Below are 136,295 nucleotides of genomic sequence, written 5' to 3' on the forward strand. Positions count from 1 at the left end.
ACAACCAATGCAGTACAGTATACAGATCATTCAGGATCCACTCATCCAAAAAGCTTATCATCTCAATATTTGGACAAGTAAGGAGTCCGGTAGAAACTATGTGTACATTCTATTAAAAACTTTGCAACTGCACACAGATTATGTATAATATCGATGATCCTGCCAAGTTCTTGAAAGCAAGCACTGATCAAGCTATATATATATATATATATAGCAGTTCCTTTCTCAAAAACAACTTTAGCGGGAGGAGAATCTATTGTGATGTATAGCGTGTTTCAACCTTGATAGTGTAGGAACCCTTTTACGGTAAATGGCTAGTTAAAGAACTCCATTTTTCAGTTCATATTGAGGTGTCTTATACTGAATTTGCATTAAAATTGTAGGCTTTTACCGGGCTATACCATTTACACCACTCCGCTATATCTTGTTTGCGAGAGCCTGAACCGGATTCTTGTATTTGAGCTTATTTTATTTTTAAACCATTATCTGTTTTTATATATATTTATTAGTCGATTCCAATCGTCATGCACTATCTTTGGATTTTTGTTATCCGTTAGATGATTGGAAATTAATCATAGACATATGTAATTAAAAAATTATTTCAAAATCAATTACCCTAACTAGTATGAAATGTAACTCAGTTGTATTAGATGTATACATAAGTAAAGTAATAGATAGTCTGTTTAAATCGCATATAAAATAATTTTAAAACCAACGAATCCAAAACCTACGCCCTGTACCCCAATCTCACAAACTGTGATTGCAAGCCCCCATCATAATATATATATATATATATATATGCTTCAAACAAGGTAATCCAAAAGGATCATGAAAATCTAAAACTAATGATACGCCCATGCATTTTCAGATGATATATTACCATGTCTAGACATTTCCCCTCATTCACGGAGTCGAATTCGCATCCTCTCCCTCTCTTTTCCTTTTGTTTGACAATGATATGTTGTGGGACTCTTTTGCATTGATACACCCAACAGACAGCTTTTCCTAACATCATAAAAGAAAATTAAGAAAACATATATAACGCTATCTCAATTATTAATTTGTTGTTGCACAATCCTTTGACGAGCACATCCACGTACTGTTTCCTCTTTTGATAACTTAATCCCAACCGCTAGATCAGGAATTATGACCCCATGTTATTGTTTTTTTGTATCCAATCTGATGTATTACATGCTTTTGTCTGAAGATTATGTTGCCCGAGCATACGCATCATTGTCGTTCATGGCATTGGAGTCAATTGCGCCGATGACCCCGTGAATAGACTTTTTCCTTGTTTGTTTTCTTTCAAATGATTTGGTTTCAAATTCTTCTTTTTCGTTTAAACAGCTAACTAACTTGAACATGACTGCAATTTTCTCTCGGTGATTCTATTTCTTACAGAAGAAAAGTCAAAAGACCCATGTGTATATATATGGGTGATTTCTCATTGTGAATGCAATGCTACTCAGTTGTGTTTTTGCATGCATAACGAAACTTCACCTTATCTATATATTGAGATTTTTTTATTTCTATCTAGATCCGGTATATATTCACACCCATACACTAAATTAATAAATTTTGATACATATTTATTAAATTTAAATAATAAAATATATAATAATCATTAAATACTAAAATATAAAATACTTATAATACATGTCATTCTTTTATTTATCGTGATATATACACAAAACTTAAAAAATCTATTCATTTATACAACTGATTGAGAGTCCAGGCATGCTTTTCTATTCAGTTATCAATCACTTTTTTTAATAAGCTAAGATTTTATTATTGAGAAAGGAAACACTTGCAAGAATTGAGATCAAGAGATAAAGAACAACAATTTCTCGCTATTACATTATATTCAAGCACTTGCATGATATAAAAATGTAATAGCAGACAAAAGACAAATACTTACTTCCATCAGTATGTGACTGGTCTTCATGATTTCCTAATGGAACACTAAAAGAGTAAATTTTTGACATTAATACGATGTGGGGATAGAAATGATATTTTAATTTGAGAGTCGTGATGTATTTTTATCAAACTTACTATTTTGAGGTTTTCTTTGATCACGATTGAGTACTATATAGTCTAAAAATTTATTTTTAAGTCGATAATTTCACTCATAAATAATATTAAAAAATATTCACAGCTAGAGAAATTCTCGTACTTATTTAAAACATGATCACAATTAATAAATTTTAGTAAAAATTTATGAAAGATTTGACATTGGTCTCATAATCTTTGTAGCCTCATACCTCATAATTAGTGATATTTTAAATTTGGTGAAGAAATGATTTCATTGCTAGAAAATCAGCTAAATATGCGACTCAGTTGTTACTGGAAACAATACCGAAGTATATATGATAAGCCATCTGAACCCGAAAACATTAATATGAGTTTTCCCTAAAACTGTTTATAGTTGAGTTGAGATGGTCCTTACAGAAATTGCATGAATGTGTTCTAAAAAGTGACCTTATAAATGCGTATATATTGTAGTAGATGATATCATGAGTTTAATTTTCGCAATTTTCTAAGCAAATAAACAACACATTAATTGGACTTCAAAGTCGCGCCTGACGACTAAGAAGCACAGTAGAAGATTAAAAAACTTTCAAAATTGAGTAAGAAAACGCAAAGAGCAAACCTACTTGTAATCTTTCTTTTCTTTTTTTCCTCTTTGAAAGAATTCAGTAAGTCTTATATCTGAATTAAGGGCTAATTACTAACCCTTCGAATGATTAGATGATTCCAGAAGTCGCTGGTTTTGACCCCTCTTTCGGTTGAAAGCATATCTATTTCCATAGTACACAACATGCTACATGCACTAGTACACTGCGCATACATACCCGCATTAGCAATCTTTAATGACCCACAGCGTATTCAAAGCCAAAAGAAAAAGAGTATCAGAAACACAAAGAAGGGGGAAAAAGGGAGAAAGGGACCCATAATCCACTAAAGCCAAAGTAACTAAAGTAGCACGCTTCACACACTAGTGGGGGGAAATGGGCAAGTAAAAAAGCTACTCAATCTCCTCCTAACCACCCTCAAACCGTCCATCAAAAGCTCGTCGGTGAAGCAAGCGGCTAGTGCACATGTAGTGACAATGAACTAATACACTATGTATCCAGAACAAGACCAGCAATGATAGTACACTAAAGTTACAAGCTTTTATAATTCTTTGAATTTTGTATCATCTGAAGTTAGTTGGTCAACTTCGTATTATCTTTTTGTTATTCACTTTGGAAATTAGTCGATGAGATAAGCTGAGCATGCGTAGTGCGGATGAAGCACTCGCTTTTTGCAAAATCTGTTCCTTTTAACCTCAAGTAGAAATATTAAGTGCAGCTTAGAAATACATGCACTTTTGAAGTGTATGTTTTTTATTTGAGAATAAATACATATATATTTTTAAATATAATACCATTTACTTGTAAAGTTATTATTGAATCTTATCAACTCGTTTAAATATGAATTTGTTTTTTAATTTATGGAAAGAGAACATAATAGATATATTTTGAAATCATTGAAAACTAAACAAATCCAAGTATGTACAAAAATGATTTGAATAATACAATAATCGTAAGCAAAATAAGATATTACATACAATAATAAAATAAGTTTTTGCTGTTAAAAAAAACAATTGAAGTAATGGATATAGAAGAATGCATATATTTTTGTTTTTTTAATACAGTGGGAATATATACTTATTGATGGTTGCTTGCACACATGCATTTAAAGCAATTAGTTATATTCCACGCAACAGCCGCATTTGCCTAATGGAAAATACCCAAATAGCCGACCACTGGCATGGCCATCTGCTGCATTGCTTTCCCACACTGCATGCGTAATTTCTTGCTTTCAATTGGCATAAAATAATGCCTATAATGTCTCTCACTGCTATTACCACGACAATCCTCTTTAATTGGACTAGCAAATTTAGACTGCTAACTAAATTTTCTAGAAACATTATTTTTGGTACATTCTTTTCTTTTTCTTTCTAAAAATAGATATAATTGTTAATATTAGAGAGACCATATTTTTTTTCAAAATTGATCACTGTATTTTTTTTTCTAATTTATATTTTATGAAAAATTAATCCCACGAGAAGTAGACAGAGGTCTTAAACCTTCAAACGCAAAAGTCCATCTAAATACTATTTTGATACATGTGAACTTAATACGATAGCCGCAATATATTTTAATTTATATAAAATTCAAATTTGAGCCATTTTATTCCTTGTATGAATTCACAGAATCTGAACCTTTAAGCTTACATCAAAATCTTGACATGTTCTTTTCTTTCTTTCTTTTTTCCGTGGGATTTCACATCTCTAATATCAATTAGGATAAAAGTATTGGATAACTGCAAGGTAATGTTTTATATGACAATCTTGTCATCATATTGCTTTAATACTTTAACAAGATTTTAAGCACACATGCAGGTGATTTAGCATTTCTTCAATTTCAACTATCTAAAATATCATATGTGGTTTTTGCTGTTATTGAAATATAATATTATTATCATAATGCTAATAACACTAATTAGGTGGAAGAAGAGGAAGGCATACTGAATCTTAATAACGACAAAACCACACACGAATTCTCATGAAAAAGTTTCATACTTAAAATTGAAAAAAAATATCAAACTATAGGTATATCCATTAGAAAATTCCCACTAAATATTTATATTGCATGTGGGCGGGGGGAAGTTGGTGTTAATTAATTTGTTAGGGCACTAAACCTATAAACTTGTCCGTGGTACTATATAACAAAGATTGGCATCCTTTAATAAAGCCAAGCCTAGAATGAGTTTTTATTTTAGAAGAACGCCAACAAAAAGTGGAAAGCAGCAACTATAAAAGAAAAGATACATAAAGATGGTTCTGGACTTTAAAAAATTTGGAAAAAGGGAATTATTGGTGTTAGATTATAGTAAGCAAAACAATTGCAATGGTCCATTCTGATTCTTCATGTCGGAGTTTTCCAAGCTCCACCCACACCATTTTTTTTTCTTCTTTTTAAAGCTAAATGGAGTCCTGTACCCAACCCACTCATTTATATGTACAAACAAACTCTTTTTAATTAATAATCTTGGGCAAATATATATAAATTGAACATTATTAGTTTTTATTGTGACTAACCACCAATTTTGTAACATTAGGATTTCTTAAAAATTATGATTTGATATCTTTTATATGTATATTTAAAGTATAATAATGACAAATGTGTAAGGTTTGGTGTTCAGTCTTGTTATAGTCAAATGTAAGCAGCTGTTGAGCTACAAAAATAGTGGCACTCATGTAATTTGATGGAATACATATGACCATGAAAGTAATTCAATAGCCTAATCAACCATTTAAATACGGATGTCTCGTACCGTAAAATTTAAACAGCACACTTTCCTTCACTTCATCCTCTCCATTTCTTAAAGAAAAAAAAAAAAAAAAACCAACAAAGCCGTTAAAAAAAATGAAAACACAAAGACAACCGCCAATTTTCCTGCTCTCCCTCCTCCTTTTCACCACCGTACACTTCCACGTCAGGGCCGCTGATTCCTCCTCTGACTCTCAATCTAACAGCACCGATTACATCCGTACAAGCTGCGTAGCAACATTGTATCCTGACATATGCTACACCTCCCTCTCACGCTACGCGAGTGCTATCCAGAAAAACCCTGAGAGACTAGCTCGCGTAGCGATAGGTGTTAGTCTTTCAAGAGCACGCCATATGGCTGCTTATGTGTCAAACCTCTCGCGCCAGGCCGATTACGGCTCCGATCCTCGTGCTGCTGCGGCTCTCCACGACTGTTTCTCTAACTTCGGAGATGCAGTTGATGAGATCCGTGGCTCGCTCAAGCAGATGCGCCAGCTTGGAACTGCAGGCTCGTCTGAGGAAGCGTTTCGGTTTCAAATGAGTAATGTGCAGACATGGATGAGTGCTGCTTTGACCGACGAGGACACATGTACGGATGGTTTTGAGGATGTCGCTGATGGACCGATGAAGTCGGAGGTGTGTCAGCGTGCGGCTGATGCGAAGAAGTTTGTGAGTAATGCACTTGCGCTTGTGAACAATTATGCTGCTAAAGGAATGGCATGATGAATGTAAACTAATTTGATTTTTATCATTTTGTGTGCGAGTGGAATACATAGTAGGAAATGTTTGCTTGCATTTTGTATATTTTTCTTATGGTAGATTTCGGAGGTGGTGTTTGGTGTGTTCAGTTACTGCTTTCCTCGCTGATTGGAGGAGTGAAGCTCTTGTTTTCTCTTTTTCCTTTTTTCTTTTTTTTTTTTAAATATATAAATTAGTAAGTTATAATCGAGTTGTAACCGAGTTTAATTAAACTAAGAGTTAACCTGAGTAAACTTTCGGCTTAAACAAATTCTTTATATTTTATTTTTTCTTTCGTCCCTGGAAAACATGCGGTTTGATTGTGAGAGAAAAGCTGGCGTTAATGTGAAACAGAACAATTTGTATCCGCTCTGAGAACATGCTTATGATAAGAGTAAAGTAAAATTAAAGGGACTACTAATCATGTTTCTGATGTAATTATTGGGTCGTATTATAGATAATGATATGGTTAAAACTATGATATGATTGCAATGGATACCAGTCAAAAAAATTCATTGTGTGGCCAAGATCACTAAAGACTAATTTGCAGGTGATTATATATCCATATGCAATCACATTTTATTCCATGATGATGTTCCTTTATTTTAAAATTATAGTTAAAAGAAGAAAGAAGAAAACGTAATGAATGCCTCTAGTTATGGATGAGAATGGCCTTTCAAGGCAAACTTTAGGATGCAATGATGATGAATTTGTACTAGATGTAGAGATTGTATTATGTGCGAGTTCCTACTTTTTGCCTTAAGGTGAAGTCAATTATATATTCCCTAGAAATTACAACTAAGACGACAAATTCTTAGGTATCACATAGTGGTAAATTAGGGGGAAAAAATGATGAGTTTGTATCATATCAAATGAAATAATTGAGTTGATAAAAAGAATAGCTACAATTCTCATAAATTAAGTAAACCAAGTGAACTTCTATCTCTATAGAAAAAAAGTAGTCTACAACATAGAATGCTCCTCAAGAAGATTGTAGTAAAAAAATATAGTTTGATTATAAATTGTTGGAGAACATTAGTCATTTGGCAGGAAGAATCTAATATAAACTAATATAAGTATGTACTTGTTAATACAACAATGTGAACCTAACTAACAATTATTCATAAGTTTTAGCTGGCAAATCTATACGTTTCTTTTAAGAGAAAGAAAGAACATAACAAAATTTTTAAAACAACCCGAAAAAGAGTGCATGTAAACATAAAACTAACAGCACGTCGTAAAATGGTTAAAGAAATGAGAACGATAGGAAGAGATGAGGTTTCCGAGTTTAGTTTTTGTTTAAACAGATTCCATGTTGCTGTTTCTAGTTTTGGATTTATGGATAGAAACATTGGCCCGTGAATGAAAAGGACAAAGAAGAAGTACCTTTATGAGGACAAAATAGAGAGGAAACTGCATTTGCATTTTGTATTGAATTGAATTGCATTTGCATGGCTAGCAGAAGCAGAAGCAGACACAGGAGGGTAGTTGTATTCGTGGCCTAATATTACAAGAGTTTAGGATTCACGAGATTTTATCTTTCATGCAATTTATATTTATGGGTCCCAAAGTAGTTCACCGCCGATAAATCTTGCAGCCAATGGGTTTTTGTTTCCACTGGAATAGACTCATTTTAGGGTCATGAAAATTTCTATTATGAGGTTGTGGAAAATGATAGCTTGCCTGCCCTACATATGCAAAGCCAGCAACATATAACATCCACAGAGCACTTTACGATAAGATGAGGGGATACTTATTTTGCATCAATGAAGTGGCAAACAAATTGTTGGGATCCCAACTTACAAGTTCCAACCCTGTCATAAAGTTGTTAAAAGGGAAAACGGCTGAAATTTATGTCCACAGAGAAACCTAAAATACAATAAACAAGTCAGTATTCATGGTTTCTGGTGAGTCACACCATTAGATTGAACTTTGTGACACTAAAGCCATCTGGGGAGCCCTGAAATGAGAAATTCGAATCCCAGTTTGAGATAAATTAGCAAACAAAAGAATTGTCGGCATTCGTGATGATTGATGAGAATACAATCCAAAGGAATAATAATTGAAAAAAGGAATGCATCAACGAAATATACTTCTTAATAAGAAAAGTATAATATGCTTTAATCTCATTTGTTTTATCCAGCAACAGTACTACCTATGACAGTGAATTTCACTGGCAGGCGACAGAAAAAGAAAAAAAAAAAAAAAAAACTCATCCTGCTAAAGTTCGTAAACATAGGGTCAGTGCTTCTCGTTTACTGCAGAAAAACAGGGCGACGACCAAAAATCTTCATAGTTGCACTTTCCAACAAGAACGGAGAATTTGAGCACATTCCCATGATTTGTGCACTCACATTCAAATTATCTTTGGAGCATCGTTAAGATCTGATTAACAGGAGAAACTCTCATCTTGCTCAAGAGGAAAACACCAATCATTTAATCAAGTGAAAGGGTAGAAGTTCGAAAATAGCAGACTGCCAAGAAGAATGTAAGCTACAGAATATGCCCAAATCATGTACCCCCACCTCTTACTAATACCACGAGACATCATTATATGTGACGCAAACCAATAAAGGGGAGGACTGGCAGACAGGAAACGTGTGGCAACCTGTAATTATCAAAGGAACAAACATGAAAAGATGATTCATTATCCATTTTTAGATGACGAGATGACTCATTATCCATTTTTAGATGACGAGATGACTCATTATCCATTTTTAGATGACGAGATGACTTATTATCCATTTTTGGATGATGAATATTAAGTGAACACATCAAATTGTTTCAAAGTTAGTATAATAATGAAAAGCTACAAGCAAGCAGCATGTTAGATATCATAACAGCAAACTGCAAGATTCACATGTACACCTTAATGCACAAGTTCAACAAGTGTCAACAGCAGCAACATCCTTCCAAACAAACAGTATATTTTGACCACTACTCATGGACTAAACTATTTTATTTTTAAGAATTAGAAAATCCTAGTTCTGGATTCACAACTTCCAAATCAGAAATACACAATTCTAAGTTTTGTAGGTCACTTATTGATTGTTCATGGATTACATAGCAGTAGCAAGCCTAATCCCGACAGAACAAATATTTTGACACCTTTAATCATCCCTGGAAGGCTATAAAGTTGGGAAACATAGAATTCAATACACAACTAACCAGTCCTCCAAAGATTTGAAACTGAAACAGTATAAGCTCTCAGTGGCAGCAAACAACTTCCTAAGTTTGACTACTAATTATAGCTCTAATGGAATACATATAGCCTCCAGAATATCAGAAAACTGATAACATTCACATCATGGCAACTGAATATTGCTTTTGATTTTAATATAGCAATCTCAAACTTTTCAGCAAATTGAAGAAATATGCCATTGAACAAGGACAAGTCTCACCTGCACATGCATAACGAAGAATGCTGTGGCTGCCAAGAATCCCAAGTGCAAAATACATGGGATAATATAGGTATGAAAGGATCCTGGCTTCAGTAATGAATCGTGCTCTTTAGGAATCATAGGATGATCATCACCTTTGATTGTTTGTTTCCTGTTTCTAAGATTGTTATTTTCTGCAACAAGCAGAAAAATTGCTTAAGTTTTAAATCAAAAAACCTTTACTTGAAAATTACACACAAGTATTATAAACATTAAACAGCAATCACGCATGCTTATCAATGGCCAGCTTCATATAATTATTCTTTCACTCTTTTATATTTCAAAAGTTGATTTCATAAAAAACTATTAATGATTAAGATGCTGCATGCTGAAATAGGAGAGTTAAGATTGATCTAACAATAATTTACAGGTTTTAGTACCTTGCATTTTAGTAGAGGGGTTATCCTTAGAGTGAGTAGTGTTTGGTCCTGAATCTGTATCTAGAGAAAAAGATGAAGCTATTGACCTCTTTTCCCAATTAGAAGCTCTGAAACCCAGGGAGAAAAACATCTCAGGTTGTGATCTCACATAATAGAGGATGGAGCAAAGCGCCAAAGACAGTATTGGAGATGCAAGCAGAAAGTTTGGCAACTGTTTCAGCTGAAAATATCTCAAGAAACCGACTCCCCTAGGATCAAAAGGAGACCAAAATGTAAGAGAGAACAAATTGAGAATTCACACATGTCCATGGGTCCAGTTTATCCATTGCCACACTACAGTTGATTATGAAATGGAGTATAAATAAATGATAATTATTGGATAAATCATTTCATCAAGAAAAAAAGAAGAAGAAGAATCAAGCATGCTAATTATAACCTACAGGACAGCCAAGTTCCGCCAGAGTTACATAGAAACTTCAAATTCACTGTGAATGAGATTTAAAAACTTTCAGTTCTCAAAGTTAAAATGATATCTATGAGATTTTACTTTTAACTTCATACAGAGTACAGAGACACTATGTTAAATAGAAGGATGGAGTTAAATAGAAGGATGGAAAAACCATCATCCACAATCAAGATTGACATACCAATAGTGACTCTGAATATAATTGTACAACAATGGTATTTTAGATTTGCACCAAGGCTTCATTTTGTCCAGGGCACGTCCATGACATATATTGTGGTAGCCATATGCTTGAAATGCAATGAATGGGAGAAATATACATACAGCACGCAATACTCCGATAATAATTCCCTGAACTGCCAACTAGCACAAAAATAGGAAATTAGAAAGGATACACCCTTATCCCACGCATCACTAGCGAATGAACACAACTTTATAAGAACTAAGTTTGCAGTCAACAAGACGCTGAATTTTACAAATATGTTAATTTGCAAAATGTTAACAAAAGTTGAACTAGTAATCATCTTTACAACTAAATTTTATATGTGTAGTATAATTTATAAGCAATGATTAAACAAAAATACTTGAACAGAGATATAACATGGTGATAAAGGAAATAGAAACTCACAGAAGAACGTCTTTTTAAGAATACATCATCATAAACTCGATGCATTGTCTGAAAACAGAAATAACCAGCATTAAGCACTCCATTAGACCTTGCACAACCAGAGAGACCAAACCAAAGAAGAGCGATGTTATTTGCACCAGATATTAAGTGGTACAATCCTCCAAGTGAGAATAGGGAATACAAGCTCTCAGAATAGCTGCAACGCCAGTGAGAATCATAATGTTCAGCCTGATTCAATTTTTAAACATACTTTTAGAAAGAGAGAAAGAGAATTACATTGATGAATAAAAAATAGAAGCTGGATTGAAGCAAAACAAAAACGACGCTCGCAGTGCAGCTTCTGGATCCTTCAAAATTCTTACTGAAAGCCTGTTGGACAACAAAGGGAAGAACAACAATGAGCAATCAGATTATTTACAGCAGAGAGTATCCAAATAATTGATTCCTTTTACTTAACACATTATTAATTATCTAATAATTATAGCTAAGCATAACCACCTAGTAGATCATTTCAACATAAAACCAAGGAAGAGTGAAAGCAATCGGACCTACCTTCTTCATGTGTTTTTATAATAGGATACAGCATTAATCTCATTTTTGATGCTGAGTTGGTGCAGGTAAATTAACAAATTTTCATGCTTTTATCAAGGAAACAGCATTAACCCATTTGCAATGTGGAGTTGGTCTGGATAAACTATCAAATTTTCATGCTTATATCAAATGAAACAATATTAAACCCTTAGCCATGTCAAATTGAGTAAATCATTTAGAACTTCTAAAGTTGCATCCCATACCGACTGAATATTGGTACCGGGTGTCACAGAACATTTAGTAACCAATTAACATCTCACCTGTAAAGATAAACCGCAGAAAGCACAAATGCAACATTATTAACCACATATCCGGCCAATGCCAGCACAGCCCTAACTCCAATAAAAGGAGCCAATGGCGCGAATACTGTGACAATAAATTCCACAATTAACAAACTGTATCAATCAAAATCTACTTCTGATATAATGAGGCATAAAATTCTGGAATAAGAGAGAGAGAGAGAGAGAGAGAGAGAGAAAGAAAGAACCTGTACGGGAAAAAAGAAACATAAAAATGGGAAGCAGAGGCAAGAAGGCATAGGACTGCTCATACTCATAACCACATTCAGCAATTCGAACAAAGTAGACACTATCCCACACTATACTCTGCTCAATTGCAGAGGCAATTCGTGGAAATTGGATATTCTGATGAGGATGATGATGATGGGTAGTGGAGTTCGAGGAGAGGCAAGTAGGGTTCAGGGGAGAGGAAGTGTCGTAGGGGTGGAGGAGATTGCGCCATAGGACAATTAGAGCTAAGAGGAGGAATCTAGAGGTAATAGCAGATTTTAATACTAGTGTTTGATAATTGCTTTGTGATGATTTCATGATACTTGACAAACACCAAGACAAGAAAACAAAACTCTAACATGAGATCTTGAAGTTGCTTAACATACATAACAACAAACCTGAAAATCAAAAAATACAAGCAGTGGATTAGTTACATAAGATAATAATACTAGGAGCTTTTGCATTTTATGCCAAATACAAAGGCCCAATAACTACTAAAGATGCTCCTGCAAAGGCCCCTGAATCACATGCCAAATATAAAGCATAAGTGCACTTCAATTCAAGATTTAAATCAACAATTATAACATATTCTGTATCCTAAGGTTAAAATCATCAAAATTAGGGCAAACAAGCATAACTCAATTCAAGAACACAGACATTTCTTGCTGACCTGAAAACATTTCGTGTTGCATTGGCTGAATTTGTAATAGACTAAAATATCAGAAAAGCGAACTAAAAACCTAACTGTAAACCACAAATTCCCAAATTTGAACAGCAAAATTTCAAAAGCCAAAACAATCAAAGCAAAAACCAAAATAAAAAGTAAGAACTTACGATGAAAGGCTCTATGGTAGCTGGCAATTTTTGTGATAAATTGATGTATTACCAAGGATCATCTGCCAATGGTATCGTGGTGTAGTTGGTTATCACGTCAGTCCAACACACTAAAGGTCTCTGGTTTATTTTTTTATCCTTCTGGATACAAGCCCATTATTGCCGTAATACAAGCCCAATCATTTGACATGTAGGGCCTTATATATTATATAGCCTAGCCCAACCATTTTAAGGCTTCAGAGTTCCATGCCACTAGTATCCAAGCTTGCCTAAAATTTTTCGAGCTTGAACACATGATTTCTATCTTAAATACGTCTTACAAGTCCCAAAAGGTCCCATATATTAATATAATCTAAGTATAAATTTAATAAAATTTAAAATAATGTTATAATTATAAAAAATAATATATTAATTATATTTTAATATTATATTAACTCAATAGTTTTCTAATCAATCATGCTAATTTTATTTTAAAAAATAATATATTAATTATATTTTAATATTATATTAACTAATAAATTATTTTTTTAATTAAATATTATATGCTTAATTTTTAATATTTTTATTTTAACATGTGTATTTATCTTTGACACATGAAATTTAAGTTTATATATGATTTTAAAATTTTTCTATTAATTTATTTATTAATAAATTACATTCATAATTAGACATGGACTCTAATCTTAAAAAATAACATATTAATTATATTTTATTATTATATTAACTATTAACTAATAAATATTTTTTCAATGAGATAATGATACTAATTCTATTCTAAAAAATAGTATATTAATAATATTTTAATATTATATTAACTAATAAATCAGTTTTCTAATTAGATAATAATTCTAGTTCTAAAAAATAACATCTTAAAATATATTTTTAATATGATATTCAATGATTAGTTAATTTTTAATTAATTAATAACTTTTTAATCCTAAAAAAACAGTAATATGAGTTATACTCATAGTATTAATTATTAAAATTAATTAATAAATATTTTTAAAATAATTTTTATATTATTGCATTAATAAATTTTAAAATCTTAAAAAATTAAGAAGGATATTTAAAAATATTTAATTTGCTATTAGTCTCTAAAATATTATAAATTATAATTAAATATTAAATATTTATCTATTTAATTTATAATCGAAATAACAACCAAAATCATGAAAGATACGAATAAACAACTAATTATATTGTAAATTTATAATAATATTATTAACATCTACACTATGTTCTCTAATAGATTGATTTAACCTTTATTATATATTTATATTATACATGTAGAAAGACAAAATTATGAGCAATCAAATAGTATTGGAGGTAATGTGATTTTGATTAATTATTCTTAGGGGATTTTCGATAGTCAACTACTAGTCACCCCCTTATATATCCATACAAATCATTGTGAAGCTTAACACTTTTAGCTAGCGTTAGGTACAAGGATAATATCGAATGCCACCTCATACGCACATGTTTCAAATTTAAAATTGTTTCTTTTTCCTTTTTGCTTCTGAATAGGAAGTTGGAAAGAACATAAAATCAAACTTTAACATCTCAAGACCATGAAATATTCCAAAAATCATTACTTGAATTGTGATTCTAGATAAATAATTGAAATTGTTGAGAATGTAAAATTGATGGATCATAGAGAGAAATTCGAGGTTGGAAGAAGTTGCTTCTTTCAACATCTAATTATATTATGTAAAGCTTTAGTTAAAGAGAGCATGTAGATAATATGGCAATTATATTTTTTAGCTTAATTAAGATTTTTAATTCAAATATTATATATGCAATTGTATTAAAACTTTTAAGAAAGTGTTTTATTATCCAGAAAAGTCATATGGCCTACACACATTAAAAAAAAACCCTCTATCAATCAAAGAAAGACCTTGACACACGCCATACATGGTCCCAATATGCTATTATAATTTAGACGTATATATAAGTTAGTCTGAATATGCCAGTTTGTAATTTGATTTGACACATCTAAATGGCAAAACCCAAAGGAATTGAGTTCAGTTTCCCATCTAATTATACCTGTTATTGAACTAAGGTACATGTGGTGATAAGTGCCTTAGGGAAGCCATGGGACCTTTTTGGCGCATTTTAGGTGCCTGTATGGGTTGACACCTCTTGTACAATATTAGGTTTCTCTATAATAGCTAACCCTTTAGCGTTTGGACTTAGTCAGCTACCCCATTCTATATCACCAAAAAGAGTTTCTTGTCTGTCCCTTATAATTTGAATCCCTTCCATATAATGTCCAAGTGATCACCAGTCTGCTCATATCACGTAACTTTTAGCATGCCAAATTGGAGGGCCGACAATTCTTGCCTTTTCTTATTCTACTGTCATACATATATAATATAAAAATAATTAATTAATTCAAATATGATTAGTTTAATTAAGTGTGTCATATAAAATTCTAATATTGACATATTTATTAACTAGATTACACGAGTTGATTCCATTAACCCATTTAATAAATCAAATTTTAAGAAATATATATTTTTAAATAAAAATTATCCATTTAAATTTTAAAATATATACTTATTTAAGTATAAAATGATTCAGATTTGAATTATTATTTTAAGATATAATTGAATCTTGATAAATGATAAAATTACTTATATATATATATATATATAAAAAATAATAATAAATGTGTTTATAAGTATTGTGTAATTCATATTTATTTATGTCACTCACAAATTAGACAAGTAAACCTGTTTAAATCTATTTTTTCGTATTATAAAAAAGTTAATCTATCTATAACCTGAAATGGTGAGTTGTTTTAATTGGATCGTTAACAAAATGTGTCAATGATGATTAATTTGTGATGTAATATCCAGATGCAAATATTAGGTGGCTAGATGATGGATGGAATCACCATATTTGTCACGAAATTAAAGTATATTTGGCCTTGAGGAATTGTATCCTAATAACACACACGCAGTATCTCTTAAGGCTTTTATGTCCATTGTTCTAGCAGCATTATATCCAAAAAAAACTTGTTGTTTTAGTTATTATTATTTTAAATTCAAACCCAGAATGTATATGTGTTTGGATGAAGATGAAGTCATTTCATGGAATAGGCCACAGTCGTCCCGTTTGCTTGATGTCTATTGCTTACAAGTTTAATTAATAATCTGCATCGTTATTCATTGGCAAGTGATAATTGAATATATATATATATGTTAAATAAATTTATTAGGAGTAGGACCCTAATCCAAACAAGTACTTGAATTATATAAAAATGCCGGTTGTCATCATACATATGCAGATTTGAAAAGACTTGATAATTAGGTCATGAATTGGCATTCATCTTATCAAATGCTCATCCATTAACAATTTTGTTACACAAATCCCATATGAAGTTACTTATGAACTGAACAAGGAAAACTAATACGTGATCATATACTAATTACTTCATCAAATACTCCCACCATTAGGAAAAGGAGAAAGATTATTACTCAATAGACTAATTATAGCACTCTTATTTTTCATACACACAAAACTCGGTTCTATAAGGAGAAAAAAAGAGAGGTTATATATGTAAAAGACTAAAGCACTATACATGATCAAAATATTATTTGAATAAATTTATTAGGTAAGACTTACTTACTCTAAGTAAATAATATATATTATAAGTGTTTTATAAATAAAGCGTCATTAAATAATAAATCATCACTTTATTTATTGACTAAATGTATAAGTATATACACCAAAATTAATTGTACGAGTATATCACAATTTATTTAATATCTACAAGGAAATTGTTGGCAAAATAGCACGTGGCATCAGAACAACTTGATAAGTAATTAATACATAATTAACCCACCAACAACTATGGTCTAGACCACAGCTTTTAGGCTTTTTCTACACCTAAACCAAAGAAAAGTAGAAATCCTTTATCATAATCGAAGGCTAAAAACTTTCACGAGTACTCGAAAGCTATATATTTCTAAAAGCCCGAAATCTGCAAAAACTAGAACCAGATATTCAGTATTAAACTAATTTCTAAACAAACTTTCATCTACTCCCAATCAATGAATGCTATATATGGTAAGTAATGCATGTGATTTTGGGTGTTAAAAAGCATTGACACTTGTAGATTGTTATTAACACATATCTTCTTTTGGATTAGTTTGTTAAATAATTCTTTAAATGCAAATAATAAGTTCAAAATCAAAATTTCAAATGGAACTTGCGATCAAAATGAGTATTTGACAATTGGCTAAAATTACGAGCATGACTGTTAGCATGATTATTCACTCTCTTTGACAATTCCCAATATTCATGGTTACATTAGGGAAATCTATGTTTCATACACAGCAACACACATCCACTAAAAGGCTCATTGTTTGTTTATTTCATCAAATCTTAAAAGGGAAATTTCTTAAGTAGAGAAGAAAAGAAAAGGGTAGATAACTTAATTAAAAAGGAAAGACTTTGGCTTGGGGGAAGCAATTAGTATCTCATTGATAATGATGACTGTAAAAATAATGACTCTGCAGTAATTTAGCAAAAAGTAGAGATTAATTTCAGCCACTTGGAAAAATGAAAACAGATAATATAATTTTTTTAGTTATCGCTGACCAATTTTTCAAAGTCATGATTCTTGTACAAATGTATGAAGACAATTATTAGTGTTCCAGTATTTGTCTAATTTTATGTTGTTTTCACCACTTTCCTTAATATAGGATATCCATTGCCGTAATGTATCCGCTTCATTGAAAATCAACACAAGTTTCTCCAACTTTAAATATCTTTTTTTAAGATCACATATTAATTAATTTAAAGCTAATAATTTACTGTGAAAATCCTAGCATTCAGCTAATAAAAGAACTTAACATAACATAGATTACAAATATATTATCTAAAATCTTAAAAAGTTTTATTTGATTGCAAAATATATATATATATATATTACTATAAACACTACAAATATTTGGGTTAATTATAAATTAAATTTTGACTATTTTAATTATAAAATATTAAATTATCGAATAAGTGATACTGATTTAAAGTTTTTAAAATTGAATAAAAGAATAGTAAATATTTTAAATGATAAATAATCTTTACTTATCTAATAGTGAAATGGAGAAAGTAAAAAAAAAAAAAAAAAAAAAAAAGCCCGATATAGCACTTGCGTAAATGCTGCGTCAAACCCGCAAGAACTCTTAAGAAGATTCTTTCCTCGACGCAAGCATCGTCCAATGTGGAAGACTTATATGCATGGCATCCAAACATGTAATGAAATAAATAGTATTATAATAAATATTTATAAAATTAAAAATTCTCTATATTTATATGTATATTTTTATCTATACATCAACCGATTTATAATTGATATATATTTATTAATTTTAAATAATATATATATATATATATATATATATATATAAAAGATGATGATTTAAATCATTTGAATTATAATAAAAATGTAAAATGATAATTTGATAAATAGATTTAGTTTATTATGTCATTTATAAACTAAACCAATTATACAGTACTATGTGATATTTTTTATAGTGGTGTTTTTATATTGATTAATTTATTTATTACCGTTAATTATCACGATTAAAAACCAACCAATGTAAATTTAACATTCAATAAAGAAAATATCAAGTATTATTATGCAATCAACTGAATTTATTTAAAAATTTATTTAATGATTTAATCAACTTCCTAAATAACTATTCATGATTCATCCATCTATGTTACCCTTTAAATAAACTCTGAATTTTTGTATTCTACATTACACCAACCCAAACTTGTCGCCTATATATACAAACCTTCTCTACCAATTTCTTTCATCTTTCAAACTACAGAAAGAAAGGTTCAATTAATCTATCAGACTTCTTTTCTTTCTCTGATTTCTCCATGGATAAAGTTGTTCTAGCCATTTTTTATGTTCATTTTCTATTTTACTCACTAGAGCTTATTCATGGTTCTAAACTTATAACTTCATGTGCCCGTACCCCTTACCCTGAAGTATGCAACTATTTCATTGAAACCAATCTCCTACAAACCCAATATCAAACAGGGACGACGTTTTCATTTCGTGATCAGTCGCTTCTAGTAACAATGAACCAAGCCATCAAAGCTCATCAAATGGTATCATCTATGAATTTTAAATCATTTGATAAAAAAGCTAAGTTAGCATGGGATGATTGTATGGAATTATATGAAGATACAGTGGACCATCTTAACCGTTCACTGAGCTCTACTATTCCAATAGATTCTCAGACATGGTTAAGTGCAGCAATAGCAAATCAACAAACCTGCCAAAACGGGTTTATTGATTTAAACTTGTCCTATGATGATCATTTAGAGTCTATGCCAATTATGCTAAGTAACTTGTCAATGTTACTTAGCAATTCACTTGCCGTTAACAAGGTTTCTGTGCCACATAATACCAAACAAGTTAATGGTCGACGATTGTTGATATTTGATGGATTCCCTTCATGGGTTTCAGCTACTGACCGAAGGCTTCTGCAATCATCAAGTGGGGTTGCTCCAAAAGCTGATATCGTTGTAGCACAGGATGGGTCTGGTAACTACAAGACCATAACTGAGGCTGTTGCCGCAGCGGTTAAGCAAAGGAGCGGGAGTAAGAGACTTGTAATATATGTGAAAAAGGGGATTTATAAAGAGAATATTGAGATCAAGAAATCAATGAAGAACTTAATGTTTGTTGGAGATGGGATTGATGCTACTATCGTTACCGGGAGCAAGAATGCTAAAGATGGCTCTACGACTTTTCGATCTGCAACTTTTGGTAAGTTTTTGCCTTATGCAACTTTTCATCTTATGATTCCTCTGTTTGACACAAAAAAAAAGAGAGGATATTTTGAGAAATATGAAAAGAGGGAGTGTACAAAAAAGTTCATATATGATATAATTCTTTATTTTACTTACTGTTACATTGATTTAAAAAGTTTTGTTAGACATGTAATTAATTTTGGTAAATTTAGAGCAGAAAGTGTACGTCCCAACCTACGGATGGCAACCGGAAAGGGAGACAAAAACATCTCAGTCAATGACAATAGCACTTAGGCAATTCACCGCATATATTATCACATCATTATTAGAATGGTACTAAGTAAAAAGCTGTAGACTATTAGATATGTCCAAAAGAATACTAACTCCTTTTCCTTCTTTCACACCAAAATTCAAACTCCAGTTGTAAAAGCATCAAAATCTTTGTCATTTCTTCATCAGCTTATTGTCCACCCAAAATCTAGCATTATTGTTAAATGCTAATTGCTCTCATCAGTAAATTAATGTCAAACAACCATACACCACATCTATAAGGTAATGAATTAAAATATTCATTTACAAATCCAATATCTAGCGTCTATAAGTTTATTTTCATTTTAAAAATTAAATAAAGAACCAGAAGAGGAACACATGGATTAAGTTTCATTAAAATTGTAGCCAGAAGATTTTAGAAAGGGAAATATATGTTGTAAACACATGATGGAACCAGAAGAGGAAAAGAAAATAATGAATTGTTAAAAAAGAGGAGGATAAATTAAATTTTTTATCATATTATTCTCACAGCTAAGTTCATGATCATCATGCAGCTGTTTCCGGGCAGGGCTTCATCGCGAAGGGCATGACGTTCGAGAACACAGCCGGACCACAGAAACATCAAGCAGTAGCACTCCGTTCTGGCTCCGATTTCTCGGTTTTCTATGGATGTAGCTTCAAAGGTTACCAAGACACCTTATATGTATACTCTCAGAGACAATTCTATCGCGACTGCGACATATATGGAACTATAGACTTCATATTTGGCGATGCTGTTGCCGTTTTACAAAACTGTAACATATACGTCAGGAGACCTATGAATGGCCAGAAAAACACTGTCACAGCACAAGGAAGAAAAGATCCCAACGAGAACACAGGCATAGTTATTCACAACTCAAATGTAATGGCAACTTCTGATATGAGACCAGTTCAGGGTTCTTTCAAAACTTATTTGGGGAGGCCATGGCAGAAATATTCAAGAACTTTGTTTATGAAGAGTAACTTAGATGGGCTTATTGACCCTGCTGGCTGGTTACCCTGGAGTGGTAATTTTGCTCTGAGTACTCTTTATTATGGAGAGTATATGAATACCGGGAGTGGAGCAAGTACTGCAAGGAGAGTTAATTGGCCTGGATATCATGTCATAACAAAGGCTACCGATGCCGGAAAGTTCACTGTTGGAAATTTTTTGGCCGGAGATTCCTGGATTCCGGGCACCGGAGTGCCTTTTGATTCTGGTTTATGAGTGAGTGTGGAAAGAAACGAAAGAGTTAAGAGGGCTAGAATATGGTGCAGGTGTTTCTGTAATTTGGAAAGGGATAATAATGACTTGAGTTTTGGGTGAAATTTTCATATAGTTTGTGTTAATTGGTTGTCCATTTGAATCAATATTAATTTGTGCTGTAAAACTTCGTTAATTAGGAGAAATAATTGTCTAATAGTTTTTCTTAGCAATAAAAATATAAATTATGTCCATTTTAATGAAACACTAGTAGTAGTAGTATGGCATTGGTCGAGGGAAAAGTTTATTAATCTTTTTACAATCGCTTTTTATTTTGTATTTAAGTTTTTCCATAATAAGTTTTAGTTTACAAAAGAATATTAATAGTTAAAAATATGCATGATTATTCTTATCCTCAAGCTTCCTGTTTCTTACAAGTTTTCCATTCTTAACCAAATCTTTGTGTTGCAATATATCTTTGTTTAGTGGATACCATCAACATACTACGACTCCGATGGAATTGTCTCGTGTGCATTTAGTTATACCATAAAGTCATGTAAAGCATTTGAGTGAAGAATATATTCAAATAATTAATATCAAATCATATATATATTTTGTTGGAATTCAGGTTGGGTGGCCTATGAGGGATTGACCCTAATCCATTTACATATGTTGATTCATATTAATTATAATTAATTTTATTTATATAATTAATAACTGTTAATTGCTTGTGTTGGTAACCATTAGGGAAGTTACCAAAACAACACAATTAGAGGAAATTAACTTACTAAGATTAATCGATACTTGAAATAAATAAATAAAAACTCTCTTTTAATTTTTTCTAAGACAACAATTAAGAATTTAAAATATTTAAATTATGAATATTAAAATATAATTTTTAGTAAATTATTAAATACATTTTAATTTTTAACTCTATTAAAATTTTTAATTGAATACACCTTTGTAAGAGAAGTGAGACATGATCGTGAAAACATAGACATCTATGTTTAGTCTGTGACCATGGTAGCAACCCCAAGCCCCATATCCAATAAAAGATTATGTTCCGTATACAAAATGACTATAATTAATTTAAGGAAAAAATATAAAAAAGTGTTTGTGTGATTTAATGTCTTTATATTTAAGTAGCTGTAATTTTTTTTTATGATAAAAAAGTATTATGTGATTTAATTTTCTTACAAATTAATATTTTTAAATTTTTATAATTTAGTATTAGTATAATACTCATTTTTAATAATGAAATTACTTATTAAGTAATTTGATATATAATTAACTATATCAGATTTATGTTAAATAAATTAATAATATATTTTCAAATTTATTAGAATAAAGTAAAATAATTTTTAAAATAAAATTATAATATTCTGAGGAGTATTCTAGTAATTGATTTGATAGCAAATCACCTACAAAATAATTTTATTATTTAAAATGAATATTATACTAATATAAAATAGTAAAAATCTAAATATATTAATTAGTAAGATAGTAAAAATATAAAAAAAAAATTAAATTATAGAATACTTCTTTATCATAAAAATACCACAGTCATCTAATTGCAAAAGCGCCTAATTACGTACTTTAAATTGGATGTCCTGTGTGATTGATTATTAAGATGTAATATTGTTTTCCTAAATGTAGTTTAGGTCATAATTCCAAATTTTCACCGCTACATTTCAAGTTGCTCCTAGTGGGTTGTTTGATGCCAAACGCAAAGTCACATGAAAAGAAACCCTATCTCAATGTGGATACAATTTAATTCAAGAAAAACCATTCAATAACAAGGCTTCATAAATTAATATAAATAGTAACATGATTTGCGAAAAGTGATTTATAATAACATGCGCCTTAAGCTCTTATATAAAAGGAAAAAAAGAATATGCGCCTTTAGGCTCAATAAAAAGAAGGGTAAATGACAAACACTCTATATTTTAGCGTATTATATTAATATTTTATGCTTTTTCAATATTATACTATTATCTCCTTCCACTTTTAATTTACTACTCTAAATACGACTTCCCTCTATCTTTTGCTTAAAAAAAATTCAAATAATGAACGGGTCAATTTAAAAAAAAATTAAAAGTTCCATGTGGTCCCTAAACTTTGACAATCAATTTCATCTATGATTAAATTGTAAGTAAATTATAATAAAATACTTAATTGATATATTTTGATAAAATTTTAATACTATATCACAGTCACCCTATTGAATAAGAATGATATTTCTTTTTATTTGTTGGCTCAACTCATTCTTTTTATTTAAAAATAATCAAGATAATAAATATCTTTATTTTTAAAGTTCTATATTAAATTAATTCTAGATATTATGACCAAAATTTAGAAGAATATATTTACATAAGTCTGGAAAGCCCCAGCATATGAAAAAGACATTTTATTAGGGATAGAAATGGACAAATTCTTTTGTTTGAATAAGATATTTTAAAACTTAATAAGATTTCAAGTACAAATATTTAGTTATATATTTATTTTTGAAACAATAGGATAAGCTGAATTAGAAATATAATGTAGCTGGCTTTTATATTTTATGAATTTTTTTATAGTGTATTAAATAAATATTTTATATTAATTTAATAAAAAGTTATTTTGGTTAAAGTTGATTGCATAATAAGTTCACGGACCAAACAAAACTTTTTAATTTTTTGAAATAAGGTCCATCAATCAGTTGAATTTTTAAATAAAAATAAACATAGAGGGCATTTAATATAGCAAATTAAAAATAAAGGGATATAATAGATTAATATTAAAAAAGCAGATATAATATGCTAAAATATAGGGATTTGTTTTCATTTATCCTAAAAAAGAATAGGCATACAAAGGACTACGCGTAGACTTAGAATCCAAAACGAGTTTAACCCACGCAAAAGAAATTTGGAAGGGGACAAGCACTGGGGGGTTCACAAGTAGGTTTATGTGACTTTATCAACTTTTTGTGAACTAATAGGGACCAAACAGATTGACCCCAGGTTGACACGCAATGCCCTTGGACCCAGAACTAGTAATAGAACGACTTTACAAAACTAAACCACGTATATAAAAGCTGAATGAATACTCCAACAATCAGAGCAGACATTAGGTCTTCCTTTTTCTCAATGCGAATAACTAGCAAACTTTATCAAGTATACCAAACTATGATGAATATTTTAGGAACTTATCTTGACATTTCACAAATTTCCTTGGCATATGTATTACCAAATAGATCCACTTTCTGAGGGCCATCTGCTTATTTCCACGCCCCTCTTCAAGCTGCCTGCTACATATCATCCATGATCATATTAACTCAAGTATTTTGCACTTCTCGTTAATTCAGAGGATTTTAAGCTCGCCAAACAACAAGATATTCATATATTTTGCACGTCAAAAATTTATATCCGCTCGTTTTAATGGCACATTATACTCTCATGGCTCTGGCAAGGATGCAGAAGACAATAGGATACATACTTGAAAAAGCTATATTTTCTTTTTAAATAAGTCTCATAAGACCACATAATAACTCGTCAACACAATACTTCTGGATATTGCAGAGGATATTCAATCTCAACTTTCGTTGTAGCAGCAAGAATCTATGTGATAACAGTTGGTGCAGATCGGCCTGTGAATTCCTGCATCTTGGAAAGTTTCAGAGCAACCTCAACCTGAGAAAGCCATGCATAAAAATCAGCAAATTTGAGGACACGAATGGTACACAATTAGCTTAAGCTTTTGTCTTACGAGAGGGGCAAGCGCTTCTTGAGAATCTCTTCCTGTTTTTGAAGAATCCTTCTCGTACTGCTCAATGTAGAGACGGATGGTGGCACCTTCTGAGCCAGTTCCTGAGAGACGGAAAACCTGCATCGATGTTGAGAAAAGGGATAAAAATTGACATTATGGTCATTTCGACAATAACACTTTCTTCAAAAATACCACAAATGATCCTACTCTACCAACACATCCGCTAGAAAATTTACTTCATTACTTTGACAACTGAGCAGTAATCCACTTAAACCCCTAGGTTCACAGGTCATAACAAAGTGTAATTCCCAGCATTACTTTAATCTCTCATTTATCACACCTAACTCCTAAGACCTTATGTTAGCTTTACTGAAGTATGCACTACTTGGAAAGTCAGCGTACCAGTCGAGAGCCATCCTCAAACAAATATCGTATGCCCTGGTGACTTGAGATGGAGCCGTCGACAGGATCTTTGTATTCAAATTCATCACCATGAACAACCTTTGCCACATCTGATCTTATCCCCTTAACAATCCTGTTTAAACACAGAATACAATTGTAGAGAATATTCCTGTGGTGTATTGTAAAGGATCTAATAGAAAAATAGATGTACCAAACAGACACCTGAATTCAGTCAAAATATAACTGGCAGCACTAGATATTGTTAGAACATCAGGATTCATCAGTGTAAATTTTCCAGGGTCTTAATTATCTTCTCCTACTACATTAGCCATAGTCCCAAAATGTGCAAGTCCTCTTTTCTTCTTTTTGTATCTCTTCTTTTTCTTTCTATGCAACGACCATTTTAACCTTAAAATCATATTAATAGTTGTTATCTTCAAGTATTTATAGCTGAATTATAGCAACTAGATTTTTTCACTATAACATGTAATGCGAACGGGCATAAACAATTTTATTCTGTAGAAGCTAAGTTCAACCAATTACCCTACTAAAAATGCAGAGTTATCGTATGAATCATGCTTCATGTGCACCAGTCGGTGGAGGTACATGACCAGTGCCCATTAAAAAGGCACTAGTAAGAATTTTACAAATTACCAGAAAACTGAATCACTACCACAGCATGTTACATCATCAACATCACCAACAACAGACAGAAGCAGATACTGTCCACAGGATCCTAAAGACATACTTATTTGATTATTATTCTTTGTGGGGATATATAACCAGGCATCAACACTTCAAGTTGCAGTACATTGATGGAAGGTAGTATCTAAGCACAACTATAATGTCATTAAAGTGGCGAATGAATTCCCACAATAATAAAATTTGAATTAAATGGACAAGTAAGGAAATGATATCACCCAATTGCTTAATAAAAACTGAGAGGGTATAACTAAGATCAGAAAACTGAAAACCTTCACCCATTTCAAATCCCTAACCACCATAAAGAACAATCAGCTAATAAATAACCAAAGCAAGGAATTAGGATGTATTCACCATTTAGAAGCCAATATAGCATCAACTAAGGTCAGATAGATTAGGTCATACTAAAGAAAAGCTGGGTGAAGAAACTTGTGTGATGCAGAAAGTGGCTTTAGACTAGCAAATAAGACGTACTCGTTAACTTCACCAAGAGAAGATTGCAGCTTGACCAAGTGTGCCATCAGTTCCTTTGCTGCACCAGCATCAACATTCTTCAAGAAATTTTAGCCAGTTAGATAATAGTTAGCAAATGTGTAGCTACTAAAACCATAATTAGAACATCTGAAAGATTTGTGACTACCACAAAAGAAAAGAAAAGGACTTACAATGACAAACAAATGAACTAAAAAAAATCAGACCTCATAATCATATCGAGTATAATAGTGGCGGCCGTAAGTAGCCCAATGGTTGCGAACTATATCTTCAACACTCACAAGCTTTCCTCCATTGAGATTTTCCTTATTTTTGTAAGCCAGAATAGATAGCCAAGCCAGAACTGCCCAGATTCCATCCTTCTCGCGTATATGATCAGAGCCTGTTCACAAATTTCATTACCAGAGAGTTTTAGAATTTGCTATAAATTTCAAATATGACAAGTTTAACCACACAAACTGAAATGGGGGGCACTGACCAGTTCCAAAACTTTCTTCCCCACAAACTGAACATAATCCTGCATCCATCAAATTTCCAAAAAATTTCCAGCCAGTAGGAACCTGGCATTGAATGATCAAATATCCAAATTACATGTCTAGAAGCTTGAATACCAGCAGCAGAGAAGGAAAATAATAAGAGAATACCTCAAAGAACTTTAAATTCAGATGTTTGGCTACAATATCAAGGGCAGCTGATGTGGGCATGCTCCTACAAGTAGCAAAGATAATATCATTCCAAAACTTCATGTGGGGAAAGATCGGACCATTACATTAGCAAAATGAGGTACAAAACATGGTGGGAATATTAATAACCTAATCAATTAAGATAATGACTCGAGTGCTTTAAGCTGGCTTACATGGCTCAAGTGCTTCAAGCTGGTTTACATGTACCACACCAAGGAGGTTATATAGCGCACACAGAGACAGGCCAAGAATAAAATGCAAATTTGGACTTCATAAATTAGCTAGACAATAAAACTCAGAGGGCCCAATCCCAGAACAGAACTTAAATCATATAAATATATAGAATATGGAAATACATGAAACTTCTTCAGTATAAAGTTTCCAGCTAATTCTTTTTATTGTAATTGATTAACTAATATATGCTCTCTTTTGCAGCGATTATTTATCAACTATTTTCATCTCCTGTCAATTTTGTTCTTTGATAATTTCTGCAATGCAATTGAAACAGGATTTAATGTCTTAGAAGAATTAAGATTTACATGTTTATTGGCTATGAATTTGTACATAGAATTTCAAATGCCTCAGCTATAGAGACAACAAGATTATTACCCCGCCTAAGAATGTATTGCAAATTTTTTTTTATTTAGCTTTCAATACAAAGTTTTAGCTGTTGAAGCCTAAAAGGAAAACAGTAGGCTGCATCAATTAGGATATATTCCACAATAATAAGAAAGTAAACCACAACAGAGAGAAAAGAAGCTAAACACTAAAATTCAGTACCTGGCAACCCCCTTTAGACCAGCAGAGAAATATGGTATAGCTTCAACTGCATTGGCAGCAATGATAGCAACAGAATCTGATGGAGTAACAAAAAACCTAGCCAAATGATAGAAGTAGTAGATGTAACGTTTTGGGATAAAGATAAATTTCTAACATGAGAGCAAGAGGGTGCTACCTTTTACCAAGGATCATGTTACGATCTGCATCGCCATCTGCAGCGGCACCAAATTCTGGTGGTTCGACTTCTGAGTTTGATTTACCCAATCCCATGCGAGCAACCAACTCTTTTGCATAAGTAAGATTTGGATCTGGATGCCCCCCTCCAAAGTCCTCCTGTTTGCATCAGTTGATAGGCAATGGAAAAATTAACTCTCGTAAAACAAAAGAAAGCAATTTAAAAATTAATAATACCAAATCATCATAGACTTAGCAAGACCTTGGGTACACAGTTCAATAATGAGCTCTCTTGCGCACAAAGCTCCTCCACAAAGATACGTTTTGCATAAGCACCAGCAACTCCATGTAATGCATCATAACTTCAACATGGAGAACAATTAACTAATGAGTACCAATAGTATAGGAACATAATAGTTTACGCAGACGCTAAGAGGTGGCCACCCATACCAGAAGGTGAAATTGGGAGATGAAATCAGCTTTTTGATGGACTCAAAGTCAAATATAGACCTGGGAAATTTTTAAGAAGTATTAAGAATTTTGAATGAGCATAAAGAAAATGATCAGTCAGATTAAAAATATATGAACTAAGATCAGATAATCAACAAACTGGTAATCAATTAACAAAGAGAACAATACTATAATCTCACCTAACAGCATGCGGAGCAAACAGGAATATTTCAAGAAACCCCAAGATTCTTTTCCAACTAAAACATAAGACAACTAAACAAAAAAGATTTTGGAAAATAGCAATCTTTTGTGGCATGCATTACAAAAAGTAAGCCCTTTCATAATGCATTGAGAATTGTCATAAATTCATCAATGCCGAGGTCATCGTGTTTACATGCTCCTTTAAACTACTTAGAATCATGCAAGATTTTTTACTCAAGTAGAAACCCAAAGGTGACAAAAGCTTAAGACTGTACAAACATGCACATACAGCATAATAAGAGTTCTAAGGAGGATGAAAGAATTAGAACCTGCAGTTAATTCTATTGCATTCCATCAATTTATCACACTAACCATCACCAATTAAGTGGTGTGCACACATGTTTGTTTTTTGTGTGTGTGAAAGAGAGAGACACAGAGAGAGTAAATATTATCATTCAACATATCCAAAAAATCATCCTCACATAAAATACATCTGGAGAAAAAACAGACAAGAGAGCAGCTTACTTCATCAACTTCACATAGTCGTCTGCCGAGTCAAAAACGTCAACATCAAATTGTCCCTCAGGCCCACTAAAATTAGTTACACCAATTGCACTGATGTCGACCTGGGTTTTTCAGAAAAACAATAGTAAAATAAAGAGTATCTTATATACAAAGGAACAAAAGCACTAAGGGAGAAAAGAAAGAAAAAGAAACAAAGGGTGCAGCCATACATCAGGGAGATCAGAAATTAAATACTCCTTTATTGTTTTTGTGTTCTCATAAATCTTATCTGTGATCCCCTCAGGAGCAGGTCCACCATTTTCCATGTTATATTTTATTCCAAAATCCTGCAGTAGAGAGATAAAAAAAGGGGGACAAAGAAATTATACAGCTTTCCCACATTATTGCTTAGTATATTGATATAAATCCAAATTAAACTACATCTTTTCTACTTTAAGGACAAGGGAGTCATTTCTCCTCTTTCATTTCAACTACAAAAACCAGGAAATAAAATGGAACAGCAAACGATTATCACGCACCTCATGTGGACCACCTGGATTATGACTTGCAGTCAATATAAATGCTCCAGTTGCTTTGGATCCCTGCCGTTCAAGTTTAACATTAATCTTTATGCTGCTTGTACAGCTAGTGTTATTGAAGAACCATGAACAAGCTCGTTTAAGCAAAACAACTTACATCTAACCCTACTTTTTCACGAATTACAGCTGACACAGCAGGAGTTGAAAGTAATCCATTCTGACCAACCCAAACACGCCGCACACCATTTGCAGCTGACATCTTAATAATAATCTGCAAATTCAACAAAGAAATATCAAGGGCATCTGAGTATGACATAATACAAGATTTATGCATAGAAATAAAACAGTAGTGATGTCAAATAACCTTCTCATTGCCACAAACATGAACCAATACGTGGCAGGGCGCATGACTTATAGCACCCATTGCCAAGTATAACAAACTGTCATTTATGCCACTTCACATAAGAATAATCATAACAAGTTTAACAAATTTTCTTATATTTCAATTCACATTATGAATATTCTTAAACTTATGATTTGCAGATTAAATGAGGCAGTAGAATATTTTACTTCAATAATATTTTTAATAAGCACAAAAAGCACAGCTTCAGATTGAGGAAACAAGAGAATTAAAGTAATTATGATGGTAAGTGCAAAATGCTCATAGTACTTCAAACATTGTTATATATGCCTGCAAAAACCCCTATGTTTAGTATTGTTGTACCATAACCATATAGATGTATGTGGACATATACCAATTGAAAGCAAAAGTCCTCCAAAAGCATCCTCAGGACCATATATACATATTAAGAATATAAATACACACACACACATGTATATACATATATTAGGACTGACAGCCTGAAAAAGAAAAAAAAAAAACTTAATAGCAAGCATTCAGACCCTTTATGTCGAATGTGATACCTGAATGGCATCCTTTGAGAAATAGCGGCCATCACCAGAAACAACCAGAGTAGCACCTGCTCATGACGTAAAAGCAGCACAGTACTTGTAAAGGTCAATTTAACCATTCATCGCATGTTAAGTCAAAACATAGTAGCATAAGTTTTTCAACAAGGTCTGCACAACAACAATGGAACAAATATACTTTCAAAATAGATACCACAGAAGAAGAACGAGAATGGCTACTCAAGTAACTTGAATGAAGAAAAAACCATTATTCCAAATAAATTCATCACATCAAAAGTATATTGCATTGCGAGTTAATTCCAAAATTTTCACTTTAACTGCTGTTCCAACCCCCAAGTATAAAACCTTACCATTTTGAGATGTCCAAAAATGTATCTCCACCATTATTCTCACCAGATAATACAGATTTAGTTCAAGAAAAAAAAAAAAAAAAAAAAAACAAGAACTTAGAAATGCATATAACCTTAAGGAAGTAAGCCATGGACCAAGATTCAACACATTTCTCAGATTGAACATATGCCAAGATGATGATGCTCTAGCTACTTAACCTTAAGGTTTCCAAACTAATTTCTAAGTGTATGCCTTCACAAAGCCTAGAATTCCAACTACTGAGAAGCAAGATGCTCAAGCACAAAGACGATACCCAAGCTATGGCAAAATGATAAAATCCAACAAAATTGTATAAGTAATCCATGATATAATATAAATGACAGAAGCTACCTCTAACTTTCTCTGCAGTCAGGGCATCGAATGTTGACTGAACAAAATTATGCAAGTAATTAGGCTGCGTGAACACTTTCACCTGAAAAAGAACCAGCTGCCATATTAAATGACAAAAATAATTACGAAAATATTCTAACAAAATAGACATCAACTCTTAGCTTCCTTGTCTGACATTGCAGTGTTTAATTAAGGATGGCTAAATAGTACTTAACTCATCCATCTGGTTTAAACTGATATTTCAACCATTAGGAGTATATAGGCTACTCATTTTTATAGCGACTGAAGCCGAACTTTTGCACCAAATGTCTAACCATGTTGCAACGTGATCAATAAATCACTTGAGTGATGTGTAAGAGAAATGACACAATGCCCCCACCCACAAATTACACCATTAAGCCTAGTATCTTTTGTCTACTGGTAAATACAAGTTCATGGATAGTTCAAGCACATAAACAGCTAGCTAAACTAACTTAATAGGTCTAACAATGGTATCAGAAATTATAAGAAAAACCTATACGTTAGGTCTTATCTCCACAACATTCTAACAAAATCTGATATGAAATTAAGCTCTACGATGATCAATCAATCAAACATGTTACAGAACCGTTGCTAAATAAATTGTTTTGCTACATGTCTAATTAAACATAAACTTACAATAGAAATCAACTACTTATGAGACATAATAAACATGGTCATCATTGTGCCTCATTGATCCGAGCTACTAATGATTCAATAGGAACTAAATTAACAGCAAACAATCGATTTATGCATGAGCGACAGATCAAGTACCGATCTAATAAAATGGCGTAGCATTTGATCAAACACCGTTAATTTCAGAAAGCAAATGATCAAACATAATCGATCTAGTTCAAAATCATTACGAAATGAGAAGGGAGAAACTGAATTTCGATTAATATATATAAATATATATATAGAAACAAACAAACCTTCTTGCGAAGGCCAGAAGTTCCAGGTTTCTGGCCATCGAAAGGGGTAGTAGACACTCGCGATACCTCGAACACCATTACTTTTTTCTGTTAATTATCAAAATAAAAGAAACGAAAGCTAATGTGTTAGATAGAGATAATAAAAAGGAGTGCACTGATTCTATTTATGAACTATATTTTAACGTTGGATTGGATACGTGTGCTTCAATGGCTAAAAGAAATGAAAAGAGAAAAAAAGAGGAGTGAGCTAGTATAGATGCTTACGAAACGTACTGTTAAAAGCAGAAGAGACGGACAGAGAGGAGGGAGGATATGACGAGGATTATTCGAGTCGATTGGGAAATTTAAAGCCTCACGTAATGATTTGGAGGCATGTGGTGCAATGTCATGGGCTAATGCCGGATCCAGATCGACTGTGTAGGGAGAAGAGCGCTTCCTTCGCCTTTTATTTTATTTTCATTTCTTATTTTTGGCGCTTCTAAAACTGTTACCCTTTAATTTTTCAGAAAAGTTTGTCGCTTGTTTAGTACTGTAAATAAATATTTGATATTTGTTTGGAAACTCGAATTATGTTATTGTTCTTATAAACTGAGAATTATTAAATTTCATTGAGTAGAAAAGACTCATTTTATTTATTTATACAATTACAATAACTTTCTAATGCTTTTATTTATTCTAATACTGGTACAGTATTATAATATATTAATAATTTAAAATAAATTATAATAAATAAAAAAATATCATATGAGTTGGTATAATAAATTAATACAAAAGTATTAAATTTAGTGGCATTATATTTTTGCTAGAAGTAAACAAAACAACACTAACATTAGCTTAGCTGTCTCACTGAATTAGCCAATTGTTTAGCCTTTGCAAAGCTGTTATTTCCTTGATGGCAAAGTTGTCATTTACCTTTTTATATTGTTCTGAAGAAATTCTTCCATGTTACTCCAAATATGCTCCAATTTCTCAATCAGCCATTGCTTTTATTGCACGCTGTCATGCATTAATAAAACTCTCCTCCCCAAATTCTCATTTCAATGCTGCAAAATTACCCATTCTTTTATTTATACTAATTATTAATATTGAAACGGAAAAAGATTAATACTATATTTAGTTAAAATTTATAAATATTTATTTTATTTAAAAAAAAGTATAAAAAATTAATTTCATATAAATCTAATTATATAAAATATTAAATTAATTTTTACTTCAATATATAAATTTTATACACTATAACTAAACAGTGTGTAAGAGAATTATGAATTCACCCCGGGGAAATCTCATGTTGACTTTCTGTTGCTCCGCTGCAAGCTTCGAGTGGGAGGGAGAAAGTTAGGATTTTCAAACTGCATAAGACTTCTTTTATATACAGAACCAGTTGTTAAATTTGTGAGAGGAAAGTTAGGTCCAGTAATGATCACATATTGCTATTGTTTAATGACCATATACTATTCTTGCAAACAAAATACATCACCCTCTGCGTATTATTTTTTTTAAAAAAACTAAGATTTAATTAAGATGAAAGAAAAAAAAAAAAAAAAGAGTTACATGGGAGTCGTCAAATACAAGATCCCGAGAGCTGCCTAGGCTTGAACAACAATCAATCTTCTGGATAAGACCGGTTTAGAGAAGCATTTGCAATCTAATTGGCAACCTTCCCTTCCTTCTCAATAAAGAATAAAGAGATGAACAAACCACGACAGGATTTCTCTAACCACTGCTGCTTCCATCTGCCATCGGATGGGATGTTTTATGTTTGCCTTATAGATTAGTAAATTAGTCACGTTTGATTAAATTTTTGCCCACAGCTGATTGTTCACAACTGTTACGGTAGCTAATTGCTTTTGGTTGGTAGCATATTGATATTGATATTGGATAAATTATTATTATAACTATAATATATTCAATTAGTTGTTTATTTACCGTTATTATTATTTTAATTTTAAAATTAAGTTGGTAAATATAATTTAATAAATTTTTAATTTTTAATATTAATCTATAATATTTTTTAAAAAATAGCAAACTAATTATTTTTAAATACTGTTTTTTTTTTATATTCAACTAGCATCAATTGCTATTTTAAAATTTTATTAATGCAATAATATAAAAATTATTTACTATTAATTTTATAATTTATTATTAACTATGATATTAAAATATAATTTAAGATTTTAATTTTTAAAGTTAAAATTATTATTTAAAAATTAATTTATTAGTTAATATAATATTAATATATATTATTTTTTATAATAGAATTGATATCATTATCTAATTATGAAACTATATATAAACTTAGAATTAGAGTGAGTGTTTAATTATAAATATAACTTATTAATCAATAAATTAATATAAAAACTATAAAATACATAAACTTAAATTTCATTTGTCAAAATAAGCACACATATCAAAACAAATATTATACGTGTCAAAAATTATTCACATATGTCAAAAAAAAAAATTAAGCACACATGTTACACAAATTTAAGTCTCAAAAATTAATTTATATATATAGATTATCAATATAAACATTAATTACAAATTTTACTTCTATAAAAATATTTATTTTATTATTTATTTAATATTTTTAAAAGACATAAAAATAATTTTATATAACACATTTTAGAAATATTAAATCAACTTAGTACTGGTTAAAATTAAAACAATAATAGATAAATTTAAAATAATAATAAAAGAGTTATTTTATTCTATTTATTTATATAAAGAGAATTGTTGGTGAAGAGTTTCAAATTCTTGGGAAATGAAGCAATCTTGAGATATTATTTGTCTATTTATTTAACAAATGGCAATAAAAGGTAATACAAGTTTTTAAAGCCATGAACGAAAGGCCATTGTCTATTTAAATAGCTTCGGTGGAACTAATTTCACTACATAGAAAGATAAAAGAGTCTTCCATCTTACCGTATATGCATTTTCGATAAAGAAAAAGACATTGAATTCAAATCTACAACCATATTTTATTTATAAAGACTACCTTATTAGCATTCGGTTTCAGCAAACGGCTAAAGATTGTATTTGCTCTTGCTGTAATTCTAAGAGGATTAGGCTGGATGCCATTAAAAAAAGAAACAAACAAACTTGTTTCTTCTTTCTTTTCACATATACTGTCAACTAGAGGATTAAATAAGGGTTAGCGGAATTCGAAGATTAGAAAAGCTAAGGAACCGGTCCCTATTAACTCGAGCTTGGCACTTGCCTGGATCCATTTTGTTGGTTATCTGGTAACATGAGTGCACATTGACCTTCCCACACTTTTCCTTTAATCAAAGTGTAAGATTCACCATTTTGTATCTTGTCATAGTGCGCAAATTATAAGATGCATCATATTGGGGATTTATCCGGTGTGGTTTAATTAGTAAAAAGATTCATATTAGTATTTAATATGTGTCGGATATGATATACGTATAAGACGCTGACACATTTTTTTTTTTTAAATTTATGCTAATTGATTTTGTATTAAATATTCATTAACTTATCTTCATTAAACATGTACTGAATGTTCATTGTTTAAATGGAAAATATTCATTGTTTGTTAAATTAATTTTGTAAAAAAGATATATGTATTATAATATAAATATTTGTAGTATAACTTTAGCTTGATTTTTTTTTATCAATTGTGTAAGGACAATTTATATTATATGTTCATCTGAATGAATTAATAATATGATTTTTATTAATGACAAATATCTATTGATAAACTAATGAATATTATGCCTGTAAATGATTAATGTTTATATTTATCATAAAAAAATTTCAACATGCATCACAAAAATAATAAAAGCTTTTATAAATAATTAATATTTTTATTTGAGAATATTGATGAACATCATATAAACAGATAACAAACATTACAGTACCAGATAATAAACATTAATATTAACATTGAGGAATAATACATCAAATAAAATGAACATGAATATTAAATCCATAAGTAATAAATATTTCAATACAAAAAAAAATTAATTATTATAGAATATTACATCTAATGGATATTATACATACAGAAAATGAACATTTTAGTACATGTAAATGAATAAAAATATTAAAATATATATAGTCTAATAAAAACTTTTTGACATGTCTTACTATACTCTAACATATATGATTTTTAATTTTGACACGTGTACTTATTATTGACACATGGAATTCAAGTATAATTTTTAATATAATATTAATTTTTATGAATTAATTTTATTATAATTTAAAAAAATCTAAAAAATAATGAAGAAGTTGGGACAAAAGTCCCAGAAGTATACACTTTAGAAGTAGAATGCACCTTAATATAAATATTTGTAATATAACTTGAGCTTGTTATTTTTTTTATTTACTAACTGTGTAAGGATAATTTATGTTATGTCTATATTAAATATATTCATTTGAATGGATTAGTGGGTATGATTTTTATTAATGACGAATATCCATTGATAAACTAATGAATATTATACCTATAAATGATGAAAATTTATATCAATTATAAAAAGAATTTCAATATGCATCACAAAAACAATAGAAGCTTTCATAAATAATCAATATTTGTATTTAAGAATATTGATGAACATTATATATACAGAAAAATAAATATTGCAGTACTAGATAATGAACATTAATATTAATATTGATGAACAATACATTAAACAAAATGAACATGAATGTTAACTGTAATAAAATATTAAGTTCGTAGACAATGAATATTTCAATACAAAGAAAATTAGTTATTATAGAATATTACATCTAATGGATATTATATATATATATAAAATGAACATTTTAGTATATGTAAATGAATAAAATAATATTAATATGTATCTAGTCTAATAAAATTTTTTTGACATGTGTTGCTATATTCTAACACATGAATTTTAATTTTGACATGTGTACTTATTATTGACACGTAAAATTTAAATTTATATAAAATTTTACAGTTTTTCTATTAATTTATTTATATTTTTATATTTTTTATATTAATAAAATCTTAAAATATAAAAAAAAAACTAACAAAGTCGTTAAGAATATTTAATTTATTATTATTTTAAAATATCTTAATAAATTATAAAATATTAAAAGATCTATTTAATTTTATTTATAAATTTAATTTATATTATTATTTATAATCAAAATAATTACAACGGTCATAAAATAGACGAATAAACAGATAAATTTCATAAATATATAAAAGGATATATATTCAAAATATTATTTTTGATATAATATTAATTTTAAATTCATTTTATTACAATTTAAAAAATTAAAATCTCATGTTTTAAAAATAGATACACATGTCAAAATAAAAAATTAATAATTTTAATGTAATATTAATTTTTATAAATTAATTTTATTAGAATCTAAAAAAATTAAAAAACATAGTGTATAATAATTCAAAAAAAATAATAAGTAAATAAGAGAAATAAAAGTTCCAACGTGTATTTTACTCTTTCCTCACAACCACCGTGTTAATAGATTTTGGTCCATATAAAATGATAGATAGAAGTCCATGTTACAACAATTGGTCATAGCCCTGGGCCTTTTTCTTTATAGGAATTCTAGTGTGGGGGACTTCTCTATGTTGTTCAGCCTTGTCATCGCATCGATCCATCTAGTTGTTAAGCCAGATATTGTGTTGGCTACAAGAATACAATCACCAAGTCACCAATTAAGTAATAGCCCTTCACAAGCCTTAGCAGCGAAAAGTGTTTTTGGGTAGAAAAAATTACTCTCTTTCTCGCTTAGCTTAAATGGTTTAATGGAGAGCGCATTAGGAAGAACATTGATCGCTCAGCTCAGTTATGATTACTTCTTTAGGCTCATTAGGCCCATTATATTTGTAGTTTGCTTGACCTGGTTACCCATACTTGAAAGGTTTCAATTCTTCTGAGTATAATATATGACCATATTCTCCATTTTAATGTGGGTGATTCCGGACAACAAACAAAAAATGAGGTAGTAATTGACGACATATCTTATATATTTTTAGTGCAAAATATTTAAGATTATATCATATCACATCAAGTAAATCTTATTAATTCAGATGTAGATACACAATTTAGGGACTAATGCCAAATTTGTCTTAGAAAACATCAGGTCATATTAAGTAATTAAAAGCTAATAGGTACATAAATATGAAATGAAAATACGATGGGATGGAGCAACAGTACAAAAGGAGAGAAGCCAAAAATGAAGTGGCACCGAAATGGAACAAGAATAATGGTCAAAATCCTGGCAGACTGCAGCAGTCGCACAAATATGGGAAAAGGGCTTCCATGTCCTCCCAAGTCCCAATCGCTATTACTATATACACATAGCCTCTGCCACTAATTAGTACACCCTACTGGGGCAGCACAATCACAAATAGCCTCTATTTTCAAATAAATTTAGTCAGACCCGCCTAATTTTTCAAAAATTTCAAAACAAAAAGAAAAAAAAAAAAGGAACAATTGTTTGGCTCTGTACTTGTACATTTTCTTTTTACACCTTTTTTATTTCAAGAGCTCGGCGTACTCGTAAATTACTCGAGAAAACATGTGAATTTTTAAGCATGCTATCCAAAAGGTAGCATGCAGGGCATATGCTGCATAATAATACTTTTAACGCTTTCCAGATTAGGCTTTTTTTTTAAAAAATAAAATAAAAAGCCTAATCTAATGGCACTTTCGCAGTATCTTTCACCAAACCATGTTCTATCAATATGGAAGAAAATAAAGATACCACTAAAATTTGGAGAGTGAAAGAGAAGCAACATGACAAAAAAGCAAAAGTAAACGAAAAGAAAAGAGTGTTCAGAATCAATCTCATTTTGTTGTTTATACCCTTCTTTTTTAAATTATCCAAAGACAGATAATAAAAAGAGGGCTAAAGTAGTAAAGTAAAAGCCTAAAACGCAGCCGCTTAGCAAATTTACATTAAGATTACAGTACACTTAACCCCCATCATTCCTCCAACCCAACACCCACAGCCATCTCTTCGCCACATATTAAACTAAACTAACATTAAAAACTAAGAAAGATAAAAACTAAAAACATCAATTAGTAGAGATAAGACTAACACGCCTAAAAAAATGATAAATGAATTTAAAGAAAATTTAAAAAAAGAAAAGACAAAACAAAACGTTCTTTTTCTTTCGTTCTTCAGCCAGCAACCGGAGCCACCGCAGTCTTCACCTTAGGCGGTCTACCTCTCCCTCTCTTCACCTGAGACGCCGCGGCTGAAGAAACTGACGGAGTCGGAGGAGCAGCAGAAGGCAACTTAGGAGGACGTCCGCGTGGCCTTCCAGTAGGAGCAGTAGCGATCTTTTTCTTAGGAGAAGCAACAGGAGCAAAAGGATCTCTAGGTTTAGGAGGACGGCCACGTGGTCTAGGAGGTGCAATTACAGCTCCTGGAGGAAGCGGGGCTTTGGGCTTTGGCGGACGGCCACGTCCTCTCTTGGGTGGCGCGTTGGGGTCAGGTTTCATGTAGTTGTTCTTGACCAAAACAAGCTGACCACTTTGTTTCATTTTGTTGAGGTGGTGTGAGAGTAGCGTTGTGTGTGCTGGTGGTAGATCAGGATATGTCGTCTCCATTTGTTTGGAGATCGCTGACTTGTTTGACCCGTTCTTGTCATTTAAACTCTCTATCGCCGCTAAAATCATCTGGAAAACAGAAAAAAAAAAATTGCACATTATTAGTCTAAATGGAAACGATGTCGTTTTTGTGCTAGCAAGTGGTAACTGACTACCTCAGGGTACTGAGGAATAGTAGACGGCTGCTGCTGTTGTTGTTGCGGTTGTTCTTGAGGAACAGGAGGAGGATTAGTAGAATCTTCAATAGTAGCCATGGAAGTTTGATGTTTGTTTTGTTATCTTGTTTTTTTTCTCGAGGTGAGAAATGAAGGAAAATGAACTGTTTGGTTATGAAGAGAAGAGAAGAGGGAGCAATGAGGAGGGATTTAAAAAGGGAAAGTAAAAGGAGCAGAGTTGGAAAGAAGTTTGATAAATGATCTAACGGTCAGGGGATAATGTTTTTAGGGTGAGGATCTAACGGCTTATGTTTCATATTAATTGTTTCACGCGGATTGATGACGTGGTTAAAGACTTGCTGGGATTTTGAGATTTACGATTTTGCCATCGATCAAGAAATAAATGAATTTACCATTTTGTCCCTGTTTTTGAATTCTCTCTTTAACATGAGCGTTTTAAAACAATTTGGATTTTTTTTTTGTCGTGACTTCATAGACTCGTGGTCTCTTTGTACGTGTCATATTACAGTTGGGTAGGCAAAAGATGGATGATAATAGTACAATGCCACGGAATGAGGATCATGTGAGATTGAGCTGATGTAATTATTTGATGAATTTTAGGACCGGGATCAGCATCCAAGTGCGGGGCGGAGGGCCCCGCTTTTGGGACAGAAAGATAGAGAAATGATTCCCTGTATTTGCGTAGTACATTTTGCTAGCTGGGTGTAGACAATGGAATTGAAGAGCTTGGCACAACGCCATCGCATAAGAAAATGAAAGCAGAATAAGAGAAACTGCAAACACTGACCCCAAAAATTAACAGAATTCTGATGAAACCCTAATAGAATGTTCATAACCATAGCCATAGGCATTATTGATTATTCAATAATGAATCGCTTACCTCATAATACAAAAGGTCAAATATAACCCCTGATATTAATCTCACATATTTGACAATGATAGCACTCAGTTTCCAAGCTCTGATGAATTGTCTGTTCTTTATTTTTCCATGTTCATAGTCGTAGGGTTGCCCAAAGGTCTTGGTTCGACCATAATAAGATCTCCATAAGTAGCGCTAAAGCCCAATTTCGTGAAAATGCACTTTCAAATATGTGCAAGTTAAAGAAGAAAGGTTCAAGACTATGTCAAGTTAAAGAAGCAAGGTTCAAGACTATCTTACACTCTCATGTTTAACAACTTCCCTTAGCATTTACACACTAAATTTGATATACACCTACATTATACAAAGAATGCCCAAAATTTTAAATACATCTAACTCTAGCTTCCCATTGGACGCTTACCACGAGGATCTGATTTTGGCTTAGAGGGAATTGAGGTAGATACTGTAGCAGTACTCGTAGATGCTGTAGCAGCACTAGTAGATGCTGTAGCAGTATTAGAGTTTGAGCTTGAATTAAATGTACGGGAATCGCAATCACCGGATGTCCCGCCAGTTGAGGTCATTCCTGGTGGCCTGCGGGATCTCCTATATCGAGAACCAGGTACACCAGGCCTAGATGGTTCTTCTAGATTGCCAGGTCTCTTTGATAACAAGATGACTACCCGTCGCATATTTGGCCGCAACTGTGGATCACCCTGTGTGCATAGCAACCCTATATGAATGCACATTTTTACTTGGTCGATGGCTGCAGATGATGCTAATGTTGAATCCATAATCTCCAAACTTCTATCCTTTTTGTGAAGCTTATATGCCTGTTTCAACAATAATAAAATCATGCTTTAGACAAATTGAAAGCCAGGCAAGACACAAGAACATTATATGCACAGTTGCAGACTTTATAAACAAGCTCTACAAAGATTATACTAATTAAGTGCAAGTAGAAGGCTGAAAAGAAAAATGAAAGGTTACTTCTTTTATACATAAGCTTGTCTATGTGTCAATTGGCTATTATTAGCTGCTAATTATGCACCCTCAATTTGATATTATTTCTCAGGTCAAAGGTAACTTTCGTTTAACTACTACCATTTGAATCAATCCTTGCCAAGGGCCCTTCCACAAAAATGACATCACACAAACTAATACCATAAGGACGTAAGTACTTGCTATTCTACAGTGAGTCTATCCATAGTTCATAGCCTTCTTTTTTCTTTTTTGGTTCATCCTCTAAAAGATTTGACTTTCTTAATTTCATTAGCTTTGACTTTTTCTATTTGAAAATTATCTTTGACATCAATGCTCACTTAGAAACCAAATTTGCAAAAAACATGAAAATTGTCAAGGAAGAAGGGCCCAGCATATATATAAATTAACAAGACCTAGAACAAGAATTTTAATGGGACACAACAGAAAGATCTTCACACTTCATTATTAAGACAATTAAGAAAACAATGAAATGAGCGCTAACTGAACAAAGGAATCAGTCTTACCCACTCAAGAAGATTTTGAGCCTCAAGTGATTGATTAAATGTTGAATTCCTCTGGCCGGTTATAAGCTCCAACACTAAAACCCCAAAGCTAAATACATCTGCCTTCACCGATAAATGCCCATGCATGACATACTCTGGAGCCATATACCCACTGTTGCCAATTATAAGCACATCTATTATATAGACTGACCAGCTCTGAACTAAGAACTTGGACAATATTAAATTATAGTTTAAGCAAACAAAACTTGTGTCGTACAACATGGTGGTTTTACATACTTTGTACCAGCAACGCGAGTGTTGACATGTGTTTGATCTTCAGGGAAGAGACGGGCCATACCAAAATCTGCAATCTTAGGAACCCACTTATCATCGAGTAAAATATTGCTGGCCTTGATGTCCCGGTGGATGATGCAATTGTGCGAGTCCTCATGAAGGTAAAGCAATCCCCGCGCGATGCCAGTTATTATATCATATCTCCGCTTCCAATCCAGCTGCTCTCTTTTATTGGACTCTGCATCAAATCGTCAGTATTAAGAATGCTAATTAAGAGAACTTAAGATCATGTATAATATCATTTATTAGTTGTCAATATATAAACATAGTAATCAAAGGCAGGTAGAAAACTAGAGGTTTGGGAGATTTCCTTCCACTTTCAGTCTCCAAGATTCAGTTAGAACTGCTCAAACAGGCGCATAGTTCATAATATTTGGTTGCTTGGTGCATACAAATCCTAAGAAAAAAGAAAAGAGAGAGGTTGATCAAGATCCCCTGAACTTATCTACCATGAGGTATTAAGTCATCTAGGAAAGCACTTTCTGCATATGAAAACAAGGAAAGGACATCATTAGGGCATGGGTCCAAATTTTGGTTGCAATCATGGAAGGAAAGTACCTGCATCTAATTCTAAACAAATAAACAAATCAAAAGAAAAACTTTATTAAGCATCATAAGAAACAGTAAGAAAGCTACAACTAAACATTGAACTGTTTTACATCTTGCCTATCTATTGCCTTGCAGAACTATTTAAACTGTGTCTCCACGACTTAGAAACTGATCAAAGCACTGCTGATAGCATTGTTGCATCATGCAGATTAGCAACCTTTACTCTTTTTCTTTTTTTTTTTCTATTCTTTCCCTAAGGTTTGGATGCTAGAGTTTACGGTTAACTATAAATTTAAAATATCATTTTCATTTTGCTTATAGGCAATCTGCAGCCAACTCCAAATTTGATGATTGCTTATTGACAACCATGTTCAAGTCATCCTCTATGCTCGTTGATATAGTTTGTTTAGTCATCTACATCAAGCAATGTACAGATATTCTCCAAGAAAAAAGAGGTTGAAGTAACATAGATTATTCTAGTTCAGTCTGATTAATCAAATCAAAATCGTATATAAATGAGTGCATATATCATTTGACAGTTACAAGACTAGGCATATGGCATTACAATATGCCAACTTGGTCAACCAAGCAAACAGATGAACATTTCTGAGAATGTATAGTTCTTGAAAACCAGACAAAAAAATTGAGAAACTCAATCTAGTTATGTTAGGAAAAATTCAGGTATAACATGAGAATTATTAAAGGAGCCTCAAGAAATCATTTGAAAATACAAATGTATGCAACCATCAGTAGCCAAACATAAAAGCACCCAAGTTCCTTATATGAATTGAAAACATTAGCAAAAATAAGAACTAATGATCAGCAATAAATAATTGAACTGAACATGTAGATGGTATCTGATTGAACTTCATTTAATTTGTAATTCCACAAGCAAAATAAGGTTCAACAACATGAACAAACATTAAAAAAAAAAAAGGTTCTGGTACTTACTGAAGAGAAGCTTGTCAAGGCTCTCATTAGAAACATATTCGTAAACCAATAGCTTTTCCATTCCGTGCGTACAATATCCTAACAAATTCACAACATTCCTGTGCTGGACACGCGCCAAAAGCTTAGCCTCATTCATGAACTCTTTCTTCCCTTGATTTGAGCTATGGGACAACTTCTTTACAGCAATGTCTCTTCCATCATTCAACTTCCCCTATTAAAACATTACACGAGTTAGAAGAAGAACCTGGTAACCAAGAATCTAGAAATTTCGGCCTAATCAAGAGTTAGAAATCAAGGTAAGATGAAATTTGTAGAACTTATACCCCAGAATTTTGTTCAATTTTTTTAAGTCTTTCTTATATCAAGCATAAAAACCCCAACACTCCCAGAAACATTATTATCAAACAGAATTTGGGATTCCTAAAAGACCCAACCACAAAGAGATAGAACCGAGATGTTTACCCTATATACAGGTCCAAATCCTCCTTCACCAAGCTTGTGAGTTGGGTGAAAATCTTTAGTAGCAGATGCTAAAGTATCAAATGTAAAATGCTTCTGTTCTTGTGCAGCAATCTTGTCTAAATCTTCTTCTGTTTGGCCCTCTAATTAACCAAAAAATATCAAAAAGCCATACATAAAAATCATCAATTTAGTCAATTAAGCACCAAACGAAAAAAAAAAAAATCATGAAACAACATTTCATTAAAGAAAAAGAACTGGGTTCTGCAATCTACCTCTTTTTGAATTGAAGTTGAAAGGTTTGAACAAATTGAGAAAGAAATTTTTGGACTTTGTCATGGTTCTTCAATAGTAGGTAAAATTAGGCCCATGGGAGGGTAAACAAAAACAAAACGTAAAATTTCAGAAAGGAAATTTGTGATTTTGATTAATGGGACTAGATGAAAACTGGTGTAAAGGGTCGAGAGATGAGGAGTTGAATCAAAAAAGTTTCTTGGGTTTTTCTTTTCTTCTTGTAATTGCTTTTAAGTTATTATTTGTGCTTCTGCTTGTAATGTATTGTGAAATGAACGTGTTGACCAGTGACTGACCAAACCGCGCAAGATCTTAGTTAAATTATTTTCTTCCTACAGAAAATAAATAGTCAAACCCCAAGTTAACCATCTGTAAAAAAAACGGTTGGTTCAAATTTTATGCAGAATTAGTTTTATTCATAAATTTATTTACAAATAGATTTTAATACTTAACTTTTCATTTTCTGTAAAATATAAAATATGTTATAATTTGAATATTTACAAAACAATTAAAATAAACTAGAGAAATAAAAAGAAATAATATTTTCATATTAAAAAACAGTCTTTCTTCTTTTCTTCTTTTTATTCCGTTCTAAATTACAGTCAATTTTATTAATTAACATAGCTATAATTATTTTTCATATGATATACTTTAAAACTGTAGTTAGAGAAATGATAATAAAATATAATGACATCAATTTAAAAAAAAATTATATTTTAAGTCCAAATATAAATCAAAAGTGAATTACTACTATAATCAATTATCAAATTGATTGAAACTATCTGATATTTATCTGATGGTTAAAAGAGCAATACTCAATCAAATATAAATTAACAAAACTAATGTCTTAAAAGATTTCATGAAAAGGGACTTTCTTTGAGGTAGAAAAGCACAAGTTTGGGTTGCAAGAAATATATAAAGAAGTAGGAACATTTCAATTGCAAAAGGCAGCTTGCTTTTTGGAGTCCCTGTTGTTTCTACAAAACTACTTAAAACAATCAACAATTCCATCCTTCTCATCAATATATTTCACTTTTAATCTATAGCTAGATTAAGAGATGCAGACTTTTCTAATTATTGTTATTGTTATTATTATCATTTTTTATAATGTCATTATTAAATTTTTATATAATTTATAATCTTAAAGTATAAAATATTAAAATTAATTACATATAATGATGTTTATGCTAATTAAAATAGGATATATTTGATAATTACTTACTAAATTAATAACTAAGAAAATAAATTATAATTTCAAAATGGATTTAAAAGGAAAAAAAGAAAGTATTTTTTGAAACAAATAGAGTATTTATATATTAATTTTTGTTCAATAAAAATCTAATGAGCTGAAATAATTGCGATAATAATAATTACTTAGGAAAAAGACTTGAACTCCGTTTTCTTTACTAAATTAAATACTATTAATTATCACACTTTAATTATTTATTTTTACTTTTTTTCAGAATTATAGTTTATTTTAATTTATATACGTGAGTTAAAAGATATAAATTTTGTAATTAATATTATTAGATTTTATCATTATTTCCATAAAGCGTTGTATTAATTTTTCTAGAATTTAGAATTCTAAAATATAAAATGTGAAAATTTAAAATAAACTAAAAGGAAAAGGAGTAATATTTTTAGAAACAGATTCACGTACTGTTAATTTAAGATAATGGATATGAGTTCAAAGCATAATTCGATGTCTAAAATAAAACCATGAAAAATAATTTCTCTGAACTAGGAAAAGAAAAAGAGGAAGATTATATTTCTTCAATAAATATATTTAATCACAAAAGAATTTTTCTTATGAAGAAAAATGAATAATTTCCTGGAAGGAAGGGTGGGAGGGAATAGAGAGGATCTAAATTTCAATTATCATTCAATAGAGATTTAAACATGGAAAAGAAATGTGCTTTTCTCTGGAATGACATAAAATGAAAGCAAACAACAACAAAGAAAACAGAAAAGACCGAAGCAAGAATTCACAATTATAGTCAATTTGAAAATCTCTATCTTACTGTTCAACTTCAACAGGACAATAATGTGGATAACAACTAAGGAATGAATATTATGTATAAAAGTGATTAAATGCAATTGGTATAAATAAATATAAAAACATAAATAATAATAACAACATCTTAATCAACCATTTTACGGTCGAATAGTATTTTTACTTATCAAAAATAATAAATTTTAAATTTGAGTTTCGCTATTTATCATCTATTAATATCAACAGAAAATTATCACATATATAATGAATATAAGAAAATAAATATTTATTTATGTTGTAATACTAATTATTATAATTTCAATTTTTTTTGTTAAGAAAAAGACTAATAATATAATGAAATTGCAATATCTATTCTCAGGAGAATTAGCATTTTGATCTCAAATATAAATGTAACTAGAGTTTTTAAATTTGAGCTTATAAAGATGTATCGAGGATAATATGAATGATTTTTTATTTTTTTTAAAGAAAATAAGGTTTCAATTAATATCTAAGACAATTAGCCATAAGCAAAAACAATAATGCACCTGGTGGAATTTGACCAAAAGCAATGTGTAAAAGGTACAAAGAGGATGCATATAATATACAAATTCTTCATTTCATATATAAATAAACCTTAATGTTGTAATTTTGTCAATTGAGAAAATGGTTGTTGTGGGGCAAGTATTAGCTGCTAACTACTCAGTTGATATCTTTCGTTACATCCTATCATGTTGATCAGAAACATCCATTCTAATCATCGCAATATAACAATCTTAATTCATATATTTAAGACTATCACGTTTGACCATTTTTTGTAAAAGTACTTTTATTTTCAAATTTTAATTTTTGATATATTACTTTTGTTTTTTTTTTTTTTTTATCTAAGCTCATTTATACGTGTGCCTTTAATGATGTGGATATATACGTGTTAATATATCCAACATTTATTGTTTGATACTTAGACTTAATTAGTTTATATTTCTTAATTTTTTTATTAATTTAAATTATTATAACGGATACCCATTTAATTATTCAGATATTCATATAAACGGGTTCTTATCGAGTAGGGTACCCTTATCTATTTAAATATCTATAAAATTTATTTAATAGTCATTTAATTTAAACAGATTTTAATTGGATTCGGGTAATGTGCGGGTATCCCTATTAGAATTTCAGACTGATTCAAATAACAAGGACAACTTCTTAAATGAATTTAGAACGAGTTCGGACAAATATAGTTTAAACGGGTTCGGATTCGGATAATATTAAATAGGCGAATATCCTACCGATTGCTAACCCCAAATTTTGTAGCTCTGGATGACTAAAATGTACAAGTAGAGATGCCTTAAGATGTATTGTGCCATCAAAATTTTGAATATAGCGGGACAAATGTAATAGTTAAGGAATTAACAAATAATAATAATAAAAAGACTCCGATATAGAAATGGGGCTAGCAGGAAGACAACATTTTAATTTTGGAAAATTGTCAATTTGGCTCTTGAATTTATGTCAAAGAGTCAAATAGATCTACTTTAAATTCTTTTAGCAAATAGTCCTCTAAATTTATATCTAAGGGTCAAATATATCAAATATAATTTTTTTTATCAAATAGCCATGAACTTGTGTAAAGGGTCAAATACATCCAATTAAATCTTTTTTAAGAAAAATAACATTAGATTTTTAAATTTCTAATTCAATACAAAAACTAAAAATAATATTTATTTTATTAATTTACTAATACAATATATAGTGAGCGTGTTTAAAAAAAAATTAAAATTAAAATTTAATTATCCAAAAATGATAAGTTATTGGGGCTATTTATTAAAAAAGTTAAAATCTAACTTATTTAGTATTTGTCGTTTTTAGGTCAATTAAATTCAAAAGTTAATATTTTTCAAATATACTTTTGTACAGCGTAGTATTAGATATTGTATTGGTAAATTAATGAAATAAATATTATTTTAAATTTTTATAATTTAATTAAAACTTAATTTAAAAAAAAGTTTAAATTAGATGTATCTGACCTTTGGACACAAATTTAGAAAGCTATTTGCTAAAAAAATTTAAATTGAATGTATTTAACTATTGCATTTAAGTTTAGAATGTTACTTACTGAAAAAATTTAAATTGGATATATTCAAATTGACGCATTTTCCTTTTAATTTTTTATTCCATACAAATAATTCGCATTGCATAGGCCATCATTCAATGCGGTATTCGATTTGAACAATGTAAAACAATATTATTGGCAGTGATTAAATGGAGGTAGTCTGGTTTTTAAATCCGATAATACAAAAATAAAAGTAAGACAAATATCTTTAAGGTGAAATGTATTAATATTTCAAAAAATTAGTTCAGGTGTGTTAATATTCTAAAAATAAATAAATAAACAATTAAATCTTAGATACTTTTACTGTAAAATATCTAAAAAAATGTATAAAAAAAAATAAAAACTCCAATTCTATATATGCTGCAATATATTATGTATTATTTAGAAACTTGGTACACAAGGAAGACCTTATATTTATATATATATAGATACATATAATAGATTGTATATTATACATTTAGCAGAGTGCATTTAGAAAAAGAGAATTGACATAAACGAAGGGTTTTAGTTTAGATAGCTCTCTAACAAGTAGTTAATGGTCTATTAAGGCGGCTTTACACAAAGTCAAGGATTACGTGAAAGGCTTAGACTTTTTCTTGTTTGAATCCAACGATGGTAGCAGACCCATCATTTTCCAAAGGCTGTTATCTTCTTTTGATTGACGAATAATTTTTGCTTACAGCCTAGTTTTGAATAAACCTTGAGCCATTTCTTCTTTCCATTACCTTTTTCATGTAACCCAACCAAAAGTTTTAGCAGCCTTAAGCTTCAATTAGTTTTGTTTGGTTGATTAAGAAATATGCATTAAAAATAGAAAGATTTTTATCGTATTTATCTATTAAATTAAAAGATAATTAATATATATTTATTAATTTTAAATAGTTATATATGTATCAAATTTTTAATATTAAAATATAAAATATTTAAAAAGAAGACGAAGATTCGGTATAAGAGGAAAAAAAAAAGGATGAAGAGTACCCTTTTTTATACATTAAATAATAAATCTACATTTATATAAAGCATAGGCGGATTGAAACTTTCAATTTTTTATTTATTTTGTTCCTACAGAAAGCGTGGGCTGCTAAATATATGAGTTTGAGACTTCTAGAGACAAGACCTAAATCCCACCCTCATAGCCAATTTATTTATTGATTCTTTTGGTTAAAGAAATTGGGATAAACCCAAAAAAAAGTAAAAACAAGTAAGCAGGTGCTAAATGATTCTGAATATCATTATTGAAGAGAGTCTTGAATTCTTGAGGAGGGGAGACGAGGAAATGAACTCCGAGAGGGAAACTGGATTTAGGCATTTAGCCAACCAGTCTGCACAAGTAGTGTTACCGTTGAGCTCCCGAACAATGTGATGCATTGAAATAACCAAATCTTGCTGCCTAATACGATTCAGTTTAATCATCCACAGCTTCAACTATAAACAGAGAGTCTACTTCAACGTTCACCCTCTTCAACTATAAATCCTCATGAATCATTTAGAATGGGTAAATCTTAGTCTCCATTTCAAGAATCCAAATATGAGAATTGCTTCCGTTTTGATTGGTTAACTAATGGCAACTCAAATCTGTCTCTTCATCAGTCCAACAACTTCAAATTCTAACTTTGATCCTCCAATATATATATATATATATATATATATATATATATATATATATATATATATATATATTGTCTTACTTAATGATCCTCTTGTCCAAGGATGTGAAAATCATGTCACATTGTTTATATATAATAAAAAGATTTTATAGTCCATGGAATAAAATTATTAACTTGAGTTCATTTTTACAATAATAATCACATGTCTAAATTATTGAAATTAATCTACATTTTTTCATTATATTTTAAGTCTATAGATTTTTATCATAGTTGTATAGTATGTCGATAAAATCTGTTAAATTTGTTAAACTATTAAATATTATGTTAGCCCGGTAATGAGCTTATATTAGTGTTCAGTTTTTGTAATGTTTTTTTAACAATTAGAAGATTTTACTAACAATCCGCTCTCAGAAAGGGTCGAAAGCTCACAAGACTGGGTAACAATTTCACTAACTAAGATTACTATTTTCAAAGTTAAAGAAACTACCCAGACTGCTACCATGTTTGCATGTCTGATAACATACTGAAATCAACAATAAAAGAAATAGAAAAATACAAGCAACAACACACGCAATGGATAAATTTCCAAATTGTTTAGGGAGTTAATCAAAACACAAGCACCTAGGACTACTATTTTTCATAATTCCATATCGAGGCAAAACCATATCTTCTGCTCTGATTTCTAACCATTTTCAAGAATATACCTTCACCTTCAAATTTTAGCATTTTGGTCTATTACTTTTATATTATTTTATCAAATTTATCCAAGCTAATTTAGGCGTGTGTTTTGATAATGTAGCATACAAGCGTGTCTTATTTTCTGCTAATGTAAAATCCAGTCATGACTAAAATTATTATATCTATTCTGATTTTTGATTATTTTTGTAAATATACTCTCATGAAAAATTAGAAAGGTAGAATGCCATTGTTCTTTTTTATAGGAAGATTTTAGAAAGAAAAAGCAAATGGAAGTTTGTGTTTATATAGAAAGAAAAGGAAATAAAGAGGGTGACGACTATTATAAATACAGAAAAAGAAAAGATCCGAAACAATCTTTTCCAAGAGTTTTTTCTCGTCACTATTTGTTAAAGTATAAGAACATGCAAAAGAAAAACAGGAATATCAAATGTCGTCAAAAGCTGTTATTCCTTGCCAACAATTTAGAGGTGTAATAAACATACATATGCTTTTGATGTCTTCGTGTTTTAATATTTTTTGTCAGTTTTTTTTTTTATTTTTTTTATTTCTTTGCAGGTTTTTAATTTCTTTGATTGTTTTTCTTTGAGTTCTGTTAATCTTATAGTAATTATTTCTTTCTTGAATTTTCTTTAATTTTTTTATGGGTTTGGTGTACAGTAATATGAGGTTCAATTCTTGTTTTATTTTTTTTTTTACTTTTTTGTGATATAGATTTATTTCGGATACTTTTTTTTTGTGATATAGATTAATTTTAGTTTCTTATTTTTTATTGATTTATGTGGAGTATATAAATATTTTAATTGAATTTGTATTTTATTATATAGCCTTTTTCTTTATAGATACAAATTTCAATTTATTTTTTCTCTCTAAAATATATTTCTATATAAATATACCGCTTGATCTACAAGATTTTCAATAAAAAAGAAAAGATAGAAACATTCTTCTTTTTTTTTTAGAAAAAATTTAATTAGTGAAATAATGTGTTTTAGTTTGATGAGGATGATATTTAAAAAAAAGCCAAAAATAATAGTAGATGCGATAGTTATGATCAAGATTAAATTCGATGTTAGCAAGAAATAAGACACGTTTACATATTCCATCATCAAAATACACACTTAAATGAGTTCGGATAGATTTAGAAAAAATACAAAAATAATAAACCAAAATACTAAAATTTTAAAGTAAAAATATATTCATAAAAATAGCCAAAGTTGAGGATAGATGAGATTAGTTTCCCATCCATCAACGTAGTAGGAAATACTAAAGAATGCGTGGAATATAATTTATAGCACATTGGACATATATATACATATGATTTTTTCAAAGAAAAAAGAAAATGTAAATAAAGTAACTGAATTCAATTTATACTAATAAATAATAATTAAATATAAATTAATTTGATTTACTAAAAGGTGACACTCCACTCCTTTAATTTTTCTTTTGGCAACAGATTCCATTGACATGACAAAGACTTTGGTATATCATTAGATTTCTGAAAGCCAAAGTTGGGTACGTAAAGATGGAGACATTTTATTAGCATCACAAGTTCTTTCAAAGATACATAATGAAAGCCACCAAACAACTCATCTTAATTGTCATTAATGATATAATATTTTCTCAAGCATCGCCGAAAGTTGTTAACATGGTTATATAAATAATTACAAACAGCTCCAATTTTCTATCAAAAAGTGGAAGAGAAAATGGTGTCGTTGATGACCAGAAAGAGAGTCTGCCTTCACATGACTTTTGCACGTGGTGAAAAGAATGTAATGCTTATATAATCTAATGAGTGAAGTAAGTGTTTAATGGGTTAATTAAGGAGTTATTAAATAGATAAATTCTACACCTATTTAATGAATTAATATTGTTATTACATAATGACATTCCAACCCACTATATATCTCTTTTGGTATGAAGTAAAAACGAAACATTTTAATAGCATCAACCTTAAACATAGAAAATGCATTAGCCTTAAAGTTTCGTTTGAATTTAGCTAAAATTCGTAGATTTTAAAATTCTTTTTTTTGAATTAAATATAAAAAATAATAAACTGATAGTTTAATTATTTTTCTTTTTATGTAAAATGAAGAATAATTTTGGAGTAATGTAATTTTATTAAGAATAATATCAAAATAAAAAAAATATTATAACAATCCATCATTCTTTAAAATAATAAATTTTTTAAAATTTTCCTCTAAATAGAAAATTAAAATTTTTAAAAAATAAAAGATTTTAAAAGATGATAAATTTTTTAAAATTCATGAATTAAATGGGCTTGGAATTAAATCTATGTCCCTAATTTAAAATTTCTGAATCCAATAAAACCTAAAACTTTTAAAGCAGCGTAGAGCCAAGGATGTAGCCTTGACAATTACATCTTTGCTACCAACTAATTGCTGTTGAAATGTCACTTGTTCATATTTGTATGGAGTTAGCATCGTAAGTCCGTAAAGTGTTTTGCCTTATTGGTATAGGATTTAGAAATTAATCCTTTACACTCCTTTGTCTTTTGAAAATTTATTACCTAGTTCTCTCAAAAAACGAATTAAAACCCTAATCGGAGCAGGATTAAAAGCAGTGTTAATTGTCTGTGACTCTACCAAGCTTAGCAAGAAACTTAAAAGGGCATTGGAATTTTGTGTGGCAGCTACATTAATGTAATATGATACGCAGTTGTCTTCTTCTTCTTCACCACATGTCTGGACTGGACATCTGAAGGAGTACTGCCATGACTGTTCCTGCTTAGTGATTACTCAACATTATAATAGATATATGTTAAAAGACGGGCGAGTCTGTCCAAGTAATTCTTTTATGATTAATCGACCCTTCTAAATCGGACGCTAGAAAAGTGATGATTGCCTAACATGTGGACACCAAGTTGTTCTTCAGCACTGAATGTTCTGTCCGCTATGATAATTTCCCACTTAGTACAATCTGCCAGCCTTTTGTTGTTTGTAAATGTAATTAGTAGGCTGTTAAGTTTGTTGGTTTATTATACCCACCAAGAATTGTTTTATGCTTAAAGCAACAACAAATTAATTAAGAAAGCAACCTTCCTTCTTATTCTGATTATCTGTTTCCTTTTATTTTTACTACAGTTATCTTTCTTTTTTTTATATGATACCAGTCTTGGTAACAAAGTATAGTAAGCATGTACATATTAAATATTACATATACAAGGCTAACTCCAAAAAGAGAATAAACAAACACTCACTTTTATGTACTTTACAAATGGATACATGTAGTATACAAGTAACTCAACCTTGCCCCCAAAATATTAAAAAAAAAACAAACCTCATATGATGGAATGATGCAGAGATGTAAAAGAAAAGGAGGGGTTACTTACCTCTTCTTTCCTTTCTCACAAGTATTCGAAAGAAAAGAAAAAAAGAAAAGAAAAGAGACAAAAAGATAGTATCCTAATCCTAACTGTCTAAGAAAAAATAAACTAATATGCTATGTACCTGGCAAAGGAATCTTGGTATGTGGGTCTTTCTCCAGCTCTGCAAGCCAGGTCGCCCTTTTCACTCACAACATACAAATTGACAGCTTGGCTTTCGTTTCACTAGCCTACACACACATACTCTCTTCATCTTCCTTTCCCCCTCAAAAAGGAGATGATAACATCAACCCACCAAAAATTTGGGCTTACTTGGACCAATAAAGTTATATCTTTAAAAAATAAAAACAACAGAGAAAAGAAAAAAAAAGTAAAAAGAATAGGCAGACTTTTCATATTTTGCGACCGTAGCAGAAGCCTCCCTATCCTTCGAGTGACTTCCTCGCATAACATATTTTGCTTAAAAGCGGTATTGCATTTGGTCTTGTATCATTTTTATCTAGAATGATTACCTTCCATAGTACAATCTGCAATAAGCAAATCAAGTGAATCAGAACTTTGTCCTTTTTCTTGGGATTAAACTGGGTTTGGACTCGTAATCTCACAAGAATCTTGAAACAAATGTCATTAGTGTACTAAACTATAGGATAGAATGTAAGACTAGAAACCGAAGGAAGCATCAAATTTACCTGTTATCTTCGACATAGTTGAGCACAACATCATTATAGAGCACCATCCTCCATGTTCCTTGCACGAAGCTCCACACTTCTTAGATCTCGAAGATGCTGTAAAATCTCTTGTAGAAGCTCTATCCCCTTGTCTCCTTTCCTCAAGGAACCCATGCAATGCTTCAAAAACTCTCTATCTGCCTCAAGTGCTTGTAGTCTTTCGTAAACATGATCGACCTCCTCCTCGATCGCAAGCTTTTTGCTGTCTATGTCAAATTTGTTGATTGATTTCAACAACACAATAGAATCAACTCCTTCTTCATGTCCATTTAGCATCCCATCTTCGGCTTCTGAATCAATGGCATCAAAAAGTGGAAGAAGTCTCTTCGCTTTTGCTCCGATGATTTTTCTTTCTTGATAATGCTTTCCATTCATTTCTTTGTAATGACCATTTGCAACTCCATTTGCTTCACTGCTATGATCAAAATCCTCATTGTAGCCATTTCCATTCTCTTCGTATAAATGTTCGATTGGTTTTATGTCTTCAAAATGATGTTCATCTTCATCGCTGAGCGTAAAGAGTTTCTCTTCCAAGACTTTAAGTTGCTCAAGAATGGATAGCCTCTCCTCCTCAAAATTATTCAAGGATTCCTCCAAATATACAACTGCATCGACTGGAGTGTTCTGATTGCTACTTTCTAGATGATTGTCGAAACCAACTTCTTCTTTCACTTCATGATTCAAGTCAACAGATAGTCCATCACTATCTTCAGCATTGCTATAAGAAGCTGAGGATGTTCCACTTCTTATGCTACTTTCTTTCCTTCTTCTCAACATCATCAACTTCTCTTTTGTCTCGTAATCTTGTACCTTCTTTCGATATAATTCCAGCTCTTTCTCTAACTCTGTCCTCTCTTTCTCCCTCTTTATCATCAGTTCATTCAAAAGCTGCAACGCTTCCTGATCATACTCTGATTGCTCCTCCATCATTCGCTGATACTGCAGAGCTTCCATCTGCATTGCTGCCTTTTCTTCTTGAAGCCTATTTATCATTGCCATTGTTTGATTTGCAGCCACTGCAGAAGCACTCCTCTCTTCTTCTAATTCTGCATATAACGCATTCAAAGCCTTCCGTTCTGATCTTAATGCCGACTTCAACTTCTCCACAGTCAAAACTCCATCGCCTGCTTCAATGTCACTAATCACGCTTCCATCTAAAGATTCTTCTGCATTGGATTCTCTTCTTTCGAGGAGTAGCAATTTCTTGTGTAAATGATGGAGACTATCTACAGAAGTTGGTGTATCAGGAGTCTTATCTTCCTCAATGTCATTGCTTTCCAAACACAATGATAAATGAGATTTTATCACTGGCTCACTTGTTTCAATTGTCATGGCCCTAAATTCTACTTCATCTTCTTCAGCTTGATTATAACCTAATGCGATTAATGATTCAGCTAAAATTAGCAATTGATGTTCTACATGTATTCAGAACCTGTAAGAAATGGCATGCAAGAAATTAAGGCTTACCATGATCATCAAGGGCATGATTATCGCCATTGCTGGTTGAAGGGTCTTCTTCTACGCATAAACATGAAGAAGGAAATGATTCAGTTTGTATTTCTTCAATTGGTTCATGATCAGGAATCTCTGCCCCTATAGATACATATGCTTCAATTTCATCAACTTGCATTTGAAGTACTTCTACGCACAAAGAATGAAGTTCCGGAGTTTGTATTTCCTGAATTGGTTCATGATCAGGAATCTCTGTGCCCATAGATACATCTGCTTCAATTTCATTAACTTGCATTTGAAGTACTTCTTCAGATACTGCACATATCAACAAATACATTCAAACTCAAGATCCAAATATAAAATGGAGCATTGAACAAAAGCAATAATAAACTAAAACAAACAAGCACCTTGATTGTTATCTAATTCCATTCCTTCATCTGAAATCTGTGAGTTTTCTAAAACATCATCGCCATTGCTAGTAATGGTTCCGATGGGTTGAGCAATGCTGACTTGTTCCGATTCTTCCTCCATCAATTCATAGTCTGCATATACTGCTGATGCATTCTCATTCTCATTTTCATTTAAATCCCTTGGCTCAAGCTCATCAACCATATTTTCCTCCTCACATTCTTGAATTGGTAGTAATGGCAGTTTCTCTTCAAAATTGCATCTGTCCTCTACTACCAATTCATACTGTGGCCCAACATGCTTATTATCAAACTCCAAAACAAAATCTTCACTACCACAATTCTCCACCTCTCCCTTCTCTTTTTTGTCTGAAATTTGCTTCTCTGAACTAGAATTCAACAATTCAATAGGAATCAAGTGGCAATCATCTTGATCAATGTAGAATTCTAGGTGCTGAGGTTGAATATCCTTAGACATGTCTTTAATACAATCAGCTTGAACCATCACTGCCTGATCACAAGATGGCTCATCTACTGACACATTAAAATCATCCTCCTTGGTAGATTCTTGCTCTTTTTCTGTAGAGATGTCCTCTTTATCAGAATCATTAACAACCATTTCCTTACAATCAACGCTGGAAACAAAGCATGAAAAGTTCTCCTCTGTTTTCTCCTCTGTTTTTATGTCCTCTACTCCTGTGTTTTCGACAATCCTCTGTTCTTCACCACAACGATCACATACAAAACCCGACATGTTTCTATCAGAATGATCTTTTACATCAATTTCTTCTTCCCAAACCAAATCTCCTTTCTGGGTGTTCTCAGAATCACCCCAGGAAGGCTTGATCGCATAATCATCAGGACAAAACAATTTTGTTTCCAAACTAACACCACAGCAAGAACAGTTAGAAATAATTTCAACATTTTCACATACCTTGTCACCAGCGCAACAGTCTTGAAGCACTCCTAATTTCTTTATCCATGGGAAAAAAGCAAACTTTTTGGACAATTCACTTTGAGGAGAAGAGGAGGACAGGCAATCCTCGCACATATCTTGAGATTCAGTTAGCTTTCGATGACTAGAGCAATAACTCAGTTTAGAAATCTCCAGAGCATGAGTTTCACATATAAGAGATCTGTAGGAATTTTGAAACTTGGATGGCTCAAAGAAGTGATCGAGCCTAGAACACCAAAGACAGGGTCTTTTAAGGCCAAAGTAATCAGCAAACTTGATGATCAAATAAGAAAAGAGAGAATTTAAGAGTAGGAGAATGATCAAAACCCATTCAAGCATTGCATAGACTAGAATAAGAGTGAGTTTATTGGTGTTTTTGTGTAACATGGTTGCAAACTTGTTGGCAGCCATTGATGGTTGCTCTGCTTCTTGCTATGTACAAAGAGAAAGAGAGGTTGGTGAGATATCAATATTTAATTGACAAGAGTAAGCAAAGAAGATGTTAACTGCTCTTAGAGAGAGATAGAGAGAGAGAAGAAAGGAGTGTTATTAGATGATGAGAAGAAGGAGAACTATTTGAGAGAGAGAGAGAGAGAGAGAGAGAGAGAGAGAGAAGGTGGAGAAGAATAAAAGAAGTAGATGGAGAAGGGGAAATGGTTTTATTTATTGGACATGAAAAGGCATTTTGAATAGGAATGACAGCCAAAGAAGACTTATATCTTTGAGAAGAAGGGGGCAAAAATTAATAATTATAAGATTGAGTCAAAGAAAATTAAAGAATGTTGTTTTTAGACCAAAAATAATTTATGTTTTACCCAATTCAATAACATTTCACATAGCTGAGAGATGGGGAGCTCTTGTTTTTCTTCTTCTTTTTTCCCGTATGAGCCATTTTTGTTACATTTTCACAAGTTCTCTACTGTGTATTAATCACAAAATCAGGACAAGTTTAGTAACTTACTAATGCAATGTTTCTGTTACAGTAAAGTAATTAATTCAGAGAGTTAAAATTGCTGAATTTTCTTTAATGTTAGATGTATTGAGAATAATATATTCAGTATTCTGCCAAAAATTTCATCAAGTTAAAGTGTGCATCTGAGGGTTTCTTTCTTAAAAAGAATTTTTGGGTTCACAGTGGAATCTCAATAAGAATTAATTTTACTTTTGATTCCAAACAATTTTTGTTTTTTCTTATTATGATCTTAGAGGGCAGCAGCAGGGCAGGGCCAATGGCCATGCCTACCCCTCCAGTCTGGTTTTCTATTTGGGCAACAAAATGCAGTGGCCCACCAACCATCACCAATGAGTTTGGTGGACCACTCTCAAAGTTAAAAGTGTGGGGCCCAATTAAGATGCCAGATGCTCCAGTTCATCATGCTATTTTTGCATCTCTATTTTCTCTTTTTATCTCATAATCTTTTCTGTTTCCTGATGGAAATTATTTTTTGTTTTTATTCCTTCTCTTCCCCCACCTTTTTTATTTATTTATTTTTTGGAACAAATATTACAATACATGCATTTATCTATGATAATTCAAAAACCTAGAAACATATATACTTTCTCATGTTGTTTAGATAACATTTTATTTTATTTTATATTCTGGCAATTATTGATATTCTGATTTGGTATTAGTATTCTATCACATAAGATGCAGAACATTAGCCATGGTTTTTAAACAATAATAAGATAAATCCAAGGTAATAGAAAAAGAAAAAGAAATAAAGAAGATTGATTGATTGCACCCACATGCACATACTATCTAATTAGCCAGTGTATTATCATACAAAGCACTATACATGCATGTGATATTAAGTTCCTTTTTCTTGTTTATTTATTTATTTTATATTCCATTAACGTTATATAAATTATATTAAGTATAATTTTGCATCAAGAATTACATGGAGTAAGTTAAAATGTTAAAAATTCATATATATATATTATTTTTCTATACAAAATGTAAGTAAGTATTAGCCCTTATTCATCATTCACAAATATTTATAATTTCTTTCATTATATTCATAGTGAGTGTTAGAGATTAGCTATTCTTATTGTATATTTAATCAACCTCAAACAAATAAATAAAAACACAATGAGTTTATACTTCACAGTAAAGTAATATTCTTATATAAATAAATAAAAAAAAAAGATTAAACAACAAACATAGGGTTAACCAAGCCATCTGTTTTTCTAGAACGAACCTTCAAGCACTAGGGTTATAACAACTATGGAAAATGTCTTTTTCTATGATATAAGTTTTAGAGATCAAATTTTGATCAACAAACAGCAATATGAATAGCAATAATTGTAGTTAATATATATATGCTCTAGTAATACATTTTTCTTTTCATACTAAACTTGGTTTAGTATTATCAGTCTGAAATGATCTCATTAGGTTAACTTTTTTCTTTTTGACAAAATAAGGAAGACTTATGATCGCAGAAGCTAGAAAATATATGTTGGTTTTAAGAGTCCAGTTGGGCAGAGGCTGCACCGACCCCATAGCCCAACTTTCCTTTCAAGTTTTCACAATTTTCATAATTATATATCATGCCAAGCAATTGCTTGATTCACTATAAAAATTATATTACATGTTCTTACTGAAATATTTATACAAATATAAATTGCCCAATTTTAGAGATATTCGAAATTTAAATGGGGAATCTAAACTTTTCTGCTTTGGGCCTCCAAGTAACTTTTGCTTTAATCAAATACCATCCAATGTTTTATTATTTTTGCCTTACTACTATCTTTTTAACCCCCACTCCTAAGTTAAATCAATTACCCACTAACTATCATTATGTTTCCTCTCTCCCTCTCTTCTTTAATTGAAATTTCAAAAATTGAAATCTTCAATTTGCCAGCTGAACCCACTGTAAAATTTGATATATGTTTCAGGTAAAGTTCTGCGATTAAATAAAAAAAATTATAAATCTTTAAATTTTTGTAGAAATTTATAATTTAATATCGTTTACAATTGAATAAAAAAATTTAAAATTTGAAGATAAATTGAACTTTCTTGATAGACTTTAAAGCTAAACCTTCTTTAAAGGTTTGATCAAGTCTGTCTTTCCCTTTATTTCTTTACAACTCTCAATTTTTGACCCAGAAAAAATAAAATAAAATGAAAGACAATATTGGCCCAATTCCAATAAGAGTCGCATTACAAAATATTCAAAAAATTATTAAGAACTATTCTTAAAACACATTATTTTTGCTTTCGAAGAAACAAGAACGGAATGCTGATTAAAAAGAAATAATATTGCGTACTTAGATTGAATAATTGACTTAAAATTGGCCCACAAATATTTTCCAAGGTCTAAGAAAATGTGCCTGAATCTTCAAATTCAGTGACCTTACCGACCATTAGGCCTGGTGGCCCTGGTCACGCCACAGTTCAAATGGAGGGACCCTTCGGCCTTACTAGAGGGCATCAACCCCTCACAGGCTAGCCATATCAAGTTATATCATGAAAACAGAAATAACTTTGTACATTGCTTAATCTTCTACTGTAATTATACTAAGGGGTCCCTATTCATTTCCATTTCAATGATAACCCTTTACCTTCTGTTTCACGCATCCACGAGCTCATCAGTACAAGTTACATTACCTCGTTTTGGGTCATTAATCGAGATTCTGTTTCATAATTTAGAAATTTAGAAGTCTGACCCCAATAATTTTCTGATTGAGAGCACATTAAATATGAATTAAATGATAAAAAGAGTTGGATTTATAGCTACAAGAAAGGTATCAAATTGTAAATTTTGTCAACGAGGAGAAGAGAACAAGGCATAATATGCGATCCTAATTTCAGTTGAGATAAGAATCGGTGATAGTTGAAGTGTCCATTCTTCCATGTGACCCAGTCTACCACTTGCGTCCTGCAACAGCACTGTTTAAAAATACCATTTCTAGGGATTGCAAAATTCTTGAAGGAAACATTATTTCAATTGCAATGTGACCCTTTTTTTCTTTTCTTTCTTATAAAAAGAAAATGGCCTCTAGAAGGTCCAAATGGTTTTCATGGCCAAAAATAATAATAACAATGAGAGTTTGTTTATAAATATGGGCCGCAAATAAGGGATTTTGAGTTGAAATTTAAGTTTAAATCTTTTTTTTTTCTTTTTGTTTATAATTTATATATCGTTCAGCATGACTTAATTTTCTCAAAACAATGCTCCTTTTGGTTTTCAATGTGAGCCTTTATGTCCACATAAAGGGTCTGCAAAATGATTTTGATGGATTTAAAAAACAAAGAAAAGAAATAAGTTTATATACTCTTGGCAGGATTTAGTCATTGCTCAAATAAAATCAAAATTAGTACCAATTCAAATCCCTCAAATTTCATATCCATTATTTATATTTCACTACGTGGGTGGTTTTCCTTTCATGTTAACAAATATAAATCTGAATCCATCATGTTAAACTCATATTAAAATGATTTGTCAAAACAAAAATGTAGTAGTAATTAACATTCTGGCAATTCTTGTTGTTGTTCTTTTTTGCTAGTTAGCATATGCTGCCAATTCAATGATCAAATCTGTGCCATATCAAATTATTTCCACATGGATCTGATTAGGTTCATCATACAACCAAATCCACAGCCCGGTGGAATCAGTGAATAATAACAAGGATTATAGAACCTAAGAAAATCAGTCGCGTAGCTGACGACCAATTTTCTTTTCTTCCAATTAAAAAATTAGTCTTCTGTGTGCCCAACGTTGAGCATCTTATTATTTGTTTTTAGTTAAGTGAGAAAAGAACAAACCCTTAAACCAGTAATATTATCCCACAAATAGCAATCTTTAATCTCCTGCTTCAGCTTTGGTTTAGTGTCTATAATTTATTCTTCAAGCAATACGTGTTTAGAGTTTAAGTATTGTCATTCATTACGTAACCCATTTATCAAAGTCAAACTGAAAAAAGTAATTTTTAGAGAAGTTTCAAGTCTCGGAACAGGCCGTGAAACTCTAGGGTTTTGTTCTTAGTGCCGGCCTCTCACTAGGATTCAGTTAAAACCCTAAAATGACATCACCAGTTTAGAAGGGAAATGTGCCTTACAAATGTTCTCTCGTTCATAGTCATTTCTTTCACACAATCAAGTATTACTATTTGAAATAACTCCTTACTTGGTAAATTATAAGTAACTTTACTAATTTGAGATTTAAAATATTACCAAATGATTCAAAATCAAAAAAAAATTATGCCCTAAAAGTTTATGCTAGAATTAAAATATATCCATAACAAGATAATTTCTTTGTTGAACAAAAAAAAATACTAGTTATCCAATATTTATATGAGAGAGAGAGAGAGAGAGAGAGAGAGAGAGAGAGAAAGAGAAACATTTAACTCATGTTGATATGTATAAGACTTCCTTTATAAATTTTTGATATAAGGAAGGATCACTCATTCGAATTTTCACTTTTTAAGGTTAAGAAACAACCCAAAATATCAGTTTTTAACAAATAAGAAAGCGAAATAGAAAAGAAAAACAACGCAATTTATGAACCCTTTTTAAGTACACTTCAAAATTTAATCAATTGATCAGTCTGAAGCTCAGTTATCATGTCTGAACACATGACAAACCGTTATTTTCTAGGATGTTAATTTTCTTTTTTCATCTCAGCATGTTACCTATTTTTCATTTATTACAATGTGGTATTTAAAAAAATAACATAATTGTTTTAAATAATTTTAATTTATTACATCATTCGTATATAAAATTAGTTATATAATGACATATGGTATTATTATATATAAATTATTACATTTATATTGATTGATTTTTAAATTTTGACAATTAATGGTAATAAATATATAAATTAAAGAAAATATAATATTTAATAAATAATATTATATATTATTATACAATTAATTTTATTAATATATAACGTGATAGATTGAATAACTAATCAATTGTTAGTTTTCTTTTATACTCATCATATGTTGTTATTGGTTGATATTTGGTAATAATGTATAAATGTTCTTGTAATATCATATTATTAATAAAAATTATTGCAAATACGAGTTTTTGTATGGTATCAAAATAGGTTTTTGGTCAGGTAATTTGATTGTCTTTACGTCTTTCATCTTCTTGCTAGTTATAATGTAATGCAACAATAATGGCGCTATCTATTGATTCTCTAATTTAGTGTTTGATATTGGAAAAAAGCATTATTAAATTTGATATTTTTATTCAAGAACACAAGAAACAATTTTGTAATTTCAGGTGCAGTGTTTACCTCCAAAGGTTAAACAGTGAACATGTTGAGAAACCCATTGCCTACTCACTGGTTCCGTAACTGGCATCATAAGCTTCAATTAAGAGCAATTCCGGCGCAGGCTTAGAAATTGAAGGAACATGTAACAGGCACTGGGGTGAAATATGGTCCTTTCTTAAAAAAAAGAAGAAGAGATTTGGTCTTAGAAACTGGATAATAAATAGTTGAGTGAATCACTTATTAATTTCGCCAAACTACAATTAATGCAGTGGAAAATTTTGGATATAGGCAACTGAGACAGTGTTGGGGACACTTGAATCAGTATTGTTGACTGTTCATAGTTTTGGATTTTGGCCATGTGTATTTTATTTGTGGCCTTGAGATTTTGCCTCAATTAGTTTTCAATAAAAGATTCCTTTCATCTTTTTTTTTTTTTTCTTCTGGTTTTGTATGGATGACTCTAACTATAAATATATATACAATGTCCTTTTGGAATAAGCTGGTAAAAGCAGAAAATTTCTTTAATTAATTAGTGGAAATTAATTTGGAAGAATAAGCTAAAGAGGGGAAATACGCTGCAAAATCATTCTGTCCCACAAATTCATGTGTCACGAGATGTATCTACCAGAAATTAGATCATCCACATCTTCATACAATGAACGACCAACAACTTCGCAGAGACTTTTCTATATGTATCTACGATTTCCCAAGCATTTTCTTTTCTTTTCCTGAAAAGAAGAAACAAGAAAATCCTTTTCTTATTGTTAGGAACTCTGCATTTCAGGTAAAGAATGCATGGTTGAACAACTCTACCAAATTCAGGTCAATACTGATCTCAGGCTTTCAGTATAAACTTATTTGTATATGGATTGGAAAATGAAAACTCAAAATTAAGAACTTATTAAACTAAATTTTTAAGTGTCCAGCAGAATTATTGATACACATAGTACAATGATATTACATGATTCTTTACATAACCTTTGTTAGATACAATGATCAATTATGAGTATTGTATACAAGAATGTTATTGTCTTAATTATTCTTGCTTTGGCTGCTAGGACATTTGATATTTAATATTACAAGACATACATCTGTACGACACTGTGGTTATGATATAAATGTACCTAGAAAGCATCTAATAATTTGACCTAATTGAGTTGAACCACCTTGAAATATGGCTATATATATATACCTTCAATTCACAGCAGGTGCTCTTTTTCTCTCCTTTCAGACAGTGAAAATAAAACATCTTTTCAGCTTCTTCCAGGAAAGGATGCGCCATGCAATTGCAAGATCCTAAACTTTTTACATTATCATCCGTCTTTCAACAACAAAAGCCATCACAAGGGATAATATATAGTAACAAGATTAATTTTACCATATTCATATGCTTTTCTAAAATTAAAGTATCCTGTGATTTATTATTTTTATAAAGAAAGAAAGGGAATATGAACGTAATGAAAAACAGCTGTAAATCTGTGATGGAAAAATGGGATACCACCGAGTAAATAAAAGAAATGAGAGTGAGAAAGGAGGGAAAAGAAAAGAAGAAATAGCTAAAATGGAGGGGTTGGGTTGCCAATGCCATTGTAATGATGATGATTTGAGAGCGTTGGAAGAAGTGGGGACATACCGACAAAGCCACGTATTTGATTATTTGATATGGTATTTCTTTTCTTTTTTTTTTGCTTTATTTATTGCCTCTTGTTTAATCTTCTTTTCTCCCCCTTCTTTGGCTTTCAAAACATTCATTTCTTTTTTCTTTTTCTCATCTCTCTTTTTATCTAGAAAAAGGAAAGCTCCGGTACGTTGGTATATATATAATTTTCCACTTTCCTTTCTCACATTTTGATAATCTTTAGCACCGGAATACATTACATTACAGATACTATAATGTTGATCTCATCCCAATAATTCTTGCTTGTATGCCCACAAACATTAACACCTGTTTAAATACTCCTGACATGTTTTGTGAAATTTATATTTATGAAGAATAAGGATTCTATTATAAAAGGAATGAGAATTCCGAGTCTTTACAAGAGAAGTTTACAGATATATACATGGTTGAGCTTCAACAGTCTTTTGGCTACCTGATTAGCTCCTATGCTCTATGTCAACGTTAATTTCCTAATTCTTAATGGGTTGAAGCGACCTTTCTTCCTTAGGGAAGAAAGATTGCTCCCCTTTTTTGCCTTTGTCAGGCCTGTGATGTACTGTCTGTACAGCTGACAGCTGTACAAACCTTAAGCCATGCTCCTAGGTCTTTTATCCTTTGGTTCCTAGTTTCTGGACTGTGTAATGTTTTTCCATGTTGGTCTTCAACACTCTCCCTCAAGATGGGTTCGAACAAGTTAAGAGATCCCATCTTGCTAAGAAATGTTTGATGATGGCCTTTATCGAGTGCTTTTGTGAATATATCTGCCAGTTGCTCGTGGCTTTTGATAAATGGGGTTTCAATTTCTCCAGATTGGACCTTTTCTCTTATGAAATGGCAGTCAACCTCTATGTGTTTGGTCCGTTCGTAAAAGACTGGATTTGATGCGATGTGTCTGGCTGCCTGATTATCACAGTACATTTTCATAGGTCCCTTGCATTCTATTTTCATATCAGCTAGTACTTGTTTAATCCAAATGAGCTCACTGGTGGTTGATGCCATCGCACGATATTCTGCTTCTGCGCTGGATCTTGTAGTCACAAATTGTTTCTTGCTTTTCCAAGTCACTAAATTTCCTCCCACGAAGGTGCAGAAACCCGAGGTTGACTTTCTGTTACAGCTTCCTGTCCAATCTGCATCAGAGAAAGCAACAATGGTGTTAGCAATGTCATTATTTTTCATCCAAATACCTTGACCCGGGGTACCTTTGAGATATATGAGTATTCTGTCGATTGCATCTAAATGGGAAGTACGAGGAGCATGCATAAATTGGCTAACCATACTTACAGCGAAACTAATATCAGGTCTGGTGACAGTTAAATAAATCAATTTTTCCACTAGACGTTGGTAGTGACCTATGTCGTCTAGGGGTTCACCATCTTCTAAGTTGAGTTTATTTTTAGTCTTCATAGGGGTGTTTATGGGCTTGGCACCTATTTTTCTGATTTCTTTTAGTAAGTCTAGAACATACTTTCTTTGGGAAAGAAAAGCCCTTTATGAGATCTGACTATTTCTATTCCGAGAAAGTAGGACAATTGGCCAAGATCTTTGATATCAAATTTCCTCTTTAGTTTCTTTTTTACTTCTTCAATCTCCTCGTTGTTGTTACCTGTTATAATAATATCATCCACATATACAAGGATAATGATAGTGCAAGTGCGAGTGTGTTTGACAAACATAGAAGAATCAGACGCACACTTGCTGAAATTAATCTTTAAAAGAAAATAGCTTAGCTTGGCATGTCATGTTCTTGGAGATTGTTTCAACCCGTAAATTGTCTTCTTAAGCTTACATACCAGAGAAGGATCATAGGTAGATTTGTGACCGGGAGGAAGGGTCATATAGACTTCTTTTTCCAGAAATCCTTGAAGGAATGTATTCTTAACATCCATCTGAAATAAGCTCCATCCTGAGTTAGTAGCAAAAGATAATAAAATACGGACAGTGCTCATTTTAGCAATAGGAGCAAAGGTTTTCTGGTAATCTACTCCGTAGGTCTGAGTGAACCCTTTTGCTATTAACCTAGCCTTATACCTTTCAATTGCTCCATCATGATTGTATTTGATTTTATAAACCCATTTACAGCCAACAGGTTTTTTTGTTAGTGGAAGAGAAACAAGTTCCCAGGTGCCATTTCTTTCTAGGGCCTGAAGTTCTTCCTCCATAGCCTTGCACTCTTCATAGAAAGAAGTCGGCTCGGTATGCTTGGTGAGACTTCCTAGATAAGCCTTATACTGACTAGACATGGACTGATAAGAAATAAAATTTTGGATAGGGTACGATACCTCATAAGAATCATAGTCTCTTAACCTGACAGGAGGCCTGATGGATCGAGTGGATCTTCGTAAGGCAACTCCTTCCTCAGTATTACCGATTTCTCCCCCTGAAGGAATTGTCTGGGAGTTGTGATGAGACTCCCCTTCCTGTACTTGGCTATCAGAAAAATGAGGATTATGCAGAAATAATAAATCATGAGATTCAGTGATTCTGACTGGATCACTTGGATAATAGGGTTCATGCTCGACAAAGGTGACATCACGAGAGATATAAGTTTTGTGAGTGGTAGGGTCGTAGCACTTGTACCCCTTTTTTTTAGAGAAGTATCTTAGAAAAAGAGTTTTAACAGAGCTTTTGTCAAATTTATGGTGTCTTTTGATGTGAACAAAGGTGGTACAACCAAAGACACGAAGGTGCCCAAGCTCAATTTTTTGACTTTTGAGGATTTCAATAGGGCTAAGATTGTTTAATTTAACACTGGGTAGGCGATTGATGAGGTAAGTAGCGGTGAGGATAGCATCCGACCAAAAAATATTGGGAACATTGTTTTGAAAAAGTAAAGTCCGAGTTACTTCAAGAAGATGTCGATTTTTGCATTCACAGACTCCATTTTGTTCAGGAGTGTTAACACAAGTAGTTTGATGAAGAATTCCTTTTTGTATAAAAAAGTCAGAGAAATTTTTGTTTAGATATTCAGTACCATTTTCAGAGCGGAAAATTTTAATTTTAGCACTGTATTGATTTTGAATAAAATTGAAAAATTGTTGAAAACATACGAATACTTAATTTTTTTTCTTTTAATAAGTAAAGCCAAGTAGTGCGAGAGTAATCATCAATAAATGTAACAAAATATCAGAAATGATTATAAGAAGTAACAGGGGCAGGTCCCCAAACATCTGAGTGGATTAATTCAAACAGTTTTTCAGAAATACTGGTAGATAATGGGAAAGGTAGACGAGTATGTTTTGAAAATTTACAAATATCACAACAACTAGAGTTTAATTTGTAAGAAAAAAGCTTATTTAACACTTGGTCGGATGGATGTCCAAATCGCCGATGCAGTAGCATCCCTTGATCGACCGGGTTCGTCGACGCAAGACATTGGGTGATGGAGTTGGGAAGGTAATAAAGTCCATTTTTGCAATATCCCTTACCAATCATCGTCCCTGTGGTGCGATCCTAAAATGTTACTGAAGCAGGTGATAAAATAACATTGCAATTTAAATGGCGAGTAAATTAGATTTAAAATTAGATAATAATAAAATGTCAAGAATAGTTTTATAAAAAAGAGTGGAAGTGCCACAACCAGAAATTTTGGCCTTCCCACCATTTGCAATGATTACATGTTGAGACTCAATTGGAACAAAATTATGACGTTTTGTTGAGTCCCATGTCATGTGATCGGTTGCACCGGAATCAATAATCCAATCGTTAAAATAAACAGAAGAAAAATAACTTTCTGAGTTAGAAGCTGAACCTGACCCACGGATTTGTTTCTGATTCACAAGTGACTGGAGTTGTGAAATAAGCTGAGAGAGTTGAGAATTTTCTGCTGAATCGAGTCTAACTGGTTGAGAAAAATAGGTCGGATCCGAACTGGACCATGGTACTGGGTTGAATGGGGCCGGGTCGTGTCGGGTTACACTACTGGGCTCGGATTGGGCTGCACTGCTGGGCTCAGATCGAATGAAGTCCATAGGCTCGCTTGATTTGAAATAACTTGATCCAGGCCCAAGGTCCGACCCGCTTGCCAACCCGCGTGTTTTACTGCACGCATCGCCTCGAGACCCGACTTCATCATTTTCTCTTATGTTAGGGTTAGAAAAACAGAAGACGCCAAATCTTTTGTCCCTCCTTTCTCTTCTTCCCCCATCGCCTCTATCTCGATTCCCTCGGTCACCTCTCCCATGAGACGGGCGCAAGTGCGGGTGAAGGTGCCAGCACCTGTCATGGGTGCGGCCCTGCCTTCGGCAGTGGTTGCACCTTTCGATAGATGCAGGCGCTCCTCGCATGCGCAGCGCATCTGGAGGGTCTGGGTGACGAGAAAAAAAGGCCTGATTTTTTGAGCTTTTGAGGCTAGGATTCATCGATGTGCGTCTAGTCTCTTCCTATTGGATAGAGGCTATGACTGCATCGATCTTTGGAAGAGAGGATGACAGGAGTATTTGCGACCGTAGGGGTTCGTAACTGGAATCCAGTCCCCCCAGGTAGGTATAAACAAGGTCATGTTTCGCCCTTTTCTGTAATTCTTCGGGGTTGTTCGTCGGAGGTAAGTAACTTTGTAATTCTTCCCATTTTGTTAAGATTTCAGTTGTGTATTCAGAGGAATTTTTTGTACCCTGAGTCGTTTGTGATAGCTCTTGCTTGAGTTTGAAAACATGGGTGAAGTTGTGCTGATGCCTGTAGGAACCCTTCATTTTGTCCCAAATGGATTTTGACGACTCCATTAGAATACAGAGTCAGGAGATTTGTGTCTCCATGGTATTGGTAATCATCGACATAACCAAATGGTCAGTCGTCTGCCATTCCTCCATTTTCTCAAATTCTTCCTCTGTTGGAGCCACTGGGTTTACTGGTTTTGGTCTCTGTTTGCTTCCAATAATGAATTCCAGTTTTTTTTTGCCACTGAGACCAATATATATCGATGTTGACCATTCAAAATAATTATGGCTGCCTTTTAGAACAATGTTGATTATTTTTGTGGTGTCGTTGTGAGCCATTCTGAATGCTTGTGATTGTGATTGGGGTAAGTGATGACAGATTATACCTTCTACCTGCTCTGATACCATGTGGAATTTATGTTTATGAACAATGATGATTCTATTACAAAAGGAATGAGAATTCTGAGTCTTTACAAGAGAAGTTTACAGATATATACATGGTTGAGCTTCAACGGTCTTTTGGCTACCTGATTAGCTCCTATGCTCTATGTCAACGTTAACTTTCTAATTCTTGATAGGTTGAAGCGACCTTTCTTCCTTAGGGAAAAAAGGTTGCTCCCTTTTTTTTGCTTTTGTCAGGCCTGTGATGTCGCATGCGGTGGCAATTTGTCTGGACACGAGACCATGCTCCTAGGTCTTTTATCCTTTGGTTCCTAGTTTCTGGACTGTGTAATGTTTTTCCATGTTGGTCTCCAACATGTTTTAACAGTAACTTTTTACCGCTAATTAAAGAGTGATCTAGTTGATACTTTTGTTTATGATTACAACAAAAATTAGTGTCAAGTACTTTTATGGGTAAATATAAGAGAAATGACTACTCCTTTGATATCCCAAAACAAATGTAATCTAAATAATGCTTGCTTAATAGCCTATTCTTTTCAACCACACCGTACTGATACAAATAACATGCATTCATGAAACTTAAGGGATTTGAAACTTCAACGCACGTGTTATGATATTATCATATGAGCATGGGTTTATGCTAAAAGGACAATGAGCATGGCTGCCCCAAAAAGGTGAAGATGAACAGGTATTTGCTGTAAACTTAAAGGCAAGCAATCTTGCTATTTAGGTTACATGTCTACTAGTATAATTATTTGAGTTGCTGCGGTTCCACAGTACAGCTTACTCAAACTCACTTTGCCTTTTCTTTTCTTTTTTCTTTTTTCGAGTCTTAAGAAGTAGCCGTATAGGACTCTTAGTTTTGCTTATTATTACTAATTACGCTTATAATGCTAGCTCAAACTGAAGGCGGAAGAACAAAAGACATTAGGGGTTTCCCTGTCTCAATATAAATGAAGCTAATTGTGATCAAGCTAGCTATAATCATAAAAGTTATCCATAATTGTGGTAATTATGCTAATCATGCTAACATTAACAATAGTCAGAAAAAAGAACTGTAGCCGTAAGGGTTAGTCTGATGGTAAAATTCAATGCACTGTAAGCAATTTGGACTTGTAAGAAGTGAGTAGGGCCAGGCAATAATTAGCCTAAACCAATTCACATCAGGCACATGACCCATGTTAGGCCTTGGAACTCCATCTTTTTATGTAGTCAACAACATTATAAAAACACTGAACCCACCTATTGTGCACAATTCAAAAGCAAATTAGGTATCCAATCCAAACAAGGGAAACAAAGGGAAAAAGGAAAAACAAACAGGAAATAGCTTTCAGACAAATTGCTGCAATGGTTTTAGTTTATTAATCCCAAAAAGAACATTGAATACCTCACAAGAAGATGTTGCTTTCAACAAATGGATTCTTCTTTAACTCTTCAACCCTCTTTCACAAGATGGACTGATTCTCACGGTACAATTCCCTATAGAATCCTGGCACTTGAGACTAACAATGAAGATACTCGACAATGTCAATACTTTTCTAAGGAGCGAAACTGTTTCATGTCATTATTATTATTATCACAAAATCTCATTGAGACTGTTTATTGAACTACAAATTAGCTAATCAAGTCCCAATCTAATAGCTAAAAGAACAACATTCTCGTGATACCATAGAACCCAATTAATACTAATGTTTGGACTTCTTTTCTTCTTTTTTTAAAGAAAAGGGAAATGCATCTAAATGTCAGGACGAGCAATAAACAAGTACTCAGCGCTACCTAACCAAAGGTTAAATCTGTACAGTGTTAATCACAAATGGACGAGAGAGATCTTTAAGAAATCACTTACAATTATTTATGATCCGTATCAACAAGTTATTACATAATACACTATTCACTTGCTAACTTTTACACCCAAAACAAACTCATGATTTATGCCGCAAACCATCAATCTTGTGGGTCCACAAGCCAACCCACGTTGCTTTGCTCATTTTCAATCGACAAAAACCAACTGCGCATCACCTAGATTACAAAGTTCCAATGCGATTACAAAAGGCCTGTGCTTCCAAATGGATTGTTTGAATGAGGATGAGTAACAGTATTCACGGGAAAAGTCCCAAATCCTGCATCGCCAAAAGGATTTGCAGGGCTCATCATCAGATGTTGCTGCTGTTGTGGCTGTGGATAGGTTGGTTGGTATGGGCCGAAGGGATTGGGAGGCTGTTGAGTCATTGCTGCCATCTGCACTGCCGAAGGAGGGGCAATGCTGTTTGACATTGCAAATGGATCATGTACCTCGAATGGATTTGGAGCTGGAGCTCCATAAACAGGCTGTTGGGCAGCTCTATATGCCACATCATCATACAAACTGTTCAGAGTAAGTGTGTCCAATCCACCGGCCTAACAAACATTAGCAACAAATTTCATCAGACAGATGGACGCCTTATCATTTTCAAATCAATTTTTGCATAAAGATCACTACTAATAACTGAATCCAGAATCAAGAAATGTAGTTCCAAATATCAGGGGTCGGACATAAATCCATTGAAAGTAAAACTATTTTACATGGAGCCCAACTTCAAACATAATTCTGTCCAGAACATCACCCATAACAACTAGGCCTAACAAAATGATAAACGTACATAAAATCATTTAAGTTGATAAAAGCCATATTTACATATTAACTATAATCCAACTATTCCTCCTCATATCCATGTTTCAGTTTCCACATCAAACACCCTGACATTCTCACAAGCCATAGAAAACCACTTCTGTACCTGAGTGGCACCTTAACCGTGTCAAGAGTGGCAACTAACCTATAAAGATATCGGCATTTCTATTTGCAATACCACAGTATCAAACCAAGTGGATTACAGAGAAAACTACTCAATTTTAATTTTAAATCTATGGTCATTCTGCCCCTTGCTGCTGCTGAGTTGTAACAATTCCTTCCAAGTCGCACAGGCAATTTTAACATAAGGGAAGCATTTTGGCCACTATGGAGTTATGTCACAACATATAAAATGGTTAACCAACAAAGAGAATGGTTGGTAATTTATAATGTTAGTAATTTTGTTGTTCAAACAATAACCATGGGCAATAAGGCACCAAAAGGAATTAAAATTCATCAGAAAAGAATGGCCTACCAATTGCCTGTCATTAACTGAAGAAATGTTAGCACTCGGAGTGGTAACCAAGGCAAGCTCCCATCCTGTAGGATCAAAATCTTTTGGTTGACCAGCACCAGAGTTGAAAGTTGGAGCAGCATCTGCAAAACAAGAAGAAAATTTACCTGTATAAATAACTAAAAAAAGAAAGTCCAATAAATAGCACAAATTATATAAACCACGAAGCAAAAAAAGAAAAAAAAGAAATACCCTGTTCAAGTGGAACTATGGCCAGAGCCAATGCATTTCTTTCTTCAATTGCTGATGCAGCTGATACATCAGGGCTGGCATAATTCAGTCCCTGTAACCACCGAGGTTGAGGAAAGAGGAAGCAGAAGATGAGTTAGGAAAAAAAAAAAGAATTAGATTATATAATCCATCAGCCAACATAAGCCAATAAATGAATTACCAGTAAATCTCCAGTGTCCATGTTGTTTTGAGGAGGCGTTGGAGGAGTGGGAGGAGCAACCTCAGCATTGGCAATGGCAACATCTTCTGAAGGCACTGACTCAGGTTCGTCAATGGGTAATTTGGTGTCTTCAGGTTCAGAAGGACCCTCTTCTGGTCTGTATGTTAACTGAAGCTGTTTAAAGTACCCACATGAGTCCTAAAGCATCCTTCAAACGATGTTTCTTCACAAGGAAAATTAATTAACAGACATGAATATCAAGTACACAAGAATGGTGCAAAAATTGGGTCTAATATAATGAAATTTTTTCTACCATTTAGGTCTGTCAAGAGACATAGTTAGTGAGATTTAAGGATACTACATCCTTTAAGTCAGCACCCTGGCTAATTTTCAATTTTGTCCCTACTTCCTTCTGCTCTTACATCACTCATTAAGGTCAATAAAAATGATTTTTGTTTCAGACAGCCAAACCATCCTAAGAAACTTCCCCCATCATGCTTGTACATGTCTCTTTACCAGTAATCGATTCCTACACATGGATCCTAAACAAATCCTACTTCTCCTGAATTACTCCAGCTCAAATTAATTCTACAACCCAAAAATGCTTCAAATTTAAAATAGTTAGCCTTCATGCAGCTCCTTCAGACATGACATTCCGCCATCACCCATATTCTTCCTACCAAGCATGTTGCCCTTTAACAGCCAGGGACTTTGACACCATTATTTATAGTTGGTCTAACAGCTAATAGAACAGAATAAAATGTTGCCAAACTCGATTCCTTTATTACATTCTTGAGGAAATAAACTCATTTAAGTCTTACTTTCAGTCCTCATCACGACATAGTATTGAATGTCTTGCTCTTAGCAGATAATCAATCCTTACAGTGCGCATTAGTTTGGTGCACTTCTCCCTTTTGAACTAGGACGTGAAATCAAACTTCTCCTCAAGAGAACATGGTAGGATTTAGAAGAGACTGAACTCAATGCACTAAGGATCTGGTGGCCCTGGAGGAGAGGACTATAGCAGCTCCTCCTGTCTCAAGGATCCATACATGCCTTAACAGTGTGTGGCAAATTACTCTTGTGGACGGGTTTGGGTTTGGATTTCACTCTTCGGATAAGTTATACATATATATACATATAAAGCACCCAACTATGTACCTTCACAAACCAAGAAAAATGAGTTTGTCCCTTTCATTAGTGAAGAAGCCTGTAAATGGTCCAATATTCATATCTTTTACACCTTGACCCTATACCTAGATTGGCTAAAAATGATTTCATGTCATCGTCAAAGTTAACTGATCAGCTTTGTATGCTTTGTTAAAAAGTTGCATCTAAGATTGGAAATTCCAATGATTATCAGTCCAGTTCAGATAGACTAATTTAGGAAGCAGTATTATGCAAAAACTAAAGGCGAGATAAATTCTACAGCTTGTGCTGCTGCAACAAATAGTTTGACCAAGATATCATAGAAATTGTACCGACCAACGGCTCACTTGGAACAGTAACAACCCTGGGTGCCTCTCTTATGTACTCTTCCATGGTTGTTAAAAAGGATTGTGGAGGCTGCAAATGAAAAAAAAAAATACAATTATACTGAATTCCAGGAGAAACTTAAAAACCAAAAGAAAAAAAATTATATCATGTTGGCATCAAATACTTCTCTCAAAACAGGAAACTGGAAGTTCCTAGCAAGTTCCAGTCCTTTGCAGACGTCATAGAAATCAGAAAGACTACCAGCCTGCAAGCTAGAAAGAAAGCCCCTCTCAGTATGCTGCCTAAAAACTTTTAACCAGAAACTGATGTTAGAAAAATGATTCACAATATGACCTGCTGGCCAGCTCGTTTGTAAACATCAAGGGCCTTAATAGCTTCATGTCTTGGCATCTCAAAAAACTGCAAGCATATAAAAAATTAACACCAGAACCAAGACAAGTAAAAATAGCATCAATAGTTGATCCCATGAAATCAAGGTAACTCTTGCATAATGATTAAAATAATAAAACCAAAATACCTTGTCCACAAGATTGATAATTCCATCATTAATAGCGCAATATATTTTAAAACTCTCTTTCAGTACCTGAAAAGTGCATAAATCCGCAGCATGATTAATCAAATTCTAATTCTAATTCTAATTCTAGTACATGTAGGGGAAGCATGAAATCAAGCTCCACCCATGTCTTCTTCAATTTGAATAACCCAGCCAGTTTACTCATCCCCCGCCATCCAAAACACCACTGCCCTCATGCCCAAACATGGTATCCAACTCTATTTATTAAGAGCATAAATACATGCATTCAATGAAATATGGACTATTCTGGGCAGAATTATAAGAATTAAGAAATTCAGTTCATATCCATGATCCATAAGTTGGCAAATGAAAGAAATTGCTAAAAATAGCAAAAGATCATATTAGCATTGCCACATTTCAGAAACATGAGAAAAATAGGAAGCAATAAACGAGGATTGAAGTGAATTCTTTTTCCTGCATTTGGATGGGATTACACTGAATTTACAGTAAGGTTGTCCTCCCTCCCCCTTTATGCAACAAACACAGACACACATATAGCACTTTTTCTTTTTTCTTCTCTTGATACAATAATATTCTGCCCCAACAAGCATATAAAATAAAGGCTTAGTTGAGTTGAGTGCTACCATGATATTATTAGGGCATTGTATTGGAAATCAAGCACCTCAAATACACTTAGAAACAATTATAATGCAAAAAAAGGATTCACTGCAAGAGGAAAAATACAGAAGAGAAAAGAATACCAGTGCTAGAGCATACTGTATAACATAATTGCCAACAGCTGCACCTTCTGGCTGTAAATACAAAAGGAAGTTTTTCATGTAACTACGCCAAACGAACAAATAAAATAGAGTAGAAATTTTTAATAGGTTTCACAAAAAGATACCCGACAACCAACAAGACGATACAGTAGCTGCTGCAAAGCAGGCAACTGTTCCAATAATTCTTCACTGTCCAACTCCCTGGTTCGGCTGTAGCCCTGCTTCAAAAAGAACAATAATTGACAGAAGAAAATATTTAAAAACTGAAATACCGCAAAATAGCCAATACAGCAACCAACAAAATTACATAACAGCCTTAAACCGCACAACTATTACATATCAGCCTTAAACCGCACAACTTTTACTTTCTGCATTTGTGTTGGAGAAGTTACATTGCAATATGCATCACAGGAAACAAATTAAAAAACAATTCACAAGTTTTCACACACTAACTTCCTAGCCACATGAAAATGCATTATGTGAAGCACTATTTAAGTGCAAGCCACTATAGGCGAATGTGAATAAACTATTTGTGCAATTCCATCTCATATCTCATTTAAGGAGAAAAGAGATGACTCAGGAGTAGTTTATTAACAACAATACAAGTTATGATCACTAGATTGAATCACAGAAAACCCAGAAGTTGAAAAGGGCTTGAGCTAACATGAGTGTAAATGCACTTTTAATAAAGAAAAGCATAGTGGTCCTTCAACCACATACTGCCAACAGGACAAAGATGGCATAACACTTTGGTACAATCACTGTTCCATAGCGAGTTTTATAATCTTGTGCTTTCACCTTTTTGAGAGCTTTAAGTATCTAATCAGAAGAACATCAAATGCAGGTATCTTCATAATAATAATTAAAAGCACTGCCGAGAATATATACAAGTCCTCTGCCTTGTGATTTACGATCTTTACCAAGAAGTCTAAATAAGCATTTCCAGAAGGTACCTTATCCTGCCCTTGGACAGGTCTTGGAAGACGCTCAGCTTCAATGTCATACTTGAGAATTCTAAAGCATTCAAGCCGTTCCTCCAAAAATAGTGCATAGGTACGTACCCAGGCAGAACAATCCCAAGCTAAAGGAGAAGAGAGAAAAATAATAAAACAATAAGACATAGCATCGAGAAGCCATTAAAGAAGACTCGGGGCGAGAGGCAGAGAAGTGCAAAACTACCAATAGGACTTGAATCATCCTTGAAATTAGAAAGTTGTAGGATGCGTCCTCGCTGCGAGAAATTCACTAATTCTTCTTTGAAAGTAGGATCACCTTCCCTTAACAATCTATGGATGACAATCAATGTTTTCAATGCAACCTGTTTGTTAATCGGAAAGTGTTAGAGATGATAAAACTTCCAATGCAAGCCAATCTTATCTCATTTTGATATGGGAACAAGAAAACCATGTGCAGCTAGAATTGGATTTTCATATAGAAAAACTTATAACAATGTCACAAGAACACATTAGAGACTTAATAACTCAATAGGACATCATCAATTCGCAGCATTCAAAAATTGATAGAGGATAAATTTAGAAATGATGACCTTCTATGCTAATATGATACTGATCCTGATTGTAAGTTCCAACATCAATGTGCGATTACATAGGCAGTGCATAATAAACTGATTATAATACTATCACAATAACGGACCCATACAAATACTAGATTATAAAATAGAGAGCAGAGTAAAAAAGAAAAGAAAAGAAAAGTACAGTCCAATTGTGAGTCTTGGCCAATCGGCGAGAAAGAGCATGGATACAATACTGAACATCAGCACGAGGCCTAATCGCTGACGTGGCAACTAAGATTTCTGCAGCAACGAAAGAAAAGAAAATTTGTATCTCAAATTCGGATCTGCCTATCAAAATTCCCCAAAACTAAGACTAAAAAAGGAAAAAAAAAAAAAAAAACTCACTTCGAAGGTGCCTTTCTTTGGGAGGACACTCGACGTGGTTGGTTGCTTTCACAATAGCCACATCCAATTCCTATTATTAGAAAAAATAAATATAATGAAATCTCTTCGTAATCCATTCAAAGGAAAAGAAAAAAAAAAAAAGAATAAGAAAAGAGGATTTAGGTGTTGATTGAAAAAATACCGCAAAATCGCTATTGACATGAGCGAGACCGACTTTTGTGGAATCTTTGAGAGCGCCATAGGCTTTTCTCCAAGTCTGGAGCGTTCCCATTTTTAATCTTTATAATAAAATTTTAATTAAGAGATATCGAGAGATCAGTCAGATCCTGGTTTCTCTCTTGGGCTTTTCTTTTCTCTCTCTGTATCTATGGTACGACAGTACGTGGTGATTAGGCCTTCTCTCTCTGTATATGCAAATCTCTCGCTCCCTCAATATTTCAATCTCTTTGTGTTTGATGATTGAGAGAAAAAAAAATAAAAAAAAGTAATAAGTGTGGAAATTATCAACCGAGGAGAGGCAGAGGGAGTCTGAAGAAGATGCCTTCTTTCAGTTTGCTTTTTAATTTTTATTTGTTCAGTTTTATTTTCTTAATTTGTATTTTTTGTTAGTAAAATAAAAAGTTTTGTGTACAACTAATATCAATCAATATGCTTTTCTTTTGGTACAGGTTTTTCCAGCTTGCCAGTTTCGTTGGCTTTCGGTGGCCCCGGGCCAACATTTTGGTCTCTCGTCACTTATTTATTTATTTTTTATTGCAATCTACTAATCAACAAATTTTAATTATAAAGTTAAACATTTTCTTTTTAAACTAATTTAAAAACTATCTATTATACTAAGATAGATTAAACATATTTTTCTGATAGTGATTGTTTAGCTTTAATATAAAAATTTGGATGAGGAGAATAACTATGAGAACAAATTTACCATAAATTATTGGTTTAAGTGCAAAATTCATTTTAAAAATAAGAAATATTATATAAAAATTTAGTAATATTTATTGTTTGGTGGATAAAATCTTAATTATTTTAATTAGTTCTATTTATATATTGAAATCAATGATGAAAATGTATGATTTTTAACAATACTAAAGCATACAACTTTTTTCTATATAATGATAAAGAAAATGAAGGTGGAAAGAAAATTAATTGCAATTTTTCTAAAATAGAAAAATTGCCCCTAATATAAATTTTGTCATTCATAATTCAAATAAAATACAACATATAAAAGATAAACAAGATAATATATCCCGTTTTATTAAAAAGAAAAAGATCATATATCTCGTATTCTTAATATCATTTTACGGTATTATCAAATTCTGCATCGATCCTATGTCATCATGTTTGCATAAGCATCATCATACAAATTTTTTATGCCATAACTAATTATCTCTGACTATGGAATTCAAGGTCCAGAAACCTGTGAACTTCTCGTGAATCAAATAAAAATAACTTCTCATTTACTCATTTCTCCTTCTTATATTTATATATTCTTTCATTTCACATAAATTTAAATTTATGGGTGATTATATAAATTTTTAATTTTTAATTTTAAAAACAGTGATATTAATTATATTGATAGTACTAATTTATATAATATTAAAAATTAATTAATAAATATTTATAAAATTATTATAAAATAATAATAATAATAATAGTGGTGTAATACAAAGATAAACTATTAATATTTTAAAAAATTGTAAGATATTTCAAGAAAGAGAAAAGAAACAAAATCCACACAATCACTATTACCAATTATCAAATCTACCCATGAAGACAATTCAACAAAAATACAATCAGAAAAGGATAAAAAAGAAATAACAAATGAAAGAATAAAAACAAAATTTAGACATCATTTCCATTAATATTCAGTTTTAGCTTTTTAGTGGAGGCAAATGATACCAATGCATAAAGCAATAGAATATGTAAATCAGCAATCAGTTGGGTAGACTGACATCCGGACTGTTAGATTTTTAATGTGAAAGGCTCCTCAGATGTGTAAGGAAATGAAATTGCTTATTATATATAGGACAGAATTGTCGAGTTAGAAGTTATGCCATTATAGTCAGATGATCAATTAGTTTAATTAAGCATAGTCAAACTGCAGGAACAAGTTAGGCGACTAGTCTTACCATCCATTATTGACCAAATATTACATACACAGAGAGCTCAATATTGGAAACAAGTGTAGGGAAGGCTGCATATGACAGACAATCTTCTCCTATAGCACTTGCAAAGAAAGGAGTTTCCTCCCCCTTCCTCTATATATAACTATTATGTTTAGATCTTGTAATTTTACGGTATAATTATTATACACCTTTACTGACATCGACCAAGAGAGAGCAAACATATATAAAAATTTTGAGTATGATTTTTATTCACATGAGGAGATCATCAAGAAAGGGAGTGCTGAATGGTAGCTCTACAATTCCTGAAGTCACCAAGAACATGAAAATGTAAATTGGCAGAACCCATTTGAAGAAAAACATCAAGATTTGTTTACCTGCCGAAAAAGGGAAAATACCATTTTAGAACCAACAAGAAGAACTGGAGTCGCAAACTAAAAGCAGCAATTGAAAAATAAAGTACCAGAAGAACGAAATTGTCCCTCGGTTTTATCAGTTAGCCACTCTCCGGTCTCTCGTAGCTTCTTCTCCACAGACCCCTCTAAACCACCAGCATCATCAGGCAAAAGGCCCTGCACAGTAGAGTTGCTATGCTGCTCCAAGCCACTACTGATCATCATTAACAAACAAAAGTCATATAGTTAACAAGAAAAGCTGATAATTCCAATACAAGAATCAAGAAAATGAAGAAAGAAAGAGAGATTAAGAAGGACAAACTTGGGCTCAGAATCCCGATAACTGCCGGCTCCAATGGCACGTTCGATGCGGATAAGATTGAGTTGCTTTTGGAGTTTGGATTGATGGCGCTGCTTTCTTGGAAGGGTTGGGGAAGTAGTTTTTGTTTTAGTGGTAGGAATTGAAGGCTTGGGATCTCTAGCGCTGGAGTGTGGAGGAGAAGGAAGAGAAACAGAGTCGTTGTTGTTGGTGGAAAGAGAGGCATAAACGAAAGCTTTGGCGAGGCAATGGCAGGATAAGCAAGCCATGGTATGCCACTGATTCTGCTAAAGATAGGAAAAGTATAAATATTGATCGGATAAAGAAATATCTCTTCATTTCGAAAATTTACAAGGATTAATTGTAAATAAATCTAAATTTACTATAGAGACGAAAATTCCCCCGAGACTAGATTGTCAAATATTCTTCTAAAACTGTTTTTTTTTTTTTTTTTTTATTAAAGGTTAAAATTGAAATTAATTTTTAATATATTCGCTAAAGTTTTAAAATTAAAGAAATGTAATCTTTGTTGATGCATAAGCTAACTCAAAAGTATTTTATCTGTTTTTTGAAAAAAACAATTAGTTGAGCAGTATCTGATTTTTATCCTTTACTAAGTTTTTTCTTAATAATTAAAGCCTGTCAAACATATAATTAATGAAATGTTTAATAACAGTTAATCTTTCATGTTTCAAGTGGAAGATACTACTTTGTTTTTCACAAATACAAGGGAAAAAGATGTGCTGTGGATTCGTAAACTGAATGCGGTTGTAAAAATAAGAGCAAAACTGATCAGCATTCGTACAAATATTTACATTCAACACATTGCCTCAGGGTAACTACCCGCTGCAGAATTTGTGGTCTCCTCATGAAGCTAGAGTCCTCAGCAAATGCAATGCTTGATTCCATTGTGGCTTTTGTGATAGAACAATTTTCCTCAGAGCTGGTACCGCTCCTGCAGCTATAATTGCTGAATGATTTTCACTGTCCATGCTCATATTATATAAGATCGACATTGCTGCTTCTACAGTCCTCTCGCTTCCTCCTTCTATTAGCTTCACCAATGGAAATATTCCCCCTGAGGAAGCAACAGCTGGAATAGCATCTACCCCCCCCTCAGAAATTATTCTGTTGAGTTCTACAGCTGCAGCTTCCTGCACTTCCGGAAAGAAAGTGGATTTAATCTGCTCTATCAATCTGGGAATGGTCTCATAAAGAGTTACTTCAGTGTTGATGGGATCCTCAAATTGTAGGCTAGGACCATATTGTGAACTGAGTTTCACTAGGCAAGCAGCAACCCAGTTTTTGTAATGAAGAGGGATGTTTGATTTCAAGATTTTACGTAGCAATTTAGTGAAATGGTGGGCGTTCGCAGCGCGGGAAAACTGATCTGAATCTAGAAGCACGGTGAGTAAACGGGATGCTGCAGATATTGCCAGACCAGTTTCTTCAACTTGAAGGGCATATAGTTCTGGCTGCTGATTTTCAATATCAGAATCTAATTCTGCCAAACATCAAAAGACACAATAGATTATACATTTGAAACAGTATGGGCAATTGAGAGATTCCAATTACATGGAAAAATTACCACATGTGAGTTTATAAACGTGCCATACCACTCATTACTGTTTGCTGGAAAACAGCAGCCAGACCAGATTCAATATCTGACGAGATGATTAAGTCCATATTTGCATCATTAAGTGCCAGAAATTCAATGACAGTAGCCACTTTTCTTTGTAAATTTGAGGATGAGTGCTTCAGTATCTCAACAAGTCGAGCAATGACAGAGGAGTCCAGCAGATCTTGTCTGAAACAGCTTCAAGTTGTTCAGAGGGTAAATACAAGCTTCATTATCTTGATTTATCATAAAAGTGCATAAAAATATAATGAATCAGTAATACAGTTATTCAGCTCAATATATGACCAACTTCTGGAAAATAAAATCCTATATAAACTGACCTGCTACAGACACCCTAAAAACGCTGGCTTATAATTTATATTTTTGCCTATTTTATATTACTTTGGAAAGCTGGCTGCAGATCAATGAAATAATTATAATCAAAAGCAAATGTGGACTTGGAATCAATATAGGCAAAGTAGGCACTGGGCTCTTCATCAAGATGCCAATTATCCTATCCCACAGCAGTGTACCATGTGAAGCACTTCAGGAGGCTGGAACTTGTTATGAAATAGAACACTTGGTAAAGCATGTCTCTTATTAAATCTGTTGTGAAAGCTATTGTATGCTGGGGTTAAAAATGGGAGAACAAGAAGGTTATTGTAACACACAGCGCCTTGTTATAATAATACATTTTTAGCAAGCAAGACAAACATTGGGGTGAATTCTCCACACAAGAATAAGCTAAAAGTTGTTAAATCATGTAAAGAATCAACCGCAGCATGTAATGGGGACATTTACTCATGTGTGAACATTCTATGTCATCAACCATACATGCAGTTCAGATATTTGCTAATCAATAAACAAACAACACTCAAGCGTGCATGAGATAGACTATATATACAGGCTTGAGTGTGCTTGGCACTTCCACCAATAATACAGACACCAAAAAGTAAGGGGCATTATTATTTTACTCATCTTACGAATCACCTGAAGGAAATATTTACTTTGCAAAAAGCACAATTAATGATGAAGAAACAAAAAAAAAACTTTTACAGAAACAACTATGTAAAAAGAAAAGGAAGACATTACCTGGTATTGATTTTTGACATCGACATTTCATCTATTTTTGTAGTCAATCCACTGGAAGAATCCAGGTCTCTTGTTAAGTCCAATCCCCTTTTAGATCCGTTAACTGGTCCATTATAAAACTGGAACACATCATCATACCTGGTAAGCCTGTAACGAAACACAAACTGCAATAATTTCCTGCAACAAACTGCTGACTTACCTTTGATTTCATTTCTTTGCTAGGATCTAAGATTCGATTTAGTACATTCAAGGCCTGCATTGCAGCATTTTCGCATCATCAAATACCAAATCAGATACATCATCTATACATTTAGGATAAAGAAAAGTAAAAACAAATAGAATAAGGGGTAACAACCTTTTCCATCATAATTTCCAAGGTCTCTGAGTTTTTTAAGAGGTCAATCAAGGGAGAAATTACACCTTCAGCTTCAATTATCTGACAAACAGTATTGCTGCATCAACAAATTATAAGCAAAATATTTAATGTAGCATCACATGTCAAAATCATAGAAGCTATCACTTCATCTCATAAGCTATTAATATCATGCTTAGGAAAAAGAATTCACACTTGTGTTTGATGCTTCACAACATACTGCCAATAGCATCAAAGTCTGATATAGAACAAGGTCAACATGACACAACTGAGAAATGAGTAAAACCTATATGCCTAATTGTCCCACTTCAGACTGTTTAAGTTGACAACAATGCTAGAAGACAAAAAGATGTGTTTCCAACATAACTCCAGGTATGAAAATAGGTTTTGAAGCAAGGGAACTAACAACAGTACCTGGCAGACAATCTCTCCAAAGCACCAATAACAGCAAGTCTGACAGCATCATTCTTATGATATAAGAGCCGGACTAAATGCTTGATTGCACCAGCTTCCTTGAATGAATTTCGCATATGTTCATTAATAGATGCATCAGCAATTGAATTTGCAGCTCTGGATAAGGCTGACTCATCTTCAAGTTCAAGAATTAATACTAATCTGGCTACACCATCCACCCAAGGCAAAATTGTAAATTGCCTACTAGCAGAAAATTCAGTTTGAGATGATTTTGCATCTTCCACTTCTATAGACCCAGAACGAGCAAGAAATTGTTGCTTAGATCGTCCAATAATTGCTTTCATCTTTGCATCCTCTATGTTTGTGTTCTTGTCGTCAATATTTAATCCAAGGAGCAAATCAGAAGCACCAAATCTTGAAGGGCCCTTAGAAGTCCGTTCAATCTTCATACCATCAGGTAAAGTAGGCCATGCATGCAGAGCTGGAGTATATGACTTGTAGGCAGTTGCACCAATGAGTGGGACAGGAACCAGACCTTCATCTATGACAAGAATTCGATAGTATTCATTCTTAGCAAGTTCCACAAGGGCATTTCTTGCTTCCTTCCTAATGACCTTGTATTCATCTTCAATATCAGCTTTTAAGAGAACTGCCTGCAGCAACATCAGAGGAGATTAAGCTTCTTAAAATAGGCCAAGCAAGCATCGAATGAAGGGGAACTGGGATGTCTTGCTAAAATTTCACATAATTTTGTATGGACTTGATTTCTTCACAAGTTCATCCTCAAACGGAAAACAATAGGAAATAGCAAATGTTGAATTTAATATCTCTATTAAATTTTTAAAGTGTCGATATCTTGTTTAATGATGCAAAACTCTTATTCAATCATCTTGTGAAGAAGTCCCAGATAGAGTACTGTGACGCAATATTGGAGCATTGTTTTTTTCTTCCAAGAGAACATATAGAGCCAATTCAAGTTGAAGGAGTTTTAATTAGTCAAAGAAATTATGAAACAGGCCCTATCTACATCAGCCTAAACAAAAATGCATTGGGATTTTGCCAACCAAACAAAATACCACTGACTTTCTTCATAATGTATGTATCCGGTCAAGCTTGTCAGTTGAGTTTCTATGATTCCTTACTCTAATGCTTGTGCCATTAAAAGTCATCGTGCCTAGAGGAACTGATGCAAACCCAAGCCTAAGGAGCCAAGTAGCTAACTAAGTTGAGGAGATCAAGTTCCAAGCCTAAATGATCCATCAACTAATTTTGTTTCTTTGCATTTGTCTGAGCATTGGATCGGTGCCTATGATTGCCACTTTCACTTAATACTCGTGTTTATGCTCCCTAGATATAACCAAACCATCATAGTAGATAGAGATTAGAAAGAGAGGCACAAAACAAACGAGCAAAATGATAACATAGGTAAGATTTTGGATCCAATAATGAAAGAATCACCAGTTCTTTGTTCTTTTCTATACAACTAAGTGTAAGGATCAAATCAAATTCATTTAAAATAATTTGAGTCGAAGTGTTATTAGGTAGGTTCATACGAATTTCACCTTGTTTTTATTAAGCTGGCTCATAAAATTTGGAACCACGAGAGTTGTTGACCAATCAATCCCTCTCTCGTTCTTAATTTGACTTCAATTTATTCATCTTTTTTTATTTATTTATTCATATTTAGCCTCTAGTTCCTTCTTATGGAAAGAGGGCTTTCGCACTATAAAAACTGCATGCAACCAAATACTTGAGGCTAGTGGGTAGATTATTTTAGTTCTCTACCTTGTGGAAAATCAATTTATGGGTTATTTCAAGAACTTTGCGGACTTTTGAAGACCCATACTAGCGAACCTAGACTTATCACTCACGTCCTTCCTTTATGTTGCTAGAGGTCACTTATAATTTATGGGAATGATTAAGGGACAATTGATTGTTCCATCAGTTGGTTAAAGTGTTCTAATTAAAATTAAAGAGTTTAATATTAAACTCCCATTACTAATTAATAATGAACCTAGAAAGTCACATACGTTAAGATCAACTCAAGCACAACGATGGACTTAAATTGTACCTCAAGTAGGGACACTAGTATCTTCCGAAGTTAAAGTCCGTAAATGTCTAAATAATGTATAATATATAAGTGTTATATATTGAAGGAGCTTGACACATGTCATCATAAAGAGTTTATAGTGACATATATTTGTACAGTAGCTTGACACGTGTCATCATAGAAGGATTTATGATGACACGTATTAAGAAAGTAGCTTAAGATGCGTCATCATAAAAGCATTTATGGTGACATATGTAGAGAAAGCAACTAGACGAGTATCATCACTAAGAGGGTTTTATAATGACATATATCAAGAAAGCAACCTGACATGTGTCATTACAAAAGAGTTTTATAATGACATGTGTTAATATAGCTTGACATTTGTCATCATAAAAGAGTCTTATGATGACATGTGTCAATACTGCTTGATACATGTCATCACAAAAGAGTTTTATAGTGACATGTGTTTGTACAACTGTGTTAAGGATTATAAATCCTTAACACTATATAAGAGAGTTTCTTACTCCCATTATCATATATAGTGATATAATTCGACATACTTATGATTATAATAAGATTATCATAGTAGAAAACTTGAAAGAATAGGAGTTCTTCACCTTTAATGATTGAATAGCTTTCCTTAAAATTGATTATGTGAGATAATCTAGGGGGTTCGCAATTGTGAATCTCTATTTAATTCTCTAACATAAACATCATCAACAATCAAGAAAAGTTGTGTTCTTCATGTTCATAAAAGAAAAGTTATTTACTTTTTCAACTTAAATCCTCAATTGCAGCTTGTAATCTTAATTTCTATGAGATATAAAATTTTTAAGAGCTTCTGCTGTGCCACTGCGTGTGCTTTTCCAACAAAGAAATCACAAGTTTTTTATTCTCTTCCATGCAGCTAAGCGTAAAGATCAAATAGAACTTTTGTAAACACAAAGGAGACAAAGGATATAAAAGAAAGGAAGGACTTGAGGAATAAGTCTCTGTTCACAAGTATGAGTCTTGATAAGTCTGCGAAGTTCTTGAAAGAATCAATAACTTGATTTTCCACAAGGTATAAAAATAAAATAATATGCTCACTAGCCTCAAGTATTTGGCTACATGTTGTTTCTATAGCGGGAAAGCCCTTATTACATAAGAAGAAAAAACTAGAAGCTAAATATAATTATATAAATAAAGAAAGATGAATAAACTAAAGTCATATCAAGGACCAGACATGAGTTGACTGGTCAAACACTCTCGCAATCCTAAATTTTAAGAGCCAGCTTAACAAAAATAAGAGAAATTTTGTTTGGCCTAACTAATAGCACTTCGACACAAATTACTTCATTATATGCGTCCTAAACATCAAAACACTTACATTTCCACTTGTATTATGCTTGGATTGATAAAAAACAACATGACTACTCCATTATACACGTGGATTTATGACTCAAAAGAGAAAAAATAAATGAACAAAATGAGAATATAACTAGGATTTCAGATTTATAAGGAAAGAAATAACCAGTTTTTTATTCTCTTCCATATGGCAAATGTAAGGATCAAATCGAAATGATTTAAAGACAATGGTAGATAAAGAACACAAAAGAAAGGACATGGGAGATAAGTCTAGGTTCGCAACGAGTCTTCAAAGTCTACAAAGTTCTTGAAAAAACCCATAACTTGATGTCCTGAAATATAGAAGACTGAAATAATATGCTCAAAATAGCCTCAAATATTTAGTTGCATGCATTTTCATGGTGCGAAAACCCTCGTTCAATAAAAAGAAGAAACTACAAGCTAAATATAAATAAATAAAGAAATAAAGATGAATAAACTAAAGTCAAATCAAGAACCGGAGAGGAGTTGACTAGTCAACAACATTTGTAGTTCCAAATTTTATGAGCCAGCCTAACAAAATAAAGGAGAATTTGCATGGGCCTACCTATTAACAATTCGGCAGAAATTACATCATTATCTGCATCCCAAATATCAAAACTCGCGCTTGGATTTGTACCTCGTCCTACTTAATCATCAAGTCACACTCCAATGCCACCAGTCAAGCTTATGAATTGCATTCCCATGATTCCTTAAGCCAATTCTTATGTCATCGGGAGTTAGAGGAATAATGAATGATGGAGACCTCAATGGTGCCTGTACCCGATCAACTAATTTTCTTTCTTCGCATTTGTCCAAGCATTAGATCAGTGCCTATAATTGCTGCTTCCACGCACTTTCACTCTACACTTGTGTTTATACTCCCCATATCAAACCAAACCATCATACTAGACAGAGATTAGAAAGTGGGGCAAAAAGAAAAGAACAAAATAATTACATAGGTGGGATTTTGAGTCTGATAAGGAAAGAAATCAAAACTTCTTTGTACTCTTCCAAATGGCTAAGCATAAGGATCAAATTGATTTTATTTCAAATCCTTGTGTCATAAGGAGTCCTCGTGCCTATAAAAACAAGGAATGACGAAGATCCCAATGGTGCAAATCCTTAATTGGAATATTTGGGCATGGCTCGATTCTCGCTATTCCCTATCTCCTCCAAAAGATTTGTCTGGATCATTCAGAGAATAATATCAATACTCGATCAACTAATTTTCTTTATTTGCATTTGTCCAAGCATTGGATCAGTGCCTATGATTGCCGCTTCAATGAGTTTTCTCTCAACACTAATGTTTATACTCCCCAAGTAAAACCAAACCCTCAAACTAAACAAAAATTAGAAAGAGAGGCACCAAGGAGATGAAAAAAATGAGAACATAGGTAGAATTTTGGATCCGATAAGGAAAAGATCACAATTTTTTTGTTCTCTTCCATATGACTAAGTGTAAGGATCAAATCTAATAAATTTAAACACAAGGGTAGACAGAGAACATAAAAGAAGGGAAGGACAAAAGTAATAAGTCAAAGTTTGCTAGCGCAAGTCTTGATAAGTCCAAAAAGTTCTTGAAAGAACCCACAACTTGATTTCATGCACTGTAGAAAACTAGAACAATATGCTCAGTAGCCTCAAGTATTCGGTTGCATGCAGTTTGTATAGTGTCAAAGCCCTTATTCTATTAGAAGAAGAAACTTGAAGCTAAATATGAATACATAATAAAAAAAGATGAATAAACCAAAGTTAAATTAAGAAGCAGATAGTAGTGGACTGGTCAACAACTCTTGTGCCCAAATTCTGTGAGGCAGCTTAATAAAAATAATTGAAAATTTGCAATGGCCAACATAACAACACTCCGACCAAAATTAATTCATTATATGCATCATAAACATCAAAATGGTTAAATTGCTGCTTGTATTACGCTTGGATTAATCGAAAACAACATAATTTCTCCCTTACGCGAATGGATTTACATCTCATCTTGCTTGGTCATCAAGCTAAGTCCCAATGTCACTAGTCAAGCTTGTCAATTGCATTCCAATGTTCCATTATGCCAATCCTTGTGTCATCAAGGAGTCCTCGTGCCTAGAGAAAAATGGAATGACGGAGATCCTAATGGTGAAAATCCTGAATCGTAAATATTTGGGTGTGCCTCAATTTACATCATTCCCTCTCTCCTTCAAAAGATTCATCCGCGATCATTCGAAGAATGATGTCAATACTCGATCAACTAATTTTCTTCCTACGCATTTGTCCAAGCATTGGATCAGTCCCTATGATTGTCGTTTCCACGTGCTTTAACTCAACACTCTTGTTTATGCTCGCCAAATAAAATCAAATAATTATACAAGACATAGATTAGAAAGAGACGAACAAAAGAACATAAATGGAAGGAAGGACATAAGTGATAAGTCTAGGTTCACTAGTGCGAGTCTTTATAAATCCACAAAGTTCATGAAAGAACCTACAATTTAATTCTCCGCAAGGTAGAAAACTGAAATAATATGCACACTAGACTCAAATATTCAATTGCATGCGGTTTACATAGTGTGAAAGCCCTCATTCCATAAAAAGAAGAAATAAGAAGCTAAATATGAATAAATAAATAGAGAAAGATGAATAAACTAAGGTCAAATCAAGAACTAGAGAGGAGTTGTGTGGACAACAACTGTGATATTTAACATATCACTAAAGAGTTTTAAATCTCGCACTCTTCTTTCATTGATCAAATGTTAAATAGGTCACAATGAAGAACCTTCAACTAAATAAAAGATGTCAACTTCTTTTGAACCCTTAGTCCAACAAATTCTCATTGAACCATCAAAATGACTTGAGAAAGCAAAACCCTGTCCACACTCTTTAGTTTTTTTTTCTCCACTAGAAACCTTTATTAATTGTTCCAGCACTAATCACTGGATTCCAAATGACATCATCCTGAACAATCAATTTAGAATATGAAGGACTTCTTACCAACTTAGGAATTAAGCCTGCCTCAACCATGGTGTTATGGTTAGATACGGTCAATGCCAAATTGGCCAAAACCCCTCCCGCAGCTTCCTTCACTCTTATGTCCTCATCCTCCAGTGCCTTAATAAGAACTGGAAGGATATCACTATTTGTAATTTTGACTCTGATCTTCTCATCTACAGACAAGTTCCACAAAGCACATATACTTTGCTCCTTTACCTGCATAAACCAGTTCATCTCTACCTCAATGTTCCAACACCCAAAATCATGTATTGAAAACTTCAAATTATAAATTCCTATACCTCAGAAGTCAAGGAAGGTTGACAGAGTAATCCAGTTATCTCCTCTACTGCTCCACTTTCCGCTACCACATCTCTGTATAGATTAACCGAAGCTATTGATCGTAGAAGGCCAGCTGCTGCCTCACATGTAGAACTGGAATCCGACTTGAGAAGATTTATGATGAGATTGACACATCCCTGAAACTGCATGATGTTATCAACACACTTCTTTCCTCCCAGTGAATATTTCCATAATGCCTCTACAGCCTGTTCTCTATCAAGTGGATCATTGTCTAACCCAAGCATCCGAACAAATAAGGGCACGTAACTGTCGCCAAAACTAGATGAATTTTTCTTTGTTTCCTCAATTTTCTAGGATTAGCGAAAACAGATTGTATCAGTATGTAGCTTAAATATATGACCATTTGCGAACAATTTATGAAATGATACTTCTTGTCTTTTTCCTACCAACTAGCAGCAAAGCATTGGCATTGAGTTAAGAACAGAAGTTTAAATTATGCTAAAAACAGATGTCTCGTTCCTAACACAGTAAAAAACCATGGTTGTTCTTCTTTTTATATTACTAGAATCATGTTCAGTTTCTTCACAAGTTCTTATTAATACAGGTCAATGACCACAAGCATATGTTAAAAATAACTTCAAGCACTATCCATCTAAAATCACATAAGCTATCTTCTTCAGATCTCTTATGGACCACTTCAATCAAGCAAGCTCTTTTCCCATTTAACACACAGGAAATAAGTGTGTGCTGCATTCCACAATATCTTTACAAGGTCGAGTATGATAAGGGCTCCCCGTGTTTGTTTTAGCTCCTTTCAGCATACTACTAGGAACGCCATAACCAGAAGAATCAACATGAATTTCCGCTATAAATACTCATTCCATAAATTACACAGCACATAAGTCAGAGATATGTCAAAACCAAGTACACCCACTGAACAATATAATGATTAATGAAGATATTCTAGGAACGCCATAACCAGAAGAATCAACATGAATTTCCGCTATAAATACTCATTCCATAAATTACACAGCACATAAGTCAGAGATATGTCAAAACCAAGTACACCCACTGAACAATATAATGATTAATGAAGATATTCTGTCCACGAATTATTGAAATGAATCATTACTTAGAAACTCTATCGACGTATTAATCCTGCAAATATATAAAACTAATAACCACACTGGCAAACAGAAATCAGTTTAGGGATTACACTGTACTCTTGTTGTGGAGTGGGACCACCATCACTAGAGACCTTTGCAAGAACTGTACGGAAAGAACATGACTTAAGGTTAAAGATAGAGTTTTTACTAATGATATGGAAATGGGCAGTATTATAAGAAGAGAGTGATAGTTTTCTTGATGTGGGTTTTCTGGGTCTAAGAGTTGCAGTGACTTGTATGTTGTGGGTACCAAGGGAAGAGTGTTGAAGATAAGTAGACTTGAGAAGGAAGTGAGCTGAGACTGTTGCAGCCATCATCTCTTGGCTAGAACAACACTGAAATTTTGATCATTCAAAACATTTGTCTGGTTTCGAGGTTATTGAAAAAAATGGACCTTCTTGCTGATGTATTGGGTTTTAGGGGGTTTTTCCCTCTCACAGAAAATTCTTTTGTTAGACAAAATAAGATAATTTGGAATTTATAAGACAGACGATGGGATTCTAAATCCTTTATTTTTTTGGTTGAATTTGTTTGGAGAACAGAAAGGAAATACTGGAGTGGAGAATAGACATTAATAAGAAGTGGGCCTAAAAGAACTATGTAGAAGATTTTGGATAATTAGAACTTCTACTAATCAAATTCTATATTTTTTAGTATTAACAAAAATAAAATAAAATTCTAATTAAAATCTTTATATTTTGATTTGTTTGATAATAATAAATAATATTTATTTGTCATTAAGAAATTCATGAGTAATAGATAATAATCAAAATTCATAAGGTACATATTGTTTGTAAAATCCATATGTGTTGTCTAATTAAAAAGATATACTATTTATTATCTTGAATATTGGAGGATGGGATTTTAGCAATAATTGTACTCCCTAATTCCTCTTTTACTATTACCAGGAGATAAGAAAAGAAAATGAGAGGGAAAAAATATATATAAAAATCTTTAGTCAAGAGAGATGGTCCAATAATAGGGAAAGGACCTACCAATATTTTAATAGAAGAAGATCAAATGTAAAATAAAATAGATCAACTCTTTGTGGCCTTGAATGCACTAAATGTTTGGAGTTTCTGTTTATCGCCCTTTTTCTTTCCCGTTCATTTGGGAGGCCAAACCACTATGCATCCTATGCCATGAAACAGAACACTGAAAAAAGATAAGGAAACACAGATATAGCTCTAAAATGAGCTGCTCTTTAAGCTTCCATATCCCCAAGGCTTTGCCTTCTCTATCTCCTCATCGCAGAAAAGCTCCTTTCTATATTTCATCTAAATACAAGCCAGTCCACAATTCCAAGCTTGATAAGGTGCATCTCCCTTGCTCTGAAACTTTTAACTTAAAACTATTCTTGTTCAAGAAACTTCTAAAGCAATCGTGAACAATTACAAAATTCTTGTGTATAACAGAAAGTCTCAAGCATCAGGAGAAGTCCTGAAGGCTACAATGATGTCAAGAAGTTCAGCTTGGCAGTTCAACTTGGTGCATTTTTTGCCACTGTAAGACATTGATTTCTTTCTATTATTATGTTCTGTAGTCATCATTTTTTATTCTCCTATCCTTTTCCCCTTTCTTGCTTTCATTCTTTTGGCCATGAATGACAGTTTCTTGAGCTTGAATATTGTAAAAATACTTCAAACAGGTCGAGCAGTCAGCATTAGCAGTTACTGGAGTGAATAATGAGGAGGATTTGACATGGGTTTTAATACAATCAGCAATTGTTGCCTTTTGGTATTTCCTCATCATGCCAGTGAGTGAATCTCATTATTGTTCCTATGTTTTCATATGTCAAATGAAGGCTCATCCTTTTCTCCTTAGTTGATCCTGAATTCATATGGTAAAATTGCAGCCTATTATCATGAATTGGATGAGAGTAAGATGGTACAGGAGAAAGCTCTTTGAAATGTACTTACAGTTCATGTTTACCTTCATTTTCTTTCCAGGGTAAGTTTGCGTATCTTTCTATATGGTTGTCTGAACTTGATTCTACTTGTACTATTAATATGAGCTAGTCACAATTTAAGAATGAGGAAAGCCCATAATAATTCCTGATTCAAACCTAAAAAATGTGGATACTTTAGTAATTTTCGACAAACAGATGACGAATTATTTTGAACTGTGTTCAGGATACTACTTTGGGCACCATTTCTGAACTTCAGGAAATTTCCAAGGGATCCATCCATGAAGTACCCATGGTCTACACCTGAAAATCCTTCGCAAATTAAAAATGATTATGCCAAGTTCCCTTACGCTACACCTGAAGATTATGACTAAAAAATGCTGAGATTTCTTTAGGCCCTCGCCGAGCTTCTTGGTATTATGTACCCTGATGTAATCTGTTTTATGTAAATCTAACACTATCTTTTCAACAACAGATTGTTGTGGCCCACATAAATTCTTCTTTATTTCCTGTGTCCTTTAACCAGGAAATTTGCGTTTATCCTTTATTGCAATTTACAGTAGCAACAATTAACAGCATGATTCTAAAGATTGGCTTGTTTATAGTAACATCTCACACCCACGATATATAGGATTTTATTTCTTTCCGGATTCAATAAAAAAAATACAGAAAACAGACATGATTTGGATTAGATACTTTCTGCATTCATAAATGCCTTTGCAATTACAAATATTGCTCAATTTGACTAGATACTGCTACAATCTGAAATCAAGCTATTCTTCATATGCTTCGTAAAATAAATATTACCCACCAGATGCTTATTTCTCCTGAACACTGCATGTTTTTTCTCAATAACGTAACAGCCTATGTTTCTCATACGGTATGTGATCACCAAACAAAGACCCTAAAAACATTATGCTGAAAATTTTCTCCTTTCTCTTAGTCAGAATCAGAAGTACAAAATTGAAGAAAACTAGTATTCTAGGAACAAGTTTGATGCTTTTCACCAATGTTGCTGATATGTATGCATAGAACATCCCACTCAATAAGAGAACTGGGAGTTAACAAATACAGCCAACTTCTTCCAATCCCAGGACTCCATATTTGGGGAGATGATGGCAGCACCAACCGCCAGTGCAACAACAGCAACAGTCATTTTTGTGCAGAAACGGCCACGGGATAACTTTCCCAATATCGCCTTGCAATACTTGTCAGCATCCCGGAGGAGTGCATGTTTAGCAGCATCTTCTGCACTTGCCATTGCTTTCTCATTCTGCATTTAAATACAAAGAAGCAAGAGTTAGTAACTCTACTGCTTCTGCATAATGGTTATAAAGAGAACTTTGTATAAAAATTAAATTACAGTACGCAGTTGTGTTGATAGCCAACTGTATTTAGCAACTCCCCGAATATGGAGCCTCCCCCTCCAGCAGGATTAGAAAATTATATGAAAATGCTGCATAGAACGAGGGATTACCTTCCGTCTAAAACTCTTGAGAGTTTCCCTCAAAGGATCAAGAGGTGAGAGTTTAGCTGAGAGCTCCTTCCATTCCTCCAACAGTTTCTTAAGAATAGCGATGCTAGCTTCTGGATTCTCCTGGTAAATTTTATCCTGTTTCTCCAGTTTACAATTCAGTGAACACATTTAAAACAATGGGATGCTACAAATAAATGATAGAATACATAAGAATGAATACATAAATAACCATCTTCTAAGATAAGAAATAGAACAGCTCACCCAATGCTTATAGCATTCAGCATTCTGGGTCAAACACCAGATACAAATGCCAGCTGCTTCCTTGGATAACTCAGGATTGCCTGTTAAAACAGAAAATAGTCACCCACAGTTTTAATAATCACTTTTTCAGGAAAAAAAAAATACATATATGACAAGACAATAAATTAAATCCCCTACTTTCCCCTGCTGCTTTAAAAGCAAAATTTAGTATCTGCAATGACACTTGTTTCATGGCTTTGCTTCCAACAGAACCAGCCAAAGCCACATCTTTTAGGGTAGGATATATTGCCTCAAACCTCTCAGTAGCCTGCATAAACACCACAGGCAACAGAAATAAGAACATTGAATCTACATTATCCATGAGAATGAATTCTAATATTGCCCCCAATAAACCACCTTTACTCTAGCTGAAGATGTAGGAAATGTCACTCGCAGTAGTATCTCAAGTGCAAAAGGTGGCACCAGGCGCTCTCCCTTCCTCACAGCACCACTCACTAAAATTGTAGGAGCCTTAGGGGAAGACAAAATTCTGCAACAAAATTAACAATTCCACAATTATTAAAGAATTGAGAGCAAGCATAAAAGGAGAAGCCAAGCAGAACTAGAACGCTTGCATACTTTTCTACTAGCTGCAAAATTATATCCCTGGACTGCGGATTAGAACTTTTGCCACTCACTAAAGGGAAGAGGTTGTGTGCCCATGCGTACAACCCTACAGCCAAATCTCCTTGAGAGACCTATAAATAAGATTTTCAGACCTAAGGTATAAATTATCTTCAAAATAGAAAAGGAAATAAAGGATTTCAGGGCTGATCCTGTTAGGCGCTAACTTGATGCCGGCATTCATTTACCTGGGCTATCATCCATGCCACAACTGGAAGTTTGTCTTGTCCTTGGTATTTTGAACTATCCCTCAATGTAGGCAGTACATTAACTAAGGCATCAGGCTTTCGTCTCAACACCATCGCTAAGACCACAAACATACCAACCTGTCATTTTACTCATATGTTAACATATATTAAGTAATCTACTATATGAAGGATGCACATGTTGAAAGTAAAAATACAAATTTAGGAGGGGAAAAAAGATTATGAAGCACAAGTATTTGAACCAAGATAACAGAATTAGAAAACACAAGCTAGTTAGAAAAGAAGAAAAATAAAAATATCTCCCCTTGGGTGGGTGAGTGGGAAGGGGCGGTGTGCATTGGGAGGTTTTTAAGTCTTTAAATGAATCCCAAATCTAATCACAAGCTATTCATTTTGCAAGAAATAGTCGCACTGTTCACAGTTTGCTGCTTCTCCTTTTTGGTAATAAATGATCACAATCAAAATTATACCCTTGAAACAGAATTGATCAAGCAAATTATTTTGTGTGTGCATACATAGTATGATCACAAAATGAAGAACTACAGTATCTAAACATTACAGCTAAAGAACATTAAAGATGAAAATGATAACGGAAACATCAATTCCGGCAAGGTATAATTTCAAAGTTGATTCCAGTCGTCCTTCGGCAGATCAATGTACTCGCAAAATTAAAAATAAAATAAAAAAGTACTGCACACTAATAAAGAAGGGATTACCCTATGTTCAACAACCAAATGACCATATACACAGATCAAAACTCAATGGTCCTACCCAACAAAAAATTGGTCATATAGGCATTATGTAGAAAAGCATCAAGAGGAGAAAAACCCTTACCTGAGATTTTGATGATACTTGTTGCACACCCTTTTTAGAAACCTTAGAACCAGTTTGCTGGCTTGACAAGTCATGAAGGATGCAGTCTAAAGACCATAACACAAAGGAACCCAGTGCCTCAATAGTGCGTTGATTGATCCAATCTATGGATGTCTTATAAACAGCATCAGAAATGTGTGACAGGGGAATCTATTAAAAACAAGTTAGCCAATAAGTTCATTAAAAATGGTAGAAGCATTAGGTATAGAAATTCATGTAATTTATACTAAGATACAATAGATAGATATGAGAATATATAGCATAACATCAAGTGGATGTACTTAACTAGAAGCATGTCATAACAACCAACATGATGCTCAAACCAAGACAAGATAATAAAATTCATAAATTAGGGGAAAGAGATGCCTAAATAACAATGTCAGATTTTCTTTAATCATGAAATATACACAATATTCAATCATTTTTGCTTAAATGTTCTATATCAGAACCATTGAACCAAAAATCCCTCCCTCTCCACAACCCCAAGACTTCAAAGAGTTCCAAATCATGTAGCCATATAATCTCCACTTAAGGTATGTAAGTTAATAAAACAAAACCCTTTTTAGAACTTATTTACAGCCAAGCCAAATAATGGCAGAAGATCATTCTGAAAATTGGTATATGGAACATAAAAGGATGAATTTTAGAAAGCACAATCCTAAAGATATTTGTTTCAAAATCTCCAATATGCACAAGGAGGTGAATACATCAATGGATTCCAAAGAGAATATGCACGAACCTTGAAACCAAAACAACGCATGCAAGGACCATTAGAAAAATAAATGCATCCAACAATTCCTTTCAAAATATGGAAGCTCGAGTCAAGAAGCATACATCCAGAACCATTGCAAAAATAGAAAAGCACACAAATGAATTAAAATTGCTTTCAGAATAAGAAAACAAACAGCCATAAAATATAAATTGGGAAAATAAGATCACAATAACTTACGTCAGCCATTTTAGCGACAGAATTCTCCCTAAACAATTTAACCCAAGGAAACTGAGCAGAACTAACAGACGAAAAAGCTCTCCCGAAATAATCAGCAAATCTCATTAACATTATCTCCTGTTGCCCCTCATACGATTCCTAAACCATAAAACATAACAAATCACAATCAATCAGTCAAAATTAAAAGCACCATTTTTTAATTGAATTTAAATCGTACAATTTTATAATATAACTCACCGATATTTCGGCGAGAAAAGCGGCGAGATCTGAGGCATCAATTTTAACGGCAGCTTCAGCAACAGTAACCTTCGGTTTCTTCGCCTTCTTTTGCTTCACTTTCTTCTCTGCAGCCTTCTCATTTCCTTTAGCACCATCTTCGCTATCGTCGTCGTCTTCCTCATCGTCGTCGGATCGGTGGTGTTTCGATCTCACAGGAGCCGCTTCAGGCACATCTGCTGCTCTCTGAGATTCGATGATTCGACGTCGTCGCTCTTCTGATTGCTGTTCTAATGAACGGAATACGTTCGCCTTGTCGTTTGCCGCCGCAGTTCCGTTGATTTTACCATTGGTTACGGCGGCGGCGGTGTCCGCCGGTTTTTGCTTACGCTGACGTTTAGCGTAGGTGACCTTTTGCCAGCCGTGATCTGTGTTGTGGTTATTGGTAATTTGGTGATCTTCATTGTTGTTGTTAATGTTTGATTCAAAAGAGTCCATTTTTTTGTTTTTGTTTTGGACTTTTTGATTTCAGTTTTTTTTTTTTTTTCTCTAAAGGACAGAGAGACAGAGAGAGAAGGGGAAAGGGAAGACTTTGGGGACGGTGAAGGGATTTTAAAGAGTTGACTCTGTACGATTTTGACCTTGAAAGTAATGCGGAATCACGGGATTGCCATAAGTTTGTTGATATTCGCATAGGTGTGACGTGTGTGACGCGGAGATGACAGACAAACACTTGATTTGCATTTTGCGGTAAAACCAACTATTTAGCTATAATCTATAAAATTTATGGATAGGAGCAAGTTTCCTAATACGCTTTTTATCATAATTTAAGATTACTTTCTTTAAGCATTCGTGTTAAATTATACAAATGTGATTTTCTTTACAAAATAATTCATATATGTTAACTTTTTACATATAAGTAATAATAATATTTAATTTTATTCCTTTATTAATAAAAACTTGAAAGAAAGGAAAAAAAACTCTAAAACAGTAATATTTATAAAAATTAAACTAAAAATAAAAATATTGATAGTTCATTGAATTCAAATAATAATTTTCAATTCCTTATATTTAACTTTAATTAATATAATTTTATCAAATAAATAATTTTTTAATATATATCTTAGAATCACAAGTCAGATTTGATGCCCAAATTTTAAATAGGTAATACTTTCTTTATTTTCCTTGAGGATACAGGAATACTAACATAATTGATAACTTGATGAGCTAAAAACAAACAAACAAAAAAAACTATGAATATACTGCGGAAGGAATTCAACTATTTCAAGATATTCTTAGCGAGGGTAATTAAAATATTATTTTCCACTTTATAAAAAATAAAATTTATATTTCATTATATGGAAATAGAATCCATAGGCCTCTTTACATTTTCACAATTATGTTTTCGTTTTAAGTTGGAATGCTTGGAAAACATTAAAAAAAAAAAAAATTAAGTAGTGTGGAAAAAATAATAAAGTTTAGTTAATTAAAATAAATAAAATAGTGGAAGATTTTGTATACTAAATAACTATTATGATTTTATACCTTTTGAATTGAGATTAAATTAAACAAAGTAATAATAAAGCAAAAAAAAAAAAATCTGTAGTTAACCCCTCATTCGAGTGAAAGTCACTTTTTTTTAATCTCTCTTGATTTTCTTTTATTAGTTGAATTAAATCTTTAAAAGCACGAGCTTATAAAAGTATTTAAAATTTAAATTAATATCTATATTATTAATTTTAATAAAAATATAAAAATAATTTTAAATATATTTTTATCTTATAGAAAAACTAATAAGCTATAACTATATAATGAAAAATAATAATTCTTTTACATTTGTTATAAAATATTTATGTACGAGAAAAACAATTTAAACTCAAAACCTCTTATACCTAAGAGCAAATATTATTATCATTTAAATTAAGTAGTCAAATGTAATATGATTATTTTAAAATATATATGAATAAATAAAAAATTTATTTTTATAAAAAGATACGTAATTCAGAATACGTTTAAGAAGGAATGAATTATTATTTTTAAAAAAAAGAGTGAAATTAGAAATTGATAAGACATGTTCTCAATTTATTTTCTATACTACTCATAAGAATAGTGAAATTGTTTTAAAGGGATATGGTTGTGTTATACTCTAGCTCGGGCATTTTGATTTTTTCTTTTTTAATTTTTTAATAAAAATAATATATACAACGCATCTTTTCATATATAATATATTATGCACATAAATTGAACTTTTCTAACATGTTTATCGTTTATGGTATTGCTCCCACTTGGATCAAATATTATTAATAAGTCATCATTTCCATGTATTTAACAATTTATAGAAATAATGAATTTCTTTCTATCAAAGAAAATTAAAGCAATACTAATCAATACGGACACTGAATAACTTTTTAAAGAGTAGGATTTTGTTGTATGAAAAAATACGTTATTATCAAAGAAATTTAAAAACTATATTACTATATCATAAAAATAGATTAAAGATAATACAAAATATAAAAATTAAATAGTAATGGTAATAATGAAAAACTAAAAAGAAAGGCATTGCATTTATAGGAATAATCCTATTGAAGTGGTGAAGTTGTATTAAATACTTTTTATTTATGAGATTAGCAGATCTATATTTAAGTACAATTATATAGTTATACAAATTAGGAGATAATTTTTGAAATACAGAAAAGAAAAAAAAAAGAAAAAAATAAAAAGTTCCATCCGTCACACTCGCAAACATGGGTGGATAGAGACAAGTTGGGCTCTCCAATAATATCACAGGGTTTTGATTTAGACACGTGACCGTCTCCTCGGTCCTTTTATCTCTGTAATAATTTGCTTTAATTGGTAGAAATAAATTGCATTTTCCACGTGGGGTGTATAAATATATGCACAGATGTATTTTTTCTCTGTTCGACCGCTCAAAGAAAAAGGCAAAAAAAGAATTGATGTACTGAATTGTAAGGTTCTTTTAAGCCCCCATTTGAAATTTGAAATTCGAAATTTGAAGAGAAAAAGAGAAGTTGGTTTGAGCTAAAAGTAGGGCATACATTGAATAATTAGGTTTTAGGAAGAACTCATCGCCGTTCGAATGTCGTGCTTAACAAAATATAATAGAAAAATATCAACTTATATATTAGTGCCCCTAAAGTGATTGATTGCTCTGCTATTGGTCCATGCTTAAGCAAATATGATAATATTCGTATATAATTCGACGAGAATAATATTTATATTGTATTTAATTAAAATTTATAATATTTATAAATATTATAAAATTGACTATAATTAAATTACCTTTTAATAAAATATATATAATTTTTAAATATAATTTTTATTAAATAAAATAAAATTTTTAATAAATTTCGAATAAATATAAATTAGTATTAGAGTCATTCTTTTGAATTCTATCTTTTGTTTTGTTCTTTTATTCATTAATTCTATCATCATATTGCTTGTTTACCACAATCTTTATTCTCTATCTTCCATTGAACCAATTAAACCGGTCAATAAAAGAAAACAAAATTATAAAATTTCTGCCATTTGATCTCAAATCTCATTTCTGGATTTTCATCTTAACAGTATGTGCTTGAGAAATTATAGCTATTAAAGATTATTTGAAAGGAATCTTGCAAAGTAAAAAACATTTGGCTGCGGCTTTAAAGGCGATTAAAGTTATATATCATTTTGCTGGTTAAAGCAATATCTAAGAATTTTCTTGCATTTCATTACTTGCTTTTCAAATTTTTGTGTATTTTCTTTCTCTCTTTATTTCACAGTGACTCACCTTCCCTGCGTAATGTTTGTCAAATTTTCTGTTCCTATCCATTCCTTCCAAACTTGTTCGTCTTCCTTTTTAAGCACCATCTTCCATCTTCTATTTCTCAATCTTGCTACAGGTAGTTTCAGGTTTGGGCCAGTCTATTACATAAGCTCTTTAATTCAATCCCACACCAAGCTGATCTAAGCCCAGTCCAGCAACTGTGAGATAGAATAGAATACAACCTCTCTTAAACCCTAGTTTTCCTTTCTTCAAGAACAAAGAACTAACTTGCATTAAAACTGAAATAAAACATATCAGCCCGTACTGTTGCAGATATACTTGCAGGAAAACAAGCTGTCCAAGTCGCCAAACCCTTATTTAGTTCCCGATCTACTGATACTCCCACTTTCACGCACTTTCCTTTCCCTTCAGTTCATCATTTTCCTGTTACATTCTCTACTTCTCGCGATCAATCGGTACGCCTTACTGTGTCTCATGAATGTTAAACTACTCCAGTTAGTTTTGATATTCTTACCTTTTTCTTTATTGCAATTTTTGTGAGATATTATCTAATCGGCTGTGCTAGGTGCTTTTTGTGCTTAAATCTTTTATCGAAGACAGAGAAATTTATTTTCCGCAAGTTTTAAATTGCATGTGTTAAATTTTCTAGTGTCTGAATACGTTTAATATGGTAATGCAATTTGTAGGAGAATTTGTGTAAACAATGATCTTTTGGTTCATTTGACGTTTATTTGTTCAATGATATTTAGGTGGTTGTTTTACGCTAATGTTACTTTAACAGTCTAATTACTCTACACAAATGCATGCAATTTGATTATTTGTTTAATCGTAATTATTGAAACCAAAGCCAAACCTGTGATTTCAACTGCACCTTAATTTGTTTCTTTTGGATTTTAGATTATTTAGGTATAGTTGGTTTTACGTTGATCAGAACAGACAGATACACACTCCTGATTGAAATTAAAGCTCACTTGAGTTGACTGTGGGAAGCAAGCAGTGCTTAAAAATTGACAGGGTAGTCTGAAATTGGTGTGACGCTGCTAAACTGATCCAATTTTTCATAAGCAGAGATCTTAGTTGATGTAGCTGATGCTATTAATTTTGCAATTCTACCCTTCATAAATAACTAAACTTTAGGCTGATGACGTCCGAATGCTTTGGTGCTGCCTATGTGAGCCAGGAGGAAGTGATTGATATTGTATGTGGTGCATACTCTTTTTCTTTTTTTTCCTCATTTGCATTATTTTGCTTGCTCATCAATCCTATTCTTGACCTGAAGGATTTGTTTGTTCTTTTTCTTTTTTCCCTCGATGTGATCTTAATTGCAGCATAGTAACAATGCCACCAAAGCGATCAAGATGGCGCAGATCAACAATGGCTCGGCCACTGACTTATTCTCCATTTGCACGTTCAGTTGCTCATCTTGCCTCATCTTACCTGATTAAGCGTCAAAAGCTCAACAACAAGCTACTTGGATCTTCCCCAAGTGCACTAGGTATCTAATCTGATTGTATTCTTCGTCATAATTTTGACATGTGACTTTTTGCTTGTTCTTTCTGGTTTATAGTCTGATGTTGTTTGTAGGTGATGGAATTATCAAGCACTCTTCGAAAGAGAAGAATAAGCAGTCTGAGTCTTCTGAGGAAGAAGAGCTTGAAGTAAGAAAATTAATTCGGCGGAATTTCCAGCGAGATATTTATATCAGTTCAGTTTGCAATTTTATTAATCTTTTTTGTATTCTATGAAGGGATTTATCCAAGCGGATTTTGTGTTCTTTGATCCGAAACCCGATGAATTTCATGGAGTGAAGATTTTGCTGCAGACTTACCTTGATAATAAGGAGTGGGATTTGAGTGGTTTTGTAGACATAATTTTGGGGCAGACCACTGTGGGGACTGTTGTTAAAATAGAGGATGATGAAGATGGACTGTTCTCTGTCACTACTGTCCTTAACTTGGGGAGATATAAGGCAAGTGATTATTACTTCCAATCTGCTTTTCATTATTATTATTGTGTAGTTTTTTCCTTCTTTGAGGCCTCTATGGTTCCAATGGCTAATATGCTGCAATTACATTGCGGCACGAGAAGATGGAGTAAGACATTGAGGGGAAATCTTATTGTTTAAGCTCACTTCTCTAATATGTTCTGAAGGTGGCTACTATACCCTACTTCAATTTGATCCGCGAGCAAGTTATTCCAGGTCTGAATTCCACATGTCTCTTGAAAGAAATGAGAAGGCAGTGCCACTTTATTGTTTCTTCGAACTAAATTTGACCGAAACCTTCTTTCTATACTTTTTCAAGCAATCAATACTTATTTGCCAACCAAATCATGTTAGGTGCATTGTGATGCCAATGTCGCCACTAACTGATTCATAATGTACAGAACAACATATCTATAAAAGATCCCCAAGTCAGAAACCTTTTCTGGACAAAATCTGTTCAACACTTTGACTTAAGCTAGCTTAACTTCAAATGGACCATGGGCATGTATATGATCTCCTTTCCTAATAATCTCTAGTTTGCATGATATGCTATGTTATTCATGATTTGTAACTTACTGTTAATTGGCTGGTGTACTGAGCAGCGGTTTAGGTTTATTACATTCTACTGGTGCTGGCTGATGAATTGTGGGTTGGTTCTTCGCAGGATCATAAATGCATTATGGATATCAAGGAGTTCCTCATCAAAGTATGTCTGGAAAGAAACATACTAGATGATTTGAGATTACTTTTAGGAGAGCAAGCACAATATGTAGGTCTCTTGGTGTCTCAGCGTGTTGTCAATCTTCCTCCCGAACTTTTGCCGCCTCTTTATGATGCCTTATTTGATGAAGTGTTATGGGCTACCGAAGATGAGGTTAGATGAGAATGTTGTTTGAAATGGGTGAGCTTAGTAAAATTAATCTCTTTATTTCCCTTGTGGGCACAGCTTTATTTGCTTTGCTAAAATTCCATGTTTCATTCTTGCTGAAGCCAACAGAGGAGCTTAGGAAGTCTTTCTGCTTCAAGTCCTATTTGCTAATTACTAAAATTTATAAGGTATACTCATTTGGAATCTTCTTTATATCATTTTATTTACATTTTGTTCCTTTATGATCTACAATAGAAAATAATCTGTTGTTGATATGAAACAACAGCACAAGAATGCAGACCAGAAAAAGAGGCAAAGCAGTGACAATGAGGAAGCAATAATATACATTAAGCCTGAAGATGAAATATTTTACAAAGTATGTATCCTTTCTTATCATTAACATAGCGCGTCAATCTGCTCCTGCTGTCCTGTCAATTACTGATTGTTTAGCAATTACGTTTCAGCACTGTTCATGGTCGTGCTGTTTTCCTCTGCACTCAGAGCATGTAACGACTCATGAAGTAAGTAACTTTGCTGTTGTCCTACTGAGGTTACACTATTGACATCATATATGAATTATAATCTCAAAGTGGATGCCAGCGAAATACATTTACTTATGGAATTTCTTCCACTCGGCAAACAAAGAGCATCCATGTATAAGTAAAAACGCATCTTTCCTGGTCTTCTTGTATTCATAACATTTATGTTTTGGTTGGTGCTGTATTCATAAGCATGTAATCTGCTGATGGTCCATCTTGGCTGGTGTGGGTCTCGACAGATGCCACTGATAGCTTCTGTGGCAGGATGTTAATTTCTTTTTGGTTTTGATTGTTCTTGCAGCTAAGGAATTACCGGTTGATGGGGTTGGTCATGGCTGTAGAGGCAGATGAAATTTCTAAATTTCGGGAGGAGTTGCATTCGTTGATTGATGAATCATGAAAGTCTTATTGTGCATCAACTTTCAAGTTAATGTCCTCCTATTTTTTCTTCCAGTAGTTGCTAAATTTTTTTTCTTCAACTTTATTTATTGTATCACATTGAAATCATCTTTGTTTATATGCATCAGGGAGTTTTGATTCTTTTTTTTTCTTTTTGTCTGTGTGTGTTTGAGAAGAAACCCTTGCCTTTGCATTCACAACAACTATTCATCATCTGGTAATTTTGGAAACTTAAACATGTTAGATAGCTTTCTTATTTTTGGCCCTTCTTTTTTTCGTATTCTTTGTAAATGAGTTTTGTTCTATTTACGCTTAAGCATTTTTCCCCCAATCTGTATGGATCCTGTTCATAAAGAGATGCATCTGCTCCAATGTTATGCAATTAATGCTTACTCGTGGGAATCAAGTAAATGCTTGTTAGTGAAAATCCTTAGCAGCGACATTCCTTATGGAACCAACTAGAAGTTGTGATCCAAGTTCTGCTATCAGGTACCTGGGCCTCGTATCTTTTGCTGCTGTTTTCAGTTAACCGGAGTAGGAAAATATACTTGAATTCAATCTTGTCTCTTCTATTCGTAGGCATAATATTTAATATATGCTTTTATTTCCCTTGTCTTTCCTTTTTTTAATAAAACACTTTAATAGTTGCTACTAAAAAGAGTCCCCGATTTATGCAGTTTGCTCTCTTCTTTTTCAAGTCGAAACAGTGGCATCTTTGAATTGCATAAATTGATGTTTTAAACTCCTGAAGATTGAATAATTCAATCAAAGTTTACCATGTGTTTTCCGACAATGAGAATGATATAGTTCGTTAATCTGTATTGTAAACTGATGCATTTATGTGCATTGGTTAAACATTGAATAATGTCGCCTAACTTTGCTTGGAATCATGAACTAGAAAATCTAGATCCTCTTGTTCACTAATAGTCCGAATGTCTAGTGATCTTCTCGTTCCTATTATTTGTATACCTTTTCTTGTTTTAAAAAAATAAAATTAGTTATGAGTTAATGAAGTGTATGAAAAAATTATATTACACTTGTTAAAAGTCAAATGGAATAAAGATTTGCCTCTTCAAATGTGCTATTTTTATTTTATAGAATGATTTTCTTTTTTAGATTTAAAGAATAAAGAGTTAATTGTAGTCTAATTTTATAGAAAGACATTTTATAATAAAGATTCGACATGTATAAAAAAATATATTAAAAATCGCTCTAATAGTCTTTGGTTTTAGTACTTTCTTTTAAATATTCTCAGAGGAAAAAAAAAAAAAGAAAAAAGCAATACCTAGCCATACATATTCTTTCATGGCAACACAGGCTTTTCTTAATTTCTCAGGAAGAGATAATAATAATAATAATAATAACAATAAAGCCCTTTTCTTTTAGGTGTGTGAAATCGAAATTAAAGAATTCTCTTAAGATGATCACTGTGTAACTGGACCATGAACAAGCAAAGGGGTCCTAAGATTATATGCATAGATACAAGCGGTTATTAGTAAAATCTTCAATCTTGCAACTGAAGAGTGAAAGGCAGATCCATATCCTAACCTTTTTATACTATCCTTGTCATTTTCAATCACTTTGATGGGTCCCATTGCCAAGCCTCTTAAGACTTTCTACGTTGCTTAGAAGCAATGGACATTAGCTTTTTGAGGGTTAAAACAATTTCGTAAACTAGGGTGGTGGGTGGTGGGTGGTGGTTCAGGGTTAAGAGGCAAATGCAAGAGCAGCATATAGTGGGGATTTTAAAACTTGAATAGTCTAACATTATTCGTAAAATCAGAGGAAAATGATTGCACTAGTTTTTTTGTATAATTGAGCCATGCTTATCATTTTGGTACTTGTAGCCTTTCTTAATTTCTTAATAAGTAAACAGACCATCTCCACTAGGCAGGCCAGGCAGAAGGGCAATTGAAATAAGGGATTCTCTTATTTGATGAGTGCTATTTTGACCACAAAGCCACATGCATAGACACGTGGGTGATGTTAAAAGGATAAGCAAAATCCTACAAGGGCAGCTTCAGGCAAAGCAAAGGCACAACATCGTAGAGTGATGGTACATTATTATTGGATATTCATGAATCATATAAAGTGAAACTATGTACCACCCAAATCCAATGCTTTGGAACAATGTGTCATGGCATATATATCACATATATTTATATTTGCATGAACGTACTTTCCTGCCATAACATTACATTTTATAATTAAACTTGAATGTCCAACCTTAAACTTTTCAGTTGTAATTTCCAAATACTAATTACGTATCTCTAATTGTAAAACTATATTTCGTAAAATAAACTTTTAAATTCAAAAGCCAACTATAAGATATGCTCTAGATGGATCTTTCAATAGATCTCCAATTTGCAGGGTAAGTGATACGAACTCGAACCGGATACGTTCAAACACCAAGATAAGTAATGGTGAGAAAATCAAACTGATAAACGCTCTCCCTATTTAAGAGGAAGCACCCTTACCAATAAGTTCGAATTTGTCGCCCCAAGATCTAACTTGAAAGTTTGCAATTGATTATGGAACTAACAAACTTAGCAATAGAACTACTAAGCCCTTTAGTTATAAATAGATGAAGAATGTTCAAACAACTCAAGAAACTAATAAAAAGTTAATTGATTGATCAAACATGTAGATGTGAAACTAAATCAAACAAGTTAATTTAATCTCAAGAAATTCAATAAGGAACACCTTAAGGAATAAGAGTTAACAACTCAAATTAAACTTCATTCAGAAATGTATATTGATCTTCATTAAAAGCACCATCATTAGCCATCTTCAAAACATGCTCCAAGTAAGAATTTAAGGCTTGCTTGAACCTTTTACTCCTTGCTCGTGTCATCGGTCCTCCATAGGCTAGTGGATCCATGCTAGTTGACTTAGATGCATCTTTGGTTGCATCATTCCCCCCCTCTTTGAAAGGATTCGACCTCGAATCAACGCCTTCATCAAAATCAAAAGGAGACAAATCAGCAACATTAAAAGTAGCACTAACATTATACTCACCAGGTAAGTCAACTTTATATGCATTATCGTTGATGCGCTCTATTACTTCAAATGGACCATCACCACGTGGCATCAACTTTGATTTTCTTTGATTGGGAAACATTTCCTTCCTGAAGTGCACCCAAACCCAATCACCAACTTCAAATACCATCCTTTTCGCGGCCACTTATTGCGTTGTTTGGTGATTTGTTCATTGCGTCTTTCCAAATTTGCACGCACTTGCTCATGCAACTTCAACACAAATTCAGCCTTCTTTGCACCATCTAAATTCACTTGTTCACTCAAAGGTAAAGCAATCAAATCTAAAGGACTCGAAAGGAATAAAGCCATAAACAATCTCGAATGGGCAAAATTGAGTAGAAGAATGCATACTACGATTATATGCAAATTCAACATGCGGCAAACAATTTTCCCATGTTCTCAAGTTTCGTTTAACCATGGTCCTAAGTAATTGTGACAAAGTTCTATTTACTACCTCGGTTTGACCATTGGTTTGGGGATGACATGTAGTAGAAAAAAGTAATTTAGTTCCCAGTTTACCCCATAAGGTCTTCCAAAATAGCTCAAAACTTGGTGTCCCTATCAACGACAATAGTTCTAGGCATACCATGTAAACGTACAATTTCTCTAAAGAACAATTCGAAGCAACATGTTGTGCATCATCGGTTTTCCTACATGCAATAAAGTGTGACATCTTTGAAAACCTATCCACCACAACAAAAATACTATCATGCCCATGTTTAGACTTAGGTAATCCAAGCACAAAATCCATAGATATGTCAATCCAAGGAGAATTAGGTATGGGCAAAGGCATGTATAACCCATTAGGTTGTGATTTAGACTTAGCTTGCTTGCATACAATACGATTAGCACATAATCTATTCACATCGGATTTCATTTTAGGCCAATAGAAATGATCATGCAAAACATCTAAAGTCTTTTGAACACCAAAGTGTCCCATCAAACCACCTTCATGTGATTCTCTCACAAGCAATTCACGCATAGAACACATAGGAATGCATAGACGTTTTTCTTTGAACAAAAATCCATCATGTCTGTAAAATTTATCAATAGCACCATGTTCGAGCATGAAAAATAGAACCAAAATCGTGGTCATCAACATACAAGTCTTTGATATACTCAAAACCAAGCAATTTTGTTTCTAGAGAAGCAAGTAAAGCATACCTTCTAGATAGTGCATCGGCTACTACATTTTCTTTACCTTGCTTGTACTTAATGACATAGGGAAATGCTTCAATGAATTCACTCCATTTAGCATGGCGCTTATTCAACTTGTTTTATCCCTTCAAGTGCTTTAATGCTTCATGATCCGTGTGAATCACAAACTCCTTAGGTAGTAAATAATGCTGCCAAACATTGAGTGCACGCACAAGAGCATACAATTCCTTGTCATAAGTTGGATATTTCAAGCTAGCTCCATTCAACTTTTCACTAAAATAGGCTATTGGTTTCCCATCTTGCATTAAAACAGCTCTAATACCTACACCAGAAGCATCACAATCAATTTCAAAAGTTTTGGAAAAATCCGGAAGTGAAAGAATGGGAGATGAAGTAAGTTTGTCCTTTAGCATATTAAATGCGTTTTCTTGTTGTTCTCCCAGTGAAACTTCACGTTCTTCTTTACAAGCTCGTTAAGTGGTGCGGCAGAATCAAGTCCTTGACAAACCTCCTATAGAAGCTTGCAAGCCCATGAAAGCTCCTCACATCACTAACATTCTTTGGTGTTGGCCACTCCTTAATTGCTTTTACCTTATCTTCATCGACCTGAATTCCATTTTTACTAACAACAAAACCAAGAAACACAAGTTTGTTTGTGCAAAAATCACACTTAGCAAGGTTAGCATATAAAGAATTCTCACGCAAAACCATCAACACCATCCGAACATGTTCAACATGCTCACTAAAGCTCTTACTATAAATCAAAATATCATCAAAGTATACTACCACAAATTTACCAATATACGCACGCAAAACATGGTTCATTAGTCTCATAAAAGTACTTGGTGCATTAGTTAAGCCAAAAGGCATGACCAACCACTCATACAAACCAAATTTAGTTTTGAATGCTGTTTTCCACTCATCACCTATATTCATTCTAATTTGGTGATAGCCCACTTCTCAAATCAATTTTAGTAAAGATAACACTTCCATGCAATTCATCTAACATATCATCTAACCTAGGAATAGGATGACGATATTTAATGGTAATCTTGTTAATTGCACGACAATCAATACACATACGCCAAGACCCATCTTTCTTAGGGACTAACAAAACAGGAACAACACATGGGCTAAGACTTTCCCTAACATAACCTTTACTTAGTAGTTCCTCAACTTGGCGTTGCAGCTCTTTGGTCTCCTCCGGATTGACTCTATAGGCTGGTCTATTTGGAATGGATGACCCCGACCCAAAGTCAATTTGGTGCTCTATCCCCCTTAGTGGTGGCAACCCACTAGGTAACTCCTCGGGAAACACATCGTCATATTCCTGCAAAACACTTACAAACACACTAGGAAGAGAAGAGTTAAGATTATTAGTGTTAAATAAAGTCTCCTTGTACATAAGTACAAGTACTTGCCTATTTTCACTCAAAGCCTTTCTCATGTCTCGCTCTCTAACTAAGAAACTCACTTTTTCTCGCTTGCCTCCCCTTTTTCTTGCGCCTTTACTCGTTCTTTTGCTCACATTCTTGCATGAACCCTCGCTAAACTCTCCTTTTACCACTCGTTGCTCTCCCCCTCATTATTTTCCACACAACTCCCTTTTGCTTGTGCACCTTTTCTTTTCATATGCACTCTCACACTTTCTTTTTTCTTTCTCATATGCTTCCATTCGGTCCTTTACAACTTTTTGTAATTCACAAACTTCTTTAAGACTTAATGGTGCCAAAACATACGGTTTTCCATCCATTACAAGAGAATATGCATTGGTTCGACCATTATGAATTACGGATCTATCATATAACCATGGTCTACCTAGCAACATATGACATGCTTGCATGGGAACAACATCACATAATACCTCATCATTATACTTCTTTACACTAAATGCAATCCGTACTTGCTTAGTAACTCTAATCCCACTTTGATCATTAAGCCATTGCAAGGTGTATGGCTTAGGATGCTTAATAGTTGGAAGTCTAAGTTTATCAACCATCATAGCACTGGCTACATTAGTACAACTACCCCCATCAATGATTAAACTACAATTAGCATCATGGTTTTGTACTTTACATGTAGTATGGAATATGTTTTCCCTTTCGAGCGTCATCATCAGTAGGTTGTAAATTAAGAGCTCTAAAAGTTATAAGTACATTACTAACCTCACCCAATTGCACATCATCACATTCTTCCAACTCGGGGCATGTATAGGTAATCCTCCTCACCTGGTTCGGATTCTTCATCACTCTCAAAGACCACTTCACCACCTCGAATTGCCATGGTTCGCTTGTTTGGACATTGGGAGGATATATGTACATACCCCAAACACTTGAAGCATTGCACTTTCTTTGATTTGAGGTCACTTTGCGTCGTTGGTTTAGTGTTAACATCAAATTTAGGGGCTGCCTTGATGTCCTTTGATGCCTCACGACCCTTGTTAGGGGGCTGGTTGCTCCCTTTCCATGCATTACTCCATTTTGAGCTAGGGGCAACACTTCTGCTCTTGGTTTTTAATTGCTTTTCCACCTTTATGGCCATGTGCAACATATCCTCCATCTCTACATAATGCTGCAATTCAATTATGTTAGCAATATCACGATTCAAACCATGCAAAAATCTTGCCATTGTGGCTTCCCTATCCTCATCTATATTGGCTCTAATCATAGCTATCTCCATAGATTGCCAATACTCCTCAACACTCTTACTACCTTGTACTAGATTTTGTAACTTGTTGTACAAATCCCTTTGGTAGTGCGATGGCACAAACCTTTTACGCATAATGCGTTTAACCTCATCCCATGAACCAACTTCGTGTTCCCCATGATGCCTACGACCACTCACCAATTGATCCCACCAAATGGCGTATAATCACAAAATTCAACAATGAAGTTTAACCTTTTTAGACTCACTATAGTTATGACATTCAAAACCCTTTCAACCTTCTTTTCCCACTCCAAATAAACTTGGGGTCACTCTTTACCATGAAAGATGGTATTTTCATCTTAATGCTACCCAAATTAGTGTCAATTTTGGGTTGGAGATTATGTCTAGACCCTTTAGACTCACTTTCTTGGTCATTATCGGAACCATCCCCTTTAGACGTTTTAGGCATATCATTCAATAACCTAGTTAATTTGTCATCTTGTTTTTGAAATTATTTTGTCATATGTTCTACTACATCTCTCAATGTATAAGCTAAATTTTCCAAAGTCAATGATGGTTCGGATGACATGGTTAAACCAAAAGACTAAGAAAAAGGACGTGATCAAGTGTTATACTCACGGAGGCTTCTTATAGTTAAAGGCAAAAACAAGAAAAGATCACTCCCTCACGTGTTTCACTCACAAAGAATTGAATTCCTTATAGAAATTAAATCAAATTGTTCTAGTAATCACAAGAACAAGTTTTTCACAACCTCTTAACGTTTATTAATTCCGAAGTTCAATAGAACACTCGTGAATCAATAAAACGAATTATAAGCGTGTGAACAAAACAAGCTTACAACTAATCGAACAAGACTCAATTAACCCAAAAGAAAAGCTTTTTAAGAGAAAACAAACAAAATTACCCAAATCGGAATTATAAGAATGAAGAAACGGCTCCAATTAATTAAAAGGAATTGCGGAATGAATCAATCAAGAGTCAATTCTTCGAGAACTACCCAACACAAATGGTTAGGGTTAGTTTTCCGTTCCTTCCCTTTCTTTTTTTTTTTTTTTTCGGAAATCTACCTTGGTATGCGGCGAATGAAAATAGTATACTTTTTTTTTTTTTAATAATGATGCGAAGAGAAATTGAGATGAAATAGAAGCGGACTCTTTAATTGAAAAAAATGAACCAACTAACAAGTTTGGCTCCGATACCAAATGATACGAACTCGAATCGGATACGTTCAAACACCAAGATAAGTAATGGTGAGAAAATCAAACTGATAAACGCTCTCCCTATTTAAGAGGAAGCACCCTTACCAATAAGTTCGAATTTGTCGCCCCAAGATCTAACTTGAAAGTTTGCAATTGATTATGGAACTAACAAACTTAGCAATAGAACTACTAAGCCCTTTAGTTATAAATAGATGAAGAATGTTCAAACAACTCAAGAAACTAATAAAAAGTTAATTGATTGATCAAACATGTAGATGTGAAACTAAATCAAACAAGTTAATTTAATCTCAAGAAATTCAATAAGGAACACCTTAAGGAATAAGAGTTAACAACTCAAATTAAACTTTATTCAGAAATGTATATTGATCTTCATTAAAAGCACCATCATTAGCCATCTTCAAAACATGCTCCAAGTAAGAATTTAAGGCTTGCTTGAACCTTTTACTCCTTGCTCGTGTCATCGGTCCTCCATAGGCTAGTGGATCCATGCTAGTTGACTTAGATGCATCTTTGGTTGCATCAGTAAGGAACCCATAAAAATGCACATAGCTACTAGCTATTTCAATATTTTAGCACATCGGAAAAAAAAAAAAAAAAAAAAAAAAAGACACCAAGAAGATAGGCAAATGGGTAAATATACCAGAAAAAACTCAAACTGGGTGATTCAAATTAGTTTTCCCTTTCGGAAAAATGCTTAAGAAATACTGAAATTGATAGTGATAATTATGATGTTAGTCCACGGACTCTGCATCTCACAAACTGAAACAGTCTTGTGAAGTTTACAAGCAGCCAGAAAAATCATAATTCTTTGTGAACACATGAGAATGTTCCCACAATCAAAATAATGGAAATACCTAATGTGACTAAGACGCCATTACGGATAAGGAATTTCATGAATTAGTTGACGATCGTGATTGACTTGGACTGCTTATAAGGATTATTCCCCTTCATCATTTTATTTAGGAGAACCTTTCACATTAACTCATTATTAAGGGTTATTAGTGGATGAGGATTTTCTTGTACTTATTTATCTATTGGCTCACTCTATCTACCATTATTTAATTTTGGATTCAATCTAACTCTCAGCATTGATTGTACGGTTTTTATTAAAACGTGTCTGAATGAAAAATTATTAGTTAAATTAATTGAAAAAATCAGTTAATTCAAAAATTTATAAAAGAAAAATCAATTTAAATCTCTATGTAATTATTAAATCGCTTTTTTAACTTAACTATCGATTCGTCTGATAATTATTTAATGAATTAAAAATAAAATTGAAAGTGAAATTAACCAAAAATCTCAACTTGAAACTTTTTGAAGGAGATTTTTGGTGGGTGGAGGTCAAAAAAAACAGAAGAATGTTCATTGTTCAACCACCAGATAAGGAAGAAGATTTCATTAAAGTCATTATATGGGAGGTGACCAATGCTTCTTCATATCATCATTACAATTATACTGTTTCTTTGCTTTGGGCATTGGCCCGACAGTAAATAATTAAGTACATTTTGCTGTTTTTTTCCTCTAAATATTTAATTTAAATCCTCAATAGTTTTAATGAAACCAACCCTAACTGCTATTGGACTTTATTATTGGAAGTGCCTTTTTGTTTAATGCAGTCCCATCGCACTTCTTTTACTTGTGGAGATAATTGAAAACCAATTACTTATGTTAGCATCCCGAAGCCTATTTTAATTTATCTTAGCTTTTACTAGAAGGATATTAAACATTTCACATCTGGTCTAGTGTATAGTATTTTTATTAAAGTTATCTTTTTAATTTTTAAATATTAATATATTTTAGTAATAATACTATATATATTAAATAACGGTCACATGTATAGTTATTGGTCTATAATTACTTTCAGCCTAGGCCTCTTACAAATAGTTAAGTTTATAATAATTAATTAATTAAATTAGTTGATTAATTTAATTAATTAATACTTAATTAATTTAGCACATTAAAAAAATAGTGAAAAAAATTATACATAATTATTTTTATTTTATATTTTAATTTTTAAAATAAAAAAATAAAAATAAAACTCGAAACGAAAGTATATTTCTGTACCTTAAAAATCTCCATGAAACTAAAAGCAAATAAACAGTCCGAACAATCGGAAACAACGTATCAACATAGAATTGAATATTGACAACAATAACATTGTAAAATCTAAATATTAAAACACAAATTTTATTCCAATACATTTAGTTTCTAACAAACTATTTATCTTAATCATTTTTTATATTTATTTTATATATCAGTCATTTATATAAATTTTTAATAATTTTTCTAAATTTTTTAACTTATTTATTTATAATTATATACTGTTATTTTCAATTAATTATAAAATTTAGAAAAATTATTAACAGAGTTAAAAATTTATTAAATCTAATTAAAAATTAATTTAAAACGTATTAATTACAACAGTTAATACATCTACACCCGGCCGGCTCGACGGTAATTTTTTCATAGAGCAGTATTCTCTTCTAGTTCATGTTTGTCTGAAGATATAATACATTGATAAGCAGGTCCCAGTCCCACTTCTTAAGACACGTGGATTTGAACCTTTTATTTTTCTCCAATAAAATATCAAGTAATAATATCTCAAATTAAGAAGTAAAAACCACAAGTTAGGCCCTTAACTTTCTTTCCAACCTGTTGAGCCCTCCAAATAAATCGTGTGCTATTGAACCTTGAATCACGTGAATTTATGATTATAAAGAGTGTAATAAATTTGAAAATTATAATTCTCCCATGTTCATATTGAACATGATTTATAATTTTTACAATTAAATTTTAATTAAATGATTGAAATCTTATAAAAAGAATTGAATTGAATTTTTTATATAATAGATTGTTATTTATAGAATAATATATTTCAATCATTAAATTTGAATTTAGTGATTAGAATTATATTAATATGATTATCATATTATAAAAAATGAAATTTTTATAAAGAATAAGAAAAAAATAAAAAAATAAAAAAGGAAAGGTGGCTAGAAATTTTCTATTTTTATAAGGTTTCATGTGTTTGGTTGGTTAGAAAATGAGGAATAATGAAAGAAGCAAAGGGAAAAAAGGAGCTCACTGCTGTTTGCTAGATTTTTGTCCAAACAAATCGAGATTCGAGTAGCAAAGGTTCTCAATAGAACACACTTCTATTTTAAGGGCTCAATGGCATAAGCAGTAAAGTTTAGGAGCTAATCTATGGGATTTCTTTTTTGCCAAAAGAAAAATAAACGACGGTAACGTACGGTTAACATTAAAAGCATCTCTAACAGCCTTTTAACAATATTTTCTATTTTATGTTATAATTAAAAATATAAATTCAATTCTTAGAAAAATAAAAATAATAGTATATTAAATTTAAAGCAAAGGGAATGTAGTTTTAAAATTATTTTAGAGAAGAATCAAGAGTAGTTTAAAAAATGGAATTGTTTTATATATTTTAGGAGAAGAGGAAAAGCATGATGCTCTGAGAGAACGGCAGCCTGGGAAATTCCATCTCCAAGGAAAAGCATGGTGTCATTGGCGGGGACCCTGACCGATTTTACGGCCAGACTGTGTTGCTGCCGCTCTTATAATTGCACCCACTTAAGACTCGATGCTGACTACATGCTCAAGTCTTACATATTTTACCAACTCTAATTTCCTACTGCCTATATTCTTAAATCTTTTATTTTAAATATAAATAAAGTATCAGTCTTTGTATTTCCAGTAATTTGTTTATAGGAAGTAGCTTGGGAATGCTATTTGATGACAAGGTCGGATTATTCTTTACAATAAGTCATCCAATTTGATGTTAACTTAATTATTAATAATTTTGAATTTACGTTCTATTTTATTCTTATTGATTGATCATTGCAATAAAAGCCAGTATGCCACCCCAAAAGTTACCATCAACCAAACAATACAGTTTCCTCCTTTTTTTCTCTCATTTTTCCCTTTAATAATAATTGTATAGTGTGAAATTTTGATGTCTGCTAACTTAATCCCAAACCTTGACATAGCAAAATCATTAGCCCTTTATATTTACCAATTCCAATTCATAAACAAATATTCGGAATTAACTCCATTGATTGAGATAAATTGCACAACTAATCATAAAAACGAAGAATGTATCTTCTTTTTTTTGTTTTTTCCTTTTTATTTTTACAAAAGAATCACAAAATAAGTAAATTTAGTTTAATTTAATAATAATTACTGTGTTCAAAATGACATATCAATATCTTAACTCCTCTATTATAAGTAGTGCTGGATGTCGCAATAACAAGTTTGACCGTGTCAAATGAAGAAACCTCCATACCTAAAGTGAATGTCTGATTTAATGAAAGCTACATTTGACTTACTTAAAATTCATTTAAAAAATTATGCTTCTTTAGAATATTGTTTGTTGATGAATCTTTATATTTAGTGTATTAAATTATAATTATAAATTTTATTAAATGGAATTAATGTCAAATAAATCACAATAAAAGATTATAAAGAAAAAGAAAATATTTTAAGTCTTAAAATATATTGTATAATCTATTTAAAAGAACTTATTAGCTGTATACATTTGATAATCTAAAACTGTTAATAATTTTTTATTTCAACAGTTACATATAAATTAGAATTATAAATAAAAAATATTAAATTTTACACAATTTAATTTGACCACATTTAATATAAAAGGATTTTTTTTTTTCAAAATGAATAACTAATAAATTTGAATGCAATAAAGTAAGATTTATTGTATACAATTTTCTGAGTTTCAATTTGCTATTATTTTATAAATTTTAGAAATTATGAATAAATTGATAAGTCTATTAATATTTATATTATTATATATTACACTAAAATTCGTTAAAAATATTTTATTAGGAAAATAATTTTAATTTATAATATTAATTAAAAATTAGAAATTAATTTTTTTAATTAATATATAAATTCAAATAATCCATTAAACAGAAAGAATATACTTACATTTGCAATCATGTTTATGAATTTCTTGAATTATAATATTATCAGAATTTATTATTATAGAAATTTAATTTGAATATATATTTCATGAGGTATTAGCAATAATTTAATTTTGGGCGTAAATAGAAAAGAAAAAAGCTTACGTTTGATAAAGAAATAATTATATTTTTAATTTTTGAACGTGTTGAGAAATGACAGTTAAATAGTTAAATTTTTATAACTAAATTGAGTATGAAAACTTGTAAAAAAGTAAAATTTGTAATTCCCGAACTCTTTCTTCGGCATTGGGATCGTCAAAATAAGCAAAAACACTATTTTATTTTTTCTTAATCTCATTTTTTGTAAATTTTTCTCTTCCCCGACACCGTGGTTCGTAGCCACGTGCTCTAATCCTCTGAGCCGATCAGTTCATCGATGGTCGGCAAGTATGATGGATACTTATTTTCCAGATATCGTCATTGCTTTTTCTTTGGAAAGCGATTTTTAATTTTTTTTTAAATTTTACAGATATAAATAAGAGAGCGATTTTCAAATTTTTCTTAAATTTTTAAAAATATAGATAAAATATGAATATGTTAAACGCCAGACTGAATTTATTAGTGATATAATTTTAATATAACCTTTATGTTATACATATTTTTAAAATTTCTTTTCAATTATTTTTCTACTCTAATTCTTAATTCTTAATTTGTGTAATATTTACTGTTTAACTTCTTGTAATATATATTTATTACATGTCTTTTAATTTTTTATTTTATTTAATATAAGATTTAATATTCGTACTTATAATGTATAATTTGTTAAAACTGTTATTTAATTATCATCTACAATTATTAAAATATAGTTATTTAATTATTATTATTTAATAAATATAGAGAGAAAAAATATAATTATCCCGTCTGACAAATACAGCGGTCTGATCCGACGAAGACGAGAAAACATCGTAAAAAAGAAACGAACGGCCTCCAAGGTAGGGTGGGTGGGGCCCAAAGATGAGCTGGAATCTGAAAACGTGCAATAATCACATGGGCTGTGGAGCCTACTTAGTGTACGATTTCAGATGCCACCCTTTCAAGGTGGTGTGGGTCCCACCTCGTTAACGTGTAAGTATCACGTGGAACTATGGTGCTGTGAGGCTGTCTCTCTCTCTCTCTTTTCTTTTTTATTTACTATTATTTTAAGTTACCATTCCTTGGTCTCACGTGATAATTTTTACTTTTGTTCAATTTTTCTAAAATTTATATAACGGAGTTAGGTTTTCCAGTTAATATTGTCACTTAACCTTCTCTAACTTATCTGTTGCCTACGATTTCTATACTTATCAATCTAAATATCTATTTTCAGAAATTCCGGCTATGCCTATTATAAACGATAAGTTTCACCAAAAATTTTATTATAATTTTAGACCTTTTAAAACTTTATCTAAATTCATTATAATTATAACATAAACTATTACCAAAACACACTTATAAATTTGATAAAAGAGTCTGCCTAATAATTTTAAAAAATCTTATTCAGTTTTAGTATTATATATAATAAAGTAATAATACATTTTTAATAAATTATGTGATATTAGATATTAATTGATTTTAATATACATGTAAAATTAACTAAAAGAATTATCTTTATAAATACTGTAAGTAAAAAGAGTAATTAATTTTATTAGTCTTTTTATTTTATTTTAAGAGCATAATTAAATAATTAAATACTATCATAAAAAATATATTATTTTTTATCAATTATTTAGTGTATAAAGATTTATAAAAATAATAATAAAAAAAAAAGATTATTTTATAACATAAAAAATTAATATATAAATATTGCATGAAAACTGCTCCTCTGTCAAGATTTTGGATAAAATACAAAAATGATTTTAAGTTTGGAGAAGACAGGAGGATTGGACATCAACAAACAAACTGGGCCGCTCGAGTGAATTGGTCTCCGTTATGTAGGACAGTTTAACATTTTATTTTAATCATCAAGTAAATTTCTTTTTTCTTTTTTCTTTACGGTCCTTTTCCCCGTGATTATTCTGTTCGTTTTACGGCTGCTCGCCTCTATTTGCAGATATAGGTTCTATTTAGATAATAACAACCAATCACCTAATGTCAAATTTATAGTACTCATTGCACTTAATTAATATGAAAGGTTATTTTATTTTATTTTAATACATCAATAAAATATTTATATAATCATTTAAAAAAAATTAATAACATGTAATTATATGTTACCAACTAAAATAAAATTTGCTAAAGTAACATTTTTAAAAAATATAAAAATAATTATAATTTTTATAATTTAATAATAAATTTTATAATTACGAAAAGATCTAATGTTTTTTATAAATTTATTAATTTTTTATAAATCATTAAATTTTATAGAAGTTATTACTTTTTGTAATATCATTTATTTTTCACAATTAGTTTCATTTAGGAAAGAATATGAAAATGATTGTTATTTTCAAAATTTATTAATATATTTCGCGATTATAAAAAATTTAATATTTTCTGTAAATTTGTTATTTTTTTCATAAATTATTTAATTTAGCAAAAACTATTATTTTTTATAATATTATTTATTTTTTTGCAACTAGTAATATTAACAAAAGTTAGTATAATTTGTAAAAAACTAAAGACATAATTTATCACTATATTTCACAATTACAAAAATTTAATATTTTTATAAATTTATAAATTTTTATAAATTATTAAATTTCATAAAAATAATCATTTTTTTATAATATCATTTATTTTTTCACGGTAATACTTACAAAAAGTAGCATAATTTATAAAATATATAATAAATTATTATTTTTCATAAAATATTAATTATTTTCTTAATTATAAAATTATAAAAAATTCATCAAATTACTAATTATTTTTATTTATAAAATTTAAATGATAAAATTTAATCTAATTAAAAATCAATGGTTACTTTATTTTAAATAAAATCATTTGTGAATTAATATATTTGAAGGCCATTTATATAAGATATATGATATTTATAACTATTTTAAATAAATAAATTTAATTATTAAATATTTAAATATAAACATTCAGTACCGAGTGTTATCGATCAATATTATGAAAATCCTTTTTATATCTTAAATTAAAAATATATCATCAATATAAAAATAAAAATATCTTTAACATATGCTCTCAAAAAAATTAATATTTTATTTTTGAGTATTCTCCAATTTTATATTTTGTTAACGGGGATGTACTTATATGATTAGATATACATCTTCACTGTTTAAAAGCAAAAAGCCCCACTAATTAAAAAGAAAAAGAAAAAGAATTACTGAAGAGCAGATAAACATAGAATAAGTTGACAATTTAATAAAACAGAGTTTCAACGGAGAAGCCACATAACCCAGGAAAAAGAAAAAGAGAGAACTTTATTGACTAAGCAAGGCAGCAGCGACTCTATGTAATACGGCCGGTAGGGGTACTGCAGTCAATTCGAGGTTTTCTTCTGGTATAGGTCAACCTTTTTACCACATACGATACCCTTCTAGTATTTGGTATTTGCATCAAAATATGAAATGGGATTGGTCAAGCCTATTTCAACACAATATAAAAACGTTCTTATTATTGGCAAAGTAGTTAAACTCTCATATGCAACTCCACAGCAGAGTTAATGGAATTACCTGAACCCTCAGTGAATTAACCTAGTAACTCAACAAGGGTATCAACTGATTTCAGCTTCTTAGCCAAGTTAGTTTTCTTTTATTGAGATCTTATTAAATAACATTTAAACTATAATTACATTGAGAAAGATATTTTAATGAAAAACTATTCTTTTTGGTGAATTTATATCTATTTTTTGATTATTCTGATGATATCACAATACAATAATGATATATTTTACTGTTTTGATAAATAAAAACAAGGTAGGAAAAATTTTCAAAATTAATATAGAGATAAGTAGAGTTTTGTTAACACAAGAGTTGTAAAAGAGAGAAGGTAAAAAGAAGATTAATTTGTGTGAGCATATTTTTAACCTCAGCAAATGCGTTTTGTTTAAGTGGAGAAAAGGATTTATATATATATATATATATATATGAGAAGTACAAAAATGTTATAGTGGTTAAGTGGGCTAAAATAACAAGTTCAGGTACTAAATATGAATTTGTGCAAGGGTAAGAAATAAATCAAATACTGAAAAGAGTGTTCACTATATATAATTATAGATTAGATGAAGCGGCTTTTGCTTCTCTCTATCTGTCCATAGAGGCTCTCTCTTTCCTCTTTTAAAAAAAATACTTATCATACATTTGTTAAACAGGAAAAAAGAAATTATTCCCATCTTTATCTGTTTGAGCTGGAGCTGTTGTTGTTAGCCTGATGGTTCATTGGAGCTAGCGCCCCATCACGAGCTATTTTGATATATAAGTTACATATAAATGTTGGAAACTGGTAAATTATACTAGTAGTTATATTTATAAATAGTTTTTCTCGAATATGAAGTGGCAGTAGCGGTGAAAAAGCAAGCAAAAACCCCCAATCCCCAATGCCCAGATTCCTCACGCAGCCACTCATAGCAACCTTTGGTTCTGCAGCACCACCTTAGTTGCATATCTCCTTTGAAAATACCCAGAAACCCATATCTCAAAATCCTCTCTTGTTCAGCAAATCATGAAAAGGGAACACCCCAATCTCCATCCTCGGTTAGACCCAGCTGGTGTTGGAAGCTCTTCTTCAACTGGGTATCCTACCATGGCAAATAACACCTATTTCAATGAAGTTAACACTTGCAAAGGCAAGATTTGGGAAGACGAAGAAGCTAAAGGAGATGGCGGTATGGATGAGCTACTGGCTGTTTTGGGTTACAAAGTTAGGTCATCGGATATGGCCGAAGTGGCTCAAAAACTTGAACAACTTGAAGAAGTTATGGGTAATGTTCAAGAAGATGGACTTTGTCAGCTTGCATCTGAAACCGTTCATTATAATCCTTCTGATCTATCTACTTGGTTGGAAAGTATGCTTTCTGAACTTAACCCAAATCCCAATTTTGATCCTTCCCAACAACCTGATTCATTTTCCGCTCCTCCTCCCGAGTCTTCCACTATAACTTCTATCGATTTTGACCAGAACCAAACTCATCATCTTCGACAACATCAAAGCCAAGGACAACTACACAAAGCAAAGCATAATAGAGTCCTACTGTATGAAGAATCTTCATCTTCAGATTACGACCTCAAAGCAATTCCAGGTAAGGCTGTTTTTGCCCAAACTCATATAGATTCTTCTGCTTCCTCCTCATCCTCATCATCTCGAGATCCCAAGCGCTTGAAACCCACAACCACAACCACAAATCCATACTCATCAGCACCAGTAGCACCGCCAGCAACTGTAACTGAGCCAACAACTCGACCCGTAGTCCTAGTTGACTCGCAAGAAAATGGAATCCGACTCGTTCACCTCCTAATGGCATGTGCAGAAGCTGTTCAACAAAACAACCTAACCCTAGCAGAGGCCCTTGTCAAGCAAATCGGTTTCTTGGCGGTCTCTCAAGCCGGAGCTATGCGTAAAGTCGCTACTTACTTTGCAGAAGCGTTAGCTCGAAGAATTTATAGACTTTATCCCCAGAGTCCAATCGATCATTCTCTCTCCGATATTCTTCAGATGCACTTTTATGAGACCTGCCCTTATCTTAAATTCGCTCATTTCACTGCTAATCAGGCAATTCTCGAAGCTTTTGAAGGTAAAAAGAGAGTCCATGTTATTGACTTTTCTATGAATCAAGGTATGCAGTGGCCTGCTTTATTGCAAGCTTTAGCTCTCAGACCTGGTGGTCCGCCTGCTTTCCGATTAACCGGAATTGGGCCGCCTTCCCATGATAACTCGGACCATCTTCAAGAAGTGGGTTGGAAATTGGCTCAGTTAGCAGAGACTATACATGTTGAGTTTGAGTATAGAGGGTTTGTTGCTAATAGTTTAGCTGATCTTGATGCTTCCATGCTTGAACTCAGACACACTGAGTTCGAATCGGTTGCTGTTAACTCAGTTTTCGAGTTGCATAAATTATTAGCTAGACCTGGTGCTATTGACAAGGTTCTTTCAGTGGTTAAGCAAATGAAACCGGAAATTGTTACTATCGTTGAGCAAGAAGCGAACCATAATGGACCGGTTTTCTTGGACCGGTTCACCGAGTCATTGCATTATTACTCAACTCTGTTCGACTCGTTGGAAGGATCAGTGAGTACTCAAGATAAGGTTATGTCAGAAGTGTATTTAGGTAAGCAGATTTGTAATGTTGTGGCATGTGAAGGAGCGGACAGGGTGGAAAGACATGAGACATTAACTCAGTGGCGAACTCGGTTGGGATTGGCTGGGTTTGCTCCGGTTCATCTTGGATCAAATGCGTTTAAGCAAGCAAGCATGTTGTTAGCTTTATTTGCCGGAGGGGATGGATATAGAGTGGATGAGAATAATGGGTGTTTGATGTTGGGGTGGCATACTCGGCCGCTCATAGCCACCTCTGCGTGGCGGCTGGCGAGCAAACAAGTAGTTTTAGCTCAGTGAGTTAAAACGGGCGAGTCAGGGTCAACTCCATTTCAACATCATCCAACCCTAGTGGAGATTGCTGTAGTAATTGTGATATGCCGAGCTGGTCATGGGTGAAACTGAGACCCACCACTCTCTCAGTGTCTCTTGCACTTATGTTTTTCCTTTTTTTCTTTTTTTTTTTTTACTTTTGGTTCCTTTAGCTATTTTATTTTTCAGTTCTTTTCGTGGTGGTTGTTTCTTTTTTCTTAAATTTTGGGGGTTTTCTTTAGGGATGTGTAGTTAAACATGAAAAATAGTTTGGTGGTAATAAGAACTAATAAAAGATAGAACTTGGAAGAACTACTTGTTTTGAGCAGCAAATAATGTGGGGTGATGTAATAACAGATGTATTCGGTGCAAAGCCAAGAAGAAGCAGCCTCTACCTATTAATTTCTATACACTTGGCTAAGATTGTACTGCAAAAGTGAAGCCAGCCAACTCTGCTAGAACGGGCTGAAACTAGAACTGAATATGTTTGAAGTGCCTAGGAGATTGTGCTTCTTTTAAACTCTGCATAAAATTGTATAGTTAGCAGTAAGCAAGCAGCACACATATGAGAAAAAGAAAACATGAAATAGGGTAAAGGGTAATGTGCAGTTCCGGGAAAAAAAGAAAAAGAAAAGAGTAATGATGGATGGGTGTGCATTGCATTAATTGAAAGGTGGAAACTATAACTAGGAGTAGTGCTTCTTCTACTTCTAATTCCAGAATACTACGACAGATTCCTCTTTTCATATGTCAGGAAAGCACAATCATCAAACTCTAAAATATTTCAACTTTGCCCTCTTTTCATTGTGAATCTCTTGTATTGTCTCCATCCACCCATCTTTCCCTTCTTGAAAAGGTTTCACTTTTGTTCCGCCCATTATTATTAATCTAGTTTTATTTGGTCAGAGGCATTTTCCCTCGACCCTTTTCTGTAAAATTTGTGATATAAAAGTTTTTCACACATGAACTCTATTGATTTTATAATTAAATATAAGAAGTTTACAGTCAAAAGTCAAGTTCAAAAAGACTATCATGATTCAACATACATTAATAAGCCCATTAATATTATATAAATTATTTTGTACATGAAAATATTAGACTTTATAGTTTTAATATAATTGTCAAATTACAAATAGAGAGTAGGCAAATTTACTAAGGATCGCATGTTAGATTGTTACTCAACGTGTATATAATTTATATACTAAATTTATAATTATGATTAATCTATTACTGATAGAATAAAGAAATTATTTAATTAATAATCATATAAATTTTTTGTAACAAATAGAATAAATTTGTTACTTCTTATAATTCCAATAAGCTTAAATAAATCAAAATAATGCATATTTATTTAAAAATACAATTTCAAATGAACTAAATTGCACTTATAATTAGTAAATGACTAAAAATTCACACATCCTAAACTCATTTTAATAACTTAAATAATAAGTAAAGTTTCCAATCCTTTTAATTTTATAATTTACTTATACATGCATTGCATGGGAACTATATATGTAATCTCTTTTAAGAAAATAATACTAGTATATAACAATATAATTAATTAAAATAATATTGACATATCAACATCATCCTGATGTGTTAAAAATAAATAAATAAATATATATATTAAGATTTCTTATGTCTATTTCTTCTTACTCGTAACATATTCTAACAAAACAATCAGTAAGGATTTATAAATAAATTGTTTGTCATTTAAAATTATTAATTTCGTTCAGCTTTGATTAAAGTGTCTTGTTTTACTTTTTGTTTTATATTGAGACGAGACAATAAAAAAAATTATATTATTTAATTGAGTTAAATATTTTTAATAACACTTAACCCTAATTCAGTAAATTTTATTTTCTTTATCAATAAAATGAATTAAAATTTAAAATCTTAAAATAAAAAATCTAAGAACCCTGTATAATCATTTATCTGTTTCTACCACCTCATTTTGTACTTTACAGTTTAATCATGCATTAATTTTACTAATTTATTAATTCTTTTGTAATTTAATCTATATTATTTAGTAATAACAACTCAAGACAGACTTATGTAATTTGATTTTTTTGCCTTTATCTATAAAATACTACTTTGTACTTTAGTCCGTTGTGTTATAAAAAGAGATTTCATTGTTGTAATTCTATGATAATAAAAAATTGAGTATACATTTGCTTCTTGCTTTTTAATATGTTATTTTATTAGATTATAGGTAATGATTTTATAGTATTGTATTTTAAGAATTAGATTTTAAACTATATATATATATATATAATCCGGAACGGTCCGAAATGGAAGACCAAAATATTCAGATATCGAAATATTTTATTCCAATAACAAATTCAAAACTAGAGTCGGAATGAAATTTATAACTTTGATATCACCCCACCTATTATGGATAGATACAACTTGATGTTCATATCATCCTCTTGTACACAAGTTATAGACGTTCTTAGCTTTTGGTATCCATCCATAGGCTATATCCAGCGCCTCTACGCCTTTCGCTGGTTAAGTCTTGAGAAGCTTAATTATTTTTGGCATCATATTAGGGTTAACTTTTTTTTTTTTTTGAAAATTCTCCATATACTGTATATAATCTTTAAAGTCGATCAATAGCTTATTATTGTCATTATTATTATTATTATAATTATATAAAAAAAAAAAGTAAATAGGTCGGAAGCTAGTGAAGAATAGATGAGAAATTCAAAATTTATCATTGAATTCTTAACAATAGATGAATAAGGTTAACCATCAATATTTAATGGGACATATATTCTTGAGTATAGCCTTTTCTAAAGGCATAAAAAGGAAAACATATTCCAGATGGTCCCTGCCCACCAAATAGACTATTTGATTGCCAGTTCATAACTATTGATAATTGAATTAGGTGTAATTATACAAATATTACAAATCCTTGATTTATGCTCATAATATTATTGGTCAGAGGACATATAATTACCTATACGTAAATACATACTTATTACTGTCACAATCAACCTCCATGGATGGACGAATTTTCATACATGTAATCCTTATCTCTCTCTACAACCCAATTGTATCAGCATTCCAGAATCAAAACTCCGAATAAGAAAAATGAAGAATTAAAGCTGCAAAAGTTGCTGGTCACTCTGTTATTTTCCTTAGGCGAAAAGTAGAAATGATCTTAATATCTTAGTATCGAGCAATTGTACCCTCTCTAATTTCCAACAAATTCCCTTAAATGTTGCTGTGTCAACATCTAAACCGCATCTGGCCACCATTTTTGGTGGAATTCCACATCAAGAAGGCTTTCCCTTTAAGTGATTATTGACCAGCAGCAGATATTATGAGCTTTACTACATCAAAAGAGATTAAAAAAGAAAAAGAAGTCTAAAGGCATTAACTGAAATAACAACAATTATAGTTAATAAAAGAAAGAAATGATCCAAGAGCAGTACCCATCTATTAATTATACATTCATACTGTCCTCTCCGCAAATAAGAAGTAAATATAATTATGGACGTGATAAAATATATGGGTCTCCAGGTACTGCTGAATTGTATATCATAAAAAGTAGTAGGAAATGTGGCCGTGTCCTCCTGTCCCATTACTTAGGAAAATTATAAAATCAAGTAAAACGCAACAAAAGAGATTTCTGAGGATTTGTCAACACAGAAGGAAGCATTTATTTAGTGTATTCAGGCCAGTAGGTGACTCTATAAATGAACGGAAGCACCATGCCCATATTACTCTAATATAGATTGGACCCGCTTCGAGTCTGTGTATAATATATATATATATGTACATAACTAACTAATTATGAAAACTATACTATATGATTATATTATATGCTTAATGTCATGATAATCAACTTGCCAACTAGCATATGGGTTTGGAAATTGATCTTGGAGATCACATCATAACCCAATTTCAAAAGCTCATTCTCTGTTGCCTTTTAACTTTTTTCTCCAGTTCCAACCCTAAAAGTAGATTTTCAAAAAGGAAGAAAAAGCTGTTTGATAAATTATTATTTAAAAATAAATAAAGGGCAAAAGAAAGCTTGAAAAGGAAAAAGAAAAGGGGGAGGGAGAGAGAGTAAGAGTGAGCGAGAGAAAGAGTGGTTTTTCACGTACTTGGTTTATTTTGTAATTAATTTATTGACCAAAGGCACTCGTTGATAGAAAGTGGCCATTACCCTATAGTCCTGATTTTCTCCTCATTTATTGCGGGTTAAACAAAAGAAAGCCAAGTCAAACTTTTTCTATTCGTTACTCCCTTCAGTCTTGACTGAGATGATTTTGTTAGACAATATATATCAACAGAAATTGAAATAGAGAACATAAAATTACTATATCAAACCACAATCATAGGAATGGATTAGATCTAATGTTAGTGTGCCATATGATATCCTTAGGATATATATATCTTCATCCATGTCAGAAGAAATTGGACCGTCTATTTCTTAAAATTTCACTTAATTATCTGCTGGATAACATTTTTGTGGGGAACAAACTAAGCTCTTAATTCTCATATTAATCAACAAACTTTTAACATCAATTTCTAATGGTAATTATACCCATATGATGTATTTGACTATGAAATATATCATTCTGAATTCCTTTTCTGAAAAAGAAAAAAGAAAAAGGGGACCCATCATCAAACTAAAACTAGTTGACATGGAAACAGTTGTGATATTAGGCGCAGAGGGGGGAAGAAGTGTATAAAGAGGTAATATTCTGTCAAAAAAGAAAAGAAAAGAAACATTCTAGCGGAAATGTCTGATCAGAAGAAAAAGAAAGAAAGAAAGAAACATTGTAGTGGAAATTGGGAGGTGGGTCAGTATCATCACTTCCACTCACTCGTGAATTTCGTACAGTTTGGGATGTCGGCTGCCACTTCACTGTGACATGATATCTTAACTTCTAAACAGTGTCTTTAGTCTCTTCTTTATCATTATTATATTATTTTATCCAACACCACACAATTTGTTCCTTCAAATTGGATTGGAAGAGGATATCTCAATGGATTGGGATTTGCTTTTTCTTTTCTTTACCCTTTTGAACAGTGAATGGGCTGAGATATGCATTAAAAATGCTTTACCAAGTGATGTTGTTTTCCAACTTTGTATACTATTTACTGGCTATTTTATATAGCCTCATGCATATTTTGGTTCAGTTTTATTTGATTCGATACGGATAATCAGTTTATATATGATTTATGTTTCAATAAGGGGATAGGGTGAGCCATTTATACTTTACCACGTTGTGGTTCCATACCTGGTTCTTATGTATTTCTTTTTCTTTTCCTTTTTTCTTTCTAGTTTTCAATATGCTGCTTCTCATTTCTCCCTTTTTCCTTTTCTTTTTCTTTTTTAATTATATTTCTTTCTTTTCTTATATACATATTTTGTAACTTTATAAAAAATTAATATTAAAAATTTAAAGTAAAATCTTGTTTTACATTAAACTACTACCTTCTATCTTAACTTTTTCTATATCAAATTTTTACATAATACATATAATTAAAAGGTACTAAAAATTAAAATTTGAATACTAACTTCTGTTTTTAACTTTTCTTTTATACCAAATTTAGCATATATAATTAAATTTATTTTATAAAATAATATAAGGAGAACGTCTTACATAATTTATAAGAATTCTTCACTAATGTATTTTATTAATACTGAAAAAGAAGAAAAATAAATAAAGGAGTTTTAAAAAATAAAGAAAAAGTAAAAATTTATTAGTATTCTTCTTATATTAATTGAACTACTTACCTTTTTCTATATCAAATTTTACATAATTAAGTTTATTTTATAAAGTAATAAAAAACTACGCAGATTTAGAAAAATAAAGAAAATATTAAAGTTTGAAAACTAACTTCTATCTTAAATTTTTTCTATACCAAATTTGATAGAGTATATATAATTACAATTACATTGTAAAGTAATAAAAAGATACCTGTTCTTAATGTATTTTATTTTTATTAGATACTGAAAAAAATTAGAAATTAAATAAATTATTAAATAAGTAAGTTTCAAAATTGATGCACCTAAAAATTAAACTTGGATCATAACCTTAGTAAATTCTAGAGAATTGTAGTTACGTTGACTTTTCAATACTTTTATCTGTTTATTTTTAAAAAAATTTATAAAATTTGAATTAAATTTATATAAAATAAAATTATATACTAAAATATTTTTATAGAAATTTCTCTAAAAAGAGTTTTTTATATAAATTAATCTATAATTTTATTTTTTTATTCAATAAATACATAATAAGCATTTAAAAAAATTGTTATAACTACAGTATTTTAGAATTGACCCATAACCTATAGAACAAACAAGCTTCCCACCAAGCTATTATTTCTTCTCATCAGTCAATATGTATATATATAATTATTCGATCGGTTTAATTTCTTAATTTTTTTATAAAAATTAAATTGGACTAAATTGAAATATTTTAAAAAATTTAGATTGCAATATTAAACCTTTTTTTTAATTGAAAAGGATAAATTTTTTTTATAAATAAACAAAAAAGACTTAAAACTTAAAATTTTAGTTTAATTTCAAAAAAATCTGTAGTTAAAATTTAGGTAGGTTTAAATAATATAATTTTTATATTTTATATACTTTAATTCGAAATTCTAACTCATCTTTAATAAAATTTAAGTACAATTTCAATTTGTTTTACGCTAGTAATTGAAATAAATGATTAATTTTTATTGATGTATATTTATGATAAAAATGTATAAATCTCAATATTTAAAAGATAGTCACATAAATAAATTTTTTATAATAATTCTTAGATTTAATGAATATTATACATAAATCCTTATTGTAAAGGCCCATAATCTATAGTGGATTTTAGAGCTTTAAGAAACTTATGAATTTAAACCATTTTTTATTCAACAATTAATTTAAACTAAATTTATAGATTTTTCTCGTCTAAAGTACTTCAATCTAAACCGTCCCTAAATAGTTTTTAAATTTCTTCATTCCAAACATTACAGATTCTAGAACTGTGGAGCCATTGAGAAAAAAAAAGGCTCACCCTTTGGAACGAAGGACTCTGGTCGTAGATTATATGAAAGAGGCCCATAATCATTAACATCTTCTAATAAGTATGATAAGTGTACAACCGAAAGCTGTAGCCCACATCACCAAATGTCAATAAACATCATCTAAAGCTGATATCAGGTTTGAGTCTCATTTAAATTTCTTTTGTTTTTTATTATATGTTATTGGAAAAGAAAAACATTATTTACTTAAGATTATGTCACAAAATTTAAGCTCAATAGGGTCATCACGTGCAATCAAAACAAACCTTCCACCCCATCCATTCCAATATGTTAATTGTCTCAAAGCTAACACTAGAAGAAAGTAAAAGACAACCCATCTCTTAGTCTTAGGCTTCGGAGTCTTTTAGTGATAGGGCCGTAGAAATCGTGCGGCTGATTTTGTTGCTAAGGCAGGCCTGACCAAGTCTATTCCTTGTAATTGGTATCTTTTTTGCGCCTACTTCTCTAACGGTCCTCGTTGAATAAGAGGCCCCCCCGATGTGATGATCCTTTGGTTGAATGATATGTCTTCTTCTTTGCTCAAAAAGAAATTTAAAATTGCATGAATATTAGCACATCTGATTTTGTCAATACTCAGTCATGCAAATGAAGCGAACTCGGTTAATTTTCTGTTTGCTACTTCCTCTTCCATTCTCAACTATGGGCCTACATTTATCCACAAAAAAATATATTTTATGGTTTGATATTTTTATATTTAGAAGATTATAGTTTTATTTGTAACAATAAAATAATTTATGCTTGTTTTTTTTTTGTATTTTAATTCCCAACTACTTAATATTACTACTATTTTGTAATAAAATATTGAACAAAATATTAAGATTTAGTAATAAAGTCATTTTATATTCGATCTATCATTAAATCAACTATCAAAATATTCTGAAAACATTACAATTATTTTATTTTAAAATTATTTCATTTTATTTGGCATGAGTCAACATAGTTAGTTATATGTTAAATCACTTAACAAGTAATTTTGTTATTAAAGATGAGTATTATACTAACGTTAATTTATAAAAATATAAAGATATTAATTTATAAAGTAGTAAAAATATAAAGGAAAAAATTAAATTAAATGATACTTATTTATTACGAGAAATCACAACCCTTTAGGTGTAAATCGATAAATTATAGGACATTTTTTATACTTATCAAATAATATTGTAGACCCATTTCATCCAAAGTTAGATCTATCGAGTCCAATAGCTTTTATTATGATTTCTATTTTTTGATAAAAAAGAAGAAGAGAAACATAGGCATTATTATATAGGAGGTCTTTAGTTACTTTCTTAATATATATATATATATATATAAACTCAAAATTTATGGCACTCATCAAACGGTTGGGTTCAAGTGGTTAAATTCATATATACTTGGCTATCACAGTGATTAATATTGAATATATCAAAAGTCACTTGTGGAATCTTGAGTTTGTTACTATGCTAGAAACCTTTTACTTTTTCAGAATGTTGGAAAAGAAAGAAGTTAAAACAGAAACTCGGTGTTTTAGAGCATTAATGCATCAACGGCCCAAAACAGTTGAAAGGTGGAAAGGAACATTCTGACACTGGAGTCAAATCAGCCCAAGCTGGATGTTCTGAGGTGTAAAACAAAGAGTATAGCCTAT

The 136,295-nt window shown here is 32.0% G+C and overlaps 14 protein-coding genes and 1 long non-coding RNA gene across 25 annotated transcripts; 6 read left to right on the forward strand and 9 right to left on the reverse strand.

Moving 5' to 3' along the window:
• The first annotated feature begins 5,338 nt into the window (after positions 1–5,338).
• LOC8279624 (21 kDa protein) lies at positions 5,339–6,258 on the forward strand. Its single transcript, XM_002527734.4, has one exon. It carries the CDS (start codon positions 5,475–5,477, stop codon positions 6,099–6,101), a length of 627 nt encoding a protein of 208 aa, XP_002527780.2. The 5' UTR covers positions 5,339–5,474; the 3' UTR covers positions 6,102–6,258.
• Positions 6,259–8,191: 1,933 nt separating this feature from the next.
• Positions 8,192–13,114, reverse strand: LOC8279625 (GPI mannosyltransferase 2). 2 transcript variants are annotated; one of them, XM_048374068.1, is made up of 10 exons: positions 12,962–13,044; positions 12,798–12,871; positions 12,106–12,525; positions 11,879–11,984; positions 11,304–11,396; positions 11,028–11,223; positions 10,584–10,762; positions 9,937–10,184; positions 9,518–9,690; positions 8,192–8,724 (listed from the first exon to the last, which is right to left on the reverse strand). In XM_048374068.1, exons 3-10 carry the CDS (start codon positions 12,443–12,445, stop codon positions 8,557–8,559), a joined length of 1,503 nt encoding a protein of 500 aa, XP_048230025.1. In that variant the 5' UTR covers positions 12,446–12,525; positions 12,798–12,871; positions 12,962–13,044; the 3' UTR covers positions 8,192–8,556. The 2 variants fall into 2 exon arrangements, with proteins under 2 accessions (XP_048230025.1, XP_002527781.1); XM_002527735.4 differs by lacking the exon at positions 12,798–12,871 and having other exon boundaries at positions 12,962–13,114.
• A 5,645-nt stretch (positions 13,115–18,759) lies between these two features.
• Positions 18,760–21,481, forward strand: LOC8279626 (pectinesterase). Its single transcript, XM_002527736.4, has 2 exons — positions 18,760–19,751; positions 20,560–21,481. Exons 1-2 carry the CDS (start codon positions 18,854–18,856, stop codon positions 21,249–21,251), a joined length of 1,590 nt encoding a protein of 529 aa, XP_002527782.1. The 5' UTR covers positions 18,760–18,853; the 3' UTR covers positions 21,252–21,481.
• A 3,093-nt stretch (positions 21,482–24,574) lies between these two features.
• On the reverse strand, positions 24,575–32,921 carry LOC8279627 (phosphoglucomutase, cytoplasmic). 2 transcript variants are annotated; one of them, XM_002527737.4, is made up of 19 exons: positions 32,772–32,921; positions 32,499–32,585; positions 31,549–31,630; positions 30,823–30,878; positions 30,056–30,169; positions 29,899–29,961; positions 29,590–29,706; positions 29,381–29,481; positions 28,655–28,714; positions 28,467–28,566; positions 28,206–28,363; positions 28,031–28,126; positions 27,212–27,275; positions 27,046–27,127; positions 26,774–26,949; positions 26,550–26,626; positions 25,374–25,506; positions 24,972–25,088; positions 24,575–24,895 (listed from the first exon to the last, which is right to left on the reverse strand). In XM_002527737.4, the coding sequence occupies exons 2-19, from the start codon at positions 32,574–32,576 to the stop codon at positions 24,824–24,826; spliced, it is 1,746 nt and encodes a 581-aa protein (XP_002527783.2). In that variant the 5' UTR covers positions 32,577–32,585; positions 32,772–32,921; the 3' UTR covers positions 24,575–24,823. The 2 variants fall into 2 exon arrangements, with proteins under 2 accessions (XP_002527783.2, XP_015580027.2); XM_015724541.3 differs by having other exon boundaries at positions 32,763–32,889.
• Positions 32,922–39,289: 6,368 nt separating this feature from the next.
• LOC8280778 (HMG-Y-related protein B) lies at positions 39,290–40,427 on the reverse strand. The gene is made up of 2 exons (XM_002527738.4): positions 40,228–40,427; positions 39,290–40,141 (listed from the first exon to the last, which is right to left on the reverse strand). Exons 1-2 carry the CDS (start codon positions 40,324–40,326, stop codon positions 39,641–39,643), a joined length of 600 nt encoding a protein of 199 aa, XP_002527784.1. The 5' UTR covers positions 40,327–40,427; the 3' UTR covers positions 39,290–39,640.
• Positions 40,428–41,313: 886 nt separating this feature from the next.
• Positions 41,314–45,476, reverse strand: LOC8280779 (cysteine-rich receptor-like protein kinase 43). Its single transcript, XM_002527739.4, has 6 exons — positions 45,183–45,476; positions 44,911–45,050; positions 44,449–44,659; positions 42,892–43,126; positions 42,616–42,766; positions 41,314–41,940 (listed from the first exon to the last, which is right to left on the reverse strand). The coding sequence occupies exons 1-6, from the start codon at positions 45,244–45,246 to the stop codon at positions 41,506–41,508; spliced, it is 1,236 nt and encodes a 411-aa protein (XP_002527785.2). The 5' UTR covers positions 45,247–45,476; the 3' UTR covers positions 41,314–41,505.
• Positions 45,477–54,804: 9,328 nt separating this feature from the next.
• Positions 54,805–59,142, reverse strand: LOC8262518 (myosin-binding protein 2). Its single transcript, XM_002527740.4, has 4 exons — positions 57,538–59,142; positions 57,146–57,445; positions 55,640–57,051; positions 54,805–55,477 (listed from the first exon to the last, which is right to left on the reverse strand). Exons 1-3 carry the CDS (start codon positions 58,901–58,903, stop codon positions 55,673–55,675), a joined length of 3,045 nt encoding a protein of 1,014 aa, XP_002527786.1. The 5' UTR covers positions 58,904–59,142; the 3' UTR covers positions 54,805–55,477; positions 55,640–55,672.
• A 14,111-nt stretch (positions 59,143–73,253) lies between these two features.
• LOC8262519 (putative clathrin assembly protein At2g01600) lies at positions 73,254–80,292 on the reverse strand. Of its 2 annotated transcripts, none has more exons than XM_048374218.1 (15): positions 79,887–80,292; positions 79,706–79,775; positions 79,503–79,600; positions 78,967–79,105; positions 78,741–78,868; positions 77,913–78,008; positions 77,770–77,820; positions 77,012–77,077; positions 76,828–76,893; positions 76,658–76,738; positions 76,483–76,563; positions 74,998–75,171; positions 74,799–74,889; positions 74,568–74,689; positions 73,254–73,821 (listed from the first exon to the last, which is right to left on the reverse strand). In XM_048374218.1, exons 1-15 carry the CDS (start codon positions 79,974–79,976, stop codon positions 73,468–73,470), a joined length of 1,707 nt encoding a protein of 568 aa, XP_048230175.1. In that variant the 5' UTR covers positions 79,977–80,292; the 3' UTR covers positions 73,254–73,467. The 2 variants fall into 2 exon arrangements, with proteins under 2 accessions (XP_048230175.1, XP_002527787.1); XM_002527741.4 differs by having other exon boundaries at positions 77,913–78,005; positions 79,887–80,291.
• A 1,512-nt stretch (positions 80,293–81,804) lies between these two features.
• Positions 81,805–82,923, reverse strand: LOC8262520 (probable NAD(P)H dehydrogenase subunit CRR3, chloroplastic). 2 transcript variants are annotated; one of them, XM_015724547.3, is made up of 3 exons: positions 82,546–82,923; positions 82,292–82,434; positions 81,805–82,205 (listed from the first exon to the last, which is right to left on the reverse strand). In XM_015724547.3, the coding sequence occupies exons 1-3, from the start codon at positions 82,809–82,811 to the stop codon at positions 82,081–82,083; spliced, it is 534 nt and encodes a 177-aa protein (XP_015580033.1). In that variant the 5' UTR covers positions 82,812–82,923; the 3' UTR covers positions 81,805–82,080. The 2 variants fall into 2 exon arrangements, with proteins under 2 accessions (XP_015580033.1, XP_002527788.1); XM_002527742.4 differs by having other exon boundaries at positions 82,292–82,437; positions 82,546–82,909.
• LOC125370100 lies at positions 82,672–84,972 on the forward strand. Its single transcript, XR_007215897.1, has 2 exons — positions 82,672–82,812; positions 83,239–84,972. It is a non-coding gene; the product is annotated as an uncharacterized LOC125370100 (long non-coding RNA).
• On the reverse strand, positions 83,192–94,457 carry LOC8262521. 2 transcript variants are annotated; one of them, XM_015724545.3, is made up of 9 exons: positions 93,953–94,457; positions 92,736–93,086; positions 92,437–92,652; positions 86,040–86,692; positions 85,608–85,704; positions 85,452–85,505; positions 85,253–85,371; positions 84,159–84,358; positions 83,192–84,046 (listed from the first exon to the last, which is right to left on the reverse strand). In XM_015724545.3, exons 1-9 carry the CDS (start codon positions 94,217–94,219, stop codon positions 83,409–83,411), a joined length of 2,595 nt encoding a protein of 864 aa, XP_015580031.2. In that variant the 5' UTR covers positions 94,220–94,457; the 3' UTR covers positions 83,192–83,408. The 2 variants fall into 2 exon arrangements, with proteins under 2 accessions (XP_015580031.2, XP_015580032.2); XM_015724546.3 differs by having other exon boundaries at positions 84,159–84,349; positions 93,953–94,456.
• Positions 94,458–94,952: 495 nt separating this feature from the next.
• On the forward strand, positions 94,953–96,297 carry LOC8262523 (NAD(P)H-quinone oxidoreductase subunit L, chloroplastic). Its single transcript, XM_002527745.4, has 5 exons — positions 94,953–95,217; positions 95,318–95,407; positions 95,551–95,658; positions 95,758–95,852; positions 96,035–96,297. Exons 1-5 carry the CDS (start codon positions 95,095–95,097, stop codon positions 96,180–96,182), a joined length of 564 nt encoding a protein of 187 aa, XP_002527791.2. The 5' UTR covers positions 94,953–95,094; the 3' UTR covers positions 96,183–96,297.
• Positions 96,298–96,490: 193 nt separating this feature from the next.
• Positions 96,491–101,062, reverse strand: LOC8262524. Its single transcript, XM_002527746.4, has 10 exons — positions 100,475–101,062; positions 100,238–100,375; positions 99,250–99,438; positions 98,398–98,535; positions 98,165–98,283; positions 97,943–98,075; positions 97,724–97,853; positions 97,547–97,626; positions 97,286–97,420; positions 96,491–97,081 (listed from the first exon to the last, which is right to left on the reverse strand). Exons 1-10 carry the CDS (start codon positions 100,949–100,951, stop codon positions 96,851–96,853), a joined length of 1,770 nt encoding a protein of 589 aa, XP_002527792.2. The 5' UTR covers positions 100,952–101,062; the 3' UTR covers positions 96,491–96,850.
• A 3,086-nt stretch (positions 101,063–104,148) lies between these two features.
• Positions 104,149–108,176, forward strand: LOC8262525 (protein BCCIP homolog). Of its 6 annotated transcripts, none has more exons than XM_048374825.1 (10): positions 104,150–104,695; positions 105,138–105,438; positions 105,569–105,735; positions 105,825–105,898; positions 105,988–106,209; positions 106,889–107,098; positions 107,215–107,280; positions 107,379–107,468; positions 107,543–107,613; positions 107,933–108,176. In XM_048374825.1, the coding sequence occupies exons 3-9, from the start codon at positions 105,579–105,581 to the stop codon at positions 107,600–107,602; spliced, it is 879 nt and encodes a 292-aa protein (XP_048230782.1). In that variant the 5' UTR covers positions 104,150–104,695; positions 105,138–105,438; positions 105,569–105,578; the 3' UTR covers positions 107,603–107,613; positions 107,933–108,176. The 6 variants fall into 6 exon arrangements, with proteins under 6 accessions (XP_048230781.1, XP_048230782.1, XP_015580019.2 ...); XM_015724533.3 differs by having other exon boundaries at positions 104,156–104,695; positions 105,378–105,438; positions 107,557–107,613; XM_048374822.1 differs by having other exon boundaries at positions 104,157–104,695; positions 107,557–107,613.
• Positions 108,177–125,315: 17,139 nt separating this feature from the next.
• LOC8262526 (DELLA protein GAIP-B) lies at positions 125,316–127,924 on the forward strand. Its single transcript, XM_015724543.3, has one exon. The coding sequence runs from the start codon at positions 125,711–125,713 to the stop codon at positions 127,598–127,600; it is 1,890 nt and encodes a 629-aa protein (XP_015580029.3). The 5' UTR covers positions 125,316–125,710; the 3' UTR covers positions 127,601–127,924.
• The last annotated feature ends 8,371 nt before the right edge of the window (positions 127,925–136,295 follow it).

This window comes from Ricinus communis, chromosome 5, assembly GCF_019578655.1.
Source record: "Ricinus communis isolate WT05 ecotype wild-type chromosome 5, ASM1957865v1, whole genome shotgun sequence".
Taxonomy (NCBI): Eukaryota; Viridiplantae; Streptophyta; class Magnoliopsida; order Malpighiales; family Euphorbiaceae; genus Ricinus; species Ricinus communis.

What these genes read in the sequence shown, in the direction of transcription:
- LOC8279624 (XM_002527734.4), top strand. Translation starts at nt 5,475, where the DNA reads ATGAAAACACAAAGACAACCGCCAATTTTCCTGCTCTCCCTCCTCCTT.
- LOC8279625 (XM_002527735.4), bottom strand. Translation starts at nt 12,445, where the DNA reads ATGAAATCATCACAAAGCAATTATCAAACACTAGTATTAAAATCTGCT. An exon ending in GTTTCTTTTTTCCCGTACAG is followed by an intron (nt 11,985 to 12,105) that starts GTTCTTTCTTTC and finishes TTATTGTCACAG; the next exon opens with TATTCGCGCCATTGGCTCCT. An exon ending in TCTGCGGTTTATCTTTACAG is followed by an intron (nt 11,397 to 11,878) that starts GTGAGATGTTAA and finishes GTTGTCCAACAG; the next exon opens with GCTTTCAGTAAGAATTTTGA.
- LOC8279626 (XM_002527736.4), top strand. Translation starts at nt 18,854, where the DNA reads ATGGATAAAGTTGTTCTAGCCATTTTTTATGTTCATTTTCTATTTTAC. An exon ending in TTTTCGATCTGCAACTTTTG is followed by an intron (nt 19,752 to 20,559) that starts GTAAGTTTTTGC and finishes ATCATCATGCAG; the next exon opens with CTGTTTCCGGGCAGGGCTTC.
- LOC8279627 (XM_002527737.4), bottom strand. Translation starts at nt 32,576, where the DNA reads ATGGTGTTCGAGGTATCGCGAGTGTCTACTACCCCTTTCGATGGCCAG. An exon ending in CTTCTGGCCTTCGCAAGAAG is followed by an intron (nt 31,631 to 32,498) that starts GTTTGTTTGTTT and finishes GTTCTTTTTCAG; the next exon opens with GTGAAAGTGTTCACGCAGCC. An exon ending in ATCCAGGTGGTCCACATGAG is followed by an intron (nt 29,707 to 29,898) that starts GTGCGTGATAAT and finishes TCTCTACTGCAG; the next exon opens with GATTTTGGAATAAAATATAA.
- LOC8280778 (XM_002527738.4), bottom strand. Translation starts at nt 40,326, where the DNA reads ATGGCTACTATTGAAGATTCTACTAATCCTCCTCCTGTTCCTCAAGAA. An exon ending in CTATTCCTCAGTACCCTGAG is followed by an intron (nt 40,142 to 40,227) that starts GTAGTCAGTTAC and finishes TCTGTTTTCCAG; the next exon opens with ATGATTTTAGCGGCGATAGA.
- LOC8280779 (XM_002527739.4), bottom strand. Translation starts at nt 45,246, where the DNA reads ATGACAAAGTCCAAAAATTTCTTTCTCAATTTGTTCAAACCTTTCAAC. An exon ending in CAACTTCAATTCAAAAAGAG is followed by an intron (nt 45,051 to 45,182) that starts GTAGATTGCAGA and finishes TTGGTTAATTAG; the next exon opens with AGGGCCAAACAGAAGAAGAT. An exon ending in CCTTGACAAGCTTCTCTTCA is followed by an intron (nt 43,127 to 44,448) that starts GTAAGTACCAGA and finishes GATTTGATGCAG; the next exon opens with AGTCCAATAAAAGAGAGCAG.
- LOC8262518 (XM_002527740.4), bottom strand. Translation starts at nt 58,903, where the DNA reads ATGGCTGCCAACAAGTTTGCAACCATGTTACACAAAAACACCAATAAA. An exon ending in GGAATTAGATAACAATCAAG is followed by an intron (nt 57,446 to 57,537) that starts GTGCTTGTTTGT and finishes TGATATGTGCAG; the next exon opens with TATCTGAAGAAGTACTTCAA. An exon ending in TCATGCCCTTGATGATCATG is followed by an intron (nt 57,052 to 57,145) that starts GTAAGCCTTAAT and finishes TAATCGCATTAG; the next exon opens with GTTATAATCAAGCTGAAGAA.
- LOC8262519 (XM_048374218.1), bottom strand. Translation starts at nt 79,976, where the DNA reads ATGGGAACGCTCCAGACTTGGAGAAAAGCCTATGGCGCTCTCAAAGAT. An exon ending in CTGTCCAAGGGCAGGATAAG is followed by an intron (nt 78,009 to 78,740) that starts GTACCTTCTGGA and finishes TTCTTTTTGAAG; the next exon opens with CAGGGCTACAGCCGAACCAG. An exon ending in TGGACACTGGAGATTTACTG is followed by an intron (nt 74,890 to 74,997) that starts GTAATTCATTTA and finishes CGGTGGTTACAG; the next exon opens with GGACTGAATTATGCCAGCCC.
- LOC8262520 (XM_002527742.4), bottom strand. Translation starts at nt 82,811, where the DNA reads ATGGCTTGCTTATCCTGCCATTGCCTCGCCAAAGCTTTCGTTTATGCC. An exon ending in TATCGGGATTCTGAGCCCAA is followed by an intron (nt 82,438 to 82,545) that starts GTTTGTCCTTCT and finishes AATGATGATCAG; the next exon opens with TAGTGGCTTGGAGCAGCATA. An exon ending in GGGACAATTTCGTTCTTCTG is followed by an intron (nt 82,206 to 82,291) that starts GTACTTTATTTT and finishes CTTTTTCGGCAG; the next exon opens with GTAAACAAATCTTGATGTTT.
- LOC8262521 (XM_015724545.3), bottom strand. Translation starts at nt 94,219, where the DNA reads ATGATGGCTGCAACAGTCTCAGCTCACTTCCTTCTCAAGTCTACTTAT. An exon ending in TTGGAGAGATTGTCTGCCAG is followed by an intron (nt 85,705 to 86,039) that starts GTACTGTTGTTA and finishes TTGTTGATGCAG; the next exon opens with CAATACTGTTTGTCAGATAA. An exon ending in CCAGCAAACAGTAATGAGTG is followed by an intron (nt 84,047 to 84,158) that starts GTATGGCACGTT and finishes GATGTTTGGCAG; the next exon opens with AATTAGATTCTGATATTGAA.
- LOC8262523 (XM_002527745.4), top strand. Translation starts at nt 95,095, where the DNA reads ATGAGCTGCTCTTTAAGCTTCCATATCCCCAAGGCTTTGCCTTCTCTA. An exon ending in TTGGTGCATTTTTTGCCACT is followed by an intron (nt 95,408 to 95,550) that starts GTAAGACATTGA and finishes TACTTCAAACAG; the next exon opens with GTCGAGCAGTCAGCATTAGC. An exon ending in ACCTTCATTTTCTTTCCAGG is followed by an intron (nt 95,853 to 96,034) that starts GTAAGTTTGCGT and finishes AACTGTGTTCAG; the next exon opens with GATACTACTTTGGGCACCAT.
- LOC8262524 (XM_002527746.4), bottom strand. Translation starts at nt 100,951, where the DNA reads ATGGACTCTTTTGAATCAAACATTAACAACAACAATGAAGATCACCAA. An exon ending in CTGTCGCTAAAATGGCTGAC is followed by an intron (nt 99,439 to 100,237) that starts GTAAGTTATTGT and finishes TGTTTTTAATAG; the next exon opens with ATTCCCCTGTCACACATTTC. An exon ending in TCAAGAGTTTTAGACGGAAG is followed by an intron (nt 97,082 to 97,285) that starts GTAATCCCTCGT and finishes ATTTAAATGCAG; the next exon opens with AATGAGAAAGCAATGGCAAG.
- LOC8262525 (XM_015724533.3), top strand. Translation starts at nt 105,579, where the DNA reads ATGCCACCAAAGCGATCAAGATGGCGCAGATCAACAATGGCTCGGCCA. An exon ending in ATCTTCCCCAAGTGCACTAG is followed by an intron (nt 105,736 to 105,824) that starts GTATCTAATCTG and finishes TGTTGTTTGTAG; the next exon opens with GTGATGGAATTATCAAGCAC. An exon ending in TTAACTTGGGGAGATATAAG is followed by an intron (nt 106,210 to 106,888) that starts GCAAGTGATTAT and finishes GGTTCTTCGCAG; the next exon opens with GATCATAAATGCATTATGGA.
- LOC8262526 (XM_015724543.3), top strand. Translation starts at nt 125,711, where the DNA reads ATGAAAAGGGAACACCCCAATCTCCATCCTCGGTTAGACCCAGCTGGT.